This window comes from Phocoena phocoena, chromosome 15 (genome assembly GCF_963924675.1).
Source record: "Phocoena phocoena chromosome 15, mPhoPho1.1, whole genome shotgun sequence".
NCBI lineage: Eukaryota > Metazoa > Chordata > Mammalia > Artiodactyla > Phocoenidae > Phocoena > Phocoena phocoena.
Window position 1 is genome coordinate 56,128,448 of NC_089233.1, and position 144,179 is coordinate 56,272,626.

General features: G+C 40.9%; 1 protein-coding gene across 1 annotated transcript; it reads left to right on the forward strand.

Moving 5' to 3' along the window:
• Positions 1–15,624: 15,624 nt before the first annotated feature.
• On the forward strand, positions 15,625–109,116 carry SLC23A2 (solute carrier family 23 member 2). The gene is made up of 15 exons (XM_065893695.1): positions 15,625–15,868; positions 52,502–52,600; positions 68,291–68,407; positions 70,461–70,618; positions 82,215–82,303; positions 83,325–83,395; positions 84,342–84,523; positions 94,211–94,331; positions 94,849–95,005; positions 98,545–98,692; positions 99,817–99,922; positions 105,296–105,425; positions 106,116–106,253; positions 107,107–107,202; positions 108,782–109,116. The coding sequence occupies exons 1-15, from the start codon at positions 15,761–15,763 to the stop codon at positions 109,012–109,014; spliced, it is 1,953 nt and encodes a 650-aa protein (XP_065749767.1). The 5' UTR covers positions 15,625–15,760; the 3' UTR covers positions 109,015–109,116.
• Positions 109,117–144,179: the final 35,063 nt, after the last annotated feature.

Here is a 144,179-nt window from a genome sequence, read left to right on the forward strand (position 1 = left end):
CTGGAGTCAGGACTGGAAGGGACAAAGTCTGACTGCAGCTGCGGCTTCTTCCTTCTCACTGGTACCAGATTGTCATTGTATGTCTGCCTTTTTCTACGTCTTCATGGCACTTTCACTGTCCAGTGGGGTCTCTGCAGCTGGGAGTGTACACCAGGTGCCACATCCAGCGGGGCTCCAGCAGTTAGAGCTCTCAATGTTATGGTTATTCTTGGCTCTGCCTGTAGTCTAATGAAGAAATCATACCTTCAGATCTATTTTTTTTTTTTTTTTTTTTTTTTTGCGGTATGCGGGCGTCTCACCACTGCGGCCTCTACCGCTGCGGAGCACAGGCTCCGGACACGCAGGTTCAGCGGCCATGGCTCACGGGCCCAGCTGCTCTGCGGCATATGGGATCCTCCTGGACTGGGGCACGAACCTGTGTCCCCTGCATCGGCAGGCGGACTCTCAACCACTGCGCCACCAGGGAAGCCCCCAGATCTATTTTTAATCTCTGAAAGTCTTTGAGCTTTGAAAATAGTTGTCTTTGGGCTCCTGATTGGGGAAATGAAAAATTACCAGGGAGTAAAATTAATCTCCCTTTTCACTGAGCTGAAAGCAGTGTGGGTGGACTTGTTCATCTGAACGGAAGGGTTTGGAAAGATGGGTTTTTATTTTCCTTATTTGTGTGGGTTTGAGAAATGTAATCTCAGCAGCTGCTTGGTTTCCACAATAGAATATTCAGCCTGCCACATAGAAACCTGCTACAGATTGATGGTAAACAAACCATACTAGAGGTATGCAGTAACCGTTTGTAACCAGAGGGTGGCTATTGTGTAATACAAAGTAGATAGCATTTCTGACTAGGTGGTGGTGTTATACAATTTTGGTGAGCCTGTGTGTGTTATAAAAGCCAAAATTCCTTCAGCACCTGAAGAGTCTTATGCTGAGCATCAGAAGGATCCCAGCCTCACACAGATCCCAGCACAGAATTGGTGGGTAGGGTACTGAATACAAAATATTGTGGGGGGATACAGTAAGATTTCACTCTTCCGGTAAGACCATTTCTTGGTACAAGAGCTTTGCTTTGGGGAATTAGTGTCTGCATCTGCCTATGTCTGTGCATCTGGGTTTATGGGTGTCTGTTTCCATGCACATGCACCTGTGACTATGTGTGCTCCTGTCTATGAGACTGTGTGTCTTGTTTTTTTTTTTTTTCCTGCGAATATATGGCTATGTGTGTGTATGTCTGTGTAGGTGGGTGAGGAATAGGCTCAAGTTTCCTAAGCTGGGTTAACAGAAAATCTCCACAGTCTTTCTTGGTGCTGTCAGACATTATTTGAATATTAATAACATTAAGATTTATGCAACCCTTAGAAGGCGATGCCCTTCATTAAATATGTGAGAGGGACAATAAAAACCTGATCTGCAGCAATTAAAATGTTAGATTCAGTGTTTTTCAGGTGCTCATTTACCTTATTTTCTGAGTGAGGTCCAGTCCTGGGACTTCCAAGGCCCTCTGTGCTCTTTTGTTTTATTTTATGCAAAATTTTAGGGATTTGAGGAAAAGTAAGTACACAGGCAACAAGGAACATAGATTAAGCAAACCTCAGAGAGAGCTGGAGCCTCTTTTATAGCTGAATATATCTATTTATACTCCTTTTAAGGTTTTGGGGTTGTAAAAATGTCAGGTTTTGACACCAAAAAAACCAATACATCTGTGCCATAGGATTCTAAGTAACTGTAGTCTCTATATTGAATGGATGTAGGTTTTTTTTTTTTTTGATGGTTTAGGAGGAACATGCTCCTCTGCAGAAAAAAAAAAAAAATATATATATATATAACATACTCACAGGCACGGGATGTTTATTAAAGGTCAGGAAAAAGGCTCCCATTTACCGAAGGTCAGGGAAAATTTATTTCAATCACTGTGTACTTGGTTTTAGTCTAGAGAAGAATTACAGTGTCCCAGCCCCAGGTAATTGCAATGCAGTGTAGTCAAACCCACTATTCAGCCATCAGTTAATCCATCAGGGTAGGTGAGGTTTCAGAGTGCCCCTTTCCTTATCTTGGGAGAGTCTGTGGGGAGGAGGAGACAGAACTCTTAGTAAACTGGAATAGGGGGCAGGAGGGCTTGGAGGGGAGAAAAAAAATATTGCAGAAGAGATTTGCAAATAGGATTTCTTCCAGACTATAGGAAGAGAGCAGGTGGTTGAGAGAACTAAGTAACTGTGCCAAAGTCCAGCAAAACAGAGCAGGTATAATGGGTAGTCAGGAAATTAAGGAAAGGTGGGGCTTGACCTCTCTCTGCAGGTGAGAGAAGGAAATTTGGTTTTGGCAGTTGGGGCACAGGAAAGGTGAGAACATTCCAAAGAGGAATGGTGTGGTCTGAAGGGTAATTCAGGTAGAGAGCTGATTAGTCCATTTGAGCTTGAGGCATGGAAATGCTTCTCCCAGCACATGAGCAGTGCCTTCTCTTCTCCAGCGGGGGTAGCAGTGGCAACAGTAGCTAGAGGTGAGAGATGAGTTACCTGTGTGCTAGAAATGGAGGATGAAGCAGGAGCTGAGGTGGTACTGAGGGGGCACAGGGTTAGCAGGGCAGAGCCATGCCCTGGAGGTTACTTAAGCACCCAAGTCTGTTGTTGTACTGGAAAGGTGGGGGGAGACATCAAATGACAAAGGTTACTTGGAGGTGTGGAAGAGGAGAAAGTGTCTTTATTTTTATTCCCTGACAGTAACTGGGGGCTTTCCTCAGCTTCCTCCAAAATGACCTTCAGACATGACATCTCGGGTCTTTTCTGGCTGTTCATCTTTAGAGCCTTGTTCTGTTAGTCTGTAAGGGAATAGGAGCAGTTTTCATGCTCTCAGTGATTGCTTTGTCTGTCACTTGCCCTTGGCTTTTGTCCAAGGGTATATCAACCTCTCTGTGCCTCAGTTTTAAACTGTGGGGATAATAACAACCCCTCCTAAAATTTTTATACAGTTAAGTGATATCATGTTTGTATCTTGGATATAATAGTTTTGCACATGTTTTATCTTGTCATTAAAATTCCATATAAAATTAGCTTTTCAGTGGCCCCTGTACATTAAAAATAGTATTAATACACTAAAAATAGTGTTTCCATAAAAATACATTATTTGTACAAAAAGTGATATGTTAAATCACACAGTGGAAATAAATGCAATAAAATCCATCTTGATTCTGCTTGAGTTTTCTCAAATATCTGTTTATATTTTAATTCTGGCCCACAGACTATATACCTTTTGCTCCACTACCTCTCCCTTACCCTCTCTCTTATCCCAGCCACACGGTTTCCTTGAGTGAAACTGGAGGGCAGGGATTAGGTTTTGTTTTGGTTGTATGGCTAACTGACCCATGGAAAAATTCTCTTTTCCTCATATATTTGAATGCCTTTTATGTGATGAACGCTGTGTCCCTGCCCCATCCCTGCCTGGTTGGGAAGCTGGACCAAGAAGCAGTGTGCTATTGAAACATGGAAGTAGAGGAACACCTAACCCAAGAATGCTTCCTATAGGAGGAGACTTTTTTTTGCGGTACACGGACCTCTCACCGCCGCGGCCTCTCCCGCTGCGGAGCACAGGCTCCGGACGCGCAGGGCCAGCGGCCATGGCTCACGGGCCCAGCCGCTCCAAAGCACGTGGGATCCTCCCGGACCGGGGCACAAACCTGTGTTCCCTGCATCGGCAGATGGACTCTCAACCACTGCGCCACCAGGGAAGCACAGGAGGAGACTTTTTGAGCTAAGACCTGGGAGCTCTGCAGGTCAACATGGTTCATATGGATAGTACCTGGGGCAGGAGAGGCACAGTGAGGATGATGAGTGTTAAGGTCTTGTCATAATTTTGAATAAAGTTTGGGGAAGAGATTTCTGTTGTATGATACTAGCCACAGCATCTGATACCTACGACCTACATACAACATTAGGTCAGAAAAACAGAGATCACTGATGACTTTGTATTTTAAAGCCACCAAACTAACAAAACATCAGCTGCTTTGACCTTTTACTGTAAACTTGACTCCATCTTTCCCCTAATTGAGCAGTCAATGAGTCATTGTTTTCTCTTCTAGACAGCACGACCACCAATTTTCATAGCTCAGGCTGTGTGTAAACTGACATCAGCAAAACAACCTGTCTTGGGCTGGATGTAAGCTTCTTTAGGATTTAGAGTCTATTTGGGACTAGAGCTTATTCTGTACCAAGGGCTTCCCAGGCCAAGTCTCTGGAAGAGACTGAAGGTGTCTTCTGAAGGCAGAGCATATTCTTTAACATCTTCCATCATTTTATCAGTTAGGCATGTCATCTTATGCTCCAAAAATATTTGCTTTCAATTAGGAATGAACTTCCCTGCTCACCTCATCCCACGGATGTTCCAGGAATACTTGCCATGTCTATCCAGTGGCTTTGCATCCTCTCTGGCCCACTGTTGAGGACCCTGACTATATTTTTAGGTGATTCCTAAGTATTTGAGCAGCATTCATCCGGGGGCCCTTTCCCTTCCACTTTGCCTGTAGGATTGTGCCATGGGCGCCTCATAGGCCCAGAGGCTCCTGAGGTTCTCAGCATGTGGTTTCTGAGATGAAACCTGACAACCAATCCTGATTCCCCTTCAGAAATCCGGTTTTATCTAACTTTTTAAAAGTCTCTTCTTCTTAAGGGAACAAATTGACAAACCAAGACAGTGACAGAAGCTTACACAGCTCATTCGGGTGCAACAGAGCCTGTCTTGATTGCAGTCACTGAGGTGGTTTGGTTTAGGGCTCTGATAGATTTTAAAGAAAGGCCACTCTGAGGCCATGATTCTGGGTGCTCTCTCCATCCTTGTGGCAAGGGAATGTTATGATATTTTGTTAATCAGTGTCATCATCTTGTACCACTTCAGCAAATTATTTCCGTAAGTATGTTAAAGTTCAGCAAATAACCTGATTTAAATTGGGCACTTGAAATATGCCTTTTGTGTCACTGGGCAGAACTTTAGTTTATATCAGTGACTTTTAGGCTCTTTTTGACTGACCCACAGTTTTTACCTTGAAACTCTGGGTTACCCTTATCTTGTGAGATGTGCTCTGAATTTTCTTTATTCTGTTAAATTTCATTGTTCTGCAAATTCTGGTTGAGATCCAGTTGGTTTCATGGCCCACTAGTGGGTGGTGACTTGCAGTTTGAAGAATAAGAGCAAGCGTTCTTAGAGTGTTTTGGAAAAGGCTGTAGGATGATTTTTTTTCCCCCCAGTTACACCATAACTGTAATCACAAGGTCAAATGATAACCACTTCTTACAGGTTCATTTCATTACTGTTTAAATGGAATAATGATAGCTAGCCAGGGTCAATGTCAGAATTCTAAACCCCCTAAAGCAAGACTGTATGTTAGGCAATGATTTAAGTCATCATATTTAAGGGAAGTTTGATCACGTACAAGTTGAGGATATTTGTTCCAGTAATCTTTCTTTTAGCTTGAATTAAAAGCATTTAGGTCAAATGTTAGCATTTAACAGAATTTAATGGAGTAGCCACAGTTCAACTATAATCCCCTAATGATCGGATTTAAGCAGAGAGCTACAAATTGACTTTTTAAATGTGCTTTATCATTGAACCTGGCCAGCTCTGAAAGTTCTTGTTTGTATCTTGGGAAGGACCAGATTACCACCTGGCAAGTTGAGGTTTTGAGTTTCCTTATCCCAGAGTTTTCTTTCGTGATCATATAGTCTCACCTGTCTAGATAGATTTCTGCAAGTGGGGAAAATAGCTTTATCCCACCCCAGGTTGCCCATCCAGAGGTGTTGATCTGAGGACCACTAGCATCAGAACATTTGTGCATTTGTTAAAAATGTAAGTCCCAGGTTTCGATGCAGGTCTGTGGAATCAGAATTTGGGGGAGGGGACATTTTTTAAAGTTGGTGGGATTATGAGAGTTAAAATTTTTTTTTCTTCTAAAATCAACTTTACTGAGCCATAGTTTACATACAGTAAATGGATATACATACAAATGGAGCCACCAGAATCATAGCTAAGTTATGGAACATTTCTGTCACTCCGTAGGTTCCTTCCTCTGCCTCTGGAGTCCCTCCTTCCCATCTTAGCTGTTGTAGGTCACCACTAACTGTTTCCTGCCACCGAAGATTAGTTTTGTCTATAGGGATTCAGGCAGCACGTCTTGTGTCTGGCATCTTTCACTCAACTTTGTGTCTGTGCGATTTCTCCATGTTATTAGGTGCATCAGTAGTTGCTTCCTTTTAATTGCTTAGTATCCCTTTGTATGGACCCACCATGTTTTGTTTATCCATTTGCCTGTTGATGGACATTTCTGTGTCTTGAGTTTGGGACTGTTATAATAAAAACAACTTTGAATATTTTTCTGCCACTATATGTGTGGAAGAAATCTGCATGTTGAATAAGATTCCCAATTAAGTCTTAGGTACATGAACCATTGATTCTTATTCTCTCTATTCCTTTAAAAATTTTTTAATTTACTTGGTTCTGCTGGGTCTTAGTTGTGGCTCATGGGCTCCTTGTTGTGGCATGCATGTGGGATCTAGTTCCCTGACCAGGGATTGAACCCAGGCCCCCTGCATTGGGAGCGTGGAGTCTTAACCACTGTGCCACCAGGGAAGTCCTTCTCTATTCTTTTTTTTCTTATTCTTTATCATTTTGGAGAACTGTAGGTTTTTGTATCCAGATCAAGTGATGGATTTGCTTTGCAGTTATGTTTTCAATGTAGTATTCATTCAGTGCCATCTATTTGGGGTAAATGTGGCTCTCATCAACATTTGTTGAGTACTAGTTTATGAACTGGAATATAAAGATGAAGTGTACACAGGAGGATTCTATCCTTCAGAGGACTCTTAGTGATTAATTCATTCAGCCATAGAGTGTTTTGTATGTTGTGTACTAGGGACTACTAGGTGCTGATGCTGGGAATACACATTTTCTTAGCATTTGATTGTGCTTCCAAGAAACACAAAAGATGTTGGTATTATATTCCAGGAGCAGTTTGGCCCTTAAATCTGCTGTTTGGGTAGTACCATCGTACTTTCAAGTCAGGTGGCCATGGTAAGCCACAGTTGAAAAAGTTGACACTGACAGGGGAAAAATGGTCAGATAAAAAAATTCAGTGCAAAAGAAATGATCACTGGGGCTTCCCTGGTGGCGCAGTGGTTAAGAATCCGCCTGCTAATGCACGGGACACGGATTCGATCCCTGGTCCGGGAAGATCCCACATGCCGCAGAGCAACTAAGCCCGTGTGCCACAACTACGGAGCCTGCAGCGCTCCGGAGCCCGCGAGCCACAACTACTGAAGCCTGTGTGCCACAACTGCTGAGGCCCGTATGCCTGGAGCCCGTGCTCTGCAATGGAAGAAGCCACCACAATGGGAGGCCTGTGCACCACAACAAAGAGTAGCCCCTGCTCTTAGCAGCTAGAGAAAACCCGCATGCAGCAGCGAAGACCCAGTGCAGCCAAAAATTAAATAAATGAATAAATAAATAAATTTATTTAAAAAAAAAAAGAAAGAAATGATCTCTGGCTGAATAGCTGATGAAATAAACATTGATTAAGAATTGTTATTCTGCATTTGTGCATGACTATCAGTGGCTAGAGAGCTGGTGGCTCAGTCTTTAGGGAATTGAAAGATTTGTTGAAGATCTAAATATTTTCCTTTTCTATTTGCTCATAGCAGAATTTCCCAAATTGCTATTTTCCCACCCTATGAGGCTTACATTTATTGAGGTTGATTTATTATTTTTTGAATCTTCAGTGATTTCTTGCTTGCTCTAAGGTAGGGATTTTTAACTCTGGCTGCAGGAGAGTTTTATAAAATCTAAATGCTCAGGCTATACAGTCCTATTCAGTAGACTTTCTGGGTGGGTAGAGAGTATTTTTAAAGTTTTTAGGTGGTTCCAACGTAGAGTCAAAGTTGAGGATCACTTCTTGGGGCAGCCTTGGCTATTGATAGGCCTCTTTCATTGTTAGTTCCCTCCTTGCTAAGTATAATTTACAAAGCCTTGTCTTTTCTCCATTCTCTGACGACAAAAATTACAACTTTAAACATAAGAACTTTACTCCACACCACTTTGCAATTATAGAGTTGTGTTTTGATCTCTCAACAGAAAGGACTGAATGGCTTTGTACCCCCTTGTTAAGGGAAACTGATCACTTCTCTGGATTTGATATGGGTGCTGATGTGGCTCTTGGGGGAGAAAGAGAGCATAGCGTTCATTGTTGAGTAAATAACTTCAGGAAAAATAGAGGAATAAAAGGAAAAAGATAAGTCCTTTGCTGTCCCACCAGTCAACATTTTGGTTAACATTTTGGTGTATATATGCGTGTGGCACACTTATCCATACACAGTGGGTTATTGCTGTACATACTGCTTTTTTCATTGTATAAATTTCCTTTAATTCTTTTCACTGCATTATTTTAGAAAATTGATATCTTTTATTATTATTATTATTACTGAGATCTACCCTCTTAACAAACTTTTTTTTTTTTTCTCTTTGTGATACGCGGGCCTCTCACTGTTGTGGCCTCTCCCGTTGCGGAGTATAGGCTCCGGATGCACAGGCTCGGTGGCCATGGCTCACGGGCCCAGCCGCTCTGCGGCATGTGAGATCTTCCCGGAGCTGGGCACGAACCCGTGTCCCCTGCAACAGCAGGCAGACTCTCAACCACTGCGCCACCAGGGAAGCCCTTAACAAACTTTTAAGTGAACAATACAGTATTGTTAACTATAGGCATGATGTTGTACAGCAGATCTCTAGAGCTTATTCATCTTGCTTAATAAACTTTATACCTGCTGAAAAGCAACTCCCCACTTCCCCCTCCCTGGCAGCCCCTGGCAACCACCATTCTACTCTGTGCTTCTATGTGTGACTGTTCCAGACACCTCACATAAGTGGAATCATGTCATGTTTGTCCTTCTGTGACTGGCTTATTTCCTTTAGTATAATATTATACTTTAGAAAAAAAAACCCTGTTTCCTTATATAACATAGGGCAGACATTTTCCCATGTCAATAAATATTTCTGTGCCATCTTTTTTTAAAAATTATTTATTTGTTTGTTTGTTTGTTTATTTTGGGCTGCGCCGGGTCTTTGTTGCTGTGTGTGGGCTTTCTCTTGTTGCTGCGAGTGGGGGCTACTCTTTGTTACAGTGCACGGGCTTCTCCTTCTGGTGGCTTCTCTTGTTGTGGAGCACAGGCTCTAGGGTGCGCCGGCTCAGTAGTTGTGGCTCACGGGCTTAGTTGCTCCACGGCATGTGGGACCTTCCCGGACCAGGGCTCACACCTGTGTCCCCTGCATTGGCAGGCGGATTCTTAATCACTGCACCACCAGGGAAGTCCGTGTGCCATCTTTTTAATGGCTGCAGTGGCATTCCTTTGTATGAACATACCGTAGTTTTACCATTCAATTCCCTAGTGTTGGATATTAGATTTTTCTTGATTTTTGGTCTTATTAACAATGTTAACACGCACAATTTTGTAGCTAAATCTTTATATGTCCTAATTATTACCTTAAAATACATTCCTAGAAGTAGCATTTCCTCAGGACATATTAGAAGTGAATATGAATATTTATAATTCTTGATACATATAACCAAATTACCTTCTTATTAGCAAATTTGTATTTCATTAGGAGTGTTCGTCTATTTCTCTAACACTGTCCAATAAGGGTATTATAAATAACTGATGTAGGTTAAAAAAAATGTATACCTCATTTCAATGTACTTTTGATTTTAAACAAGGATCGAACATTTATTTTTCTATTTGTTTTTGTGGGAGACTAAGGATTAGAAGCTCACATGTCTTGCCCATTTTTATAGTAAGGATTTTTGTTTTCTGTTTATTAGTTTGCAAGAACTCTTCAGATAGTAAAGATATCAACACATTATCTTACCTATATTATATTTTGTTTTTTGATTTTGTTGGATTTTTGTCCATACAGAAATCTAAAAAAATTTATATTGTAAAAATCGATCAGCCTCCATCTCTTTTTCATCTTTAATGATATACTAAAAATGGAGTCCCCTACCCTAACATTATATAGTCATTTAGTGGCTTTATTACTTTTCTGGATTTTATTAATAGTGAACCAGTTGTCTTGGCATGTTGTATTGAAAAATCCATACTTTGTTTTAAGATTTAAATGCTTCCCACATCATATATTTGTCACTTTATGGGTTTTCTGTTGTGTGACCTATTTGTCTCTTTTTATACCTACGTTGAACTCCTCTGTTTACTACAACTTTAGGGTCCCTTTCTGATAGAACATGTTCTTCCTATTCTTTTTTCAAATATTTATGGCTACTTTTGCTTATTCTTCCACAGGAATTTTAGCAAGCCCCCTTTTCTCCCCCTTTAAGGTATTAATTGATTTTTATTAAATTTATATACTTTATGTTTGTAGGAGAATGTATACCCTTATAGTAGCTCTCTTATCCAAGAATATTGTCTGTTTTTCTGGTTATTTTATGGCCCTTAATAATAGGTTATAGCTTTATTTGTAAAGGTCATGCTCATTTTTGTTAAATTTATTAAGTATTTAATGCTCTTATTACCATTCTAAACAGGATTCCTTCATCCTCTTACCTTTGGAGTCAGCAGACTTTTCTGTAAATATCTTAGGTTTCATGGGCCAGATGGCCTCTGTCATATGTTCTTCTTCCTTGGTGTTGTTTACAACCTTTTAAAAATGTAAAAATCATTCATAGCTGGGGACCACACCAAACCAGGCCAGGCAGTGGTTTGCTAGCTTCTGATTTAGATGCTTATTGCTGGCAACTGGGAAATGTTAGAATCAGTCAGCACTGAAAGAGCCTTGCTCATGTGTTTGTATCTAGCCATCTATGCCAAGATTCTCTACAATTTTCATATCTCTTAATATGGCTATAATTTACTCTTTTCCTTTCAAATATTTCCCCTCATCTTTCTCTGTCAGTTGAATGATAGCAGTGATGTCGACAACCTGGCTTGTCCTTGACATTAATGTATCTGTTGTATCACAGATAAGTTTGATATTGGCTGTTACTTTCCTTTTCCAAGATTAAGAAAGAGTATTAAGCAAGAATGACTGTTACATTATATGAAGTACCTTTATTATTATATTTTTAAGCATCATTTATTCATTCTACATATTTTGGGGAGCTTTTAATACAGGTGCCAAGTTAGGCACTGGGGATAATGCCTCTTGTTCTGCACCTGTCTGGCTGAGCAGGTAGACATCATCTTGTATCATAACCATCTTTATGGTTCCCAGACGCCATGATGAGGTGTGGTGATCAGAGGCAGCACTGATGGGAGTTACCCCAAGGGAAAGGGGCGAGATGAAGGGTGCCTATTTTGGAGGGACAGCATGTGCAAGGGCCTGAGGGCTAGAGGAGAACCCAACACCTTCAAGGAACTGAAAGATGGAAACTACAGCATAGCGAGGGCAAATTTCACCATAGGCTTCACAGTGGACCTGCAGCCTTGTTAAGGAATTTGGGTATCATTCTCTGGCTAATTAGGACACCATCAAAGGGTATGGTAGTTTCTGTAGCATGGCCGTGCCTGCTGCAGTAGAGCTATCAAGATGGAACAAGAAAATGAGATGAGGCTGTTGTGCTGTTGAGATGATGGCTCGTGCCACACAGTGGCCAGAAGTGTGCAGATTTGGGGGTTCCTGGTCTAAGGGGAGCAGGCTTTAGCCCTGGAGAAGGAGCTTGGCCATTTCTGCTCCTTGGACCTCCCTCAAAAATCACAAGGAGGACAGAAAGTATCCTGAAGACAATGTTTAAGGCCAGCTGGCCTGGACCTTATTCGCTCAGGGAGGTTGGCTGTAAACTGAGGATAGTTTTATGTCTTGTTTGTACAAACATTGTTAGGACAGGAATACTGATTTAAGTTTGAATCCTGCTGCTGCACTGCTTATAGCTGTGTGTCCTTTGGCAAGTTACTTAACTTCTGTGAAGCTCAGTTTCCACTTTTGTGGAGTTAGTGTGCCTGTCAAGTAATACTATGCTTACTAGGGAGAAATAATTGCCATTTATATAATGAGATGTAAGACATGTGTCTGGCACACATCGGCGCTTAGCTGGAAAACTGCTGTCATTATTACTGTTTTCGTTATTTGTGAATCTGATCTTTTATCCCCCAGCATCTCCTTTCCCCTTGTCATGTGGTCAGGGGCAAGATAGCAGTGGCTTTGCTTATTCTCTTTCTTTTGCAAGGAGTAGGAAGTGGCATCACTGGGCACTGTGGGAGGACAAACTTTCCCTGGTGTCAGGTTCCCTGGGAGATTTTGCCTTTTGTTTTACCACAAATTCTAACACAAGCCCTAAACTCCACCTTTTTAAATCTTTTGCTGCGTTTGCCTTTGGGCCTTGGCATTTCCCCACACAAAAGTTCAGGTCTGTGCATAAAACACTCTGATCTCAGGTTGATGCGTGGTTTCTGGCCTTCAGGCTGTCTTCATCAGTCTTGAGTACTTGGCTGTTGAATACTCTGTCGTTTTGGAACTTAAAAAGATGCGTTTTTGTTTTCAGTGTTCATTATCTTCTCCCTTTCTTCCTCTTCTTCTTCCCTCCATTTGTCCACCCTTCCCAGGCTTTGCAGCCTCTGCCCCAAAGACTTTCTCAAAGCTTCCTGCCCTGTGCTTTCTTTGGCCCCAAAACCTTTCATGCTCATTTGGGTCTATATCTTCAGGACTCTCTGAAGGCTGCTGTTCGGTAAGAGACAGGCAAAGGGAGTGGATGGGCCCCCTCAGTATAGCTTGTGAGGGTTGGTTAAACATTTGGTAGGGAAATGGAGTACAGAGTACTTGACGAAAAGTGGTCTTGTCAGGATGGAATTGGTCCCCCTCTGTTCCTGGTGATGGGGAGCAGTGGGGAGGGTTGGCTGCTGCAGTGGATGTACACATCTGAAACAAACATGAAGATAAAATTAACCTAGTAGAATAAATGTATTCTACATTAAAGTCCTGTCATTTCCCCTAAAGTTAACGTGGGTCTGCTGGCATCCTAATGGCAGTGGGGCTGGATGTAGAGCAAAGAACTTAATGGTCCCTCTGAATGTGACTGTAAGGCAGGTGGTCTTGTAAAAATCTAACAATTTCACCATCCTCTTTGCTTGTCCTGTCTTCTGGCAAACATAAGCTCTTGGTCAAGGTAAAAATGTCAGGGCTACTTCAGGCAGATTTTATATTTAGGTATGTTTGCTGTCACACTGTATCTTTTTTTTTTCCAGATCTTGGGAAGCTGATGGATGGCACTGGCTAAATCACAATGTAGAAGATTGATGGATTTGATTACATAAAAATAAAAACAGTTCTAAAAGATCATTCACAAAATTCATGAGCAAACAAAAAGCTGGGATAAGATACTTGCATCAAATATAACAAAAAATTACTGTCTGTCCTGTGCATGTTTAGCAGCACTCCTGGCCTCCACTTATTAGATACTAGTAGCTCTCCCCTAGTTGTGATGACCAAAAATGTCTCCAGACATTGCCAAATGTCCCCTGGAGGAAAAAAATCACTCATCGTTGAGAGCTGCTGCTTTAAAGAGACATGTGTATAATGTGAACAAGAATGCAAAATGTGCATGAACATTTAAACCAAAAGAGCCACCTCAAAAAATTTTGGTGTGTGCACCTAGCTCGATTCTATAGAGGCAACTTGATATTCTGGCAACTATTTCTTTTATTTTTTCCTTTTTGCCCTCTAACTATTGAATTTTCAAATTTTGTTAATTCTTTCTCTTTTTTTATTTGTTTCTATTTCAGTTTTTCCCCTGGCTCATCTAAAGTATTTGTTGAATGAAGTGTCCATAAGAGAATTCTTTGAACAGAAGTTTTCCTACTTGTCTTTCCAAACTTCTTGTAGGTTTGCCTTCACATTTGCAGGACAGCTTGTCTGGGTTATTCATTCCTTGTGGGAAATTAATTGGTGCTAAGGTCTATACGCATTGTTCTCATCTGAGTGCCAGTGAATGTTTTCTGTCCCTTCTCACCCCTACATGCTTGTGGTATTTTTTTCTTTATCTTAGGGAATTCCCTGGCAGTCCCATGGCTAAGACTCTGCGCTTTCACAGCCAAGGGTGCAGGTTAAATTCCTGGTCAGGGAACTAAGATCCCGCAAGCTGTGCTGTGTGCCCCCCACCAAAAAAAAGTAGAAACACCTAGGCATGTTTGATTGTACGTGTGCCAATCCTGGAAGGGATCCCTTGTGCCCTCTCTCTTTTTTTTAAATAAATAAATTTATTTATTTATTTTTGGCTGTGTTGGGTCTTTGTTGCTTTGTGCAGGCTCTCTCCAGCTACGGCAATCAGGGGCTACTCCTCGCTGCAGCGCACAGGCTTCTCATTGTGGTGGCTTCTCCCGTTGGAAGCACGGGCTCTAGGTGCATGGGCCTCAGCAGCTGTGGCATGCAGGCTTCCGTAGTTGTGGCTCATGGGCTCCAGAGTGCAGGCTGGGTAGCTGTGGCTCATGGGTTTAGTTGCTCCGTGGCATGTGGGATCTTCCCAGACCAGGGCTTGAACCTGTGTCCCCGGCATTGGCAGGCGGACTCCCAACCACTGCATCACCAGGGAAGTCCCTGTGCCCTCTCATTTTTTAAGCCAAATTCTCCAAATGCTTTTTAATCTTTTGGTGGATCTCTTTTATTGTTCAGGTAATACTTCTGTTGTTTGAAATTGAGTTTTTAATATTTTCTGCTGCATGGGATTGTTTCAGTAGCTTCCTGCCTTTGACTTTTACTTGGATTTTCTCTTAGTTTGGAGCGTTGTCCAGATTCTCTAAGATTCTCCGAGCATGTCAGATCCACCTTGGGTCTTGATTCTCCTCGGACCCTTTCTTATCTCTTGCCACTTTACTTCGCCAACCCCCTTTTATGGGGTTGGATTACTTTTTTAGGTTTATGTTGTCATTTGATTTGATATTGAATGTTTCGGTTCTGTTTTTTGTATGGCATTCTAGCCCATTTAAGCTCACCTTGCCACCTTCCTGGAATTCTGTATGGCCATTTAATCCTAGGTTGGTTTTGTCTCCTCTTTTTTGTGCTTTTCAGTGTCTTCCCAGCCTTTAATTGGGCACCTGTAGGAAATTCAGAATTATTTTAATATCCATACAATTGTAGTAAATTCGCTATAACTGAACTGTCTAGTATGATTGCCACCAGCCACAAGTGGCTATTTAAACTTAAATTTGATACAGTTTAAAGGTTCAGTTTCTCTATTGCACTAGTCACATTTCAAGTGCTCAGTAGCCAGTGACTAGTGATGACTGTATTGGACAAGGCAGATGTAGAACATTTCCATCATTGCAGAAAGTTCTATTGGATAGTGCTGGGCTCTAAGATAGATACCATAATGCATGTCCAAAAAATCCCTCTGCTATTTTTTCTCCCTAGTATTCTAATATTTTTGGTGGTTCACTTTGGTGGTTCCCCACCCACCGCCTGCTCCAAAAGGTGATTCAGAATCTGAGTGACTATAAATGAAGGTGGATGGGGACTTGAAATGTGTAATAAGTTTTTTTGGTGTTTGGATATAATTTGTACTTCGACTTTCCCATGCAGGAAACACAGTGTCTGTGTGTCCTGTACTGTTTGAGTGCTTGATGTAATTTGGCTGCTTTCTCTTTTTCTAGGTGTGATGAGAGATGGCACTTGTGGGGCTCATCTCTGCCTGAGAATTGGCACTGGAAGAGCTGACTCTGATCCTGGGCTCCTTGTGTGAACAAGCCTTAACTTCCAGCCACTTCAGTCCAAAGGTCAAGTTACTCGTTTTCTCTTAATGATGGGTATTGGTAAGAACACTACATCCAAATCCATGGAGGCTGGAAGTTCAACTGAAGGCAAATATGAAGATGAAGCGAAGCACCCGGCTTTCTTTACTCTTCCGGTAACAGCATTTCCTGTCTTTTTTCTTCTTAAGTCACTCTAAAGTAGTTTCTGCATTGACTAGGGTTAGCTTTTTTTTTTTTTCTTTTTAACCCAAAGAAAGTTTAGTATTAGTTTTCTTTTTTGTTTTGTTTTGTTTTATATAGCAGATTCTTATTAGTCATCAGTTTTATACACATCAGTGTATACATGTCAATCCCAATCGCCCAATTCAGCACACCACCATCCCCACCCCACCGTGGTTTTCCCCCCTTGGTGTACATACGTTTGTTCTCTACATCTGTGTCTCAACTTCTGCCCTGCAAACTGGCTCATCTGTACCATTTTTCTAGGTTCCACATACATGTGTTAATACGATATTTGTTTTTCTCTTTCTGACTTACTTCACTCTGTATGACAGTCTCTAGATCCATCCACGTCTCAACAAATGACTCAATATCGTTCCTTTTTATGGCTGAGCAATATTCCATTGTATATATGTACCACAACTTCTTTATCCGTTCATCTGTCAATGGGCATTTAGTTGCTTTCATGACCTGGCTATTGTAAATAGTGCTGCAATGAACATTGGGGTGCATGTGTCTTTTTGAATTATGGTTTTCTCTGGGTATATGCCCAGCAGTGGGATTGCTGGATCATAGGCTAATTCTATTTGTAGTTTTTAAAGGACCCTCCATACTGTTCTCCATAGTGGCTGTATCAATTTACATTCCCACCAACAGTGCAAAAGGGTTCCCTTTGCTCCACGCCCTCTCCAGCGTTTGTTGTTTGCAGAATTTCTGATGATGCCAATTCTAACTGGTGTGAGGTGATACCTCATTGTAGTTTTGATTTGCATTTCTCTAATAATTAGTGATCTTGAGCAGCTCTTCATGTGCTTCTTGGCCATCAGTATGTCTTCTTTGGAGAAATGTCTATTTATGTCTTCTGCCCATTTTGGGATTGGGTTGTTTCTTTGATATTGAGCTGCATGAGCTGTTTATATATTTTGGAGATTAATCCTTTGTCTGTTGATTCGTTTGCAAATATTTTCTCCCATTCTGAGGGTTGTCTTTTTGTCTTGTTTATGGTTTCCTTTGCTGTGCAAAAGCTTTGAAGTTTCATTAGGTGCCATTTGTTTATTTTTATTTTTATTTCCATTTCTCTAGGAGGTGGATCAAAAAAGATCTTGCTGTGATTTATGTCAGAGAGTGTTCTTCCTATGTTTTCCTCTAAGAGTTTTATAGTGTCTGGTCTTACATTTAGGTCTTCAATCCATTTTGAGTTTATTTTTGTGTATGGTGTTAGGGAGTGCTCTAATTTCATTCTTTAACATGTAGCTGTCCAGTTTTCCCAGCACCAGTTATTGAAGAGACTGTCTTTTCTCCATTGTTTATCTTTGCCTCCTTTGACATGATTAGTTGACCGTAGGTGTGTGGGTTTATCTCTGGGCTTTCTATCTTGTTCCATTGATCTATATTTCTGTTTTTGTGCCAGTACCATATTGTCTTGATTACTGTAGCTTTGTAGTATAGTCTGAAGTCAGGGAGTCTGATTCCTCCAGCTCCGTTCTATTCCCTCAGGACTGCTTTGGCTCTTCAGGGTCTTTTTTGTCTCCAAATTTTAAGATTATTTGTTCTAGTTCCGTAAAAAATGCCATTGGTAATTTGATAGGGATTGCTTTGAATCTGTAGATTGCTTTGGGTAGTATAGTCATTTTCACAATATTGATACTTCCAATCCAAGAACATGGTATATCTCTCCATCTGTTGGTATCATCTTTAATTTCTTTCATCAGTGTCTTATAGTTTTCTGCATACAGGTCTTTTGTCTCCCTAGGTAGGTTTATTCCTAGGTATTTTATTGTTTTTGTTGCAATGGTAAATGGGAGTGTTTCCTTAATTTCTCTTTCAGATTTTTCATTATTAGTGTATAGGAATCCAAGGGATTTCTGTGCATTAATTTTGTATCCTGCAACTTTACCAAATTCATTGATTAGCTCTAGTAGTTTTCTGGTGGCATTTTTAGGATTCCCTATATGTAGTATCATGTCATCTGCAAACAGTGACAGTTTTACTTCTTCTTTTCCAATCTGTATTCCTTTTATTTCTTTTACTTTTCTGATTGCCATGGCTGGGACTTCCAAAACTATGTTGAATAATAGTGGTGAGAGTAGACATCCTTGTCCCGTTCCTGATCTTAGAGGAAATGCTTTCAGTTTTTCACCATTGAGAATGATGTTTGCTGTGGGTTTGTCATATATGGCCTTTATTATGTTGAGGTAGGTTCCCTCTATGCCCACTTTCTGGAGAGTTTTTATCATAAATGCATGTTGAATTTTGTCAAAAGATTTTTCTGCCTCTATTGAGATGATCATATGGTTTTTGTTTTTTTTTTTCCGTACGTGGGCCTCTCACTGTTGTGGCCTCTCCTGTTGTGGAGCACAGGCTCCAGACGTGCAGGCTCAGCAGCCACGGCTCACGGGCCCAGCCACTCCGCGACATGTGAGATCTTCCCGGACCGGAGCACGAACCCGTGTCCTCTGCATCGACAGGCAGACTCTCAGCTACTGCGCCACCAGGGAAGCCCGATCGTATGGTTTTTATTCTTCAATTTGTTAATATGGTGTATCACATTGATAGATTTGCGTATATTGAAGAATCCTTGCATTCCTGGGATAAATCCCACTTGATCGTGGTGTATGATCCTTTTAATGTGTTGCTGAATTCTGTTTGCTAGTATTTTGTTGAGGATTTTTGCTCTATATTCATCAGTGATATTGGTCTGTAATTTTTTTTTCTTGTAGTATCTTTGTCTGATTTTGGTATCAGGGTGATGGTGGCCTCATAGAATGAGTTTGGGAGTGTTCCTTCCTCTGCAAGTTTTTGGAAGAGTTGGAGAAGGATGGGTGTTAGCTCTTCTCTAAATGTTTGATATAATTCACCTGTGAAGCCATCTGGTCCTGGACTTTTGATTTTTGGAAGATTTTTAATCACAGTTTCAATTTCATTACTTGTGATTGGTCTGTTCATATTTTCTGTTTCTTCCTGGTTCAGTCTTGGAAGGTTATACCTTTCTAAGAATTTGTCCATTTTTCCAGGGTGTCCATTTTATTGTCATAGAGTTGCTTGTAGTCGTCTCTTAGGATGCTTTGTATTTCTGCGGTGTCTGTTGTAACTTCTCCTTTTTCATTTCTAATTTTATTGATTTGAGTCCTCTCCCTCTTTTTCTTGATGAGCCTGGCTAATGGTTTATCAATTTTGTTGATCTTCTCAAAGAACCAGCTTTTAGTTTTATTGATCTTTGCTATTGTTTTCTTTGTTTCTATTTCATTTATTTCTACTCTGATCTTTATGATTTCTTTCCTTCTGCTAACTTTGGATTTTGTTTGTTCTTCTTTCTCTAGTTCATTTAGGTGTAAGGTAAGATTGTTTATTTGAGGTTTTTCTTGTTTCTTGAGGTAGGCTTGTATAGCTATAAACTTCCCTCTTAGAACTGCTTTTGGTGCATCCCATAGGTTTTGGATCGTCATGTTTTTATTGTCATTTGTTTCTAGGTATTTTTTGATTTCCTCTTTGATTTCTTCAGTGATCTCTTGGTTATTTAATAATGTATTGTTTAGTCTCCATGTGTTTGTGTTTTTTACGTTTTTTTCCCTGTAATTGATTTCTAATCTCATAGCCTTGTGGTCAGAAAAGATACTTGATATTATTTCAGTTTTCTTAAATTTACTGAGGCTTGTTTTGTGACCCAAGGTGTGATGTATCCTGGAGAATGTTCCATGCGCACTTTTCTTCTCAATATAATAGGACATTATAATGTCCTATAAATATTAATTAATCTATCTGGTCTATTGTGTCATTTAAAGCTTGTGTTTCCTTATTAATTTTCTGTTTGGATGATCTGTCCATTGGTGGAAGTGAGGTGTTAAAGTTCCCCACTATTACTGTGTTACTGTTGATTTCTTCTTTTATGGCCGTTAGCAGTTGCCTTATGTATTGAGGTGCTCCTATGTTGGGTGCATATAAATTTATAATTGTTGTATCTTCTTCTTGGATTGATCCCTTGATCATTATATAGTGTCATTCCTTGTCTCTTGTAACATTCTTTAAAGTCTGCTTTATCTGATATGAGTATTGCTACTCCAGCTTTCTTTTGATTTCCATTTGCATGGAATATCTTTTTCCATCCCCTCACTTTCAGTCTCTATGTGTCCCTAGGTCTGAAGTGGGTCTCTTGTAGACAGTGTATAGATGGGTCTTGTTTTTGTATCCATTCAGCAAGCCTGTTTCTTTTGGTTGCAGCATTTAATCCATTCACGTTTAAGGTAATTATCAATATGTATGTTCCTATGACAATTTTCTTAATTGTTTTGGGTTTGGTTTTATAGGTCCTTTTCTTCTCTTGTGTTTCCCACTTAGAGAAGTTCCTTTAACATTTGTTGTAGAGCTGGTTTGGTGGTGCTGAATTCTCTTAGCTTTTGCTTGTCTGTAAAGCTTTTGATTTCTCCATTGAATCTGAATGAGATCCTTGCCGGGTAGAGTAATCTTGGTTGTAGGTTCTTCCCTCTCATCACTTTAAGTATATCATGCCACTCCCTTCTGTCTTGCAGAGTTTCTGCTGAGAAATCAGCTGTTAACCTTATGGGAGTTCCCTTGTATATTATTTGTCGTTTTTCCCTTGCTGCTTTTAATAATTTTTCTTTGTCTTTAATCTTTGCCAATTTGATTACTATGTGTCTCGGTGTGTTTCTCCTTGGGTTTATCCTGTATGGGACTCGCTGCACTTCCTGGACTCTGGTGGCTATTTCCTTTCCCATGTTAGGGAATTTTCCTCTATAATCTCCAGATATTTTCTCTGGTTCTTTCCCTCTCTCTTCTCCTTCTGGGACCCCTACAATGCAAATGTTGTTGCATTTAATGTTGTCCCAGAGGTCTCTTAGGCTGTCTTCATTTCTTTTCATTCTTTTTTCTTTATTCTGTTCCGCAGCAGTGAATTCCACCATTCTGTCTTCCAGGTCACTTATCCGTTCTTCTGCCTCAGTTATTCTGCTATTGATTCCTTCTAGTGTAGTTTTCATTTCAGTTATTGTATTGTTCATCTCTGTGTGTTTGTTCTTTAATTCTTCTAGATCTTTGTTAAACATTTCTTGCATCTTCTCGATCTTTGCCTCCATTCTTTCCGAGGTCCTGGATCATCTTCACTATCATTATTCTGAATTCTTTTTCTGGAAGATTGCCTATCTCCACTTCATTTAGTTGTTTTTCTGGGGTTTTATCTTGTTCCTTCATCTGGTACATAGCCCTTTGCCTTTTCATCCTGTCTGTCTTTCTGTGAATGTGGTTTTTGTTCCACAGGCTGCAGGATAGTAGTGCTTCTGTTCTCTGCCCTCTGGTGGATGAGGCGATCTAAGAGGCTTGTGTAAGTTTCCTGATGGGAGGGACTTAGTGGTTGGTAGAGCTGACTGTTGCTCTGGCAGGCAGAGCTCAGTGTAGGATTAGCTTTAATACTCCTGTTTTCAGCAAAGGTTAAGGTATTTGAAAACCAAATGCTTTTCACGCGAGAGAGGCTTTGGGAACCCTGTTGGCTGACAGTGGTTTTGGCTCTGCCTAGAGTCACCTGATGGGATTAACTCCAAGAAGGAAGCATGCCTTGCTGTGAATATTGTGAAACTGGCCCAGTGCTTACTGTGTACTGGAGGATGTTGAAGGCTTAATTTTATCTCCAAAAATGTGTTTTTGTGAAATAACCTGTCACCCAACTTCATACTTGTATTTCAAGGTGGAAGAATGAATGAATGACATTCATTGTTTGGAACCCAACTGTCCATGACTTGTATTATGGCAGTAGCATCAAAGATAGAGGTATTTTGCCTGGACAAGTTATATCAGTCAGAGAAGGTTGATTACACACATTCATTATATTCAATGCTAATATTTTTTCAGATGTAGGATTATGACTTGATGTGTATAAAGTTACCTAAAGTGTTGGTTTAAGAAAGAAAAAAGCTCTTTAGAGGGAACTTGCTTCAGCTGTTTTTCCCTTAATATAGGAAATGAGGTTAATGTCAAGAATACCGTTCTAGGATTCCTTAAAACATGGTCCTAGAATTTGCCTCACTGAAACATTACCCGGTAAGAAAGACGTGAACACGGCATCTTTAAGTACGTTGGTTGCCCTGATTTACAGTTATACTTTGAATTTTACTCTGTGAATTCAGAGAGATGTTCCACTGATTTTACAACTGGTGTTACTTGTTTTCCTTCTTTCTGTAAAGTGAAATTTTGAAACTAGATTTTCTGTTATACTGAAGACTTAAGGTCGACACAGATTATCTAGAGGAAGAGATGTCAGGTTTCCAAGTTTAAATTAGAGCATCTCTGAAAAGTGAAGAGGAAAGTTCATGCCTGAATATTGACTTGTCTCTCCTGCGGCATTTGCCCAGCAGACCATTCACCCTCACCCTTCTCCACTTGAGAGACAAAAACTTGAGTACACCTTAGCCACCCACTTGCCTTGTCATTTTGGCTTAGAGTTTTAGGCTTATTTTAGCATTCAGATTGTGATATTGCACCGTTAGCAGTTAAATTCACCAACCTGTTATCAGTTTTCATGTTCACTGTTGTTTCTTGTAGCACTCTCCTTCCCTCTTTGTTCACTTTTCTTTTAAACTACACCAAGGGACTGTGAATGGTCGCTGACTTTGTCTTTGCACATCTGAAAATAATTGTATTTTGCTCTCAATTCTTGAATGGACTTCTATTAATTATACACTCCCGTTCTGTCTCCATTTCTCTTTAACTGCTTTCTCATGGTTTGTATATCTTTTTCTAGTGCTTCCTTTTGGCTGGATTCCCTAGTGTTATTTTACAATTTATTAATTCTTTGTGTACAGTCATGTGTTTATGTTGAAGTTTTATTGCAGTGATTATTTTCTTATTTCTAAAATTACTATTTGGTTTATATCTGCCTTTTTTTTTTTTTTTTTTTTTTTTTTGTGGTACGTGGGCCTCTCACTGCCATGGCCTCTCCTGTCACGGAGCACAGGCTCCGGACGCGCAGGCCCAGCGGCCACAGCTCATGGGCCCAGCCGCTCCGCGGCATGTGGGATCCTCCCAGACCGGGGCACGAACCTGTGTCCCTGTATCTGCCTATTTTTGTTCTTAATTTCTTGTATGTATGTATTTGTTTTAAAATGTTTGTACTTTTAAATTATTGAGGACTCTAATGTGCTAAAGTATTTTTCCAATTGTTCTACTTTCCTCTGGTGTGAAATCCTTGTTTCTTTTGATATTTTCTTCTCTGCCACTCCCCACTTTTTTCTCTATAGTTTTGCCTTTTCCTTTCCTGGATCCAGTCCAGAACCTGTTCTTACAGTGGAGGTCTTCCTGTCTTCTCCCAGTGGGTACAGACCATAACATGAAGGAGTGAGGAGACCCGCTGGCCCCTGAGCACTGAACCTGGTTCTGGTCCTCCCCTTGTGTGGGGACCCTTAAGTCCCTGTTTTTCCATGGGAGCTGCCTGACTGAGGTCTTCCAGGCTCAGAGTCTCGTGGGTTCCAGTGTCCACCCATTCATTGCTTTATGTTTCTTGTATTCTAAAAGGCTTGTCTGTTTTTAGCCTTGCCTATTTTGGGGCTTTCCCAACTCCATTGTTATTTAGGGGTGGGGTTGGGATGGAGTATTCCTCAAAGCATTAATTTCCAGATCCATCTTCAGCAGGATTACAAGTACATGCGAGCTGGGAATGTGGATATAATATGTAGTTAGACATAAATATAATGTGAATATAAAGTAATTTAACACTAGAGCAGTTTCATATAGGGATGTTATGGAATTTTTACTCTAGTCTTGGGCTATAAAAGTAGGCATTATAAAGGGAGAAGAAAAAGAGGAGTAATAGAGTTGGAATCATGGGATTGAGCTAGTGGGAGGAGAGCGAAATATCAAGGGGATAAGCTGTTAAGGTCAGCACATGAATCATCAGGATGACTCAGAACAGGGATGCCAAGAAGTGTGTTAACATGTGCTGCCTCGAGCTTATGAGAAAATGGAAGGTGAAATAATAGAAGGAAAACAGATGAAAACAAAAGCCTATCCAAAAATTTTTATAAAGAAATAGTTCATTTGTTGGAATTTGGGGTTGTAGAAAGTTTTGTTAGAAAATATTTTCTAATACAATAAAAAGAGGAACAGTAGTGCCCATATTTAATCACTAGTGAAATTGCTACCCTAAGAAAACTTAGACAGTAAGATAGAAGACCATTTTGAATGATTTGTTTGTTGATAGGACAGAGGTAGGAGGCTAGGTTAGAGCTGGTCCCTTTTCGCTGCCCAACTGGTAGGATTATTTTGGTCGCTGCCTCTCTGCTCTTAGGAAGTGTGTCTGTCTCTCCCTGTTCCTCATTCAGGGACCACAGGTCTACACACTAATTTCATAGACTCTGATAGCCTTAGAGGTAGGTGAAAGTGGCTTTAGAACTTTCCAAGTGGTTCTTTGGGAAGGTGAAATGTAGGGATTTGCCCAAAGCATCTAGCTCACATGGTGTGTTAATTAAGTAAAGTTTATATCAGTTGGATCACATAGGCTCTTGTCCCCAAGGAGTTCACAGCCAGTGAGCAAGGCAGGAGCTGCACATTAGCAACACTGACAACAGGTACAGGGCATTTATCTTCTGAGTTTCACAGATGTTCTTGGGAACGGTCTTCGAAATAAAGAGTTGGGAGTGGTGGTGATTAAACTGCTATGGCTGATGCTCCAGTGGGAGCAGTGGTGAAAAATGAGGCTCAGTTTTTTTTCCTCCAGCTACTTGTCTGTGTGAGCATATGACTGACTTCATGGTTCTGGTTGTGTTTTTGTTTTCTTTTCCCTATAATGTGGCCACTCAGTGCATTTGAGAAATGGTATTTTGGATTATAGGGTTAGTCCTCCTAAGAGAATCTCTAGGGTAGTTTCAAATATAGATGATTTTTTGGCTGACTTTAAAACACATCTCCCATGGAAAATATGATTGCATTAGACAAAGAGAGGTGTGGGTAAGAGGCAGGAGGTGTTGAGGTGGGGAGAGGACCCTGGCTGTGTTGGGCCCTGGACGCAGGGCAGCTGAAATGAACCTTGAAGTGAAAGGAGGCAATGTTGGAACATGTTGGGATAGTGCAGAGGAAGGGATCAGCCTGAGCCAAGTCAGGGGTAGAAGAGGAAAAGTGTGGAGGAATGGTGTTAGAACCATTAGGCTGGAAGCCTAGATTCTGGGTGGTTCCTGAATGATTTGCTAAGGGATTTGGAAGTTTCTACTCTATCAATAAAAAGCTCTCCAAGAGTTTTGACCAGGGGAATAACCCAAAAGGTTGTGCTTTAGAACAAACTGGAGTAGGGCACGATTAGACGAAGAAAGAAAAGTGTTGTTTTACTCACCTGGCTGCTATAACAATTTACAATAGACAGGGTGACTTAAGCCACAAACATTTATTTCTCACAGTTTTGGAGTCGGGGAAGAACAAGATCAAGGTACTAGCAGATTTGATTCTTGGTGAGGGCTCTCTTCTTGGCTTGTAGATAGCTGCCTTCTCACTGGATCCTGACAAGGCTCACAGAAGAAGCTCTGGTGTCTCTTTTCCCTCTTATAAGAATACTAAGTCTATTATGAGGGTTCTACCCATATGATCTTATTACCTTCCAAAGCCCCTTCTTTTTTTTTTTTTTTTTTTACATCTTTATTGGAGTATAATTGCTTTACAATAATATGTTAGTTTCTACTTTATAACAAAGTGAATCAGTTATACATATACATGTGTTCCCAAATCTCTTCCGTCTTGCGTCTCCCTCCCTCCCAACCCTCCCTATCCCACCACTCCAGGTGGTCACAAAGCACCAAGCTGATCTCCCTGTGCTATGCGGCTGCTTCCCACTAGCTATCTACCCTGCGTTTGGTAGTGTATATATATCCATGCCTCTCTCTCGCTTTGTCACAGCTTACCCTTCCCCCTCCCCATATCCTCAAGTGCATTCTCTAGTAGGTCTGTGTCTTTAATCCTGTCTTACACCTAGGTTCTTCATGACATTTTTTTTCCTTAAATTCCATATATATGTGTTAGCATACAGTATTTGTCTTTCTCTTTCTGACTTACTTCACTCTGTATGACACTACGTCTATCCATCTCATTACAAATAGCTCAGTTTTGTTTCTTTCTATGGCTGAGTAATATTCCATTGTATATATGTGCCACATCTTCTTTATCCATTCATCCGATGATGGACACATAGGTTGTTTCCATCTCTGGGCTATTGTAAATAGAGCTGCAATGAACATTTTGGTACATGACTCTTTTTGAATTACAGTTTTCTCAGGGTATATGGCCAGTAGTGGGATTGCTGGGTCATATGGTAGTTCTATTTGTAGTTTTTTAAGGAACCTCCATACTGTTCTCCATAGTGGCTGTATCAATTTATATTTCCACCAAGAGTGCAAGAGGGTTCCCTTTTCTCCACATCCTCTCCAGCATTTATTGTTTCTAGATTTTTTGATGATGGCCATTCTGACTGGTGTGAGATGATATCTCATTGTAGTTTTGATTTGCATTTCTCTAATGATTAATGATGTTGAGCATTCTTTCATGTGTTTGTTGGCAGTCTGTATATCTTCTTTGGAGAAATGTCTATTTAGGTCTTCTGCCCATTTTTGGATTGGGTTGTTTGTTTTCTTGTTGTTGAGTTGCATGAGCTGCTTATAAATTTTGGAGATTAATCCTTTGTCAGTTGCTTCATTTGCAAATATTTTCTCCCATTCTGAGGGTTGTCTTTTGGTCTTGTTTATGGTTTCCTTTGCTGTGCAAAAGCTTTGAAGTTTCATTAGGTCCCATTTGTTTATTTTTGGTTTTATTTCCATTTCTCTAGGAGGTGGGTCAAAAAAGATCTTGCTGTGATTTATGTCATAGAGTGTTCTGCCTATGTTTTCCTCTAAGAGTTTGATAGTTTCTGGCCTTACATTTAGGTCGTTAATCCACTTTGAGCTTATTATTGTGTATGGTGTTAGGGAGTGATCTAATCTCATACTTTTACATGTACCTGTCCAGTTTTCCCAGCACCACTTATTGAAGAGGCTGTCCTTTCTTCACTGTACATTCCTGCCTCCTTTATCAAAGATAAGGTGGCCATATGTGCGTGGGTTTATCTCTGGGCTTTCTATCCTCCTCCATTGATCTATCTTTCTGTTTTTGTGCCAGTACCATACTGTCTTGATTACTGTAGCTTTGTAGTATAGTCTGAAGTCAGGGAGCCTGATTCCTCCAGCTCCACTTTTCGTTCTCAAGATTGCTTTGGCTATTCTGGGTTTTTTCTGTTTCCATACAAATTGTCAAAATTTTTGTTCTAGTTCTGTGAAAAATACCAGTGGTAGTTTGATAGGGATTGCATTGAATCTGTAGATTGCTTTGGGTAGTAGAGTCATTTTCACAATGTTGATTCTTCCAATCCAAGAACATGGTATATCTCTCCATCTCTTTGTATCATCTTTAATTTCCTTCACCAGTGTCTTCTAATTTTCTGCATACAGGTCTTTTGTCTCCTTAGGTAGGTTTATTCCTAGATATTTTATTCTTTTTGTTGCAGTGGTAAATGGGAATGTTTTCTTAATTTCACTTTAAGATTTTTCATCATTAGTGTATAGAAATGCCAGAGATTTCTGTGCATTAATTTTGTATCCTGCTACTTTACCAAATTCATTGATTAGCTCTAGTAGTTTTCTGGTAGTGTCCTTAGGGTTCTCTATGTCATCTGCAAAGAGTGACAGCTTTACCTCTTCTTTTCTGATTTGGATTCCTTTTATTTCCTTTTCTTCTGTGATTGCTGTGGCTAAAACTTCCAAAACTATGTTGAATAAGAGTTGTGAGAGTGGGCAACCTTGTCTTGTTCCTGATCTTAGTGGAAATGCTTTCAATTTTTCACCATTGAGGATGATGTTGGCTGTGGGTTTGTCATATATGGCCTTTACTATGCCTACTTTCTGCAGGGTTTTTATCATAAATGGATGTTGAATTTTGTCAAAAGCTTTCTCTGCATCTATTGAGATGATCATATGGTTTTTCTCCTTCAATTTGTTAATATGGTTTATCACATTGATTGATTTGCTTATATTAAAGAATCCTTGCATTCCTGGAATAAACCCCACTTGATCATGGTGTATGATCCTTTTTTTTTTTTTTTTTTGCGATACACGGGCCTCTCACTTGTTGTGGCCTCTCTTGTTGCAGAGCACAGGCTCTGGACATGCAGGCTCAGCAGCCATGGCTCACGGGCTCAGCCGCTCAACGACATGTGGGATTTTCCCAGACTGGGGCATGAACCCGTGTCCCCTGCATCGGCAGGCAGACTCTCAACCGCTGCGCCACCAGGGAAGCCCTGTATCATCCTTTTAACGTGCTGTTGGATTCTGTTTGCTAGTATTTTGTTGAGGATTTTTGCATCTATGTTCATCAGTAATATTGGCCTGTAGTTTTCTTTCTTTGTGACATCCTTGTCTGGTTTTGGTATCAAGGTGATGGTGGCCTCGTAGAATGAGTTTGGGAGTGTTCCTCTCTCTGCTATATTTTGGAAGAGTGTGAGAAGGATAGGTGTAAGCTCTTCTCTAAATGTTTGATAGAATTCACCTGTGAAGCCATCTGCTCCTGGGCTTTTGTTTGTTGGAAGATTTTTAATCACAGTTTCAATTTCAGTGCTTGTGATTGGTCTGTTCATATTTTCTATTTCTTCCTGATTCAGTCCTTGCAGGTTGTACATTTCTAAGAATTTGTTGATTTCTTCCAGGTTGTCCATTTTATTTGCATAGTGTTGCTTCCTTGTAGTAATCTCTCATGATCTTTTGTATTTCTGCAGTGTCAGTTGTTACTTCTTTTTCATTTCTAATTCTATTGATTTGAGTCCTCTCCCTTTTTTTCTTGATGAGTCTGGCTAATGGTTTATCAATTTTGTTTATCTTCTCAAAGAACCAGCTTTTAGTTTTATTGATCTTTGCTATCGTTTCCTTCATTTCTTTTTCATTTATTTCTGATCTGATCTTTATGATTTCTTTCCTTCTGCTAACTTTAGGGGGTTTTTGTTCTTCTTTCTCTAATTGCTTTAGGTGCAAGGTTAGGTTGTTAATTCGAGATGTTTCCTGTTTCTTAAGGTAGGATTGTATTGCTATAAACTTCCCTCTTAAACTGCTTTTGCTGCATCCCATAGGTTTTGGGTCATCATGTCTCCTTTGTCATTTGTTTCTAGGTATTTTTTAATTTCCTCTTTGATTTCTTCAGTGATCACTTCGTTATTAAGTAGTGTATTGTTTAGCCTCCATGCGTTTGTATTGTTTACAGATCTTTTCCTGTAATTGATATCTAGTCTCATAGCATTGTGGTCGGAAAAGATACTTGATGCAATCTCAGTTTTCTTAAATTTACCAAGGCTTGGTTTGTGACCCAAGATATGATCTATCCTGGAGAATGTCCATGAGCACTTGAGAAAAATGTGTATTCTATTGTTTTTGGATGGAATGTCCTATAAATATCAATTAAGTCCATCTTGTTTAATGTATCATTTAAAGCCTGTGTTTCCTTATTTATTTTCATTTTGGATGATCTGTCCATTGGTGAAAGTCGGGTGTTAAAGTCCCCTACTATGAATGTGTTACTGTCGATATCCCCTTTTATGACTGTTAGTATTTGCCTTATGTATTGAGGTGCTCCTATGTTGGGTGCATAAATATTTACAATTGTTATATCTTCTTCTTGGATCAATCCCTTGATCATTATGTAGTGTCCTTCTTTGTCTCTTCTAATATTCTTTATTTTAAAGTCTGTTTTGTCTGATATGAGAATTGCTACTCCAGATTTCTTTTGGTTTCCATTTGCATGAAATACCTTTTTCCATCCCCTTACTTTCAGTCTGTATGTGTGTCTAGGTCTGAAGTGGGTCTCTTGTAGACAGCAGATATATGGGTCTTGTTTTTGTATCCATTCAGCTAATCTGTGTCTTTTGGAGGGAGCATTTAGTCCATTTACATTTAAGGTAATTATCGATATGTATGTTCCTATTCCCATTTTCTTAATTGTTTTGGGTTCGTTATTGTAGGTCTTTTCCTTCTCTTGTGTTTCTTGCCTAGAGAAGTTCCTTTATCAGTTGTTGTAAAGATGGTTTGGTGGTGCTGAACTCTCTCAGCTTTTGCTCGTCTGTAAAGATTTTAATTTCTCCATGAAATCTGAATGACATCCTTGCTGGGTACAGTAATCTTGGTTGTAGCTTTTTCTCCTTCATCACTTTAAATATGTCCTGCCAGTCCTTTCTGGCTTACAGAGTTTCTGCTGAAAGATCAGCTGTTAACCTTATGGGGATTCCCTTGTGTGTTATTTGTTGTTTTTCCCTTGCTGCTTTTAATATGTTTTCTTTGTATTTAATTTTTGACAGTTTGATTAATATGTGTCTTGGCATATTTCTCCTTGGATTTATCCTGTATTGGACTGTTTGTGCTTCCTGGACTTGATTAAGTATTTCCTTTCTCATGTTAGGGAAGTTTTCAACTATAATCTCTTTAAATGTTTTCTCAGTCCCTTTCTTTTCTCTTCTTCTTCTGGAACCCCTATAATTCGAATGTTGGTGTGTTTAATGTTGTCCCAGAGGTCTCTGAGACTGTCCTCAGTTCTTTTAATTCCTTTTTCTTTATTCTGCTCTGCAGTAGTTATTTCCACTATTTTATCTTCCAGGTCACTTATCTGTTCTTCTGCCTCAGTTATTCTGCTATTGATCCCATATAGAATATTTTTCATTTAATTTATTGTGTTGTTCATTGTTGTTTGTTTCATCTTTAGTTCTTCTAGGTCCTTGTTAAATGTTTCTTGCATTTTCTCTATTCTGTTTCCAAGATTTTGGATCATCTTTACTTTCATTATTTGAATTCTTTTTCAGGTAGACTGCCTATTTCCTCTTCATTTGTTAGGTCTGGTGGGTTTTTATCTTGCTCCTTCATCTGATGTGTTTTTTTCTGTCTTCTCATTTTGCTTATCTTACTGTGTTTGGGGTCTCCTTTTTGTGGGCTGCAGGTTCGTATTTCCCATTGTTTTTGGTTTCTGTCCCCAGTGGCTAAGGTTGGTTCAGTGGGTTGTGTAGGCTTCCTGGTGGAGGGGACTAGTGCCTATGTTCTTGTGGATGTGAGGCTGGATCTTGTCTTTCTGGTGGGCAGGTCCACGTTTGGTGGTGTGTTTTGGGATGTCTGTGGAGTTATTATGATTTTAGGCAGCCTCTGTGCTAATGGGTGGGGTTGTGTTTCTGTCTTGCTAGTTGTTTGGCCTAGGGTGTCCAGCACTGTAGCTTGCTGGTCATTGAGTGAAGCTGGGTGCTGGTGTTGAGACGGAGATCTCTGGGAGATTTTCGCCGTTGGATATTATGTGGAGCTGGGAGGTCTCTTGTGGACCAGTGTCCTGAAGTTGGCTCTGTCACCTCAGAGGCACAGCACTGACTCCTGGCTGCAGCACCAAGAGCCTTTCATCCACACGGCTCAGAATAAAAGGGAGAAGAAGTAGAAAGAAAGATTTAGTAGAAAGAAAGAATTAGTAGAAAGAAAGAAAGGATGGAGGAAGGAGGGAAGGAAGGAAGGAAAAAAAGAAAGAAAGAAGATAAAGTAAAATAAAATAAAGTAAGGTAAAATATAATAAAGTTATTAAAACAAAAAAATATTAAGAAAAAAAGTTAAAAAAAAAACCAAAATGGACAGATAGAACCCCAGGACAAATGGTGGAAGCAAAGCTATACAGACAAAATCTCACACAGAAGCATAAACATACACACTCACAAAAAGAGGAAAAGGAGAAAAAATAATAAATCTTGCTCTCAAAGTCCACCTTCTCAATTTGGGATGATTCATTGTCTATTCAGGTATTCCACAGATGCAGGGTACATCAAGTTGATTGTGGAGCTTTAATCCGCTGCTTCTGAGCCTGCTGAGAGAGGTTTCCCTTTCTCTTCTTTGTTCTCACAGCTCCCAGGGGCTCAGCTTTGGATTTGGCCCCACCTCTGCGTGTAGGTCCCCGGGAGGGCGTCTGTTCTTCGATCAGACAGGACGGGGTTAAAGGAGCCGCTGATTCGGGGGCTCTGGCTCACTCAGGCAGGGGGGACGGAGGGGCACGGAGTGAGGGGCAGAGGCCGGTGGGACGTTGTACCAGCCTGAGGCGTGCCGTGCGTTCTCCCGGGGGAGTTGTCCCTGGATCCCGGGACCCTGGCAGTGGCTGGCTGCACAGGCTCCCCGGAACAGGGGTGGGGATAATGACCTGTGCTCGCACACAGGCTTCTTGGTGCCGGCAGCAGCAGCCTTAGCGTCTCATGCCCGTCTCTGGGGTCCGCGCTTTTAGCTGTGGCTCGCGCCCGTCTCTGGAGCTCCTTTAAGCAGCGCTCTTAATCCCCTCTCCTCGTGCACCAGGAAACAAAGAGGGAAGAAAAAGTCTCTTGCGTCTCTGGTAGGTCCAGACTTTTCCCCCGCACTCCCTCCCGGCTAGCCGTGGCGCACTAGCCCCCTGCAGGCTGTGTTCATGTTGCCAACCCCAGTCCTCTCCCTGCGCTCCGACGAAGCCGGAGCCTCAGCTCCCAGCCACGCCCGCCCCGGTGAGTGAGCAGACAAGCCTCTCTGGCTGGTGAGTGCTGGTCGGCACTGATCCTCTGTGCGGGAATCTCTCCCCGCTTTGCCCTCCGCACCCCTGTTGCTGTGCTCTCTTCCGCGGCTCCGAAGCTTTCCCCCTCTGCCACACGCAGTCTCCACCCGTGAAGGGGCTTTCTAGTGTGTGGAAACCTTTCCTCCTTCACAGCTCCCTCCCACTGGTGCCGGTCCCGTCCCTATCCTTTTGTCTTTGTTTATTCTTTTTTCTTTTGCCCTGCCCAGGTACATGGGGAGTTTCTTGCCTTTTGGGAGGTCTGAGGTCTTCTGCCAGCGTTCTGTAGGTGTTCTGTAGGAGTTGTTCCACGGGTAGATGTATTTCTGGTGTATCTGTGGGGAGGAAGGTGATCCCCGCGTCTTACTGTTCCGCCATCTTCCCGGAAGCTGGCCCTTCCTTCTAATCATGTTGGGAGTTAAGGCTTCAACATATGAATGTGGGGAGGGGGGGACAAAATGTTCAGTCCATAACAGGTATCTGTTGCAATAATCATTGAGCAAGTATTTATTGAACACATTCTGTATAAGAGGTGGCCCTTATCTATGCATAAAACCTTACAACTTACTCTTTTCCCTCAAGTAATGAATGAGCCAGAGCAGTGAGTAGACAATTCCTGCACAGTAGAGTGAGCACTGCAGTAGGGATTCCTATAGCATGTAACAGGAGCCCACTGGAAGGCCTCCAGACTCTTTTTGGGATGACTCATTGGGGTGAAGACAGGTTAGGACAGGGAGAGTCAGGGAGACCTGAGAGATACCAAAGTCTTAAGCATGGGTAAGTACAGTAGGAGTGGAGGTGAGGCTGACAGAAGAGATGCCAAGGAGATTTTGAGGGCTGAGAGAGAGGAACGAGAGTTAAGGGTGATATTAAGATTTATATAAAGGAAACTGGTTGTTTAATGGTACCTTTGCAGAAAATAAGGAGTCCAGGGAAAATCATAGGTTTGAAGGGTGGGGAAGATGGAAGATAATGGGTTTCATTTGAACAATTGTGGATTTGAAATGCTGATGAAACTCCTAGATCCTCTAGGAATTGGGGGTGTGGAACCTGGAGCAGAGAGAGAGCAGGAGTGCAATAATAATAATAATAATAATAATAAATTTTTAAAAAGACTTGGGGCTAAGGTGGCTGGTGGCTGAATCTGAAGAGGCGGATATTGCTGCCAGGGAGAGAGCTGAAATAGGAAGAAAGGAGAGTTAAGGACCTCACTGCTGGAGATGCCCACATGTGGGTGTCTCAGAGCATTGGCACCAGGGCATCACTGCCTGCTAGGGTCTTACTTCATCCTGGCTTTCCAAAACATAAACATTGAAGAGTGACCAATAGGGCAGCTCTGTATTCGTTTTTTTTCTCTAGATCTGTGCCACCCCTAGGTTCTCTAGCTCTTGTGCTACCAGCTACTAGCCACATCTGGCTGTTTAAATGTAAGTTAATTAAAATTAAATAAAATCTAAAATCTAGTTCCTCAGTTGCACTAGTCAGCTTTTTAAAAAAACTTGCTGGTAAGGGCCTTCTTAGACTCTAAAATGCAGGCTCTTATTTCCTTGTTTGCTTTGGAGTCTGAAGCTGGGCCTCAGGCTGGCTGTTAAGATATTTAGAGACTGGTGTGCTGGAGTGTAGGGAGGTGGGGCAGTGGGAATCAAAGCTGTCTGTTCCTCAGAACCAGGTTTGGGGAAGGTATCTCGAGTGGGTTGCTGGTGGGGTGTGTGTTCAGGGTCTCACTTGGGCATCCTGTGTTAGATAACTGCTTCCTCAAATGTCACAAGTGCTGATTTTTAAAAAAACTCCTATGGGAGGAAATCACAATGTCTTTAAACAAAATAAAAGAAAGACCCATGAAAATAAAGAGAAAAAGAATAAGTCCAAAAATAGAGGAAGAATAATGAATGGATCACATTAAGAACAAGAGACATGCAAAGCCCCAAGATTGATAGAAATTAGATCATATGATCAGTGTTGATATTAGATAGAAGGATAACAAAAGATCTTCTCCTTATCCCATGGGAATCTTGTTAGGCAAGTTTGTGTGCTTTTAAAGGCAGCTAGGAAATGTGTAAGGGGTGAATGCAGCCTGGCAAGAAATTGGAACCAGAAAAACAAAAAGAGTCTCGAAGAACTGCCATACCCTAAGGACACCGGCCGGGGAAGCACAGCCAGGACAAAGTCATGTGTTGCCTCTGCAGTCCTCCTGTGTTGGTAGCTCCTGTATCTTCTGAACCTGGAAGGGCATCCAGGGAAAACCAAGTAAATAGCTTAAACTTACTATTGGCAAAGGCCCACCTATAATACAGTCTGATGTTTCCACCACCCAGTTCTGGGCTGGGTGAAGTGCTTAGGGTGCCTTAAGTTTTTATTTTCTCTCCTTCTGATAGGCTCTGTGAGAATATTTGAGTCTCCTCTCTTGGGTACCAAGAGTGGATCATTCAGTCTGGAGATATTATGGACAGAGGAGTAGCTTTATTTGGTTCAGTTTTAACAAGGAATGGGAGAAATACTCATCAGTGTTCATACAAATCCGCTATTTGTTTCAGATTTCCCTAGTGTATTTTCTTCAGAACCATATAATGTTAGGAACCCATAATGCCCCCAACGTTGTGGGTACCACACAAACCTGGTAATAAGCTACTTATAGCCCACTGGAGGTGTGAAGTAATAGAAAATATGTAAGTTGGTCTTTGCCCCTGGTTCCTGGCACAGAACCCCTGTGTAATTTCTGAACTCCTTGTAATTTCCTAAGTGAAAAGAACACTAGGAGCATCATGTTCTAACAAGATGACTCTGTGTGGGCTTCTGGATGGTGACTGGTCACCAAAAAGACAGAGCCGTGATTTGAAGCTTGGCATTTTCAGCCTCATATCTCATCCTCTAGAGAGGGAGAGGGGCTAGAAATGGAGTTAATGATTGATCATGCCTACTTGAGGAAGCCTCCATACAAGCCAGTAGTAGAGAGTTTGGAGAACTCCTAGGTTGGTGAAAACATTCACACCAGGAGGGTGATGCACCACAGCTCCACAGGGACAGAAGCTCCTGTGCTCGGGCCCCTCCAAGACCTCACTCTCTGTATCTCTTCATCTGGCTGTTCATCTGTATCCTTTATCATATCCTTTAATAAACTGGTAAACATAAGTGTTTCCCTGAGTTCTGTGAGCTCTAGCAAATTAATCAAACCTGGGGAGGGGGTCGTGGGGACCTCCAATTTTTAGACAAATTGGACAGAAGTTGTGGGTAAAGCTGGGGTTACTACTTGAGATTGGTATCAGAAGTAGCAGGGGCAGTAGTCATGTGGGACTGAGCCCTTAACCTGTGGGCTCTGACACTCTTATCTAGGTAGACAGTATCAGAGTTGAGTTAAATTGTATTGGGTTGGCCAAAAGGTTCGTTCGTTTTTTTCCATAAGATGGCTCTAGTAGCACTTAGTTGTCTTTAACTTCATTCCAAACAATTTTGTTAGATTGTATTGTGACAGCTGTCATATCAGCGTGCATTTAAAAAAAGACATCAAAATTAGTGAATTTTGGGCTTCCCTGGTGGCGCAGTGGTTGAGAGTCCGCCTGCCGATGCAGGGGACACGGGTTCGTGCCCTGGTCCGGGAAGATCCCACGTGCCGCGGAGCGGCTGGGCCCATGAGCCATGGCCGCTGAGCCTGCGCGTCCGGAGCCTGTGCTCCGCAGCAGGAGAGGCCACAACAGTGAGAGGCCCGCGTACTGCAAAAAAAAAAAAAAAAAAATTAGTGAATTTTTGTGTAGCCATTTTAATGTTGAAGATGGAAGAAAAACAACATTTTTGGCATATTATGCTTTATTATTTCAAGGAAGGTAAAAACGCAACAGAAATGCAAAAAAAAAAAGGATTTTTGCAGTATATGGAGAAGGTGCTGTGACTGTTCGAATGTGTCAAAAGTGGTTTGTGCAGTTTCATGCTGGAGATTTCTTGCTAGATGATACTCCATGGTTGGGTAGATTAGTTGAAGTTGATAGTGATCAAATCGAGACATTAATTGAGAAGAGTCAATGTTATATACCACACAGGAGATAACCGACATACTCAAAATATCCAAACCAAGTGCTGAAAATCATTTGCACCAGCTTGGTTATGTGAATCGCTTTGATGTGTGGCTTCCACATAAGTTAAGTGGAAAAAACCTTCTTGACCATATTTCTGCATGCAATTCTCTATTGAAACGTAATGAAAACGTTCCGTTTTAAAAACAAATTGTGATGGGCGATGAAAAGTGGATATTGTACAATAATGTGGAATGGAAGAGATCGTGGGGCAAGCGAAATGAACCACCACCAACCACACCAGAGGCCAGTCTTCATCCAAAGAAGGTGATGTGTATATGGTGGGATTGGAAGGGAGTCTTCTATTATGAGCTCCTTCCAGAAAACCAAACAATTAATTCCAACAAGTGCTGTTCCCATTTAGACCAACTGAAAGCAGCACTTGACGAAAAGCGTCCAGAATTATTCAACAGAAAATGCATAATCTTCCATCAGGGTAACGCAAGACTGCATGTTTCTTTGACAACCAGGCAAAAACTATTACAGCTTGGCTGGAAAGTTCTGATTCATCCACCATATTCACCAGACATTGCACCTTTGGATTTCCATTTATTTAGATCTTTACAAAATTCTCTTAATGGAGAAAATTTCAATTCCCTGGAAGACTGTAAAAGGCACCTGGAACAGTTCTTTGCTCAAAAAGATAAAAAGTTTTTGGAAGAATGGAATTATGAAGTTGCCTGTAAAGTGGCAGAAGGTAGTGGAACAAAAGTTTGAATACATTGTTTAATAAAGTTCTTAGTGAAAATGAAAAATATTCTGTGTGAGTAGTAAAGGAGATACACAGGAAAGAAAGATGCAGGAGGTAGACCAAACTGGGTTTTTCTAATATAGCAGGAGGTATGGCAAGTTGACAAACAAACCATAGTGTTAGGGTTTGAATTCAGTAAGGGTGCTGTGAGAGTGCCCACAAGGGACCCCTGCCCAGCCACAGAGGAGATCACATCAGAGTCCTGAAAATGTCTGGGTGTAGCAGGTCCAGGGGAGGGAGAACGAGGGCCTTTTGGCTGGGGGAACAGTGGAACCATGTTCAGTCTGGGCACAAGTTCAGTGTAAACAGTACAGCAGAGTTGGGTTGGGTAATGGAGGTGCTCATGAACGGTTGTAGCAAAATCAATTGCATTCAAGTTTTAGGGTAGAGAATTCCTGCTGTGGGCACTGGGAGTGGAAGGGTCTGGAGATTGGAAGGAGAGTTAAGGTATTAGAGCAGTTCAGATGGGAACTGATCGTGACCTGATCTGGGAGAGTAGGAAGGAAAGGAATTCTTTCCTTCCCAGACGCTCCATGTGAGGCGCTGGGAACACAGGTTCCTACTGCCGTGAAATTGATCTCCTGGTGGTGGTGAGAGGAGACAAAAAATAAACAACTAAGCAGAAGCATCATGTAGTGGCTGGTGACAAATTCTGTGAAGAAAATAAATCAAGGAAGGGGGATAGTGAGGAATAGAATATAAAGTCAGATAGGGGTGATTCAGGAGTTGCAGACTATTGATTAATATATCCCTTAAAAAAATGCACTCGGTATTTCCCTCAGGTTCAGGGGTCTAGGAAACAACAGTGAATTAAACAGCAAAAAACCCTGACCTCACAGAGCTTTCCTTCTGGCAGGGGAGACAGGTAATGTACACTAAAAATAAGTCAATTGTGTAGGTGTTAGATATTGATAAGTACCAAGGAAAAAATAAAACCAGGAAGAGGGATAGAAACTGCTAGGGGTGGTGTGTTGACCTTTCAGGTGGCCAGGAAAGGCTGCACTAGAAGATGGCATTTGAGTAAAGGCCTGAAGGAGTTGAGGGAAGCCCGTCATGGTAGTGTGAGCAGCAAGTGCAAAGGCACTGAGGCAAGAAGCACTTGGTATATCTGAGGAACGCTGAGTAGGTGGTGCTGCTGGACAGAGGGTAGGGCAGGGTCAACAGACTGTGTAGGCCTCATTGGCCCTGGTAAAGATTTTGGCTTCTCTTGAGTTAGATGAAAAGCTGTTGGTGGCCTTTGAGCAGAGGTGTGGCGTGCTCTGCCTAGTTTTAAAGGATCATTCTGGCTGCTGAGTGGGAAGCCAACTGAAGGAGGGGAGCAGAAGAGCATTCAGGAGGTGACTGCCATAGAGCAGGTGAGCTGACAGGGCTCCAGCCAGGGTGCCAGTGGTGTGGGGGTGGTGACCAGTGGTCAGGCACTGGAGGAGAGCTGACCTGGATGCTGATGGACTAGACGAGGGTAGGGGCAAGAGAGAGAAGACAAGGATGGTTTCAGGTTTCCCCCAAGCATCTTGGAGAGGAACTGGCCAAGTACTGACATGGAGCAAGGCGGAGGGAGTCGTCATGAGTTTGGTGTTGGCCGTGGGAGACACTGGATAGAAAGCTGGTAAGGGAAGCAGTGTGGGCTGGAGCTATTCACTGGAGGTTAGCAGTGTGGAGATGGTATTTAAAGCCAAGGAATTAGATGGCATCTCCTGGGGGTAGATGCCCCTAAGAGAGAAAGGGGGTCTGAGGGCCCTGCACTGAGGAGATGCAGTGTTTGGAGGTGTGGAGGCTGAGGAGGGCCAGCAAGAGGGACAGGTAAGGAGTGGTGGCTGAGGTGGGAGAGAGACCTCAAGAGAGGTCATTGTTTGAGCAGGAGAATGGCATCCTTCTTGCGTGCATTTGCAGTCAGTGAGGAAAGCACTGTGAAAGCCAGGTGGATGAGGAGTAAGGATGGATTGCTTGATTTAGCCAGGTGAGCACCAGAGAGGACAGTGAGGGCTTGTAGTGATGTGCCATGGTCTCTAGGTAGGGTGAAGAGGGAATTAAGGTTGATGCGGGGGCTCTGGGGCTCAAGATGTTGAAAAGGCATTTGGGTAAAGGGTTTAGCAGTCCTGCTGAGGTCAAGAAACTGGGAATTGGGGTCCTTGGGGGCATCTAAGAGGAAAGATAGGTGGATGAGGAAAAGGCAGCTTTGAGAGGTGCTGAAGAGGTAGATGTGACCAGATTTGGTGCTGGGTTGGATGTGGGTACAACAGGAAGTCAGGAATGACCTGAAGGGGTTGGGGTAGGGCACCTGGGTGTATGGTGGCACCCGTCCATGAAAAAAGAGACACAGAACACAGGGTACTTTTTTTGTTTGTTTTTTAGTTGGTTTGGGGAAGTAATGAACTGATAGAGCAGAATCTTTAATTCTGTATCCTTCCATCATGCTTTGTATTCATTTACAGTCAGGAAAGTCTTCCTTCTTTTGCTGAGAATGACCATCTGAAATCAGATCTGAACATGATTTATATTGTCATCTTCTAGCACAGAAAACAGCTTTCTGATTCACAGTTAGGAAGAGGATTGTAAAGAGATCTCTCTCTCTCTCTCACACACACACACACACACACACACACAGGCATTATAACATTTGGGTTTGCTGGGCAGTCCTGGTTTATGCCTGTTGTCCATACTTCTTGTTTCAGTTCCCCTGTTTGGCTGGTTTGGCTGATATATGGTCAGCTTAATTACAAACAAATGTAAGCATATAAATAGCTGAAAATATTTTTGGCTCTTGAGAAACTTTTCAAAAAGTCATATGTTTTATTAGACTTACATAAAAAAGCCCTTCTCTGATTATAAAAGTAATCCATGCTCACATTAGGAAGTTTAGAAAATACAGTAAAGTATTTAGAAGATAAAGGTTATTTTTGCATTGGATGGTTATGGAATTGATCAGAAAACAATTGGTTCCCCTCCCTCCCCCATTTTGTATTACTACAGGTGGGTTTTCTTCTTCCTGTAAATTTACACTTGTGCCAGATTGGAAGGAAGTCAGAGAAAGAGGCCTGGTCCAGGCATAAGAAAGTATATGAAGAACAAATAACCCAGGAGAGAGAGGTTTGGGTGGCACCAAGGTGGGGGACGGGTGGCCAACAGCTTTATAAACAAGAGGTGAGATGTCCTCCCGGAAGAGATCTAAGACCCCAGGGCAGTGGCTGGATGGGTGTGCTATAGGGGGTGGTGAGCAGCTCAGAGCTGTGCCCACGTAAGGATGAAGCCAGGGAGACAGATGGTCCTCTCCTTCCTTTACTTTTTCCTGTCATGTCCCTCTACTTCCTCTCCTTTCCTTCCCTCTCCTTTCTTCCTTTTCTTTCCCTTCACTTCTCTTGTCTTCTTGTAAGAGAAGTGACTTTGGCAGACATGGGGAGGGGTGGGTGAAGAAACCATATAATGGTGTTAGTTCAGAAACATGCAGGACAGGGAGAGACCAAAGAAAGAGGCAGACACTCCAGATTGGTAGGTGGCAGGTTTAACAAGCAAGGGACTTACATGCAAGGCTTTTCTTGGGTGGCCTCAAGAGGAGTAGATCTCAACACCTCCCCTCCAGAATCTTAAAGTTTATACAGAGGCCTCAACAGGGTTCAGTCATGTATCCCATCCAGATGGCCCCTGTTGGATGTGCTCTCTCAAAGCTGTGTCCTTGGAACAGCTGGCACTCTGGGAAGTGGGCAGAATGTACATTCCAAGGATGGGGGTGGGGAGACTCCAATTGCCCAGGTCCAGCTCTAGGGTCAGCTGGTGGTCACGTCCTCTTGATGACCTCATCTTTGATTCCCCTGGGCCCCTGACTCTGTAATGGCAGATTTGAACATGCTCATTCTCAGCAGTGAAAAAAAGGCACAAGATTTTTTTTCGGTGTAAATAGTCCTTTTAAAAAGAGTGAATAAGGAAGCCTGGAACATGTCCTTGTTCATATGACTTTAATACCAGGTGCTGTGGATTTCCTTCTTGTACATTTCCTAAATAGAGAGTTCAGAGTTGTTAGATCTTAAAATTGAAATTTTTAGTTGGATGATAATAATAGTTGTTTTAGAAAATGTTCTTTTTTTGTAATAATAATTAGAAATTGAGATTGTGTCGTTCTAAGAAGAGGATGAAGAGAGAATATATTTCCTGGAGCCTGCCCAGAGAATTGGTTTAATTCCCCTCTTTCTGTAAGATAAGAGTTTGAATCTACTGCATAATGGCCATGATTTAGGGAAGGGAATGTTGATAGGTCAAAATTTAACAGCCAAAATGAGCATGCTTTTCTATTTAAAAATGTATGTGTGGGAAAATTTTTTTATTTTAGAAAGGGGATATGCCAATATATGCTTTAAAATAAAAATACTGAAAAGATAGGATGCAAATAAAGGTTTTATGTATGTTAAGAGATTCTTTTCCTTACCTCTTCCTTCCTTCTAGAGTTTTTGATATTTTAAAAATTAATTTTTCTGCTCTGGTTTTGAGTTTCAGATAGTTTCTTATATTGCAGCTTTTCATTTGAATGGAGTTTTGGTAGTTTTAAATGAAATCAGAGATGTTAGTAATACAAAATGCCCATCTATTAATTGGGACACATACAGTTTGGCATGAACTATCTTAAAATAAGAGTTGCTCTAGTCACCTCCTAGAGCAGGTTTACAAAGTTGATTGGCATTTTGGCTGATTATCTCTTACTTGTGTTGTGTGAGGCCAGATCCATAGAATTTGGGCCTTGAAAGGACATCTTGTCCCATCTGCTCTTATTCAATGCTTGCTTTGTGCTCCAAGCTATACCAGACGTGAGGAGAATGCAACAGACATAGTAGCCTAAGCTTCCTGTCTTCCCTATCCTATAAGGCCACCATCAGCACCATCCCTGCTGCCACTGCTTTCTTTGGGTCCTCATTATTTCTTGCCAGGATCACCAGGACAGCCTCCCTGCCTCCTAGTCTGTTTCCTTTCCCACCTGTCATTGTCATTCCTGCCTGTCTTTTGCATTTCCTAGACTAGTTAAGAGTTCTTTTTCTTCTAGGTGTTTACACCTGCTGAACACCCCCAGCTTTGAATTCTCGATTCCTTCATTACCTGTATTCACCCAAGCTAGGTAGGCAGTCTCCTGAGCTTTAATGATTAGAGGTAAGATATTTCAGATTGATTTCTTTACCACAATCTAAGCCCAAAATTCTGTTGGAGAAAAAGTTTATTTCCTGTTAGGATTTAATAAAGTAGTTGAGGAGGAAAATAGGCTGTGGGAAGTTGCATGGTAGTAATTACCTGGTCATTCCCCCTCCCCCTTTTACATTTTACATGTTTTAAAGTATCTGTATTTCTCACCAGGCTTGTTGTCACAATGAAATGGAAGTAGTAAGAAAACCAACGTGTTCTTTCACTGTACCTTTTTTCTAGCTTGTATATGTTTATTTTCTGTCAGTTTTGTTATTTGTATAAATTAACTCATTTAGAAAAGAAATATGTTCACTGCAGAAAATTTCAAAAACATAAAACAGTGTAATGAGGAAGAAACCAAATCAGTTAAAGTCCCATCAGCCCGAAAAACAACATGCTAATATTTTGGTGTTTTTCTTTCCAGAGACTTGAAACAAATATTTAGGTATTCTGTAAAATTCTCTCTCCCTCCCTCTCTCTCTCTCTCTCTCTCTCTCTCTCTCTCTCACACACACACACACACACACACACACACACACAAACACACACAGATACAGTCTGCTTTATAAAGCCCTTTAACTTCATATTATATCCTGGCTTATCAGTGTCATTGAAATTCATAATTTGTGGTGACATGATAGCAAATCGTGGACCTTACTTATAACTTCATTGGGACCTTGGGTTGTTTCTAATTCTTTGCTATTATAAATGACAGACTAGTGTATGTTAACCTTATTGTAGCAGTTTATACTTTTAGCAGCTATGTGAGAGAACCCCACCCACCCCCCTACCCCACCACTGTGCACACAGGCCAATGCTAGATGTTAGATTTAAAAATCAACAAGTCGATAAGTGAAATCTAGTTGTTTTAGTTTTGAATTTTAATGAGGTGGAAAACTTTTCCCCCATGTTCCTGGCCATTCATATTTTTTGTGAATGTCTCTCTTCTTCACCTCTCCCCTTTTATCTCTGTTGAGCTATAGTGATGATCCGAAATAGCTCAGCTGTCAGAGTGGCACACAGGGCTATTAGAAGTTACAGTTGCAGAGAAAATGCCTGGATCACATAGCAGTTGGAGGGAGAAACTGTAGCACTGCTGGCCAGAGCTGTGCCTGCCGTCAACCAATAGCCCCAGGGTAGGAGGGGGAGATCACATTTGGTTCCTTCTGTGGAGGAGCAGCTTGGTGTGTGGAAAGATGTGGCTTTGGGGCCTTAACTGTAAGTCTCAGTTTACCCCTTGATACCCGTGAGAAACCGTGCGTTCACTCATCCTTGAAGCCACAGCCACCTGGGATGTTTGAAAAGTAAATGAGATTACACATAGCAGCATCAGATCATATACACAGTATGCAGTGAATACATGTTTGTTCCACTCCTCTTCTCCACTTCTGCTGTGCCTCTTAAACCACAGAACCCAGGCAGATGGGAGGATCAGAAGGGGGACTCAAGCCATTGACTCTTTTACAAATGTTAACTGGCTTTGGGAAACAATCCTTCTCTGATAGGCTTCTTCAAAGGCCTGCACAGGTATGTGGACCAAGGGAGGGTGGGCACCTGTAGAGTGATTATCTAGATTTTATTTAAAGCCTCAGCCAGAATCCTGAAGGAAAGAGCTTGAGGTCTGGAGTAAGGTCTGCATTGCAAAAGTGACTCAGACCCTGAGGGAATTACTTAAATTCTCTAGGTATCAGTTTTCTAAAATGGGAATGCAGATAGCATCTCAGAGTTGTCTCAGAGTTGTCACAGGGATAAAATGAGAAAATATATGTAAACTTATTAACATGGTACCTGACATTTGTGACATGTGCAATAAATAAGAGAATAAGGAGAAACTAGTGGTTAGTTTAGCTAAAATGTCAAAATACTTTGACAGAGTTTTTCGACCAAAACATTGGAAGTCGCACTAAGATGGGGGAGAATCTTCTTTGCTCCATTCCATCTCCTTTTGAAGGCTCGTCCTTGTGGCCATATTCATAGAAACCAAGAAAGAAAGAAGTCCAGATGGAAGGAGTCCTGCTCTCATGTTGGAACCGGTGGTGAGGGTCAGGAAAAGTTTCCACATTAATACATGGTTGGGAAGCAGGGTGTGTAATTCTGTCATCGTGTGTGTATGCGCAAATGGGCTGGTACTTTCGCAGACCGTCTGTAACCAGCTTTACTGTGTTTATTAACAAGGTGCCCTGGACCTCTTTCCCAAAATGTTCAAATGGATTTGCCTCGTCCTCATTAGCAACAACATGGTATTTATCTTAGAAGATGTACCATAATTTTAATTGGTCCTGAAAGGAAGTTCTAGTTTTAAATTAGTATTTATTTTTTAAACATTAGGTAATATATTTATATAATTCAAAATTTAAGAGTTCAAAGGGTATTGAGTGAAAAGCCCCTTGCTTGGTCTTGCATGCACCAATTCTCCCTACACACTACCTTTCAAGAAATAGTTTGTGAATATGTAAGCAGATCCCCTTTTACACACGTGTGTGCATCTAAATATCTATGTCTATAGCTCTGCTCTTGCTTTAGCCACTTATATATGATGGATGATGTTCTGTATGTACCTACGTCAGAATATAAAGCACATCCTCATTCTTTTGGTAACTCCAGAGCATTCTGTGGTATGGATGTATCGTAATTTATTTAACTATTTCTAGATAGACAATCTAGATTGTTTCTAATATTTTGTTATTACAATTTGCACTTCAGTGAATAACCATGCACATGACAGTTCACTCAGATGTAATAGAAGGATAAATTTCTAAGAGTGGGATTGTTGAGGCAGAGGGTGTGTGCCTTGGTAATTTGAGGGGTACAACTAAGTGACCTCTGTTGAGGTCATTTCATCTCCATTTGCAGGGTGAGTGCCTGTTTTCCTGCAGGCTTGCCAGTGGAACGTGGGTCATACTGGGCCTTTGGCCAGTTTAATAGATGAAAAGTTAAGTTTTAATTTGCATCTCATGAGTGAGGTTGAACATCTTTTCAAATATTCAGGAGCCATTTATATTTCCTTATTTTCCTGTTGGAATGTTCACCTTTTTCTTGCTGGTTTGTAGCCCTTACATATTTGCATGTCAGAGAATTTAGCTTTGTTATCTATAAAGTGTTAGCGCCTGGAAAGAATGGAAGACAATAGCCCCCTTTTGGGTGGTGTGCTGTAACCTGCTGGGTGCCCTTGGGATTTTTACTGGAGTCAGTTTGAGGATGGGGTGGGGGTGGGGGTGGGTCCAAGGTACATACCTAGTTAAGCTCTTGCAAACATTGCCTTGAAGGGAAGATATCTGGTGAAGTGCCCAGCCCAGTGCTCGGCATGAATCTGTGCCCAGCAACATTAGCTTTCACCGTCACTGTGGCTGTGAGATGTGTGTGGGAGCAGGAGGAGCACAGACAATGTTCGCAGTACGAGCCAGTGATGGCACATCAACCCATCCAGCCCTTTGGGGTAGGGGCTGGCTTTAGAGAGAGGTGAGGTACCTTCTGCTCCTCTTGAAGGACAAGTCATGCTGGGGGGGCAGGTGGGAGACACCTGGAACCCTGAGGGATTCTCTGGCTGCTGTGGCCCCAGGAGCTTTCTGGAGAAGGCTGAAGAAATTCAGAGCTGCCCTGAGACCTGGGCTGGGCTGGGCTGGGGCAGTGCAAGGGAAGGAGGCTGTGCTTTGTAGGGTTGGCTGGGCTTTTGGCTGCAGTATTGGTTGCTTCTGATTGTTTTGCTTGCACATAGCCACTGGGTGTGTCAAAGGGAGCTGCTGTATTTGAAGAAGCAGTGGAAATAAGATTAGGGGCTTTGCTGCCTCTGCCAACTTCAGGGTCAGTAGCATTAAATTCGATCTACCAGCTAGATCTTTTAGGGTGTCATAACCTAAGATTGACAAGCTCTGGAGGTTTAGCATATGTTGTATTATACTCACTTTGATTTATTTTTCATGGCAGTTAATCTTGAAGTTTCAAATAATTTGAAGGTAGGTGGGAGATTTTTATGTTCATTAAAAGGAGGCATGGGTTAAAGGCTGTGAAACAGTAGTCTTGATATCATCTTTATTTAAAACACGTTTTAATTGTAGTATAGATACACATATCAGAGGAAATAATGGTGTGTGTACGGGGGTAAGAATAAGGTGTGTTACCTCCATACCACATTGCTTGCGGGATCTTAGTTTCCCAACCAGGGATTGAACCCAAGGCCCAGGCAGTGAGACCGTCAAGTCTTAACCACTGCACCGCTAGGGAATTCCCACCTTTTTATTAAAAGAATAGAAAGCACTTAATTTGGGGACCTTTATTACTACTCTGAAAATGATTGTTTTAGTAGAAAATGGCTCACTTGACTACCAGACACATGACAGTCAGTGGTGGGTACATTTTACCAGATCTGCAATAGGTAATAAATTGAGCTCTGAACATTCTGATCAGAGGTGCTGGGTTTCCCTGGTACCTGCATCCTTTACCTGCTGTATGAGTAACACAGGCTCATCCAGCTGTCAGCTTAAATTGGCATTGCTGTCATAATGATGCTCAGTGTGGGACTCCTGGGCTATCACTCCTGTCACTCCTGCTTCCTATACAATTTGACCGTCTCAGGATTACTGTTCAGAAACAAATACTTTAACGTTATTGTCTTAGTGGAAATAAAACACATAAGCAAGAAAGACATATTTACTGAGCACTAGACACATACCCCCACCAAAGGCAGCATAGCCTTTTTTTGTTGGAGACAAAACCAACTGGAAAAATTTAGGCAGAGAGAACCTGCTTTCCTAAACTGATTGAGTGATTGTATAATATTAGCTTAGGCGAAAAAAATTTAAAGCCACAAGTTTGATTTCAAATAGTTCTGGGGGGAGAAAGGACATGGTTCCCGAAAAATGTTAAAATAATCTGCTGATATATATATATTTTAAAGAAAAACATGATCAGTTCCCTGAGATGAAAGATTTCCCTCTGTTATCTGTGATGCTATTAATAACACAAAAGAAAATCCATTTTTATTAAGTTTAAAAAGCTTTCTAAGACATGTTTTATTTCCCAGTTGAAATAATATTTAGAGGTTCAAAAATATGGAGCTTTCATAGTATCAGCAACATTTTAATCTTTTTCTCTTAAAAAAAACAAAACAAAACTCTATGCCTTTCCTGAAGAACTGATCTGATTTTTTTTAATTAAATTTCATGTTTTTAAGAAAATGGACCATTAGAGTGGCTAATTTAATATGCCAAAGGGAAAATATTAGTGAAACAACTAGTGTTTTACTTTCAGTGATGTCTAGTCACTCCCTGCACATAGACACAGGAGACATAGCAGGTCAGTGGTCCCTTTCTTCTATAGCCTTGGCTTCCCCCTGGTGCTGAATTCCCCTTTCCCTTGAGTGAAAACCTGTTTCATCTCCCATTTGCTCCAGAATCTCCTACCTTCTAGGTTTGTTCCCATTCTCAGTTGGAGCGCTGATGGAGCAGGGGCCTGGGAAGAAGGGGCGTCTTCCTCTCTTAGGGATGAGAATGGCTTGGAGAGAGGCAGTGGCTCAGCTCTGGAGCATGAGACTTCCAGGATGGAAGGTGGGCTTCTGAGGTCCCCAGGGATCACTTTACCTATGGAAATATGTTAGAAATCGTAGGTCAATAATATTTACAGTTGAATAAACTTTGCACACTGGCCTGGGAACGTAAGCTTCTTTACGGGATGATTTCTGTGGATCAGACATATTTTGAATTGACTTACAAACTTCTGTTGTACCAGTTTGTCACTCTGTCTCCCTACACAAATCTCTTTGGGACCAGCACCTCCATCCACCGGCCACCTGGGTGAGTGAACTGGACAGCAGCCCAGATGCTTTACCCCTCTGCCCGCAAAATCCAGTCCAGGCCTGGGATGTTGCCCATTGTACTGTGGTGGTGTCTCGCCCTGCAGAGCTGCGGTGCTGTGGTGCTACGGCTCCTGTCTGGGCAGTCCCCAGGCAGTATTAAGGCCATATTCTAGCTCTCTCTTGAACCAGACTACCTTTCCCAGAGCACTGTTAAAACCTTGGCTCAGGCCACTGTCCCTTCTTGTCTGGCAGTTGCCTCATAAAGGGTCTGCCTGCCTCTGTTCCCCGTCATCATCCCCTTTACTTCACCCCACCCTTCCACTCTCCTGCTGCAGTCAGCATGTCATCCAAAGCCAGATGTGGCACACTGGATCATGGCACACCTGTCCTGGGCACCACGTCGTGACTCCCTGCTGCATCCTTTGTTCAGTCACAATTCTGTAACCTGACACCCGTTCCTGGGGCGTGTCAGGACTGCATCCTCATTGCCTGGGCAGAGTAGATTCTCAAACAGTGTTTGTTGAATGAATATGTGAGCCGTTTCCTAGTCTGGGGACCATCTCATTTTATAGTACCTATTTATTTAATTGTGTGTGTGCGAGACTGCAGTAAGTCAGGGGAGGAGTGAGAGTTGCCTACTCCTGCCAGGTTCTACTCTTTGGTGACACATATACAGATTAAAAAAAAAAATATTGAGGTGAAATTCACACAACAAAATTAATAATTTAAAAGGGAACAATTCAGTGACATTTAACACAATCACAGTATTGTGCAACCATCACCTCTGCCTAGTTCCAAAACATTTTCATCACCCCAAAAGAAAACCCCATACCCATGAAGCAATTTTGCTCTCTGCGGCAACCATTGATGAATGTAGATGGTTAGTTTTAGCTGGGATAGGACTTTAAATCAGGCCTGGGTTTTTCGGATGACTAAGTAATTAAATGTTGTTTGAAGACGGTTCATCCTGAGTGTGTGTACCTCTTGGCTTCTAAGTGGGTTGAGTGCTGCTGTGATATGACTTGGAGCATGGTTGTAATAGTGAGTTAGAGTTTTATGTTGCGGACTTGAACTTGGCTAGGAGCATGTATCCTGCTGGCAGCTAGTTTTATAGGCAAACAAATGCCACAAACTTAGTCGGCTGTGTAAAAAGCTATAGCATGACTTAGAGAGAGTTTTAAAAGCAACTCTTTATTTGAAATAAAAATATTTTATCCTGTAAGAATTATGTACTAGTTAATTGAGATTTTTGGAATACTTTAAAACTAGCCTTAGACTTGGGTTATATAATCTATATGACCTTGAATAAGAAATTAAAATGTTCTCTGGCCTGATTTCCTCAAGTGCAAAAATAGGTGGATTGAAATCTCGCTGGACTGCCTTAGTTAGTCCAAGCCATGCTGCTTGAATCTTTAGTCTTTTTAATTTCTTCCCTGTTATAAAAATAAATTGTCCTCATTAGAGAAAATTATCAAAATATATGAGGGTGAAAATGGCCCCACTGCTTAAAGGCAATCACTGTTACTGTTTTGGTATACTGGTGTACGTCTTTTTTTTTTTTTTTTTTTTTTTTAATATCTATCTAACCTGCGCCAAGTCTTAGTTGTAGCACTCGGGATCTTAGTTTTGGCATGTGAACTCTTAGTTGTGACATGCATGCAGAATCTAGTTCCCTGACCAGGGATCGAACACAGACCCACTGCATTGGGAGCACGGAGTTTTACCCATTGGACCACCATGGAAGTCCCTGGTGTACATCTTTTTATTAGCCATTTAAAAAAGCAATATCAAGTAACACACGAATATACTGATTATAAAAGATCCAAATGCTAAAGAAGGGTTGGTAATGAAAAATGAAAGCTGCCCATCATTACTCCTTGCACCTAGGGCAACCTACATAGTAGTTTGTGACTTTTCTGGATCCTTAACCAAACATTTGGACAGATAGAGAGGATATTAAAATTTTATTTTATTTAGCATAATTGGGATAATTCTAGGCTTACTGTTTTGTGGCTTTTTTTAAAAAAACAGTATTTCTTGGACTTGTTTCCTTGTCAGTACATCAGTTTTATTCTTTTATTTTTTTGCGGTACACGGGCCTCTCACTGTTGTGGCCTCTCCCGTTGTGGAGCACAGGCTCCGGATGCGCAGGCTCAGCGGCCATGGCTCACGGGCCCAGCCGCTCCGCGGCATGTGGGATCTTCCCGGACCGGGGCACGAACCCGTGTCCCCTGCATCGGCAGGCGGACTCCCAACCACTGTGCCACCAGGGAAGTCCAGTTTTATTCTTTTAAAAAAACTTTTTTCATTAAATGAGTCAATCTACATAAAGTGCCCATTTTTTAAAAAATTTATTTATTTTTTTTGGCTGTGTTGGGTCTTCGTTGCTGCATGCAGGCTTTCTCTAGTTGAGGAGAGTGGGGGCTACTCTTCATTGTGGTGCCCGGGCTTCTCATTGCGGTGACTTCTCTCGTTGCAGAGCACGGGCTGTAGGCACACGGGCTTCAGTAGTTGTGGCTCACGGGCTTAGTTGCTCCGCAACATGTGAGGGATTGAACCCGTGTCCCCTACATTGGCAGGAGGATTCTTAACCACTGCGCCAACAGGGAAGCCCAGTTTTATTCTTTTAAATGGCTGAATATTGGGAATTCCCTGGTGGTCCAGTGGTTAGGAGTCGGCACTTTCACTGCCGTGGGTCCAGATTTGATCCCTGGTCAGGGAACCTGCAAGCCATGTGGCAGGGCCAAAAAATTAAAAACTTAAAAAAAAAAAAGACTGAATATTATTCTTGAAACGGATATATGATAATTTAACAACGTCTGTCTTTTTGATAAACATTTAAGGTTTTCTAAGTGTTCAGCATTGCAAATAATGCTGCAGTCATCGACCTTGAACATAGATATTGCATAGATATTTCTGGAGGATAAGTTTCCGTGAGTGTAATTGCTGGCTCCAAGAAAATGCCTTTTTCGAATCCCAGTGCTAAGTTCCCCACCACAAAGGTCATTCCACCAAGAACATAATCTCCCTACACCCTGGTCAACACCAGATTCGTCTTTTAAAATTTCCCCCTAATTTATGTTAAAAAATGAAATTATATTTTGTCACTTCTATAATTTTACGTAAGGCTGAACAGCTTTTTTTGTGTCTCATTGGATATTTTAATTTTTTTTTTCCCTGTGGATCATAGACTCCTATCCTTTGGGTTATTTGTATTACGGATTTGCAGGTGTTCTTTTTGAATTACTAATACCAATCATTGTTACGTGTTGCACCGTGTTTTCTCTTACACCATCACTCATCTTTTACATCTCCTTAGTGTATTTTATAACACCAGAATTTAAACTTTTTGTGTGGTTTTTCTTTTTTTTCCTCTGTATTTAAAAAATGTGTTGTTATTCATACATATAATTATATTCAGTATTATTTTTTTCAAGATAGATTCTTAAAAATGGAATCATTAGGCTAAAGACTAAAAATATTTTAAGGTTCTTGCAGTCAGCCAGGAACTAAGGAGACTATGCGTTATCTCACCAAGGGTAGACATGAAGACGGGTCGTGACCTGCTGGGTGCCCAGGTGTTTTCTTTTGATTCTTAGGATAATTTCTAGTCCATACCTTTAGGGCCCAGAAACTCAATTTTGTTGGCATAGACAGCCCCTGCCCATCCACATCCCTCCAATGCCACAAAGTAAGGCACACACCAGTGGGCTAGTTTATTTAACTGCAGTGAGAAATATAAGTTAGTAAGTTAGGGTAACAGCAGTGCATGAATTGCTCTAACTGGCACATTTCTTCCCTGGAGGGACATAGAAGTAAGTTGTTATCAGGCGTTACCTGGGAAGGAATCTCAACCAAGGCAGCTCAGAATGCCTCTCACCCGCTCAGAAACTGCAGCTTTGTCCTCTTAGCCAAGCCTCCCTTGTCCCTGGAGGCTGTTGAGGGTCCTACTCCTTGTAGTTCCTTTGGGTGTTGCATTTCTGGTCTCCTTCAGCTGACCCCCATTCATGCAGCCTCACTCTGTAGGACACATGGTACGTTTCTCCATCAAAAACAGGTGTGATCACTGGTGCAGCGCACTTGTCAGGAGTTTCATTTAAGAAAACTTAAAACTTGGCTAATCTGATAAGTGAAAATGCAGTTTTTTTCTTTGGGGCAAAATGTTTTATATAACAGAGTGTATAGGGTGAAAAAAGCCTCTAAATGAAGTGTTTCCCTTCAGGTGGTGATCAATGGAGGTGCCACGTCCAGCGGTGAACAGGACAATGAAGACACCGAGCTCATGGCAATATACACGACAGAAAATGGCATCGCAGAAAAGGTACTCCTTGAATCAGCCCCAGCCACTCACCCACCACTGCTGTCCCATATCCCCTACAAGGAGGCAGATATCCATCTGGAGTTTTGTCTCTACCCTCCTGAGTGTGTGTGTGTGGGTTCTCTTTACAATGGAAATAGAAGGAGTGATGAGGAATAGAAGTTACTAATTTTTAATTGTTTTAATGGCAACATTAAAGTGAGAACCATGTAGAGGTCTTTATCTAGATATTTTTAAAACCTCAGCCAGGATGCCAGAGGGCAGTGCTAGGTCTGGGTGCTAATATGACTCAGACCCTGAGGGGGTCTAAAGCTTTCTGGGCCTTAGTTGCCTCATCTCTAAAATGGGTATAAAAATATTAGCATCTGTCTTAAAATTGTTGTGAGTATTAAATAAAATAATATGTATAAAGTTATTAGCATTGTGCCTGGTACATACCATGTGTACAGTAAATAGGACACACCAGTAGATGGGTTATGTAGACTGTGAAAGTGCCTTGGACAAAGATCTTTGAAAATCACACTGAAGTGGGAGAATCTTTTTTTCCACCTCATCCCCTCTGCTTGACAGGTCAGTCTGTGTGACCGTAGAATGTGTGACCATGTTCATAGAGGCCAGGAGAGAGCTGCCTGGAGAGGGTCCACATGCCTTGATTTCTTTTTCTCTTTGTATCTGCCACTGTGCCTAACACATATGAAAAGTATGATAACATGGCATTTCCAGACTGCATTGCAGCCCTAAGACTTCTCAATTTCATTTGAGTTTCACTTGACAGACTTTTAAAACAGATTTTATTTTTACTATCATCAACCAATATAATGATGCATTATATTCTAGAACCACTGTACTACACTGTAAACAGTATATATACTGTGTATTCTAGTAACAGACCACTAGGAAGTTGATATATACAATTATAATACCCAGCTTGGGTATTAGTGCAGTAAGTTTACAGTGTAATCATGAAAATGATAAAGAACAAAAGAAATTATATTGAAATTCTTAAATAATCAAATTTTTGTGTCTGTGATTTCTTTCTTTTTCTCTTTCTCCCTTTTTCTTTTTCTTTCTTTTCCAGTTTGGGAGATGGAAATTTCATTTTTGGCTGTCTTGACCAATATGACTGTTATTTGGTCAAGCTGTTCTAAGTTTTGTGGAAGCTAGATTCATGCTGAGATGTTGAAATTCCTGCAGTGTTGGTTTCCAAGTTGCTCCTCAGAGCACAGATTGGAGCAGCCATGGTTGTGGCTGTGGTCTGCAGCAGAGACTCATTCCACAGGGCAGGATCTGGGAGGGGCCCACTGCCTGTCTGGCTTGGGTCTCAACATCCAAGAGGTACATCTTATAGCAAAGTGCTTCTGTTTTTACAGACTTGTTGGGCTGCATCCAATCCTCAGTTATTTGGGCCTTAATCAGAGAGTCACCAGAATTTCCAGGCTGTAGGCTGTCATGAGTTTTGATGTTCATTATCCAGGAGTTGATGGCTGTCTTTTAATATACGATATTTGTTTTTCTCTTTCTGACTTACTTCACTCTGTATGACAGTCTCTAGGTTCATCCGTGTCTCTACAAATGACCCAATTTCATTCCTTTTTATGGCTGAGTAATATTCCTTTGTATATATGTAGTTTATACTGTGATGGCTTTTTTTTTTAAACATCTTTATTGGGGTATAATTGCTTTACAATCGTGTGTTAGTTTCTGCTTTATAACAAAGTGAATCAGTTATACATATACATATGTTCCCATATGTCTTCCCTCTTGCGTCTCCCTCCCTTCCACCCTCCACATCCCACCCCTCCAGGCTGTCACAAAGCACCGAGCCAATATCCCTGTGCCATGCGGCTGCTTCCCATTAGCTATCTACCTTACTACGTTTGTTAGTGTCTATATGTCCATGACTGACTCTCGCCCTGTCACAACTCACCCTTCCCCCTCCCCATATCTTCAAGTCCATTCTCCAGTAGGTCTGCGTCTTTATTCCTGTCTTATCCCTAGGTTCTTCATGACATTTTTTTTTCTAAAATTCCATATATATGTGTTAGCATATGGTATTTGTCTTTCTCTTTCTGACTTACTTCACTCTGTATGACAGACTCTAGGTCTATCCAACTCATTACAAATAGCTCAATTTCATTTCTTTTTATGGCTGAGTAATATTCCATTGTATATATGTGCCACATCTTCTTTATCCATTCATCCGATGATGGGCACTTAGGTTGTTTCCATCTCCGGGCTATTGTAAATAGAGCTGCAATGAACATTTTGGTACATGACTCTTTTTGAATTACAGTTTTCTCAGGGTATACGCCCAGTAGTGGGATTGCTGGGTCATATGGTAGTTCTATTTTAGTTTTTTAAGGAACCTCCATACTGTTTTCCATAGTGGCTGAACCAATTCACATTCCCACCAGCAGTGGAAGAGTGTTCCCTTTTCTCCACACCCTCTCCAGCATTTATTGTTTCTAGATTTTTTGATGATGGCCATTCTGACTGGTGTGAGATGATATCTCATTGTAGTTTTGATTTGCATTTCTCTAATGATTAATGATGTTGAGCATTCTTTCATGTGTTTGTTGGCAGTCTGTATATCTTCTTTGGAGAAATGTCTATTTAGGTCTCCTGCCCATTTTTGGATTGGGTTGTTTGTTTTTTTGTTATTGAGCTGCATGAGCTGCTTATAAATTTAGGAGATTAATCCTTTGTCAGTTGCTTCATTTGCAAATATTTTCTCCCATTCTGAGGGTTGTCTTTTGGTCTTGTTTATGGTTTCCTTTGCTGTGCAAAAGCTTTGAAGTTTCATTAGGTCCCATTTGTTTATTTTTGTTTTTATTTCCATTACTCTAGGAGGTGGGTCAGAAAGGATCTTGCTGTGATTTATGTCATAGAGTGTTCTGCCTGTGTTTTCCTCTAAGAGTTTGATAGCTTCTGGTCTTACATTTAGGTCTTTATTCCATTTTGAGCTTATTTTTGTGTATGGTGTTAGGGAGTGATCTAATCTCATACTTTTACATGTACCTATCCAGTTTTCCCAGCACCACTTATTGAAGAGGCTGTCCTTTCTCCACTGTACATTCCTGCCACCTTTATCAAAGATAAGGTGTCCATATGTGCATGGGTTTATCTCTGGGCTCTCTGTCCTGTTCCATTGATCTGTCTTTCTGTTTTTGTGCCAGTACCATACTGTCTTGATTACTGTAGCTTTGTAGTATAGTCTGAAGTCAGGGAGCCTGATTCCTCCAGCTCCTTTATTCGTTCTCAAGATTGCTTTGGCTATTCAGGGTCTTTTGTGTTTCCAAACAAATTGTGAAATTTTTTGTTCCAGTTCTGTGAAAAATGCCAGTGGTAGTTTGATAGGGATTGCATTGAATCTATAGATTGTTTTGGGTAGTAGAGTCATTTTTACAATGTTGATTCTTCCAATCCAAGAACATGGTATATCTCTCCATCTATTTGTATCATCTTTAATTTCTTTCATCAGTGTCCTATAATTTTCTGCATACAGGTCTTTTCTCTCCTTAGGTAGCTTTATTCCTAGATATTTTATTCTTTTTGTTGCAATGGTAAATGGGAGTGTTTTCTTGATTTCACTTTCAGATTTTTCATCATTTATATAGGAATGCCAGAGATTTCTGTGCATTAATTTTATATCCTGCTACTTTACCAAATTCATTGATTATCTCCAGTAGTTTTCTGGTAGCATCTTTAGGATTCTCTCTATATAGTATCATGTCATCTGCAAACAGTGACAGCTTTACTTCTTCTTTTCTGATTTGGATTCCTTTTATTTCCTTTTCTTCTCTGATTGCTATGGCTAAAACTTCCAAAACTATGTTGAATAAGAGTTGTGAGAGTGGGCAACCTTGTCTTGTTCCTGATCTTAGTGGAAATGCTTTCAGGTTTTCACCATTGAGGATGATGTTGGCTGTGGGTTTGTCATATATGGCCTTTATTATGTTGAGGAAAGTTCCCTCTATGCCTACTTTCTGCACGGTTTTTATCATAAATGGGTGCTGAATTTTGTCGAAAGCTGTCTCTGCATCTATTGAGATGATCATATTGTTTTTCTCCTTCAATTTGTTAATATGGTTTATCACATTGATAGATTTGTGTATATTGAAGAATCCTTGCATTCCTGGAATAAACCCCACTTGATCATGGTGTATGATCCTTTTAATGTGCTGTTGGATTCTGTTTCCTAGTATTTTGTTGAGGATTTTTGCATCCATGTTCATCAGTGATGTTGTCCTGTAGTTTTCTTTCTTTGTGACATCCTTGTCTGGTTTTGGTATCAAGGTGATGGTGGCCTCGTAGAAGGAATTTGGGAGTGTTCCTCCCTCTGCTTTATTTTGGAAGAGTTCGAGAAGGATAGGTGTTAGCTCTTCTCTAAATATTTGATAGAATTCGCCTGTGAAGCCATCTGTTCCTGGGCTTTTGTTTGTTGGAAGATTTTTAATCATAGTTTCAATTTCAGTGCTTGTGATTGGTCTGTTCATATTTTCTATTTCTTCCTGATTCAGTCTTGGCATGTTGTGCATTTCTAAGAATTTGTCCATTTCTTCCAGGTTGTCCATTTTATTGGCATAGAGTTGCTTGTAGTAATCTCTCATGATCTTTTTTATTTCTGCAGTGTCAGTTGTTACTTCTCCTTTTTCATTTCTAATTCTATTGATTTGAGTCTTCTCCCTTTTTTTGCTTGATGAGTGGCTAGTGGTTTATCTATTTTGTTTATCTTCTCAAAGAGCCAGCTTTTAGTGTTATTGATCTTTGCTATTGTTTCCTTCATTTCTTTTTCATTTATTTCTGATCTGATTTTTATGATTTCTTTCCTTCTGGTAGCTTTGGGTTTTTTTTGTTCTTCTTTCTCTAATTGCTTGAGGTGCAAGGTTAGGTTGTTTATTCGAGATGTTTCCTGCTTCTTAAGGTGGGCTTGTATTGCTATAAACTTCCCCCTTAGAACTGCTTTTGCTGTATCCCATAGGTTTTGGGTCGTTGTGTCTCCATTGTCATTTGTTTGAAATGAATAATAGGGAGCATTAATTCTTCAGGTTTTTAAACATCTGTAGCTGTACCTTTTACTGATCTGGTGGCAGGAAAAATGTCTAGTACACTAAAGTTAGCTCATTTCTGCTAGACATTTATTGTTTGTGTGAACATTTTTTTCATCATCTAAACTTTGATAGGTGTGTATTTCCTTGAATACTAGTGAAATAGAGTATCTTCGTATTTTACTGGTCTTTTTTTCCTTTTATTATGAAATGACAAAGATAGTGAGAGTTATCATGTGTTGAATAGTGCTAAGCATCCAGACCCTTGGCTGAATGCTTTAAGCAACCTGTCACATTTAGTCCTCATAGCACCTGTTAGAAAGGTGCTATCACTATCCCTGTTTTAAAGGTGAAGAAAATGAAATGTTTAGGTCCTTTGCTGCTTTAAATTTGTGTAAAGAAAACTTCATACCAGAGGATGCTGCCCTCTGGGATCTTGCTTTTCAGATGGCATTGAAAGGCTATCTGAACACCTGACTGTGAAATAAGAATGGACCATTCAAGAAGAGACAAGAGAACTGAGAGCAAGAGAGCCTGTCCTTTGTGTTCCCCATATTCACAGGTTTCTTAATTCATTGTAATGTATTCACTTATTTTATTAAAAACTTGACTTTTTTGATGTCCATTAAAACTCTTGAAGTTCTTATGATAAATGCTGGCTAATATGATATTAGCTATAAGATACTCATCTTGGAATTTGCTTAAAGGGATTTTTTTTCTTGAAAGGATGAGAAGGATAATGCCTCAAATCATCAATCATGAGTCCATAGGATGGACCTCAGTATTATTGGGACTCTTAGATTAGGGATGTTGAAGGACTTGAACTTCATAATGAGGGTATTTTATTTTAAGTGTTTTTTAGTTTTTACCTTTTTTGACTTATGATTCCTGCAGATTCTCTTTAAGTTACCTTTTATCCCGGTACTAGCTGGTCTTGAAAAACAAAGTTCTCTTGATCATACTTGTTTAACATAAACAGTTCAAAGTTGTATTAAACAGTTTAAAATGTGCTGCCTCCATTCTTGGTCTACCCCACATAATTGGCAGCAGGCAGTCTGGTGTGTATATTCCACATTCTTTTCCACTCATGCCCGCACACATATCCGAGAGTGTTGTACTAATGGTGTTTTATATCTTTTAGGGCTAGTTTCTCCATGTTGCTCTTTTTTAGAATTTTTCTAATCATATTTATGAGCTGTAGAATCAGCTTGTCTAATCACCCTCATCATCCCCCAATAACCCCAAAAATACTATTGGTATTTTTATTGGGATTGCATAGATTTAGTAATTCGCTTAGAGAAAATTGGCATCTATATGATGCTTAGTCTTCATGTTTAAGACTGTGATAAGTCTTTCTGTTTGTTCTGTTCTTCTTTTGTATCTTTTAGGAGGGGTTTTGAAGTTTTCTTCATTTATGTCTTTCATATTTCACAAGTTTATTGATAGGTAGTTTATCTTTCTCATGTCTATTGGTAATCAAACTTGTTTGTCCATTATATCTACAAACCTTGTAAACTGTTGATGACTATGTATTGGTTTTATATTCCATTACTTTACTGAATATCTTGTTTTCACTTGATTACTCAGATTTTCCAAGTATACATTCATGTCATTTGCAAATAGTGATAAGTTTACCTTGCCTTATCTAATTTTTATTCTTGTAATTTCACTTTCTTATCTAGAATAAGAAAACGAACTTTCTTTACTAGAGGTATCTAGCATTGGCTAGTACCTTCAGTGAAAGTAATGGGGGTGCTAGTGGACATCCTTGACTTTGGTGGTTATAGTTTCTCTATTATGATAGTGGTTTTGGCCTAAATAGATACATTTCACTATGTGAAGGAAATATCCTTATTCTTAATCTATTGAATCTTTCAAAATCAAGTATAACTTTTGAATTTTGAGCAGATGCTTTCTGTGTGTTATAGAGATGATCATTTGATTTTCCTCCTAATATCTCTCAATATGATCTATTGAGAGATAGATCAGCAACAACTGAGGCTGTCAGTGTTGAACCATCAATGCATTCTTGATGTGTATGATCACAATATATTATTATTTTTAATGCATTGCTGGATTTTGTTAATACATATTTCTTTAGGATTTGAGCATTAATATTCATGAGTGGGGTTGATCTGAAGTTTTTTTTGGGGGGTGGTAGTGTCATCTTTGGGAGGTTTAGATATCGGTATTATGTTTGCTTCACAAAAGATTTTGGGGAGGGACTTCCCTGGCAGTCCAGTGGTTAACACTTTGCACTTCCACTGCAGGGGGTGCGGGTTCAATCCCTGGTCAGGGTACTAAGATCCCACATGCCATGCAGCTTGGCAAAAAAAAAAAGATTTGGGGGAGTGTTCTTTTCCTTAAAAAACATGGGAATTTGTGTCTGTGTATGAAACATAAATATTACATGTAATATGTTGAGTGTGTGTGTATTTAAAAGTTTGTTAGCATTCCCTATAAAATCATCTGAGTCTAGTATTTTTTTTTTTGACATACCTTTGAGAATTTCTATTTCCTCTTTGGGAATCAGTCAGTTTGGGACTTATTTTATTCTGGAGTCAATTTTGGTAAAGTATTTTTTTCTAAAATTTTGACTCATTCTAATTTTCAAGTTGTATACATAGAACTGAGCAAAATGGATTTTTATGTTTTTCAATTCCTTTATTCTGTGATTATTTCCACTTTTTTTCTGATTTTTTTATGCTTGTCCTTTCTCCTTGCACATTGCTCCATTTTTATTTCCCTGGATTAGCTAGTTGGGTTTTTTTTAATTTAAAAGAACTAAATTTTAGATTTACTTAGTGCAAATGCTTTTCTGTTTTCTAATGTATCCGTTTTTTATTCCTTTATTGGTTTTCCTGTTATTTTCTATTATTTTTTGAGGCACATGCTTAGTTTGTCTTTTTGTTTTAAGTGCAAAGACTATGAATTTTCCACTAAGCACTGCTTTAGCTATATCCAGTGGATTTTTCATAGTTAATTCTAATAAATTTTCTATTTTCTAAATAGTTTTCTATTTTGGATCATATTTCTTCCCCTTTGCCCTTTAAGGGGACATTTAAAAATTTCCAGATAGAGGAGGGTTTTTATTTTTCTTTTGGCTGAGTCAGGTCGTAGTTGCGGCACATGGGATCTTTTGTTGTGGCATGTGGGCTCCTCATGGTGGTGCGCAGGCTTCTCTCTAGTTGTGACGTGCAGGCTCCAGAGCGCATGGGCTCAGTAGTTGTGGCGTGTGGGCTTAGTTGCACTGTGGCATGTGGGATCTTAGTTCCTGCACCAGGGTTGAACTGGCACCCCCTGCATTGCAAGGCTGATTCTTAACCACTGGACCACCAGGGAAGTCCCTGGAGGGGGGTTTTTTTGTTTTGTTTTTGTTTTTTGCTGTATGCGGGCCTCTCACCGCTGTGGCCTCTCCCGTTGCGGAGCACAGGCTCCGGACGCACAGGCTCAGCAGCCATGGCTCACGGGCCCAGCCGCTCCGCGGCATGTGGGATCCCTCTGGACCGGGGCACGAACCTGTGTCCCCTGCATCGGCAGGTGGACTCTCAACCACTGCGCCACCAGGGAAGCCCCGGGAGGAGGGTTTTTGATTGTCCGTTTTTTTAATTTCCAGTTTTACTGTATTGTGATCAGAAAATGTTACTTGTATTATTTTTTGGAATGTATTGATGTGTTCCTTATGGTTGAATTTTTGCAAATATTTTTCGTGAATTTTTGTGTTCTAGATAATTGAAAATAGTTAAATATTTAAGTTATATTTTATTAGTTATTACATCTTTTCTTTTGCCTGCCATTTGGTCTGCCATAAATTGAGAGATTAATTTCCCATTATTGGTATTTTTTAGATTTCTCATATTTCTGAGATATTTTGCTTTATAATTATTGACTCTCTTATTTGTACATAGACACTTATAACATGTTTATGGTGAATTGTACCTTTTATCATTTAAAACATACTCATATTTGTCTTGGTTATTGCTCTTTAGCTAGAATACTACCTTGTTGGAAGATAATTAAGACTTTATTTGCATTTTTCTTTAGCTTTGCTCATTCTTAGGTGTATCTCTTATATACAGCATAGAATTGAGTTTTGCTTTGAGAAGGTCTTAAAATCTTGTTCTTTCAATAGTTGAGTTTAGCCTGTTTACATTTAGTGATAATGACAAGTATCTATTTTATTTATTTGTGTGTGTAGTTGTGATATTTAAAAACTTCTGTACTTTATTCTAGTGGACACCTATATAATCATAACTATAGAGCAATATACTTAACCCTTTATTTCATTGTCTTCTAGTTTCCTACCATGAACAGTAACAAAATTCCTGTTTTTCCTTCCTTCCTTTTGCTCTTTCTCTCCTCTACTATCTGATTTTGGTCAGAAATATTACTTTTGCCCATCATTATAATTGATTTGTTAGCTTCAAGTATCATCCTTTGACTTCCAGCTATATTAGATGACAATTAATTTACTCTACCGGCTTGCCTTTTTCCTTTTCACTCTCACATTTTGTTAATTGTAATGACTGTCTTTTTGGTGCATTTATATATTCTGGCAATCTAATCCCTATTTTTAGTTTTATTTATTTGTTTTGGTATTTTGGTATTTTTGAGTTTTATTTTATTTATTTTTAATTTATTTTTTGTACAGCAGGTTCTTATTAGTTGTCCATTTTATACATCTAATCCCTATTTTTAGTTTTAATTCTACAGTTAATTTGAGACAAGCCTTCTGCTGGTTTCCCTAATAATTTCTGGGTTGACCGAAGTTCACCCTCTAGGCCCTTGATATTCAAAGTGTAGTCCATGCACCAGCATCATTGACACCATTACCTACATGTTAGAAACGTAGAGTTTCTGCCCCAACCAAGACCTGCTGAATCAGAATTTGCATTTTCATACAATTCCTATGTGATTTGATATGTTCACTGAAGTTAGAGAAGTAACACTATAGTAGTAGTTTCCAAGAGAAGAGCTGGATCATGGGAATAGTTTTGGATGAGAATTTATCTATAGCATTTAGCCTTGAAGGAGAGTTCAGCTGGGTGTAAAATCCTTGGGACATTGTTTGGATCCTGACTCAAATAAATCAGCTGTAACAAAGTTTTGATACAATATGAAAAAAGTTTTAAAAGCATTGGGTATTAGGTGATATGAAGAAATTGTTAATTTTATTAGCATGTAATGGTATTTTGCTTCTTTTTAAAAGTCTTTATCTGCTGAAGAGACATACATATGTGTTTATGGGCAAATTTATGTATTTTGAGGATTCAGTTTAAAATAATCCATCCCCTTACCCCAGTAAAGTTGGAATGGTATGGGGAATAGATTAAACAGAACATAGGGCTAATAAATTTTGAAGCTGGAGTTGGGGATAGATATAGGGCAGGCATTTCATATTCCTTCTACCTTTGTATATGTTTGAAAAATTGTATAACACAAAGTTAAGAAAATAATTGAATCATAATAGTTTGCTGTTTTCCCATTTTCTGGTGTTGAATGTGGCTATGAAGAACTCAGGCTGGTTTTTTCTTTAAGTCAGTATCTTGATCTTTTTGCCTGTCCTATTCTTTACTTATCTTTGATAATCAGTAACTTTAATGACTATCATATGATAATAATCATCATAAGTTTTGATGCTGACCTGGGTCAGTTTTTCCTGGCACTTTCAATATTTAGCTTCAAGGCTAATGAATGTTGTCTTGAATTATATCTTTATTTTTTGTTCCAGTCTCTTCTTTTGGTTTCCTTATTTGGGGGCTCCAATTATGCATATTTTGGATCTCCTTTGTCTGCCTTCTTTATCACTTCTCTCTAATCTTTTTTTCTCTTACATTTTTTTCATGTTGTCTCTTCCCTCTTGTGCTCCTACCACTTTCATCTTTCTATTTTTCCCCCTTCTGTCCAGATTCTTTCAACTCACATTTTATTTCCCTTTGTTCTTAAATTTTTAAATACAGTTGATTGTTTTATTGAGTTTTCAAAATATCTGAATCCTTTTTCATTAATTTATTGAGTACTTAGTGCATCTTTCTAATTTGTAGGCATATCCTTTAGTTCTTGGAAATTTTCTTATTTCTTTGATTCCTATATTCTGTTTTCTTCTATAAAAATTGTTATTATTTCTTGTCTTTTGTTTTAAGCAACCTTTTTATTATGCTCAAAGATTTGGGATGGGGCATCACGAGCTGGTTGCTTCTGTCATGCTGGCATGACATTTTTCCTCCCCCTCCCCTAAATATTTATTTTTATTTATTTATTTTACTTTTGGCCGCATCAGGTCTTAGTTGCAGCATGTAGGATCTTTCATTGTGGCACACGGGCTCTTTACTGCGCGGGCTTCTCTCCAGTTGTGGTGTGTGGGTTTTCTCTCTCTAGTTGTGGTGCACAGGCTCCAGAGTGCATAGGCTCTGTAGTTGTGGCGTGCAGGCTCCAGAGTGCGTGGACTCTGTAGTTGTGGTACGCAGGCTTGGTTGCCCCGCTGCTTGTGGGATCTTAGTTCCCTGACCAGGGATTGAACCCACGTTCCCTGCATTGGAAGGCAGATTCTTTACCACTGGACCACCAGGGAAGTCCCCGTATTTGTCTTTTTGTTATTTTGAGCACATATATTTGACTTTCAACCCTTTTGTTGAATTTTTTTTTCCTATTTTGTTTTTAGTTTCTAAGATCTCTTTTCCTGTTTTTTGTTTGTTTGTTTGTTTTTATTTGCTGATTAAAGCTTTTAAAACGGGCAGTGCTCTCCTCCCAGGTTCAAAATATTTTTATTTTGTGAAGACACAGGTTTCTTCCCCTCCACCCCCAATATGTTTTCTTTCTACTACATGGACCCTATTTCCTCTGTTTATTTGGCTCTTAGTTTTGGAGGAATGTGAGGCAATAAAAAATATGACTGTAGGGTCATTGTGTGTGGATGAAGTTTGTCTACTGATGGGCCTTTCCACTGAGTAGGGAAAGCTGTCTTATCACTGTAGGGTCTAGAGATGGCAGTGTCTTGTCTCTGAGGCTGATCAATTCCTCTAGAAATAAATCCTCTAGTCTCCTCCTGTGTGTATATAACCTGGCTTCTGGCATTTGGAAGCAGATGAGGATCCCGCTGTTCATGCTTGCATTTAACCCCACATAGCATTCTTCAGTCTGAGGTGTTTCTGATTTGTATTCTTCAAACAATACATTTTTGTGTCTTTTAGGATGAAGACAGCAGTAGGCAACAGGGTGTCTGATTGGTTCGCAGAGTTAAATCCCATCTTCTTTCCATCCCTACTCTGTCTTGTGCCTCCAAGCATAGAACCTTTCTGGGCTTCTGTTGGTCAACCAACTTGCTTCTTTATACCTTCCCTCTCCAGGCACCAATGTTTTAGGTTCCTTCCCTCTCCTAAATAGGTCACAGCTCATACAAATGCTTTGCATATTCCAAAATATGTTATTCTCATTTCTCTTTCTACTGTTTTCTTTGTCCTTGTAGATTTGTGTCATATTTATTCTTAGTGTTTTTAGGAGTTAGAGGAAATGACAGATGTGGTCAATCAACCATGTTTTACTAGAACTCAAAAACTGGTTATTGAAAAGACCAGTGACATTGATCTTTGGTGGACCTGATTAAGGTGAAAGATGAGAAAGCACTAATGCATATTAGCAATGTGAAAGGAAATATAAGAAACATGTATAAGAGAATATTAACTACAACTTTATGATAATCAATTTGGAACCCTATAGCAGGGTTGGCAAGCTACATCCTGCAAACCAAATCTGGCCCAACACTTGTTTCTGTAAATAAAGTTTTATTGGAACACAGCTATAACTCATTTGTTTACATATTGTCTAATGTTCTTTTGCACTATAATAGCAGAGTTGAGTATTTGTGACAGAACCATATGGCTCACAAGGCCTAAAATATTTACTGCATAACCCTTTATAGAAAGTTTGCTGACTCCTGCTGTAGAGGAAATTATTTCCTAGAGAAAAAGACTACAAGTGACTTAAAAGTGCTGTACTAGATAAATAACCATAGGAGAGATTGGAAAGGTTATTAACGATCTTTTAAGAAGTCTCCAACAAGAGAACTGAATTCTGAGTTCACTAATCTTTGAAGAACAGGTAATTTCCTTTTTCTTTAGATTATCTTAGACCATAGAATAATATGGAAAAGCCTATTCAAGATGACATCATCAAATTATTAATGTAGTCATCTTTTAAAGAAACCTCGCTGTTGGAGCTTTTTGTTTTGCAATTTTAAGAGAGTTCATATTGTTCATGCAATGATAACAGAATGTGGTACCAGGGTCCACAGTGACCAAACACACTCCTTCTGTCTCTGGGAAGGGTGGTGCAGCATTTTTCTGACAGAGTTCACTGATCCCCTTGATCACACAATTCCCTACTTTTTCTTAATACCATTTGTGGACATTTTACATTAGTTCCATTTCTGAGTTGTAGAACCACCCTCATTACTAAGAAAAATTGTGTGTGTACAGTGTATGTATATGTTTGTGTACACATCTTAATCTTAGCCTTCCAGGCCTGAAAGAGGACAGATGCAGTCTTTTCATTTCTGTTCATCTGTTTTATAGTTAAAACTAGTCATTTTGGAATCATTAGAATAATAATGCGTATAATATTATTGTAACAGATTGTACTAATGTAGTAATTGTAGTGTTACTACAATTACTACATTTCTTTTTGTTTTCAGACATTTCTTTTTGTTACTTTGTGAGCAGTAAAATTCCCCATCTGTAGGTAATATGATAGTGTTGAATTGTTCTTTGTATAGTGAGTCCAGTAACCATAGTTGCATCATGTCAGCAAATGGTCAACTTAGTTCAGGGATTTCCAGGACTGATTTGGGAGTCCCAAATCAGGTTCAGTGGTTTGCTAGGAGGACTCAGAATTCAGAAAAGCTATTACACTCCTGGTTACAGCCTATTTGAGAGAAAGGGTCAGATTAAGATCAATGGAAAAAAACATGTAGGGCAAGGTCTAGGAGACACAGAACAAGCTTTCGGTTGTCCTCTTCCTAGTGGAGTCATGTGAGCAGTGCTTAATTTCCCCTGAAACAAAGTGTGACAACACTGAAGGAGTGTTGCCAGACCCTCTGGAGTCAAACTGATACCATGTGGCCCAAGGCCCCGTCATCAGTTGCATTGTTAGCATAATCTATGAAGGGCAGCTCAAGGCTTCATTCAGGTAAACAGATATACTCTTAAGAGGCAGGATATTCCAAGAGCACAGAGGTTATCTTCCAGGTGGCAGGCAAGGGCCAAACTTCTCTTTGAAATGTGCAGGGTTTGGACAACCCAGACCTGCTGAGTTAATCCTTTACTGTACATCACCACATATCAAGTTCCTCACCATGTGTACTTTCTCTACCACTGCTACAAACAAATTTTAAATGACACTTATAATAGGTTTAAACCCATTTAATAATGCAGATCTGCCAGCATCCATTGTTTGAATGGAAGAAAAAGTTCTTTCCGAAAGGTCATATTCAATTCACATTTGGATTAGATAAAATGTCAATTTACATCAGATATTTACCTTTAGGCTTTAGAAGGTAAGGCTGAATTGTGTCACTTCTTTCGTTCAAGAGTATTTGGCCCCCAAATCCCTGTGCTTGAAAAATGGAGTGATAAACATAAGGAGTCAGCATCTTTCAAATGTGGATCAAATCCATTGGAAAGGGGGTACAAATTGGGCTAGTGTGGCCAAGGATCAGAATGTTATCATCTTTATCGTTTTTGTGGCACATCTTTTAATTTTATTTCCTCTTAGGCACTTTATGTTATTAAAAAACTAAAAAAAAAAAAAATGCACATCTTGGATTCCAAGAAATTGTTTGTAGGGTTTTAGAAACTACAGCAGTATTGAGGGTATATGGGGGAACCCCCGAGTTTTCAGTTTGGCTCAGATACTGGATGAGTTCAGAAGTGATGCTGAAGCTGAAGCTGACTGGAAATGTCTAGACTATAACCTAAAGTGTCTGGTCTTTGTAAAGATTCTGGCTTATAAAGGATGCAAGGCTTAACATTTAAAAAAATCTTTAGTAATGGTGAGGGGAAAAGAAAAAAAAAAAGTCCCCTAAAGTATAAATACATTTTTAGTCTATTTTTTAAAAGAAAATTTGAATCATCATATCTGTATACCTTTGCTCTCTTCACTCACCATTATGTCTGAGCAGCAGTGTTTTAAAAGAAGGGTGTTTAGGTACAGAAGTCTTTTTCCTTGCAGGGATGGAATGGGATAGGAGGGACAGATTAGTGCTCTCTGTTGGAAAGTGGTTAGCATTTTGTAACATTGCTTCATTAGGGTTACCACCCAACGGCAGCTCATGCCAAGGTATTACTTTGTGCTCTCAACCTTGGGAGCCTCCCTCTGCATGCAGTGGGTGCCCAGTCTTGAGGAGAAGCTCTGAGCAAGTTGGGTGCTCTTGGAATCCAAGATGGAAGGAATGCTGAAGCCCCAAATCCTGAGAGCAGACTGTCCCACCAAGTGAGTGTGCTTGACACTGTGTCAGAGGTGACCAAGGCTTAATTTTACAGGAGAGCAACAGACACTTTATAAAGTTGTTTTTCAGTAACAGTAGCCTGTGCTGAGTTAACTTTAGTCCTTGCTTCCATTAAACAACTTGTTTTCTCCCTCTCGTTCACAGAGCTCTCTTGCTGAGACCTTGGATAGCACGGGCAGTCTTGACCCGCAGAGATCAGACATGATTTACACCATAGAAGATGTTCCTCCCTGGTACCTGTGCATATTTCTGGGGTTGCAGGTAAGATGATTCCTTTGGAATATAACCACCAGCAGATGCTTGAATTGTCTGTCTGGATTATTTAAAATTCAATTTTTATTTATTGACAACGTTAATATAAATTGCTCTTTTAAGAATGTTGAATGGGAATTGTTAACATGAACTTCATAACAGTGAAAGGAGGAAAACAGGAGGAGTAGGTTAATCATGGAATGAAAGAAGGAAAATGTTCAGGGAATAAGCAAGAGAAATGACATGGAAGTAAGGGAAAAAGGTCATAGATGTGTGGAAAGGGGAGAATTGAGGGAAGATAAAGGTAGAAGAATAGAGAAAAGAAGGGTTAATGTTCATCTCTCATTCCTAGTTAACCAACCACAGTCACCGTCAGTTCTGCCATGAAATATGGGTGACACTGAGAAGTTCTGTGTTGGTCAGGGCATAAATGTGGAGGCTTCAATCTTATTTTTAAAGGAAGGCAAACTTCACCTCGGTGGTGTCTGCTTTGTCTGCTGCAATTTCCAGTGGGAGCAGAGCAGGGAAGCTGCCAGGGGAGGGGTGGGGGGATGGGGCGAGAGGTGACCCAAGCTAATGCAGGACTCCTGAATCTTTGGTACCCACTTCCCCCACCACCAACACCACTCCCTTTTCCCACTTACGATTGAAGTGGGGCTTTAAGAGAAAGGGGATGACATGGAAGGCTCTTTGTCCAGACACATACCCCTGGCCTGTGTTTGCCTTGGTTTTGAGGTTTCACTTTCCATTCTTTACGTTTGAATGATCAGTTCATGCTGAGAAAATCAGTCCCGTTATCCAGAGAGGTTTATTCACTTGGAGGTGAACTGTACCTGATGAGAGCTGATGCTTTGGTCCAGTTTCCAGGCCCCTCCCCGTAGGTATCAAAGCACTTGGTAACCTGGACAGAAAGGCATCTAATAAGAAGACATAACCAAAGGAGCTGACTGGTCTTGGCAAATAATTTCCCTAGGGCTGAGTATCTGGAATCAGATTCAAGAAACTCGTTTTTTGAAATGTTTATATTATAGATGTTTCTAGAAGTAGTCTTCCCTGTTCAGATAGGATTGGGAAACCCTGTGTGCATCATGCCCTTCTTGACAGTGCACAGCACTCTTAAACTTGTGAGCAGCTCTGGGAAGTCCTGGATGAGAATGTTCTCTTCCCCTCACCAAACACCTATTAGTGTTACACAGTTGGGCTTTATGGGCTGCAAGCAGCACATTTTGGCAAACATGACCAGAGATGGGGAACTATTAGGAAGAAACGTAGGAAGTTTGCAGAACAGAAGTAGGAACTGAACAGGCAGGCCTCTGGGAGGAAGGGAAGTGAGCAGTGAGGGCTGGAATGTCCTGCCAGGGCCACAAGGAATGGGGGAGGGGCCCTAAAGGAAGAGTGGGATGGGCTCTTTCTGGCGGATTCCCACAGCTACTGTGTGACCCTAGCCCTTCCCTGATTGCTGTTAAACAATGCTAGACCATAGAAAAAGATGGAAAACGCCTTGTGCAGTGAAGCTTGTAACTTTAATCCCCAGACCTAAAAGAATTAAAAAAAAAAAAAAGGACAAATTATCTCAAGAACATAGATATAAAATTCTACATAAAATATTGGCATATCAAATCCCAGAAGAAAAATCTAGCATGACTAACTAGAATGGTTCAGTGCTACACGGTTCATGTTAACAGATTAGAGGAGAAAGACCTATGGTTTTAGCAATTGATGCTGAAAAGCATTTTAAAAAAGCAAATATTCCCAATAAGAATTATATAAATAAAACACTACCAGTGTTTGTGTTGAGTACTTCCTTTGTGCTGGTCTGGATTCATGCAAGTAATAATTAATAATACAAGTTAGTGATAAGACAAGAAAATGTAATGGAAAGGAGAAATGCAAAAAACAGAGATGATTTGGCATATGATAAGAGTGTGTAACTAAAAAACCAAATTCTTCATGTGTGTAACTTTTTAAAAACAACAGGGGGGGTGGGCAAAGTTAGGGTAAAATCAGAAAAAATACAAAGAAGGGTTTATTCTTTTCCCCTCTGTCTCCCTGTCACCCGTAGCATTACCTGACGTGCTTCAGCGGCACCATCGCGGTGCCCTTTCTGCTGGCCGATGCCATGTGTGTGGGATTTGACCAGTGGGCCACCAGCCAGCTCATCGGGACCATTTTCTTCTGTGTGGGAATCACAACTTTGCTGCAGACAACTTTTGGATGCAGGTGAGATTGGGGCACTAAATTGGGGATGCTGAAGCACCCATGAAGCATTAAGCACTGCCATTCACCTAGGGCTGCTTAGAGGGACTGACTGGAGTATAAGGAGGTGTGTCCTAGTGGCATTTGCCCTGCCTTCCCCCAACGCTACTGTGTTTCTTCTCTAGGTGGGTGGCACCGCTTCCCACCTAGTTGTGCAGGCTGGAAACAGACTCACTCTCAGCTCCTTCCATCCCACCAGTTGGCAGGGCAAGTTTTCTCTCCAGTACCCCCTCCCTGCCCCCATTCCTTAAGTTCAGGCCGAGACTGTTCTACTAGGTTCCTAGTTGTTTCCCTGCCTCCAGGGCTACTCTCCTCTGCCCTGCTCTGTGTGCCACTCTAGTGCTGTCTTTCAGTGTTTGCACCTTCCTGGGTGTTACCAGGCTACAGCCCTACTCCCTGTTTAAAAAAACAGATGTGCCCACCCTGTAGACTTCTCCCTTGTTTTCTGTCCCACCACCCTTCCAGCCATGTCCCTGCGCCCTGCAGTCCCCTTCCCTGCACTCACCCAGGGTGAGTTCCTCCCCAAGCCCACCCTGCTGTCTTGCCATCCTGAGCTTGTGCTTCGCTGCAGCCTTCCAGTCCTGGCTTGCCCCTCTCCTCTCTGTGAAGCATCCCTGACTTGCCAAAGCCTCCTTTCTCTCTGAATTCCCACACATGCACCTTGTGTATGTTCTTCTAATGTGGCTCTTATTCTACTTTGTCCTTTTTTGTTTGTGTCTTTTCTTGCTGATTCGTGTTTCCTTCCTTGATGCCAGAACTGTGCTTTGCATCCCCAGTCCCCAGCTTAAATGGGTATGGAGCTGGCATAGGTAGGAAAAGAACTGTCCTGTCTTACCTCCTCCTGCAGGCTTGCTTTGTCCCCTCCTGTCCCCTTCTTCCACCCTCTTCACATGCAGCCTTTTCCTCTACCCTAGGGTGCTGCTCAAGGGGTGGAGCCTGTGGGGACAGGACTGTCCTCAGGGGAAGGACAGCAGAGTAAATGTGCGAGTTCTGTCTCTCACTCCATTACAGACAGTCTGCCTTCCCTGCTAGGAAAATGGGAGCAAAGGCAGAGGGAAAAGAAGGCAGCTTGGGAATCATGGAGTGTATTCCAGTGAGTCAGAATCCTCAGGGTGACCTTTACTTGAGGGGGGGGCGGGGCAGGAGAATATGGGAAGAACAGTGTTATGGCATCCTGGTTGGCGGCATAAGCAATGTCCTCAGGAGGGATACGGCAGCTCCCTAGCAGTTCTGCTGATGGAAGGAAGGCTGTGAGGGCTGGCTAGCTCTTGGGGTTCTCAAAACCCCAGCCCCTGCAGGACTGCCTGCAGCTACCATGCTGAGCAGATCCCTTACCTCAGAAGGGAGGGTCTTCTTAGGGGACCCCTGAGGGAAAGTCAGGGTGTTATTGACCTGTTAGGGGAAGGAGATGTGTTCAGGCATTCCAGAGAGGACTTGATTCATTTTCTTAGAGCCCAGGTAGTTAAATTTGGCTGGCAGCGTCTTTCATTCTTTTGATACAGCATTCAAGGTTCTGTATTTCAAAGCCAGAAAGGATTAGAAAGCTTTTATTGACCGACTCAAGTGTATACAGGACACTGGTTCTCTGGGGAAATATTCTTTTTCTAAACAGCTAGCTCATCAGGGAACTTAGCACAAACGATCTGTAAATTTTGGCAGTGCCTCTAGTTGAGAATTGTTGGTTGACTTGAAGAGGGAATGAAAGATGTGTTTACTGAGGTACAGCAGGTACCAGGTGCAGCTCTGGCTTGGTCTCATATCAGGGAGGCTAACCCTGACTGACAGTTGAGCCTGGCTGTACTGGGCACAGTTGCCTAATGGTGACATAGTAGGGAGAGTTTGGGGTAACTTTTGGTGTGTGCTTTCAGTTATGGGAGGGCACCCGTTCAGGACCCTCTTGCCCATCGTTGGGACACAAGAGACCTAAACAGAGCAGCCTGGGTCAGTTTAGTTTACCCCCTCCCCTCCCCCTGAAGGAGCACAGTGGAAGGAGGGGAAGATGGAGAAAGAGGAGTCAGTTAACTTTTGCTCTACTCCCTTCTTTGTGCTACAGCACCTTTTTCTTGCCCGGGATCCTTGCCTCCAGCTCCCATCTAGTAGGGAAACAGTGAGAAGGCACTCAGCGCCGTGGTTTCCAGCTCCACAAAGCCTCAAGCTGTTGTTGATACATTCTTTTTAGTTTTATCCAGCATATATTTGAGGGCCTGCTGTGTGAAGGTGAACCCAGATGATGAGGTGGGTGAGAGGCATTTCCTTCCCTGCCTGGTTGGTCACCACCTCTGGGGTTTGTTTGCTGTATCTGTTTATTCATGTGTCCCATCTCCTCCATCCTCTGCATCTCCCTGTCCTTCACCCTTTTCTGTTAAAACTCTTAATTCCTCTTTACCCATCTTCCCTTCCTTCCACGGTGCCCAAAGAGGCAGGGCTACCCCTACTAGCTGAATCACCTCTCACACCCTTGCCCCTGGTTTTCCTGTGGGTTTCGTAAAAGAAGAGCAGAGATCTCAGGAGTGGCCAAATATCCCACTCCTCTAGTATTTCCAGCAGACCAAAGTTGGCACTCAGACCTCAGTAGAGTGGGGACCCACCTCTGGCACCCAGTACTTACTCAGAACGGGGGCAGGGCTGAGCATCCCTTGGCCTATTTCAGGGGACCCACCAAAGCCAGAGCAGCAACATTGCCAGTGTTAGTTAAAATCAAGTTGTTGAATATTGTAATGATCAACTTTAATCCCATAGGCAGTCAAAATCTACAGTTTCCAGTAAAGCATTAGCTTATGCCACATGGCAAATGATGGTTTCTTCCCCATTCACACATGGGGAAGTGAAATTAGTGAGTATGAGAAGTTAGAGGGACCTATGCAGCGTTATGACTCTGGACAGAAGACCTCTCCAGCTCCCAGTTTCCTTTTGTAAAAATGACAGGAGGCTCTTCCTAAGGTGTCCTGTGGATGACACTTGCCATCACTGTGTTTTTGTAGATTATTATAAGCTCTTCCTAAAATACATTTGGGAAGTTACAGAGTATGAATAATGTGAAAAGCCTTTTAATTCTGCTGCTTGCTAACATAGACCCTCATCGTAGACTGTGAATTATCATCTTAACAGACTTGTGCATTTACTTCCTGATCACAACAGGATCAAACAGATAAAGCAGTTGGGGCAGAGGGAATATCAAGGTGGGACAGTGGGAAAGAAAGGCTGATGTGCCAAGAGTGGGGTTTATTCCCAGTATCACAGCCATAGGATTGCAGATGGCCTGTACGTGTTTGTTGGTGTTTGTTTGCAGTTCACACTCATTTCCTTAGGCAGAGAGCTGCAGAAGGAAAATCATGTTCAGCTTTCATGATTTCTAGGACAGATTTTCAGACTTTTCCAACTCTGAGTGGTTTGCCATGTGTGTCTGAGTTCTGTCCGTTTCTTCGTGTGTTTACCTGTTGAGTACCCAGTACTCCCTTGCACTGGATGTAGTGTGTACATGGGACCTAGAGACCAGCCATAGTCCATGCCTCTGAGGGGTGGGGCCTGTATTGTGAGGAAGCTAAGACCATGATTGCAGGTCTAGAACCAAGGAAGGAAGTATAAGCATTCCCATCCTCTGGGCTGTGGCCAGGTCATCCCTGCTCCGTGTTTCACATGGGCACTCTGGTGAAGAGTGGCATGCTGTTCCTGGAAAGTTGTTTCATTCCATAAAAATAACCAAAATTGATATGGAAAAAGTGAGGGTGAAACAGATGGGTGCCTTTGCAAACCTGAACACAAGCTCAGAATGCCGACTTTAAGATGCTGTGTTGTAAATACTCCTTTGGGGGCATGTTTTCCATGGGCTGGGCTGGCTAAGGACACAGAAAATGTGTCTGATGCAGCGTGTGCTGCAGATCCTCCTTCCTTCATTACACATCTCCCCTGGCATGAACATGCTTTCCTTTCCTCCAGAGATCATGACTTGTTTTGAAATGGAGGGCATATGTCTCTGCCCCAGTTGTGTGACTTCTGTGGCTTTAGTGCTTCCCAGGGCTTGCACCTGTTGGGGATGGGCAGTTTCTGTGACAGCTGCTTCTTCCATCCCCCTCCTCCCATCCAGCCTTTTCCTTCTTCCTTCTTTCCTTTGACTTTTATCCCCTGCAGTTTGCTTTCAACGAGGTCTTTACTGTCGAGTGCCCTTGGGTGAGGTTTCAGATTGCTGAAATCAAACCTTATTCTGATTGATTTCAATCCAGCCTACCCCTTGGGCTCTTTCCAGGAATTGGTAAAAAACCTTTAAAATCCCAAGAGCAGGGGCAGGGTTCAGAGTCCCCTAACTCAGATGTTAGCCAGCCAGCAGCAGCTATGCCTCCCTGGCTTTGGGAAGGACTCAGTTCATGCATAACCTAGGCTGCCGTTGTCTTTTCCATCAGAGACCAAGCTTTGATAGCAGCTCTGAGCTTCCCAGAGCCCTTGTCCTCGGGTGTTATGCATAGCTGGGGGTGAAGGAGGGCCCTCTGGGACGGACCCTGCCCCCTTGCACACCATGCTGACCTCCAGCTTTCCCTGAGGTGTGCAGGTGCTGTGTTTGGGGACCACATCCAGCTTTTTGTTCCAGGTGCCTCTTGGAGGCCTTTCTCTCAGCTCTCCAGCAAAAGAAAAAATTGCAGGTGGAGTGGCCCATTTCTTGAGAGCCTCTCCTGGCCATAACAGGCCTGCTGTAGACACACAGAATATTCCTTTGCTGAGAAAAGGTAGGGTTTTGGCTAAGAGAGTCATTGTAGCTGGTGCAGCAGCCTGGTCTCTAACAGAGTTGTCTGCCCTGAGGAGAGAGCTACCCTGTCTTCCATCTCCTTTGGTTCTGGGGACCTGTATGGTATAGGAGGCAGCTCCAGGATACTTTAAAGTCTCAAGTATAAGGCTTTGAACTCTTAACTGTTGATAAAATTTAGAAGAATGGAGAGATGCAGTGCTTGGATAGGGGTAGGGGAGACTGGGATTTTCCCCCACATTCTTTCCCTGTTTATGTGTTTGTGTGGGGGTGTATGTGCAGTTTTTTAAATTACTTGAGAATTTCAGGCAGCATGATGATGGCTCACCCCCAGATACTCTCCTAAGAATGAGGGTCACCTGTGTAACCGTTTACCACACCTGAGAAAGCTGAGTTATATCATCTAATATGCAGTCTATATTTAATTCCCCTAGTTGTCCCTAAAATATCTTTTATGGCTATTCCCTCCACCTCTCTGAACTAGGATCCAATCAAGTTCGTGTGGTGCATTTGTTTGTTGTGTTTCTTTGGTCTAGTAATAAACAGTCCCTACATTTTTCTTCCACATCATCCTCTTCTTAAAGAGTCCAGGCCAGTTGTCTCGTTGAGCATCCCGTGGTCTGAATATGTCCGATTGTGTCCTTGTGGTGGTATTTGATTTGTTCCACAATCCCCCTATTTGTTGTAAACTGGGAGATGGGGCCAAAGGCATAGTTGATTCAGGGTGAACATTGAAATTACTGTGTAGATGATAGTGAGCCTGTGATGTTAAGCAGGCTCTTAATAGCAAGTCGTAGGTTTTTCCTGCCCCCATGTAAAAAAAAAATTACTGTTTATTTAACTCAAAGAATTATAGGTAGTACATTAAAAACATGGGGGCCAGTGAGAACCTGGAGGTAGTGACCTTGGAGGAAGGTTTGCCCTCACCAGCTGTGTCAAGGGGCTCTGGCTTCAGAGGTGGCGTCACTCCCATTCTACTGTTTACCAGCTCTGTGGCTTTGGGCAAGTTACCTAGTCTCAAAGTCCCCTTTGCTCCTCCATAAAATGATAATAAAATTGTTAGTGAGCATCAAATAAGATAATGCCTGGCACTCGCCCACACTTGCCTGTTGGTGCTCATTATTTTAGTGGACCCTCTGGAAGGGTGGGTGTAGGTGAGGCAGATGGGGGTGCAGTGGGCAAGGCTGGTATGCCAAATGGAGCAGCTTGTCCTTGATGACATGGCAGGGGTTGGGTGTGCTCCTTGGCCACATGGCCACAGGTGGACTTCTTCAACTCTAGCTTTTCTGGGTGGTCTCCCCATTCAGTGAACATGCTGTTTCTCTGTTTGCTAATATTTCTGATGCTCCAGGAGACTAGGAGACTAAGTCCTCTTAGTATATGTGGGGTTAATGAATTTAGTTCCCCACAATCTTTTTTCTTTGACTGTCACATCTCACTTGCCCCGTATGTTCCCACTTGTTCTAAAATGCTCATCTTCTTCCTCATGGCCCACTAATTCTCCCTTTTATCATTCCTTTTCAGGCAGGTGACTGCCTGGCGAAAGCTGTACAGGGATAGAGCAGCACTACACAGGAGCAGAGGATAGAGCTTCTTGTCAAATACCCAGAGGGAAACTCTTTTCTTTTTTTTTAAATTTTGTGTTTTTTGTAACTATTTGACCTCACTTTAGTATTCTAAGGACCATGTTACCATCCTGCCCCATTTCTCCTCCCAGAAAGATACTTTATAGACAATTTTTTTAAGTCATATCTATTGAGGGGTAATTGACATACAGTAAAATTTTCCCTTTTTCATTTGCATAGTTAGATGAGTTTTTACCCATGTGTACAGTCACTTAATCACCACCACAACCAACAGATAGAGCGTTGCCACACCCCAAAGAATTCCCTTATGCTTCTCTGTGACTGGCTAGATCTTTAAGTAATAAAACAAACTTTTGACCTGAAATAGTTGATACTATCATGCTTGAAAAGGTTATCAAAATTGTACCCAGCCAACCCTCCTAAATTTCTGTGCTCTGTCTGGCCGAAGCCTTCTGCTGGGAGCTGGGAGAGGAGCCAGTCGGCTGCTTCCTACTGAGGTTCCCTAGGAGTGTGTCTAATTGGAAGTGTTGACTGAGATAGTTCATATAATTTTGATATTTACATATAAGACCAGAATATCATGGACTTGAAGATAAATGTTAGATTTGCCTTTAGTTAAAAGTTTTCTTTGAATCAACTGAAAATGGATTAGAGATCCAAACGTAAGAAACATGATACTATATAACCATTAGAATAAAACGAGGGCAAATTCCTTTATAACTAGAAGTTGGGAAGGACTTTTAAACTAGGACTCAAACTCCAGAAACAATAAAAGGATGATAAATTTGATGCCATTAAATGTTTTAAAAATTTTTAAGCTTTGCATTGTAAAAATATAGCATAAACAAACAAAAATGACAAACTGGAGAAAATATTCATAATATAGATAAGTTCTAATATCTCTAATATAGAAAGAACTCTGAAAAATCAAAGTTAAAAATTACCAAAAATGGTATAGAAAAAAAGGACAGAAGACATGAATAGCTATATAAAAAGCTATATAATGGCCCTTCACCATAAGAAAGGATCAAATTGACTTTATAATAAGAAATACGAACTAAAGCTACCCTGAGATACCATTTGTCTCCTTTGTCAGATTGACAAAAAATGATTTTATTTATTTATTTATTTTTTTGCGGTATGTGGGCCTCTCACTGTTGTGTCCTCTCCCTTTGCGGAGCACAGGCTCCGGACGCGCAGGCCCAGTGGCCATGGCTCATCGGCCCAGCCGCTCCGCGGCATGTGGGATCTTCCTGGACCGGGGCACGAACCTGTGTCCCCTGCATCGGCAGGCGGACCCTCAACCACTGCGCCACCAGGGAAGCCCCCAAAAATGATTTTGACAAGCCACTCTGATGGCAAAGCTGTGGGAGAACAGGCATTGTTACATATTGCTGTCAGGAGTGAAAATAATTCAGTCCCTGTGAAGAGGAATGTTACGGTATCTAGAGTACATATGCATTTATCATTTGATCCAGCAACCTACTTCTAGAAATTTACCCTGGAGATATACTCCCACAAATGCAAAATAAATACAAAAAGTTTTTTTTTTTATTGCTGTGTAATTTGTAATGGGAAAATAGTTAACACAACTTAAATGCCTATCTGTAGGAGACTACCATACATCACACAATGAATTACTATGCAACCCTGAGAAAGAATAAGAAAGATTTCCATGAAGTGGTATACAGTAAGTTCCGGAATATATTGAAAAAACAAGTTGCAAAAGAGTGTGTATATGTTTGAAGAAACAAGAATAAGTTAGAAATTAATAAAAATGTTTAATGATCAGTAAGTCAGATTTGGGGGTTGGAGGGGATAGGAGTGACATTTTCCTGGTATATCTCTATATGGTTTGATTTTTTTTTTAACCGTAAAATGTTCAACATATCCAAAACATAAAATCTAAAAGGATGAAGAAACACAAACCCTAAAATTGAATACAAACAGAAACAAGTGAACCTAACTTTATGTCAAATTGCTGACCACATGGAGAAAAGAATTAATTCACAGACTTTAGAACATAGCACTTTGCACACTCTGAATGGGATATATTCTAAGAAAAAGAAAATACAGAGAAGTCTTAAACTTAGTAGTCTTGTTAGTAGTGACATTGGTATAATTCTGGAACTGTGCTGCTCTGGGCAAGTTTGAGACAATTTAATTATTAAAAGGAATAGTCATGGAAGTATATTATTAAATTGAATAAAAAATGAATCCATGTAATATTCAAAAAAAAGAGGGAGATAAAAATTGGACAAAAAGGGAGCCGAGAACAATTCCTAGAGGAAGTGGTATTTTCTCTGTGCCTTCAATGTTGAATAGAAATGGAACATTAGCAATGAATTGATGACATAAGAGATGAGCAAAGTCTCAGAGGCAAGAAAGTAGACCGCTTGCCTGGAGTGCAGGCATGTAAAGTGGCCGGTGAGAGACTAGACTGGGGAATGGGTCAGGTCACCTGGACACCGAGGAGGAAATGAGGCACTTCCAGCAGGGTTTTGAACACAGTAAGAACTTGTCTGGGGCTGGTTAGGTTCTTTTGCTGTCCTGGGGCTAGAGCCTGACATGGGAATGTGTCACTACAAAGGTGACTGTCTGCTCAGGGATTTTTTCTTAATGACATCCAGCAACACTATTAACTTTAAAAACTTCCGTCTGCAAAAATCCATTTTTGGGGTATCTTCACACATTTAAGATACACTTTCCCTATAGTCAAGGTCGGCAAAATTTTTTCCATAGAGTGATAAGCAGTGAATATTTTAGGCTCTGTGTTCTCTGTTTTGACTATTCAGCTCTACCATTGAAGCATAAAAGCAGGCACAGACAACTCGTGAATGCGTGAGGGTGGCTGTGTCCCAGTGAAACTCTACTCAATGAAAACAGTAGTTTGCCAGATTTGTTTCACTGTCCAGTTTGCTAACCTCTTATGTAAAGAAAAGCACAGTTTAATTTGTTTCCTTTCCAGTCATCAGTAGAGAATAAAATAGCAGACAGTCCTGTCTGCTTGCAGAGCCCAGGGATCTGAGGTTTAGGTGATTGTGTGAGTGAAGAGCCCCAGGAATTGACCAGCTTCATGCTGGGGAAGTGCCTGAAAAGCCACTTTATCAGATGAGAATATCAAGTGCTTTATCATCTTCAAATCTCTTTTTTGGAAAATTGGCTTTGTTGATTTTGATTTAGGGGAGCTCTTGTTTAATGAAGTAGTGTGCTCTCGCTGCAACTTTCCCTAAGAATATTTCAGTCAAGCCACTGATTTATGCTGCCAGTTATGGAGACCACACTTCACTGCTGGGATACTTACTGTAAGCCTGCTGCTTGTCTTTCAGCCAGAACTGCTTGTGGCAGGCAGTGTGCATAGCTGCAGAGTGAACACATAAGCCGGCATGTGCATCTTTTACCAGGTCATCTTGGGAGACTTTGTCTGGGGCAGCACATGTGAGAATTTTCTGTTAGCACCCACTTTCAAAGGAACCCAGGGGCCTGGTTGTGTGAAAGTGAGTGAGCTCCTTTGCAGCAGTGCTCTCAAGGCCTTTGATCATGGTGAAAGCCATAAAATGCACTCCCTGAAAGGTGCCCAGGCAACAGGCAGGTTCAAACTGAGACTCATGTCACCGGGAGTGGAGCCCAGAGCCAGTCTTCACATTCCCACATCCAGTGAGTCACCAATGTAGGGTTGATTGCAGTGGTCCTAAGGATGAGATTTCTAAATGCAATCCATATTACATTGCTTGAAACATGAAATGATGTTAAAACAGATGCTGTTTGGACCATTTGAAGTAGCATCCATTCCTGATTAGATGCTGACCTCCCTTTACCCTTTCAGTACATTTCTGAAAAATCGTGCTTAAGGAATTTTTGTAGATCAAGCAGCGTTTTCCTTTTGCTATACATTCCCACTTCAGGGGACCTTCACTTCCACTTTTGATGGTACTATGCGCCAGGCCCCTCCAACAGGTAATTTATTAATGGATGGTTGTGGAGGGCATGCCCATGGGAGTGGCCACTAGCATTGCATCTGGTTTGTACTGTGCAGCCTGCCTCTGTGTCTTAAAGCCAGCATCTCTCAATTGATTTCATTGCAGGATTAAAATGGCCAGGAGAACAAAAGAATCTTAACCCTCATATAGCTCAGAATAGTGTATACCAGCTCTGGACTTGTAAAGCGGCTACATGTCCTTCAGCCAGAGCCACTGTTTCTCAGTCCAGTTACCTTATCACTCAGGGCAGAATATGCTCCCAGCTCAGAGGAGAGCATGCTGGCTTCCTATCCTGCTGGCCAGGACACTGATTCAAGGCTGCTTAGGAGTATTTAAGAATGATCTGGACATCTAGGAGTTCCTAACCTTGCTAACCAAAGGCTAGTTTCGTATTTTACCCCCAAAGTAATGTTAAAGATAGTGATTGAGTTCCCATGTTAGCCCATTATACATCTCTAATAATAAATGACAAAATCTTTTGAATTTGAGTAGTACCAGTGCTCATAAAGTCAATATGAAGTAGCTAAAATGTGATTGAATGATAGCATCTGAGGATCTCTGCATTTAGTTTGACATTGGAGGCAGGAAATTTAACAGAGTCTGCAAGCTTTCTGGGTCCTTTAAAAATAAGAGTTCAAGCACTTTTGAGTATTTTTTATGATTAAGAAGAATATTATATCTACTGTTGATTTGTAACTTAGTTTTCCATTTCCTCAATAGATAGATAGCTCACGTGATTTTAATGCTTACCCTCAGTGATTCAGGGCAGTTTTTGACTTACAAAATGGAACGATAGGGGGAGATAGATTTTTTTCCATGATAACCAATAAGAATTTGAAAAGGAGGAGGAAGAAGAGGAGGAGAATGGTAAAATAGAAGATGTACACTGATGTTTATTAATAAGGAGCTCACAAGCTCAGCAGGACAGAAACATCCAAATGCCCGCATCCCCCACCCCCAAGGGGAAAGGTGGTGATGGCAGGGGCTGGTGTTGGGGTGCTGGCACTGACCACAGAGCTCCCCCAGGGCCCACCCTGGGGCTATCTGTGTGGAGAGCAGCAGGAGGGGAGGACGGAGAAAACAGCATCCCTGGCTGTGTGGCCGAGGACATCTTTGCAGACTGGGGCTCTTTCTTCCAGGTGTGCCTGCATTTACTCATGTGCTGTTTGTCTATGGAAAAGACTGTTAAGCTGTCAAATAGTGAACTACCTCGGTAGTTCCTGATGCTGTGATCATGGTTTTGGTCTCGTTTCTTTTAGGTTACCCCTGTTTCAGGCCAGTGCTTTTGCATTTCTGGCCCCTGCTCGAGCCATCCTGTCTTTAGATAAATGGAAATGTAACACCACAGGTAATTGCAGTTATTTCCACATATGTCATTGGGGTCCTTTAATGCAGGTGATAGAAGGGAGGCCTGGGCGTGCTGCCCCCAGCAGTGTTAAATCCTTTCTGGAATCAGGCACAGAACACACAACCAACAAACAGCTTAGAACACTCCAATCTGTGGATCATGTTTCTGTCTCTCTCTATCCACTTGTTCATCCCTAACCCCAAAGCAAGTAAGGACCAGAAAAGGACCTCATTTCTCTGTGCTAATGAAATTGATAAATATGGGGAAAGAATAGAAAAATATTTGTGCTATTTTTCTGCCTCTTTCTTTCAGTGGATTTTTTTGAACTACCAGTTAAACAACTCTCTTTGCTGCAATAGCATCCCTTCTCTGAAACATCTCTGCTTTTTAAGGATCTGGCTGCTTTGGTTTTCTGCAAATGACTTTCATTCCCCCTCCCATTCTCCTCATAGTGATTGCAAAGATCCTTAAATAACCCAGTAAGGTCAGGAAGAGATCAGATAGGGGATTTGAGGAAATCACATAGACCTGTTGTACTCTCAAAATATTGTTAAATTTTTAGGTTATAGGAGCAAAGTTTTCTAGCCCTCGTTTCCTTTCTTGCTCCTAGGAGTTGCTTTGTGACCACTGATTTGATTTAGGAACAGGAAAAGGGCCTCTGTTTTATCTAGGTTTTTAAAACCTCAATCAGGCAACCTTGCTATTGGGCATGTCAAAGAGCTACTTGCAAAGGTTGGTCTTTGTATTAGGCTGGGACTAGCAATGTATATCACTAGTTCAGTCAGCTTTTGAGAAGCTGGGAGCGCTTGTTGATGAATAAATTTGGTTAAATTAGCAATGGGGGAATCCACCTTTCAGTATGATATGCCATAGTGTTGTAACTTGAATTTTAGGGATGAGTATTTATACAAATATACTTAGAACAGGGAGGAAATTCTTCTTAAAAAGAGTGAAATGAATATGTCCCGTGAAACATTAGTGTCACTCCAAGAAAAATTTTGTCTTTGTTTTTGTTTTTAAGATGTTTTGGTTGCCAATGGAACAACGGAGCTGTTACATACAGAACACATCTGGTATCCTCGGATACGCGAGGTAAAAGATAAACATTGTCTGCTTATGGCTTCTTTGTGTTTCTACTTATTTTCAGTGTTGGTCGTGACCAATAAATTGCAGTTGCTCTTTTTCTGTTTCAGGTACTGACATGTTCATTTCTGTTGTTAAAGTAAATGTAGATGGCATCACTGTAAAATAAAGCATGCAGAAATGCTTTGTGTGACCAGACAGTATTGTTTCTTACCCTCTTTTCCATCCTCCTTTCTCCTCCTCTCCTCGTGTGTACCCACAGACCTATCTGCTTACACCCTCCGGCATAACAGCTCCCTTTTGAAGGAGCCACAGAGTCGATAGGTTGCAAAACTATTTATTCTGGCCTCAGTGTTTGCCTGTATTGGTGGAAGGAATTAAAGACACTTGTCTGCTTCAGTGTACTTGAATAGAACAGGGCGTAGGAGTCCTTAGGTGTGAAGAACAGCTGACAGTTTATCCAGATTTTCCAAAACCTATAAGATCATTCACGATTAGTTCAGAATTAACACAGATATGGCCATTCTGCACAGTAGAAACATTCCTTTAGAATTTTTGTCAATAACACTATCTTCTGAATGTCCTGCAGCGACTTACTTTTTAAAGTCAAGAATCTTTGTACTGCATTGTTCCTCTGAGGCTGATTATGAATGTTGTGTCTTAAATGAGAATTATAAATTATGTCTGTCTCAATCAGTGAGAATAGGCAAGCTGACTTTGTGTCCAGTGCCCATTTCTGTAATACTCTTACATTAGTCAGGTTATACTTAAGTTTGCTAGATCCCAGTAACCCCCACTGGTTTCTTTTGAGGTTTGCCAGGAATTTTCCAGCTATGTTATGCCTGTTATATAATAACTTGTTGTCTTACAGAATTATCAGTTGTCATTGCAGGTGACATTTAGAGTGTGTGATGTATAAGCAGCTTGCTCTTATGTCTGTCCTCTCTTGCTTCAGATCCAGGGAGCCATCATCATGTCCTCATTGATAGAAGTGGTTATCGGCCTCCTAGGCCTGCCTGGGGCTCTGCTGAAATACATCGGACCCCTGACCATCACACCCACGGTGGCCCTCATTGGCCTGTCTGGTTTCCAGGCGGCAGGAGAGAGAGCAGGGAAGCACTGGGGCATCGCCATGCTGTAAGTGTTCCAAGACCACTCAAAAGTGAACAGTAAAAATCTCCCCTCTTCCTAACACTGAGGGACAGCCTCTTTGAATGTTTTGAACATTTATATGAACTTCAGGAGACACTTAAATTAAGATTAGTCTGGTAGTTTAAACTTTATTTGCTTCATGCCAGGGAATTATTGAAGTAACATGCAGCCAAGGTATTCCAAAGACAGATTTGGCAGTGATGTGTAGAGGGAGGGTTGTAAGGTTTTAAACTTTGGGATGGGAGTAAGATGGTGACACCATTAACTCTTGGCTTTTGTGGTCATGCCAAGTCTCATACACATGAGCTGGAATACCAAGAAGCTGAATCCTTTAGATGAGACTCAAAAATACTTCCAGACTGGCAGGAGACAGAGATGCTGCAGGAGGTGTGTTGGCATCAAAGGTGATTTGGCTCCTCGGTCAGATAGCTCTGCACATCTGTCAGGAAGCTGTTACTCCTTCCAGAGTCCTGCTAGTCAGTGCTAGTCCTTTTGCACAGTACTTGAAGTTAATTAAAGATGTCACTTACCCCTTTTTAAGTAATGTCAGTAAAGACATCCAGGACTTTATAAGATTATTAGAGCCACAGAATTCTATATACCACAGATAGAACCCACATTCTCTGTGTGTATCTGTAGAGCATATGTAAGAGTTGACCATATCATAGGGAAATGGTTCCAAGACTAGAATTTTACCGATCAGTAAAATTGCTTAAAAAATTTAATAACAATACAAGAGGATTTCTAATTGTTTTTGTTTTGCTTTGTAAAATGTTCTGTAATTATTAAATAACAAGCAGTACTTGTTGAGCCTGTGCATCAGTGTTATATACCACTGGTTGTATATATTATAAATTAAGATAGGTACCAGTGTTATCCCTGTTTAACAGCTAAAGAAATCGAGGGACAAAGATGCAGAGTTAGTTGCCTAGGGTCACACAGCTAGTAAGTGGCCACGATGGTTTTCAAAACCCAAATAGTCTGACTAGAACTTAACCCATAACACTTAATTCTGCCTCTCTGTGTTAGAACATGGTTTACAAATAAAGTGAATCCTTGCATAATTGTAATCCGTGTATCATTATAAATTAAGGTATAGGAAAATATCCAGTGTTGCTCTTAATTTTCTCATTTCACCAAAGGTTGTCAATATTTCCATACCAGGATGGGTGAGTATAAGGCACGTAAGAATGTTCACTCAGTGAAATGCAGTAAGTTCCAAAATGGAGAAATTGTATTTACCATCACGCAGTAAACTTTAGGAACCAATAATAAAAGAGTGAACAAAACCCCCAAACGACTTAGAAGCAAAAGAACACCATTGTAAATAACTCAGAGAGGAACTCAAAACTTCACAATTGCTGACAATTTAGCAAATGATGTTGATAACAGCACTGGTCACACAGAGCAGTCAATTGTTCTCAAGAAAAGTCAAATAAAAGTGAAGTACATGAAGAGTTTATCTCCAGAAACTAGAAAAACATGATAAAAAATGAACACAGTGAAAGCAGGGGAAAGAATTAATAAAGATACAAAAAACATGAAACAGATAGAAGTGATACATCCCAAAGGTGGTTCTTTGGAGAATGGCAAACATATACTATAGATAGGCTTCTGGCAGGGCGAGACAGGAATGCACGCACAAAGAGAGGAATAAAACTGCAGCTCCAGGGAAGATGTGTTGAATCTGTGTTCCTGCCCCGAAACTTAAAAAAAATAATAATAGGTGGCTTCCCAGCTGTTTCATTTGATAAATAATCAAAATTGACTCCTTCTCCCCCTGACATCTGGATATTAGGGCTCCTCAGAACTTGGTCCTGGGCCTCCTCCTGTCCACATGCTCTTCCCCTGGGACATCTCATCCAGTTCGTGGCATCAACAGACATGCATTATGCTGGTGGCTTCCACAGGAACCTGAAGCCCAGGCCTCTGAACTCAGACTTACAAATCGAACCCCTGACTTGCCCTCTCCATTTGCTGTTACACAAGACATTTCAAACTTCAAAGGAAGAAAGCTCCAAACTTTCCATTCCCTCCTTGCCCCCAAACCAGTTCCTTCTGTCGTCCTCTCAGTGGCACAGCCACACACCCAGGTGCTTAAGCCAGAAGCCCTGCAGTCATCCTTCTTTCTTCACTTTTCCTCATTCCCCACGTACAGCCCATCATTCTGTCCTACCTCCAGAACAAACAAATCCCCAGTCTATCCTCTGGACTGTCATTGCCACCACTCCCAGCCATCACTTCCACACTGGTCTCCAGCTCCTTTTTTGTTCCCTTCCTGTCCATTCTCAGTCCTGTAAAATGCTTGGCCATTATCTCTTCAAGGCCTCCTCTTCTGTCTCCTCCTTTTGCTGGAATTCTAGAAGCTTTTAGGTCTTGTCATCACGATGTCTGAAACCTCACATGCTGCCCCTTGGTGGTCTGTTTACATCTCGGGCTTGGCACTCTTGGCCTCTTCTCTTTGGAATCTCAGGTGTTCATGGGAAATGATCTTGAATTACTTCAAAGATGCCCTCCTCCCCTCCATCCCTGCTTGTCTCTCTCTTTCTGGAACTTCTAGAATGTTGGTCCTCCCAAAGTCGTCCTCTTAACTTTCCTGTCTTCCATCTCTTCGTCTTTTTTCTCTATTCATAGGAATTTTCCTCAGCTTTATGACTCCTTCCATTGAGGTTTTTATTTCTGCTCTCCTGTTTTTTAGTTTCCAGAGCTCTTCTTTTGTGCTTGGGATATCAGCTGTATGAGAGCAGGGCCTTAGCTCTATGCTAGTCACCATGGCACCGACAGCACCTGGTTCACCATCTGTCCCAGGGCAGGCGTTCAGTGAGAACATTGTGAATAAGTGAAGGGGGAGGGTCGGGAGGTGTGAGCACACCCTTGACCATGGGAAGAAAAGTCAAGATGTTGTGGAAGGACTTTCATTCCTAAAGGATGTGCTCCATTGATTAGACAGTGAGTGTATTACATCTTCAAGGAACAGAGAATTCCTGCACTGTTTAAACTGTTCCTGGAGCTTTGAAAAAGAAGGGAAACTTCACAGTTCTATCCTAATGGCAAATCCTGACAGAGCTAATGCAAAAGGGAGATCCTGGACCAACTTTTTCCTTCCTGGGGTTGTGTAAAACCCTGAGCAAATATATTCAGGTAGTAGCATCTAAAGCTCAGCATTTTTGTCTACTATAAGGCTCCATGCAATCTCTAAGATGTAAGTGTATAGAAAACTTTCAGAAAAGAGCCTTAGTAGACAGCTCTGCACATACTTAATTTTTGAAGTGCTACATCTATAAACATAATCTGAAAAGAATATTCCTTGGAACATGGTTTGGGAAAACGCCGCTATAGATAATATAATAAAAGGGCAATGTATTTATCATTTCAGGAACTCAAGGATGATTAAATATTAGAAAATTTATTAATAAAATTCATTATAGGTCTCTGGTGGGTTTTATTAATAAAAATCATGGTGACAAATTTTAAAAAATTGATCAAGTTCAACCTGTATCCCTACTGCAAACTGTTAGCAGTGATAAATAAGATTTTTAAATGCCCCATACATTAATGGTGAAAGACTTAAATTAGGCCTGCCTATTGAAATCAGAAACTGAGATAAGCATGTTTATTATCAGTATCATTTAGAGTTGTTCTGGATGTGTAGCCAATGCGTAAGACAAGAAAATAAAATAATATGGATCAATACAGAGAAAGTCAGGGAGAAGGAAATGATGACTTGCCCTTAACAATAATTAAAACACATTCCAGAATTTAATAACAACACTGTGACCTGAGACAGGGTGGACATTGGTAGAGCAGAATAGGAAGGCTAGAAACATAACCAATAAAAAAACTAATATTTAGTATATGATGGCAGGTCATATTCAAAATCAGTGAGGGATGGGAGAACTGTGTAGGAAGATAATTATTTGGAAAAAAGCTAGATTTCTGGTTTATATCAGAAATACATTTCAGTTACTTACATATAGAAAATAAAACCATGAAAATGCTACAAGGAAACCTACATAAGTGTTTAATCATAAAAAAACAGGTTAGATAAAGCAGATATGGAAAGAGGAGGATTGATTTTACTACTGATGAATTTAAAACTCATATCAAAAACCAATGAAACTAAATTTTAAATGAATCTGGGAAAATATAACAAACTCCACAAGAAAGGCTAATGTTCCCAATTCATAGAGTTTCACCAATTAATTTAAAGGAGAGAGTCCTGGTGGAGTAGTGAATGAAGGGTATTGTATGAACAACCACTTAACAGAAAAAAAGAAATACAAATAAACCAATTAGTGTTTAAAAAGGGTTGCCCTCCCTGGTTATCAAATTGCATATTCATATGGAATGCTTTAGCAGTGGGGGTATTGGTGGTGGGTCAACATGGGCTCCTGAGTCAGCCAATAGATGTGGCATTTAGAGACAGACTGTCAGGGAAGAGGAAATGTGGTGAACCAGTACCTGCCGTTTCTAACATGATGCATAAGTCCCATGTTTTTCCTGAGAATATTTATTTTCTGTTTACTTTTCTTGTGGATAACTTAGAACCTATTCAAAAGTAGGATAGTGTAATAAATTGCCATGTACCATCACCAAATGCTCAAGAAAAGTCTCATTTTGTCTGTACCCCCAAATTCATTGAAATTCTAGGATTTTGAGGTTTAATTATAATTAAACAGAGAAATCTAAAGTAAAATAATAGTCCCTCCCACACACCCCCATCCCTCTAAAAAATCTTCTCATGAATAACTAACAAAAATGTAGTATTTATCCTTCCATATTTTATATTATTGATGCATAAATACAAACATGTGCACATATACAGCTTTACCATTATTTTATAATTTGTTTTTCATCCCAATAATTTGTCGGGGTCACATTTCCAATGTGTTTAGGTCTTTTTCATTCTTTGTACAACTGCACAATGTTAAGTGGTATGAAATAGTCTATATTAAACCATTCCCCAGTTGATACTCAAGCACGTTGTTTAAAATATTTGCTGTTGCAAACAATGCTGAAATACCTATTCTCATGTGTAAAGAATGAATATTAAAATAAATGATGATACAGTTTTTTAAATTGATGAAGTTGGTAGGGATTTAAAAGTATAAGACCCTGTGTTGCAGTGAGTAGCAAATGGACACTCTTTTTTTAAAAAATTTATTTTATTGAAGTATAGTTGATTTACAATGTTGTGTTAATTTCTGCTGTACAGCAAAGTGATTCTTATATACACATTCTTTTTCATTATGGTTTATCACAGGGTATTGAATATAGTTCCCTGTGCTATACAGTAGGACCTTGTTTTTTTATTGTTTGTTTGTTTGTTTGTTTTGGGGGTTTTTTTGGCTGTGCCACGCGGCATACAGAATCTTAGTTTCCCGACCAGGGGTCAAACCCGTGCCCCCTGCAGTGGAAGCATGGAGTCTTAACCACTGGACCACCAGGGAAGTCCCAGGATCTTCTTGTTTATCCATTCTATATACAGTAGTTTGCATCTGCTAATCCCAAACTCCCAGTCCATCCCTCCCCTCCCCCTTCCCCCTTCGCAACCACAAGTCTGTTTTCTACGTCTGTGAGTCTATTCTATTTTATAGATAAATTCATTTGTGTCATATTTTAGATTCCACATATAAGTGATATCATATGGTATTTGTCTTTCTCCTTCTGACTTACTTCACTTAGTATGATAATCTCTAGGTCCATCCATGTTGCTGCGAATGGCATTATTTCATTCTTTTTTATGGCTAAGTAGTATTCCATTGCATATATGTACCACGTCTTTTTTTTTTAAGTGTATGTGTTTTTTTTTTAATTGAAGTATAGTTCATTTACAATATCATGTTAGTTTCTGTACCACATCTTCTTTATCCATTCATCTATCTATGGACACTTAAGTTATTTCCATGTCTTGGCTATTGTAAATAGTGCTGCAGTGAACATTGGGGTGCATGTATCTTTTTGAATTAGAATTTTCTCCAGATATATCCCCAAGAGTGGGATTGCAGGATTATATGGCAACTCTGTTTTTAGTTTTCTGAGGAACCTCCATAGTGGCTGCGCCAATTTGCATTCCCACCAGCAGTGCAGGAGGGCTCCCTTTTCTCCACACCTTCTCCAGCATTCGTTTTGTATAGACTTTTTAATGATGGCCATTCTTTTTTTAAAAGATTAATTAATTAATTATTTTTGTCTGCATTGGGTCTTCGTTGCTACGCATGGGCTTTCTCTAGTTGTGGTGAGCAGGGGCTTCTCTTGTTGTGGAGCATGGGGTCTAGGCGCTCAGGCTTCAGTAGTTGCAGCACATGGGCTCAGTAGTTGTGGCACATGGGCTTAGTTGCTCCATGGCATGTGGGATCTTCCCAGACCAGGACTCAAACCCATGTCCCCTGCATTGGCAGGCAGATTCTTAACCACTGCGAATGATGGCCATTCTGACCAGTGTGAGGTGATACCTCATTGTAGTTTTGATTTGCATTTCTTTAATAATTAGTGATGTTGAGCATCTTTTCATGTGCCTGTTGGCCATCTGGGTGTCTTCTTTGGAGAAATGTCTATTTAGGTCTTCTGCCCATTTTTCAGTTGGGTTGTTTGGTTTTTTGTTATTGAGTTGTATGAGCTGTTTGTATATTTTGGAAATTAAGCCCTTGTTGGTCACATTAGCAGATGGACATTGGTCTCTGTGGGATTGTAAATTCACCCAACCTTTCTGTATATATTTAGCAGTTTGTATCAAGCACTTTTTAATAAGGTGTTCACTGTTTGACAGATCTGTTCTAGTCCTAGGAACTTGTCATAAGAAGACATTCAGACTGGTGCCAGAGAAGGATGATTCATTGCAGTTGTTTCTGTTGCTCCCAATGTCGTACCTTAGGGGACATGTTTAAATAAGATGTGGTACATCCAGTAGATGGAATGCTAAGCAGCCACTAAGGTGCTGATGCAGGTTGCCGTCTCTTGAGGTGAGGGTGTTAACTGAGGCTGCAAGCTAGTTGGGAAGCAGCATGTAAAGTATGATTCAAGTTTGGTCCAAATGATGACCTGTTTGTGCTCTAGGGGCAAGGGTGACATCAGATAGTCCTGTCTCCCTCTCTAATCCCGGTGCCTGGGACCCGATGACATGCTCTAAAACAGGGGTCCTCAACTCCCAGGCCGCGGGGTCCGCAGTCTGTTAGGTACCAGGCTGCACAGCAGGAGGTGAGTGGCGGGTGAGTGAGCGAAGCTTCACCTGCCGCTCCCCATTGCTCACATGACCACCTGAACCATCTACCCCCCATCCTACCCCCATCTGTGGAAAAATTGTCTTCCACAAAACCGGTCCCTGGTGCCAGAAAGGTTGGGGACCGCTGCTCTAAAAAGCCCTGGGAATTGATAGACCAGAATGCTGCATGCTTATTGCCCAATGTGAGATGATGAGTAGTCTTCGAGATTTTGTCTCTTTTTACTTATCAGCCTTTTATAATTTTTCTACATCTTAGTATGCATTGCTTGCATAATATAGGTAAGGTTAAAACAAAGGCAGACATCTATAACACACACGCCTACACACACACACACACACACACACACATATACACACATCCCTACACACACACACCCATATACACACACCCCTACACAAACACACACACACACACACTCCTAACCACAGCACACACACCCATATACACACACCCCTACATACACATATACACTCCTAACCACAACATACACACACACACACACACACACACACACACTCCTAAAAAAAACAAAAAAACAAAAAAAACAAAGGTAGACAAACAAGCAAAATGTAACATGAGATGGAAAACACCTGATGTGGTGGACAAGAACCCTGGCCTGAGGATCCAGGCTGAGATCCTGTCCCTTATGTGCTAGGCCAAGTCTTATGAACTCAGACACATCACCCACTGCTGAGCCTCTGCTTCTGCCTCTCTGCAGTGGGGCTGCCTGCGCTACCTGCCCCACGAGTGTATTTGAGGATAAAAATAGAAGAGTAGTGTTCACCTGCCCAGTTCACTTACTCAATTTCAGTTGCCATATTTGAGCCTGAGATCTGGGTGACCTTCCTTGTATTCTGTTATGTGTTTCCTTTCCATTTTTAAACGTGCTTTGAAAAGTGAACACCATAATGCAGGTGTAACTGTCAGGTGGGATGTTGCCTGCAATAATTATAACAGTAATAATAGATACCAGGCTTTTTTGGATTTTAGTATATACTTTGGAAGGAAACCAATAACTTTTTTAAGACATGAAAATTTTACGTTGGTCTAAGTTTAAAATACACCTGTTTTAGTATCCCTCATTATCATATTGGTTTTTGTTAAACTTCACCTTCCTGGGGGAGTTGGAATAACTTGGGCACCATTTATGTTTTCATCCTTGAACTGGTACTAGTCTGATGACTTTGTGGTAGTACCAGGTCAGCAAAGTGCCTGCATAGGTGGGGAGATGGTAGAGTGGTGGCCGGCTGCAGTCAACACCTCAGGTGGAATGTGACCATGAAGCTGCAGTTGACCAGCTCTTAATGAAACTGATAATTCCATCTCAGCAATTAGAATTGTGCCCAGGAACAATTAAGCTTAACTTTGACTGAGAATCAACTCTTCCTGCCAACTCTACCTCGGGTTGTAAGGGAAAGAATGAGTCCCTATGGGTGATGAGACATTGTTGTACTCCTTCATCATTTCAGCGGTGGGAAGCCATCCCACACCTGCCACACATGGGGCACCAGACAGATGAGGTTGTGTTGGGTCCTGCTGCAGGGGGGCGACCAGCCGACCTGCCTCCTGCAGCATTCAGTGTACCTGGGTCAAGAGTGTGGGACTCGGTAGAGAGAAACTGTCGAGTCAACCCAGGCAACCCTGCCTTCACAAACAGTGCGGCAAGGTAGTTCAGAACCCAGGCTGTAGAGCTAGACCTCTGGCCCACGTAGCTGCATGATCTTGGACTGCTGGCTTTGTTTCTCTGTAAAGTGGATGGTTATAGAAGCCGCTGTAGAAGGCTGGGATGATGGGCAGGAAGACCTATGTGTAATGTCTGACACAGAAACCTCTCAGGAATATTATTATTAATATTGAATTCTACTGTATATAGCTTTCTTAAATATTGAAGTTTTACTTTTTGCTTTTTAAAAGTAATTTATGTTCCTTACAAGTAAATCAGAAAATACAGAAAAGTGGGGGAAAAAAGGTCACAAATCACATTGCCACCTGAAGCCAATCCTTCTGAGCATTTTGGGTCCTGTCCTTCTTACCTGTTTGCATGCATGCATGCATGTGTGTGTGTACATGCACTCTTGTGTGGTAGCTGCTTTTTAGTTAATTTATAGTTGTAATTATACTGTGCAGTATGTTGTTATCTGTCATCTTGTTTTTTTCCCTTACATAGTGTGAGATTTTCCTATCAGTGTGTACATTCTTTGGGTTTTCTTATTCTATTAAGGAATATTTAGCGAAAGCATTTACATGACAATTTCATTTCCATATCTAGAAATGTTAAGATCTAAAAATCATTTCCAAAAAATATGATTTCCCAAATGATAGAGGACGAGCAGCTTTGTAGAGAAATGAGTTGAACACATGTGGTCAATTTTGCCATTGAAGATTTGAGTATTATTTTTAACACAGATATAACAGCCTTTAACCTAGATCATTTTCTTTCTCTCCTCAGGACAATTTTCCTAGTATTACTGTTTTCTCAATATGCCAGAAATGTTAAATTTCCTCTCCCAATTTACAAATCCAAGAAAGGATGGACTGCATACAAGTTACAGCTTTTCAAAATGTTCCCTGTGAGTAGTCACCTTTTTTTTTTTTGGCAATATTGCCTTTGGTTCATATGTAAAATGTTTATATGAGAAGAGGGGTTTTAAGCAGGTCATCCTGGGGGGACCATGTCTGTGTGATGATATCAGGGTACTAATGACCACCCAAATCACCATGGACCTAAAATTTAAAAGCAGTGGAAGTTTCCAATGCTGGAGTCCTTTTAGCAGTATGTGAGAGGACATTGATTGTCCTTGGAATTGAGGGAGGTCTGACTCCATGTGGCCTTTTCAGGCCCATTGTCCGTTATTCTTATTTTACTAGCCAGATTCGGGCTAAATCACTTTACTACATAAAATTGCTCTCTCTAAATGTGATTCCATTCAAGGAATAGTTTCTAAGCAGATCCCTTATGTATTTTTTCTGCGAAGTACTGATGATGATGGGCTCTGGGGTATGATACTCCGACTGCAGGAAGGCGTCTTTTGCCAACAACCACCACTTCTGTTGGCCTGACAGAGCTTTTTCCTTTGACCACTTCAGATCATCCTGGCCATCCTTGTGTCCTGGCTGCTCTGCTTCATCTTCACAGTAACAGATGTCTTCCCTCCTGATAGCACGAAGTACGGCTTCTATGCTCGAACTGATGCCAGGCAGGGTGTGCTTCTGGTAGCCCCGTGGTTTAAGGTCCCATACCCATGTAAGTATTCTGGTGGCCAAGAGGGGTCAGGAGCCCACAAGGGCCCAACCTAGAGGAGTTGGAAGTTGGCAGGAGGCTCTCCAACACGAAAGGCCTTCTTTGTCCCAGAGCATGCCCTGGAAATCTTACCATTCTGGCCCTTAGAGGATTAGACCGCAGAAAAGGGAGGCAGGAGGCTTTGTCCCCAGAGGGCCATAATTAACACACAGAGACTAACCAGCTCCCTTCTCAGGTATACTGGTTGTTTCTTTTGGTTCCACTAAGGCAAAATCCCAGGCATAAAGGGGTCTCTTGCCAGATTTGATCTCTGGTGGCCAGGATTTGAGGGCAGCTGCTTAGAAAGGCAAGTACAGAGCTGCACAGTACCCAAGCCACTGAAATGAACAGACTTGAGTGGGAGGGGCCTGAAGATTAGCAGATGGCTCAAGCATGATGGAGTTTGTATAATCTTTTAATGGGTAGCTATAATTTTTTTTTAATTTGGTCACAGCTGTCAGGTAAACTAATATTCATTCACAAATGGATGGACGATGGATCTTACGTCATAATTTCAGTGTTGGGTAACTCTTAGCCAGGTGGCAGGGATGTACAATCCCCATCCAAGGTATCTCTTGGATTCATGTGTAGCGTTTTCTAGACCCCAGCCCCAAAAGTGATTGGTGTGAACCCAGTGATGATTGCATGCTTGTTGTTGTATTGTGACGAGTCTGTTCCTGGCATTTAAGGTTTTTATTAGAATGGAAACCTGAACTTAGTTGGGTTGTGCCAATTTATGCCCCTGTCCAGCAGTCACATTTTCATATTTTATGACAAGGAGGAAGAGCCAAGGATATTAAGACTGGGTTAGAGATAACTGTTCTAAGGATTTCCCTGGAGGTCCAGTGGCTGGGGCTCTTGTGCTTCCATTGCAGGGGGCACGGGTTCAATTCCTGGTCAGGGAACTAAGATCCCACATGCCACGACATGGCCGAAAAAAAAGAAAAGTTAACTGTTCTAAGCATGTTAAATGATAAGGATGCTGGCAGTTGTTCCTTCTGGTCTTGACACATTTACAAACACTGTAAAAAGCTTAGTCTTTCTAAAAAACATTCTCATCAGATTATATGGTATAAGTATGTATTTATGTATACACAAATTCGTCCCCCCATTCCCCCCCAGTACATGGTTCATAAACATACATGTAATCTGAGATAAAGTGAGTTTAAAAGTCGATTGGTGAGGGAGTCAGGGGAGGCATGGGAGGACAGGTAGGAGGAAGCCCCCACAGCACATGCGGGGTGGTCCTTGCTGCCTGTGCATGTGGCTCCCAAGATGAGCACAAATAGAAACACAGAGTGGGGTGTCCAGGAGAAGCAGCTGTGCGTGTGTTGAAAGACCAGAGAGATTTTGCTCAGGTACCATGGGGCCCATGCACAAGGAGGCATAACTGAGTTGGACAGGACCTTAATGTCATGACTGCAGAGAGTGCTGTCTGGCTCCTCTTGACAACAGCCCTTGACTGCCACCAGCTTCTCTATTGCCAGAGCTTCCCTAGATAAAGAGCTACTTCCAGAGCCAGAGGATGTAGTCTTATGTACTCGCTAATGATTTGGCTTAATCCAGAGACAAGTTTTCATATATCTAGAGCAGTGGTTCTTAGTCTTTAATATGCTAAGAATTACCTGGATTAGTTGTTAAAATACAGATTTCTGGTCCAAAATGTCAACAGTGCCAAGTTGAGAAACCTGCTATAAAGTAACAAAATAAATTAAAGCTTCTAGATAAGAGGAAAGATGAAATAACAGACTTAAATAGAAGGCTGGAAGCCAGCAGGTTTAAAATTTAAATAAATAATCTGAAGGAAAAGGGATCAAAAATTAAGATAACAAATTTTAAATGTTGAAGTAAATGGAATAAATATTTTTAAAATAAGGACTTCAGGCAAAGGGGAAAAAAATAAGAAAGCAGTAAAAAAGTAAAAAGAAAATAAAAGGCAATTTCTGAAAAATAATAAATGGCAAAATGAAACAAAAATACAACCCCCAAAATCAAGATACTAAAATGAAACCACAGTGCTACATCAGCAAAGGTAGCCATATAAAATGTTATCTAGAAAACACAAAATGTTGCTTGATAGAGAAATCATCTTCATGAGAAGAATCCATTCCAAACCAATCCAGAGACGAGATGTTGACCAAGCCAGTTGCTGGTGGGTCTGCACCTTGAACCCCTGACTACAGGCTGCCTCTGCACCCCCTGGTCAGCTCCCACAGGGTAAAGTGAGCTCCAGGCAGGGAAAGTTCTGTCTACACATATACTCCAGGCATATTCTGCACATCTTACTTTACATGTCATCTTTTTCTTCCCAAACTTGTGGTTGCTCCCATTACCTATGAGACAGAGACCAAGCCCTTCCAGGGGGCTGGTCAAGGCCTTCCAAACCTACCTGCCCCATGCTGCACACCCTCCTCTGCTGAGCACTAGCCTATTCTTGCCCAGCTGCATCCATCCACTGATGCTCAGGCTGCTGCCTACCCAGAACGCCCTCTCCACCTGTCTCCTGCTCTCCAGGCCCTTCTTGGATAGGGACTGTGCTACTTCCTGACTTCGTAACTGGTACTCATTGTGACCTGGTTTGGATTGCCTTCATTTGAAGTCTAATCATTGCACTGGTTCCAAGATCTTTTAGTGTTCTGATCCCTCAGTACACTGTTGGCCCCTGCACAAGAGAACATTTTATACATTTCTTTTTTCACTGTCCTTTCTATTTAGTAGCTCTATTATAACTAATGGTTCAGGGAAAGAAGGTCTAGGTACTTTACAAAGAAGTTTATTCGTTCTAACAGTGAAGGTTCCTCATGCTATTTTTATTAAATAAGATCGATGGTTTTTGGTATCCAAATAGATATACTTTTAAAGAAAAAAATACCCTCTAAAAATTAAATCTGGATAGGATACTCAAAATGAAGCTACCTGGGGACTTTGCTTTGCTTTCTTAAAGGAAACTCTTTAATTTTCCATAACATGGTTTACTTAAAAAAAAAAAAAAAGTGCTGGAATTATACTAGAGAAGGGTTATCTATACTTTGTGCCATGCTTTACTGTTGGGATTTAAATTTAGCTGGTGATTTTTCATTTGACGCCACCCCCTGGGCAGGAGCACTATTTTGTATCATGCTTGCACAGCAGGGCTAAAAATCCTCTTCATACAAATTCCTATGCCAACAAAGCAGGCTGTGTTGAACTGTAATTTAACAGACACTGAGTGTGGCTTTGAAGCAGGAAGAGAAGCACCCACCTCTTCCAGCCAAACAATTTCTTCTTTTAAATAAAGCAGATCAATCCTGGTTATGGTTGTCTTCATCCAACTCAGAAACTATTCCCAGGCATATAGTTCACTGATGACTTAGGTGTAAAAATAAATAGTTTCCATGAGCTTCAAAAATCTGAGTGGATCTTGTAGAGTCCTCTAACATACTGAAGGACTCAAGGTCCTGAAAACTTTTGCCTGCCTCTCTAAGAAAGTTCATGAGGCTTTCATGCTTGTTTTCCTTCCTTAGTTCAATGGGGACTGCCCACCATCTCTGCGGCTGGTGTCATCGGCATGCTCAGTGCGGTCGTTGCCAGTATTATCGAGTCTATCGGGGACTACTACGCCTGTGCAAGGCTGTCCTGTGCCCCACCGCCCCCCATCCATGCAATAAACAGGTGCGTTCCTGAGAAAAAACAAGCTCTTCATTGGGCCCAGCGCCTCATACTTTGCTCTTTGGTTTGGATAACCAAGAGTTTCAACATGAAGTAGCCAAGCACCAGGGCTCTTTATTGGCTGTTTGTTTTGGACAAGTCACTGCCCCCATTTTGCCCTGATTTTCCTCATCCATAATATGGAGCAGAATTCCCACCTTTCTTCCTCATGGTAACAGTTGTATAAGACATTCTCTGTGAGATCACTCCAGACCTTAAACTCACCAAAACAAGTACCAGATACTGCCATTGTTCTGTGCTTGGTTTGGGTCATGGATGTATTGTCCCCTTTGATTTCTTGTTTTCCCAGCTGTTCTATTCACAGTTACAATTCATATATAGAGAGACAGGAGCAGGAATAAATGAAGCCTGTAGAATCTAGAGGTTTATGAGCTGTGGGGTTTATATTCTCAGCACATCTGGTCTTTAGTTTCTGGATGCTGGGGGCAAATTGGGCCCTATGGAAGCTGCAGAGAAGAGAAAATAGCCCAGATCATTCTGCCTTTCCCAGCCAGCTGCCACCCTTCCAAAAGGGATTGTGTGTGATGAGATCCAAAGGACTGGTGTCTTAGCACCTCTTGCATTGGTTCTGTTGGGGTTTAGAGTCCTGGTTTTTCTGTTTTTCTCTAATGGAGTTATTGCATATGAGTAAATTACTTATATACTGATTCTTTTAAAAGTTCTAATGTTTACAAAATTACAAAGCATTTCCTTTCTGATAAAACTATATAGTAATAGGAAAGGAATCAAATCAATGGATGACCCATGTTTGTCTTAGATTCCAACAAATGACTTTATATTTCTGGCTAAAATCTTCTAATTTGGAATAATTTTTCAACATTTGTGTCTGATGTGTGGTTCAGAGATGTACTTCTCAAAAGTTGAATGAGCATGGAGAATACTGTTAAAATGCAGGTCTTCAGATCTGGGATGGGGCCTGAGAGTCTGCATTGCTAACCCCTCCTGGGGAGTGTGGAGGCTTCAGGTCTGTGGACCCTGCCTTTGGGTCACAACCATTTAGAGTGTATTTCAGAGTATTTCTCCCATGGAATGAATGTTTTTCTTTCCCCCATTCCTTTACGTTTTAGGGGGATTTTCGTGGAGGGTCTCTCCTGTGTTCTCGATGGCATATTTGGTACTGGGAATGGCTCTACTTCATCCAGTCCCAACATTGGAGTTTTGGGAATTACTAAGGTACAAATATTTTTCTAATTAAATGGTTGGGCCTCTAAATGTTGATCCATTTCATTGATTGGTCTGGCCACTGTGAGTTCCAAAAGGATGGCCTCCAATTCCGAGATCATCTTCTTCCCCATCTCTTATTTTTTCATTGATGGGTTTATGGAATGCTGATAGAGGTCTCTTTCGCCTTGACTGACCTGAGTAGGCAGGCACTCTGGTGCTATTCCTTCATACATTCCACAAATTTTTATTAAGCACTGACCCTTTGCCAGGCTACTGTTCTAGGCACTTGGGATACATCAGTGAATAAAAAAGAGAAATATCCCCATCGTCTGTGGAGTTTAGATTCTAGCAGAGGAAGACAAGCAATAAATAGTAAGCATAATAAGTATGACAGAAATATGGGGCAGGGTGGGGGATCAGGAGGGTAAGTGTTAAATCGGGTAGTCAGGCTAAGCCTCGTTGAGAAGATGACTTTGAACGAAGACCTGATGGAGCTGAGGGAGGGAACTGTGCAGGTACCTGGGGAGGGGCATTCATTCCGGCAGGGCAACCGCCAGTGCAAAGCCTATCACAGGAGCAGGCTGGCACTCTGCAGATCAGCAAGGAGGCTAGTGGGGCAGGAAGCAGAGAGGGAAGTGGGAGTGGGCCTGGTAAGAGCAGATAAGGTTCTTGGGGTAGCTGAGGGCCAGGTCCTGCAGGCCTACAGGCTGCCAGGGGCCGAGTGGAAGTGGGGGCCGCAGGGTGTGACTCCATCTGATTTTTTTTTTTTTTTTTAAGAATCACTATGGCTGCTATGATGAAAGTAGAACATGGTGGGCGGGAGAGGGGGTAGAACCAAGAGACCAGTTAGGAGATGGCACTAGTTCTAGATGAGAAATTATATTACTCATTACAAATAAATCAATCTTACAGTAACACAGTTTTCAAACTGCAGCAGCATCATTCTCTTTCAGGTGAAATCGGTTGTGGAGTTAAGTGGCAGCACAAGCCACAGTGAGTCACTCAGATTGAAGCAGTGCCTGGGTCTGAAGTCCTCCTCACTTGTCTCTCCTCCCCACCCCACTCGAAGCACAGACACCACAATCCAGCCTCAGTAAAAAGGAGGCTACTTCTTGGCCTTTCAAATTTACTAGCAAATAAATTTTATATCCCAGTTGCTTTGGGCCAGAGCTTGCTGTTTGCCCAGGGTGTTGAGGAATGCAGCTCGGCCCTGGCCATTGTATGTTGCACAGCTAGACACCGTTAGAACTGGTTCACCATCTAGGGTGGCCTGCATGAGTCAGAGGTCTTCCTCCTGAACTTGAGAACCTGGAGGTGGGCTGGAGCCTTCTAGAACTGTTTGACCTCTTTAAAATTAGAAATCCTCCTCCAGCCCTCTGCAAGATTATATAACCAGATGAAAAGAAACCAGATACTTAGTTTGGTTAATTGTAACTGCAAATCCAAGTGAAAGGGAGCAGGGCATGCACTGTGCAAGCCTGACATGCTGGTTGATTTCCTGTAAGTTGGCCAGGCCATCACAGAGCTCAGCCTCAGGTGTGCTGGTGGCCCCATGCCTGTTACTCCTGGCACATGACATGTGAGGGCTGTCTGATGGGCACTTCCTCCAGGATGCCTGGGTCCTATTGCTGCCCATGGTGAGAGCAGATGCTGAGCATACAGAGCTAAGGGAAGGGTCAAATGGGCACCAAATGGGGCATAAGCCACTCACTCTTTAGCCAGTTTGCTGCCATGAGCCTGTAGACATGTAACTAATCCAAAATAACAGAGTAGTAAAATAATTATAGATGGAGGGACTCTTGGGGAAACAGTTTAACAAGCCAGCTCCCTTTCTGCACCTTTTAAAAACACATCATCACATAATTTAACCAAGGTCACTGTAGGGAGTAAGTAGTGCTGTCATTAAGGTTTCTTCTAAAACTTGACTGAGATGGTTTGGGGAATAATTATCTTTATTATAATTTCGATAGTGCTAGCTTATTCTGAAAAGGCACCCTGCCCGCATTTTTTAATTGGGCCAATTGATCTTACCTCGGAATCCCTTTGGACCCATTTACCCTAGGCAAAGGCCTTATCCATTTGAGAACAATATCAGCCCTGGAATTGGTTTCCATTGCCCTGACTCACAAGGGGGTGTAATTGAGCCATCTACACAGATGCCGTGGGGTGGGGAAGTAGGACTTGCACCAGAAACTTCTCTGTGGCCAGAGCCATGTGGCTGATGGAAGATTCCTGCCCAGGAAAAAGGAAGCACAAGGTTATAGGCAGTATTCTGCCTCTTTTCCAGCTGAAGGACTTGGGACAGTCATTTTCTGATTAGAACTCAGATCTGAAATCTGACAGTTCTAGATCTAGATCTGTGTTATCTAATATGGTAGTCAGTAGCCACATGTGGCTGGTGGCCACAGGAAAGCACAGATACAGAACGTTTCCATCACTGTATGAAATTCTTCCAGACACCACTGTCTGGACCATTGTATCAGACTTCCAGAACAAATAGAAAGAGGGTGATATGTGGCTCTTCCAGAGAATCTACCTCCATTTCCTGGCAACTCCACTGTTTGCTATCCTTTATCCAGTTATGGCGTTCCATGTACAGACATGGACATTCTAACTATTTGATCAGAGTTGAGGCTGCCTACCCCATTGTGTGTTCTGAAGTTCTGAGGGTTGAATGGGTTGGATTCCATGTGCAGGACTTCTCTGCTGAGTGTGTTCCAGTGTCTGTCCCACAGAGAAGGGCAGCATGACATGGTAGGGAGGTGGCTGCTTTGGATCCAGCCTTGGCTCCATCACATTCTCCTAAAGTGACCACGGGCAAGAAACGTCACCTCTCTGAGTTTCTATACCCTTGTCTGTAAAGATAACTCGCAAGGTTTTGGAATTAATAACTTGATGTAAAACACTTAGCATGTGGTTAAATAAGCAAAATAGAGATACTGTTATATGATATTTAGCCCTAAGTTTATTTCTAGGAAGAGTAAACACCATCTTCCCTGGCTGAACTATCTCTTTGATGGTATCCAGAGGGAGGTCATTTCTCCTCTGCAGCATACCACCCTGTTGAACACTTTGGAAAGTCAGAAATGCAGTGTCGATTTTTCAGTGGCCCTAGGCAAAGCCACAGTTCAGGAAGGAGATCAGAAGGGAGTCTGGGAGGTGATTCCAGGGAGTGGAGAAAGGAGATGTGAAGGCTCCATGTAAGCACCAGCAGGGCAGGGATTTTTAGGGCTGTGTCTCTGGTGTCTGGAACAGAAATGTGTAATAGGCACTCACTTAATGTTTGTTGAACAGAAGAATGGCTAACTTGCTGCTTTTTTTGGACAGCATCTAAGGCAGATCAGCCTTCCTTGCATGGTTTTCATAAAAGATTTATTGTTTCAGGCATCCCTAGGGTCAGCTCAACCCTCCCCCCTGCACACCTAAATGGGCTGACCTTGCTGGGAGGTGGATCCCTCTGTCTGGTTGCTCTTTCTCTTACTCATGCCTCAAGACCATCTCCAGGGAACCCTCCCCAACTTTTCAGAGTTTTGTCTTCCCACTGGACTCCCACACAACATAACAATTGCAACAGTACAATTATTTTATCATAAGCTTGTGACTTACTCATCTTTGTATCCACCACCGCCCCCCATCCCAGTTTCCCAAGTGCTCGTCACATAGTAGGTCCTTGAAAATGCTGAAAAACAAGCTATCTGTAAATTAAAGCCTTCCTAATCATGTATTACAGCCACGTGTAAGTCACTTTTGCTCCATTTGCCAGTTTGCATGACCTTTTCACCACTCCCCTGCACACAGTGGTGGTATAATGGGAGGAACTGTAAATTGGAGTAATGGACGCTAGGCTCCAGTGTCAGCTGTGACTGATTCTAGCTGGACAGCTCAGTAAAAGATTCAATTCTTATTCTGAAATTGACCTTTGGGCACATTGAGAAGCTGTTGGAAGGTCCAGCCCAGCATCATCCAGTAGAACAGTGCAATAGTAGAAGTGTTCTGTACCTGCACTATCCCCTGTGGGAGCCCCCAGCCACACATTGCCTACTGAGCACTTGAAATGTGACTAGTACAACTGATGGACTGACTTATACATTTCATTTCATTTTAGTTACTTAAAATTTAAGTAGCCATCTTCTATTCACTGTAAGTCGTACATAAAGCCCTGTGGACACTATTCCATTTCTGGAACCTCTTTTATCCAGTTTACGTCCTCAGGATGTTTTCCTGGGAGAGACAGCACAGAGTAGGGGCCAACAGTGTAGGATTCTTGAGCCCAGTGCTAGCTCCATCTCTTGCTACCTGCGTGACAGTGGACTAGGTGAACGCTTCTAGAAGGCAGAGATCAAGCTTAACCAATAAAGTTGGGACCACATGGGAAATGCTTTACATGGTGCTGCAGAAGTCCAGAGTTGGGGAAGCCAAGCCTTGGAATCAAAGAAGGCTTTACAGAAGAGGTAGCATTGGGGTCGTATTTTGAAGGATGTGTCTGAGAACTGGCCAGAAGGGGGATGAGAACCCGAAGACTTAGGCAGGGGACTGACCTCCCAAGTCACGATGTTAAAGAGGTCACTCCATCATAGTGGAGAGGACATGTGGGCAGAGGAAAGGCCAGAGGCAGCAGTTTCAGGTGGGAGGCTGTCAAATAACCTAATGCTTCCCAGGTGCTGTTCAGACTATTTTATATTGCATCTCATTTAATCCTCAAAGCAGAAGCACACCGTTCATTGTTACAGAGATGAGGATCCTGCCACCCAGAGAGGCTAATGCCTGTCTCATAGTTAGAGGTGGAGCAGAGACAGGAGCCAGGCAGCTCCTGCACTCTTTGGTCTCCAGGCTGTGCCACCTCTAATGAGTAATACACCAGGAGGAAAAGTAGTTCCAGAAATGTTTGGGGGTTTTGTCTGATTTGCCAGAACCCAGAAGAGAAGCAGGGGCCAAGTGTAGTTTTTGCATTTGAGACACTAGAAGATCATCCTGGCCAGTGACTGTGGGCATTAGAAACCCAGGACCAGAGCGCAGGAGCAGGTGCACACTGAGGTGACATTGCCCAGGGCTCGGAGACGCAAAGGCTGAGCCCCAGGATCCCCGTAGTCAAGGAGAGCAGAACAGTCAGCTTCTGGCAAGAACCGGATGGGATGGGAACAAGGAAAGGTGGTGGTAATCTTTTTACTCTAGTTGTGTTTATAGTAATACTTATGTGTTTAGAGTACTGAGATCAATCCTCATTGTGAAATGAGACTGAACCCTCTTAACTAAAAGTTTTAAGAGTAATCCAGATTTTGTCTGTGGGTTTTGTCACATTTTCCCGCGGGGCCTGAGTAGTTGTGTGTGCTGCTGGAGGGCCTCAAGGTTAACGCCTGTCTCTGCCCTCTGTGTGTCCCACAGGTTGGCAGTCGTCGGGTGATACAGTACGGCGCAGCACTCATGCTGGCGTTAGGCATGATTGGAAAGTTCAGTGCCCTCTTCGCCTCGCTCCCGGATCCTGTGCTTGGCGCCCTCTTCTGTACTCTCTTTGGTAAAATTCCATTTCCTTGATAGCCGGCTTCCTTCTCAGGCTCCTTTTCTTTCTTCACATTTGCTAAGGAATCCCTTCAGTGAGATTGAAGGTAACGATAAATTTCTTTTTTAAAATACAAAAGGATATACCTTAAAAACATATAAACACAATATATCACTTTCTGAGTTGAGTTGATGTTAAAGGTAGAGTAATTGAGCTAGGAAAAATCAAATTAAATTTTATTCCCTCTAGTTGCCATTTCTAATTGATTTAAACTCAGATATCTTCCCTTCTGGGCCATTTAAAACTGACCATTTTTACGATGGGACTCGATTTGATCTCTGTGCCATTCAGCTATAGTAATCAGGGGCTTGATATTTGGGTGCATTTCCCAATGTAATTGAAATTGTTTGAATCAAGTTTTTGAGGGAGAACCAATGTCCTTAGTTTTTTGTCTGGTCTAAAAAAAGCATAGGGTGATGTTTATGCCCCTTATTTAGGCCCAAATAGTGCCTAAGCCGAGGGTCATTTGGATCAGAGACCCAGGTGGTCACATTTTCGTCCCTGTCCTGTCACTACACAGTCTCCCAACCTGTTTCTGATGGGACCGAGAAAGGACATTGTAGGGAGTCTGTCTTCAACAGTGTATCTGTCATCCATGCCATAGGTGAGATAATGGAACTTGTGGTCTAATGTTTTTCTCTCCAGGAATGATCACAGCTGTTGGACTCTCTAACCTGCAGTTCATCGATTTAAATTCTTCCCGGAACCTCTTTGTGCTTGGATTTTCAATCTTCTTTGGACTTGTCCTTCCAAGTTACCTCAGACAGAACCCTCTCGTCACAGGTAGGGAAAACAGGCCTTGAATCTTGTGGGGAAGTTGGAACCACAGCCAGCACTTCACAAACAGCTCATCACCAGTTAGAGAGTACTTTAGAACTTCAGGAATCATTTTGATGAATGTTCATCTGTGTTTTTCATTTAAATCCCACTTGGCTGAAGCTTCTCTGGAAGCCCTTTGCACTCCTAACCACCTGTTTTCCATAGCAGGTGAACCATTTTACATTCCCACCAGGTATGTGGGACACAGTGATTTCTATTTCTCCATATTCTCACCAAACATGTTATTTTTCTGTTGAGGATCATTATATTTTTAAATATAGAAAGTGTGTGAACTTCTGTCTTAATTTATCTCATTCATGTGATAACATCTTTAGAAATAAAGTTGCTCCTAATTAAAAGAAGCTAAGCACTAATTAGTAACCCAGAATTCTGAAGCCCTTCGTTTGATTGCTGACCCCACAAATATTTTTGTTGTCTTGTTATTCACTTTGTAAAATTTTCAGCCTTACAACAGCCATCTTTTATATTGATTTTTTTTTTAATCTGCAAACAACACCGCCCTCCACCCCCAAAGTCTTCATAGTTCATTACAGGTTGAACTTCACTGTATTAGATTTATCATCTGTGAACCATTGTTAGGAATTTTCCTTATGGAGATAACTTGATTATTGTTGAAAGCATTCATAGTAGTTTAACATGTTACTGGCAAAAATTTATCTACCCATGCATAGCAGAAATTTACACTTTTATGCACTGTATTGACGGACTGGCAATTAGTGTCCACCCCAGTGTTCCTTTCTAAGTCAAGGGCAGGCCTGTTCTGGCTGGCAGTGACCAGTTGCTATGTCATTTTCAGGGATAACAGGAATCGATCAAGTGTTGAATGTTCTTCTCACAACTGCTATGTTTGTAGGAGGCTGTGTGGCTTTTATTTTGGATAACACCATCCCAGGTATGTGGTATATATCAAACAACATGCTTTATTACATATGTGACTTACTTTTTTTTGACAAATAAATATGGGAAGCAGGAAGAGTAAATCAGTTCAAAGCAATCACTGGTTAAAACTGTCTTTTCTAAAGTGGTTAAGATGACACTTTCAGCCACCTTTCATGAATCACTGTTTTGCTAATAAACTTAGTTTTTTTTTTTCCTTCTTGCTGAATTACATTTAAGAAAAAGCAGGTGAATTCCTTGCATATGGTGAAGTGGCAGCGGGATGCCTTAAGCATGCTCCAGCTGCCTGCCCTTCTGCTCAACCTTGCCTGGAGCTCTGCAGTTTGGCTTTCGTTGACTTGTTCACACACTCCTGAGCCAGCTGCTACCAGTGGGCAGCACTTCTCCTTGTGGAGCCTGTCCTTTAAATTAGTCATTGCAGAGGCAGGCCACTGCCAGGACCAGTGCCTGAGAGATGTATGGAGGCAGCTCTCTCTCCAACACCCATAGCCCTTGTTTCACAGCTGGTGCGTTCTATGCCAAGTGCTGGGTGATGGACTAGGATGTGATGTCAGCCCTGCCTTGTGGCCTTCCCAGCTTCCTAGAGGAGGCTGCTTTGTATCGTTGTAAAGTGCTGCCATGGACGCACTGGTAGATTCATCCGCTGTCAAGCAAGGATGATGTTTATTCTGGAGCTTGAAGGTTTTATTGAGATTTTGCCCATAACCTACCTCCAAAAAGCCTCAATCAAGAAGAGGTTACTAGGGGCGCAAGGGGTGAACACATCTGGCAGAAGGAATCACACACATGAATAGGTGGAAGGTGTTAGATTTGTGGGAGGCCAGTAACATCCTCTTTCTCTCCTAAGTCAGCACTAAGTGAGAGAGAGACAAAGGAGTCAGGCAGATGGAAATTAAAGTCAATTTTATTACTGAAATGCCCATGGGAGGGCATAGCTTATATGTGAGAGGTTCCTAACCCCTGCACCATAGAGTCAAGCTCAACACCCAGGCTCAGGCAGAGAAGTACATTGTTAGGGCTCCCATGTAGCTAAAAGCAGGTGCCAGTGCTCCTCTCTGCACTGGAAAGATTTTTGAAAAGGAGTCCAGGAGTTGCTGAACCCTGTAGGTCCAGATCTTTCTCCCTGACTCATCTGTCAGGGTATAGAATTGCCAGGACTGTTATGCCAGTGGCAATTCATCCTCACAGGAGCACAACAAGTGGGGAATATGTGACAAATGCACCCCCCACCCACTGAAATGGAGCAAAACAGTATAAAAAGTGATATGTCTGGATGAGTGGTGGGTGGGTGTGCAATGACCAAGTGGTGAAGGCATTGTGAGATGTAATAATGACTCTGGGCCCCATTTTGTAAGATCAGATCCGCGTTTTAGAGAGAAGTGGTTCTTTTGAGGGATTAGTGGTTCTTAGATTTCTGGATTGGGCATCAGCTACTCCTCAAGTGTTCTTTGTGTCATCCCATTCCTTTCAATCTATGAGACAGCAGCAGTGGAGAATCTCAATTCTTGGTAGAACTATTTAACTAAACATTCCATTGTTCTGTTTTTGTTTTGTTGTGTGTGTGTGTTCCACAGGTACTCCAGAGGAAAGGGGAATCAGGAAATGGAAGAAGGGCGTGGGCAAAGGGAGCAAGTCTCTTGATGGCATGGAATCCTACGACTTGCCATTTGGCATGAACATTATTAAAAAATACAGATGTTTCAGCTACTTACCCATCAGCCCAACCTTTGCAGGTTACACATGGAAAGGCCTCAGGAAGAGCACTAACAGCCGGAGTTCAGATGAAGACTCACAGGCCACAGTATAGCCGTAGCTCGCCCTGTGGCCCAGCCGCAGTGAGGCATGAACCTGTAGTTCCTTGCTGAGTAACAAGCAGTAACATATATGTTTGTAGATCTGCATTTACATTGTCCACCCCAGAGCTAAGACAGATTACAAGTAGCTTTTTTGTTGTGGGTTGTGATCCTGTCTAATATGGTGTCTCACCTATCTTTTTATTTAAGCCCTTGACCCTTTGCCCTTGAGAGCATCCATTGCTGGCCATGGTCACTGAATTTGAAGTTCCTGTCCTCCTGTGGGAGTGGATGCTTGAAGCCCACAGTGATTCCTTGTTTTCAGTCCCCTTCTAATACCCTGTGCTAGCTTTCTTACAGGCCACCTCCAGGGTCCAGGGGCTTTCTGTACTTGGAAGCACCAGGACCTTCACCTGCAAAGACCTCCTCTGGTCAAGGAACACCAGTATCCTTGCATTGTCAAATGAGATTCTGTGTTCCCTGATACTCCTGTAGGAGGTGGCTGCTGGCCAGTTGAAAACAGTGACATGCTTACCCTATCCCCAAATCTGTGCATGGGTAAAGTCTGTACAGATATAATTAGAATGGAAATTGGGGGATTGGACGGGAAGGGAAGGTACCTTGAAATCAGTATCTGATTCTCAACTACACTTTCTTGGTGCCACCCTGGCCCAAGCTGGGCCAGCACATCTCATATTGGCCTCTTTTTGTTTACTAGTAGCTGAGACACTCTAGCTGGCATTTCTCACTCCTGGCTGGTGTGACGAGTATAGAGTGCCCATGAGGGCACCAAGCAGGTGTTTATGGGAGTCTTGGTTCTGCTGACATGTGGATGTCAGTTATTGTTGTGTGTATCTATTATTACAAGATTTTATTCCTATTTAATGTTATTGACTATAGATTTTTTGAAATCAGTGTTTTTCCATGTGACCCTCTTACCTTACATCCCTATTACTTGTCCCTCACCTCGTATCCCCCATTAAGAAAGGAACCAGCATTTGTAAAGCTGTAGACACTGTCAGGGAAGCTTGTTGTCCTGGCTCTTAAAGGCCAGTAACCATTATTGAGGTTGTGTTTTGTATTGCTTGATACCATGAAAGTGTAAATACATAATGCTTAATCTATTTATCAAAACTGACTACTGGACCAGAGCCCAGAAACCATGGGTTAAGTTATAGTGAATTTGTTTTGTGAAGAAGGGAAGCTGGGGCAGGTGACAAACAGCCACCATATTGAATGGTGTGGCCTCCTGGTAAATTAATCAGTGCAGTTGTGTTGCCATTCATATCTGGCAGTTAAGGCTTACGGAGACTTTCTGTGAGTTGCCATGTTGAATGTCCACTGGATTTTGATTTTGCAGAGGGGAAGATTAGATCCCCTGGCCAAATGCTGCCTTTCCTGTTTAAGTTATTGCTGAAGGTAGTAAGAAGAGCAGCTGGCAGGCCTGCTCTGTTGAATTCTAATTAATAATATTAAATTGTTTCTGACAAAAATGACTTTTATTGAATTTGGCTTGAAATTTGCAATCAAAGGAAAATCCTGAGTGACCTCGTTTCTTGAGGTAGTGCTTCTTAAGTATTTACCTGGTTGTTTACCAGGCAGTGAGCACATGGCGAACTTCCTGCCCCCGCAACTGGCTCAGCTCACCACACTGCGATGTCTTTGGCAGCATTATTGTGTCACTACAGCCTCCTTGATTCCTGTAAAGTTTGGGGCTTTAAGGCCTATTCTGGCAAGAACACTTCAGAGCCACTGCATTGTTTTGCCAAGACCTTATTGCAGATTAAGTAAAGAACTTAGATTCTAAATTTAAATTTGTATGGTATGTTTTTTTGAAGTGTATTTGGTGCATATTTACTTTAGAAGCACACTGGTTAAATGATTTTCATCCATTTGACTTGGTAAGCCATCGAGGCTGACAGCCCTAGTTGTCCCCTTAGTTGCTTAGTTCCTTCTATTTGTATTTTGCTCAGCATCTCCAATTTCTCTCCTCTGAACAATGGGGAAAATTGTAAAATATCTCAGAGATTGCAGTATTCCAGCTCTCTAGATGAGCAGAAGGACCAAATATCCAAATGAAAGCCTCTGAACCATTGGTAATTCAGGAACAAGTTCCTTTCAGCTTAACTTGACCCAGGAATCTTCCCTCCCAGTGGGTAACACTCAGGGCATGTGCTTCAGATGTCTAGGAATCCTCTCCCTTCTGAAAACTCTCCTGGGCTGGGCTTATTGAGAGGTTTCAGATCTGCTGGTCTGGAGGGATATTTTCCATAAGCCTTCAAATGTGCAAAGAAGCCCTGTGCCCACACCTCCTATTGGAAAAAGAGGGTTTTTGCCCTTCTTGTTCCATTGGGGCCAACTTAGATTCTCTGTCCAAGGTGGGGGAAGGGGACAGGAGATTAGGAAGTCTGTCCTCTGGCTAGCAGATATGCTACAGAATGAGTCTGTAGTTGAAAGAAAAATATATTCATCTGCTTCTTGTGTTTAAGTACACACCTGAAGGGGAGGTTTGGGGGGACACAGTGGCCATGCATGGTCTGTGCCTGTGCACCTCCCACTTGCATTTCTGGGGCCACATACCCACTATGCTTTGGCCAAGAGAATGTTTTAGGATCTTTTGGATGTGAATGTCCTTGGGCAGGGCATTCACCCTCCAATTCCCACATGAATACCTACCCACCGTTTTCACATTTACATTGGTGATCCTGATGTGGAAAGTAGAAACTTATAAATAGGACAGTAGATGCTGCAATATCACTGTGGCGGCAAGGGCGAACCCACCACTGGTTTTGATAAAATATCTAAATGGTTCACAATGGGAAGTGGCTCCAGTCTTTGTAGGCGATTTTCATTCTCATTCTCACTAGGGAATTAAACATAGATTCATTGATACAGAATCTTTCTTAAGATGATTTCAAATGTTAGATTGTAGTAAGTTTCTTGTGATTGATCAAGGCAAGGGAAGTGGCTTAACCATGGGTCCTGATGGTTTCCCGTTTTCATGGTAACAGATTCACACACAGGATTTGCTTCATACTGTAGAATACTGACTTTCATGATGACAACCTGGTTTATGCATGAATATTACAGTATTTCCATATAGTAAAATAACATTTCTACCCAGGATAATAGTCACAGTTTTCCAGGGAGGGAATGATAATTTTCATGACAATGTCATGTGATGATAGAATTTCTCCATTGATGAATCTTTCGTATGTGTGTATACTTTATTTACCCATGCATATATTTTATGACCATGAGCTAAGTTGTTATTTCTTTAATTCATGTCTCTGCTGAAATATTGGTACTAGCAACTTAGACTTGAAGTTGGCAACTATAATCTTCCATAATATCGATGCCACAAGAGTGGTCAGGCCAGATAGGAGACGCACAAGGAGCTGTGGCGGAAGCCTCATCAGAACCTGTCTGGCGCAAAGAAAGGCAGCATCCTGCACACTCACCCCCACGGCTTGGGGTGGATGCTCAGCTGCAGGCAGCAGGCCTGGCATGACTGTTGCTGCCCCCTGGTGTGCTCACCCAGCTGTGCCCCCTGGACACGGTGGCAGCCTGAGCTCTCACAGGGCCCAGGGAGCCACTGTTGGCTTTAGGGAAACACCTGGGGCCTCACATGCCATGCGTGTTGTGCTCTGTCCCCTTATGATTTTGACACAGAGAATAGGATCTCCCCCACCCTCCACCCCTCCCGCAGTCACAACTGGAGTAGTGCAAGAAGATTGCCCGTTTTTGCCCGCGTTCAGCATCTGCCCATGGACCTGTGAAGCACGTTAGCGCAGAGGATCCCTTTTCAGCAGCCTCCACACATTCCTGTCCTTTTAGTCTGTTCTTGACTGTGCCTCGTCTTCACTCTACACTAGTAACATCCAGCCTCCTTAGAATTGCTCTGTGTGTTTCCCAACACTTAGGACACCCTTCCCAGTGGTGCCGTCTTACTGACAGTCAAGTTAATACCCTTTTTGTTCGTTCGTAACAACCTTTGTTTGACATGTTAATAAATTTCTGACTGTTCTTAAAACAGTGGGGATGCCTATATTTTCCTTAAGTTTTTGTGACTGACTTTGGCTATATACCTTTCTGGGATTTTGTTTGTTTTTTATTTTGCATACTGAGGGTATTTGGGGTGGGGTTGTTTTTTGAGATGTCTAATTCTTTTATGGAGTTTTTAAAAAGAATTTTCATATTGTTTTTCTAACATGGCTTCATTAAACGTTTAAGTATTTTAAAAATATGTTACTATTTGGACCAGATGTTGTGAATAATAGTAGAGATAAAGCTATTTTATTCTGTATTTTTAAAACTGTTCCGTACAAATAAAAGCTCTCCTGGACACGGTTCTGCTGTTCACATACCTTCTTTGGCTGATCTTTAAAGAAACCTGTCATTATTTAAAAGTCATCACTTAGGGGAGGAAACTCGACTAGTAAAAAGTTTAGTTCAACAAGTTCACCTTTGTTAGATACATTTAAGACTCAAAGGAGGAAAGCAGTTGTTGAAGTATCATTGGCCCCCACAGCTAGAGAACCACGGTGGGATCCTTGGGAGGATGCCCAAGGGGGAAGGGAGACCTTGGTTAGAGGATGCACTCATGCTGGACTTTGGCGTGAAATTATGAGTCTCTTAGTAAGTTAGTGACATCTGGAGGTTGGAGACCTTTTAGGGACCAGAAAGGCTGTCATGTCCACACAGTGGAATCAAAGGCTCCAGAGCAGTCTTGGCCCCTTCAGGCCAACTATTTAGGCTGGGACAGGAAATGCTGAAGTGTGGGTGCCAGAAAAAGCTCAGAGCCAAGCCCGAGGGCAGTGAGTGACAGCTCATTCAATCAGAGGCATGGCTCCTGGTGGGGTATGAAGACAAGTCCAGAAGTGTTTAATTGGTGTGTTTCTTAATTTAGAACAAACTTAGAACTCCTCCATCCCCATCTCTATCCCTGGTTTGTCTCTGGCAGTTTCAGCCATAGTGACCACCACAGCCACTCCCATAGGGTGTTCAACCTGCTGCTTCCTGTTCCCAGTATCCTGACCTATGAGCCACTGCTGGCATCCAGTTACAAGGTGATAATGTCTTACCTTACACTATATACATGCGGAAAATATATGTTAGGTATTTAAAAAAGAATACCCATGTTCTCACCCCCAGTTGGGACAACAGCACATTTCAGTACTAAAGGCCCTGCCACCCCCAACCCCATGGGCCTCTCTCCTGGTACATCCCCATTTGGGTTTATCCTTTTCTTGCTTTTCTTCACAATTTTGCCATATATATGCATCCCTAAAAATTTACTGTTTAGTTTTGCGTGTTTTGGGACATTATGTAAAAGGTGTATGTATTGTCACATTTTACTCATTGTGAGATTCTTTCATGTTGGTACATAACTGATGTAGTTCATTCATCTTCACTGCTGGATAGTAAAACTTAAGAGTGACAGGCAAAAATAATTCTGAAAGCTTCCAGAGAGAATGAGCAAAAACGAAGCCGTTTAAAGCTGGGAACCCATGGACACCAGATTTTCCAACAGCAGCCCTGTTTGTGGAGTTACATTTTTAAGGACTGAAGAAAAAGAACTTTGAACTTAGAATTTTATGTCTAGCCACTCAAAGGCCCCCATTTAAGTACTTTGGATGAAGTACTTAAATATGAGGAAAAACAAACCTAGGAAGTACTGTACGAGATAACTGAGGGAAAGGTGAGCAGTAAAGATCTGGGTAAACTTGCGTCTTGGCTGCTCTCAGGGAACCATAGACTGGGTGGCTTAGAAACAAAACATTTCTCACAGTTTTGGAGGCTAGAAATATTGGCATGGCAGTTTCGGTATCTGGTGAGGACCTGATTTGGAGATAGCCATCTTCTCTCTGTCTTTACGTGGTGGAATGGGCAAAAGATTAAGCTCTTTGAGGCTCTTTTATGAGGGCACTACTCCCATTCGAGAGGGCTTCAACCTCATGACCTAATCACCTCCCAAAGGCCCCACCTCCTAATACCAACACACTGGGGATTAGGTTTCAACAGATGAATTTGGGTGGACACAAACAGTCTATAACACCTGGTCATTAAAATGTAGTGAAGGCCAAAGGAAAGAAAAAATACCCATAATGTGCTCAAATTATAATTCCAGGCCATATCAACTTGGTGATGGGAGAAGAGAGGAGACTTACAGAGATGAGAGAAACAAGCCCAAATGTACCAACTATAACAAGCCTAACTGTAAATGGACTAAGTTTGACAATTAAAAGATAGTTTGTTAGGCCAGATAATAGAACAAAATCCTGATAATATGCTGTTTTACAACACTGGGCTCAAAAGTGTGGCTGTGATTGTTGAAGGCTGAAGCAACTTATGTTCAGAAGTTGATAGTGGCTTAGAAACTATAAAAGTTTTATAGTTTTATGTGTGTTGAATCCAATACTAAAATATCTGGCTTGTAGTTTGCATGTCTTTAATTCTAGAAATTTATTTTTTAGTATATTTTACAAAAGTTTTAACCTATAATGGATTGGGAAAAACAAAAACCAATTGCTCCTTCACCACAGATATGTTTAGAAGCACTGTTTACACGAGACTGGTTTACATAAGGATGTGCAAAATTGCAAGTAAAAGAATGGGGGGAAATCACATGGGGCAAATACTAACCATCTATTATATTATTTTCAGACAAATCCTAAGACAAAAAAAAAAAATTGTTAAGGATAGGGGGAGGTTCTGGGAGTTCCCTGGTGGTTAGGACTCAGTGCTTTCACTGCCATGTGCCTGGGTTCAAGCCCTGGTCGGGGAAGTAAGATCCTGCAAGCTGCACAGCATAACCAAAAGGGGTGGGGGGGAAGGATAGGAAGGTTCAATTTACAAAGAGGAGTCAATATTAAGCACATGCACCTAATCAGATAGCCTCAAAACTTATGCAGTGTAAATGGACAGAACTACAGGAAGAAATTGGTAAGTCCTCGTGCCAGTGGGAGGTTCCAATACTTCCCTTTGATAAGTCAGGCAGACAAAAGCTAAGCAAGGTTAAGTGACCAAAGGGCATGTTTAGAATTCTACATCCAACAATTAGAGAGTACACATTTCTCACAAGCACTCAAGGATGTTTCTAAAAGCTGTTCGTGTTCTAGGCACTAAAGCCTCAAAATTTTTTCAAAAATAGAAATCATATGGAACATGTTCCATAACTATACACAATGTTAGAAGTTAATAAATTTTAAAATCTCTGTGTATTTGGATGTATAAAATATTGCTAAATAACTTGTTAGAGAAGAAACCAATAATGGACATGTTCTTTAATGAAGTTTATTGCTTGTCCCCTGTTGGTTCTGTTTGTGCATTCTTCTGGAATTCTGATTTTATGTTCACACTGCATCTCCCACGTCTCTTTAAGTTTCATGTAGTTTCACTCGTACTATCTTTTTCCATTTCCTCTAAGTTCTGGGAGAATTTCCTGTGCAATGATCTAAGTCACTGACTTGATTTTCTGGAATACCCAACCTCTTGCTCATGTTTCTAGCGCGATTTTTGAGCAATTTGTTTTAGTAACTTTCAAACATGCACAAAAGTAGAGAAAATAGCATAGTAGCCCCCCATGTGCCCATCATCCAGCTTAATGGGTATCAACTGCTGGCCACTCTTGTTTCATCTCCATCCCTCAACTTTCTTCCCCATTTGTTTTGATCAAATCGTAGACATTTCACTTCATTTATAAACATTTCAGTAGTTACCCCTAAAAGATAGGTTTTTAAAATTTTTTCCTTCCTATTTATTTATTGGTTTATTTTGGCTGCATCGGATCTTAGTTGCAGCATGCAGGTTCTTCGTTGTGGTATGCAGGCTCTTCATTTCAGTGCTCAGGCTTCTCTCTAGTTGTGGCGCGTGGGCTCCAGAGCGCATGGGCTCTGTAGTTGCAGCACGCGGGCCCTCTCGTGGCACGCAGGCTTAGTTGCCCCACGGTATGTGGGATCTTAATTCCCCAGCCAGGGATCGAACCTGCGTCCTCTGCATTAGAAGGTAGATTCTTAACCCCTGGACCACCAGGGAAGTCCCTAAAAGATAGTTTTTAAAAAACCAAACAACTATCTTTAAAAATTAGCAGTGTTTATTTAATATGATAAATTTTTAGTCAGTGTTCAAATTTCCAGTTGTCTCATAAATGCTAGAGACAAGATCCACATAATGTCCACACGTTGCCATTGTTATTGATTGATACATCTCTCTTGCTCTCTCACTCTTTCTTTCTTCCTTCCTTGAAGTTTATTTTGTTGAGCAATTCATTTGTCCTGTAGTTTCCTACAGGAGGTGCTGAGTGCATTCCCCCCAAACATATTCCTTTGCCTGGGGTGGGGGAAGCGCTACTTTATAAGTGATTGTGTGTCCTTCCATCAGGCAGCATGTGGTCTCTCCTTTTGTGATGTTTACAGCCATGAAATCTCAATTCCCAGATCCAGTAGTTTATTAGGGGGCATTCCCTTTTTAAATTTGGGCTTTGTAATTGTAATTCAAATTAAAACACAATCTTCCATGATGCGATCTTTTCATAGATGCAATAACCTCTCAAGTCCACTGAAAATGTATCTTAGGAACTTTGCTTAAAAGTTTTCTCCCATGTCATATGTTTGTTTCATTGGGAAATGTTTCTTTCAGAATAGACCCTTTTTTTGACTACTGAATCTTTTCACGTGCTTGGTGATTTTCTTTTTTCCCGACTGTTTATACTAAAGAAGATTTCTGTTTGTTCGGCAATAGGACTTATGGTGGATTTGATTAGTTACTTTTTCCCCCAAAGCCCATGACTTGAAATTAAAATCCTTTAGGCCTTTTGAGTTGGCCTCTCCTTGGACTTTTCTTCAATTTGGTTCCATCTGCGTCCATTTACCAGACTCTTGTTTATTCAGCAATAAAGATATCTCATATTTCAATTTTATTACAAATACCTTTATATTTATGTGAATGTGTGCTTGAAAGAAATGAAAATATACTCCAAAACTTTTGATCATTATCTTTGGGAAGTGGAGTTACAGGTTACATTTATTCCTTTTTTTCTATCTTTTTATTTTTCTGTATTTTCTATTTTAAATACAAATTACTTATATAAATGCTTTCTTCAAAGGGATGAAAATTGTATTACAATTTTTAATTGAAGTATAGTTGATGTACAATATTGTATTTAAAGGTGTACAGTATAGTGATTCACAATTTTTAAAGGTTATACTCCATTTACAGTTATTATAAGTATTGCCTATATTCTCTGTATTATACAATTTATCCCTGTAGCTTAGTTTATACCTAATAGTTTGTACCTCTTAACCCCCTTACCCTATTTTGCCCTTCCCCCCTTCCCTCTCCCCACTGGTTAACCACTAGTTTGTTCTCTGTATCTGTGAGTCTGCTTTTTTGTTATATTCACTAGTTTGTTGTATTTTTTGGATTCCACATATCATATAGTATTTGTCTATCTCTACCTGACTTATTTCACTTAGCATAAGACCATGCAAGTCCATCCATTCCCTTTTATGGCTGAGTAGTGAAAATTGTATAATAATTGTATTCAGCAATATTGGAGTTTAAGAAATGGGAAGGTCCCTGTACTCCTCTAATACTAATATAAAACATTGCACTTCCTCAAATTGTACTTAACGTTAAAATAACAGTTGTAGCCAAATATATCTCAGTAAAAATATGAAAGTGCTGAAGCTAATACACCTTTTGTCCTGTATAGGAAGGTTTTGCCTAATAAATGACATGGCTTGTTGGATGAAATCTTCCAGAACATTCCATCCTTGGGAGGAGAAATAACCACGGTGAGGAATGACTCTCAGATGGTGAGATTTAGGCATCTGCCACTGAGTAGTGCCCAGAAGTCTATAGTGACCACCCTCTCGTCACTCCCTTCCCCCCAACACACACACCAAGGCAGCCCTTGCCTGAATTGGGCCAGTGCTATCTCCAGACACATGCCTGGCCTAAGGGGCAAGAAAACTTCTCTTCCCTTGCTGTCCCAACCTTCCAACCTATGAAGACGCTGACCCTCAAACTTCCAGTTTGTATCACCTATGAAGCAGCTGTCTTTGGAGATTCACAGGTAGCAGAGAGCCTCTTATAAATGTACCTGTGTGTGTGTGCATGTGTAATATATATATATGAACACATACATATCATTTATTTGTTATGTTTTACCTCTTAGGCAGCAGGTGATCCATTGTGGCCTTGGGAAAATTGTAGGAATGAGTTTGAAGCAGGATGAATGACCCTCAGAGAGGTCCTCCTAGGAATGAGCTTCTTACCCAATAGAAAACTGTGAGAAAAATAAAAATATTTCACCTCAAGTAGCATCCTAACCATTTTTATTGTGGTTCAGGATAAGATGATGAGCTTTGCAGGTAGACAGATCCACACTCAAATTTTGGAAAGCCCTCTTCCCACTGTAGCAGGGACCACTAAGTTTCCCCCAGGATCTATTCTCCCATTTTTCCATGGTCATGGAATTTCAGAAGGGCACAAGACTATACTTCTTAGCCTTGCTTGTAAGGCTGAGTGTGATCATGTGACCAGACTCTGGCCAGTGAGCTGCAAACAAGGCTGAAATGTGCAACCTCAGGGTTATGTTCTTAAAGGGTAGATGTTTGCCCTCATCTCCTCTCCTTCCCGTTACTAAAAAGCAGAAGTGATGGCCAACTGACTTGGTCCATTTACACAAGGACAACACCTGAGAGGGCAGGAGAATATGAAAGAAGGAGCCTAAACTGATGAGAGAGAGCAGCCCGAACATTGACATGAGTGAGAAATACACTTGTTTAAACCATTATTATTTGGGCCTCTGTTGTAGCAGCCAAAAACTACATCCTAACTATTAGAGATTTTGTAGATCAAAAACAATCTAAAATTATAGGACACCTATCATATCATTCCATTTGCATGAAATGTCCAGAATAGACAAATCTAAAGAGACAGAAAGTAGATTAGGGGCTGGGGGAATTGGGGAATGACCGCTAATGGGTACAGGGGTTTTTTTGAGAGTGACGGAAATGTTTTAAAATTTATTGTGATCATAGTTGTACAACTCTACGAACATGCTAAAAAAATGTTGGATTACATACCTTAAATGGGTGAATTGTATGTCAATTATATCTCAAGACTGTTATATTTAAAAAATAGTGATAATGGAGGTGGTGTTTCAGTTCGGGAAGATGAAAAGGTTCTGGAGGTGGATGGAACAATATGAATGTACTTAATGCCACTGAAGTGTACACTTAAAAATGGTTACAACGGTAAAGATTACATTTATTTTACCACAATAAAAAAAAGAGAGCAGGAAAAAACAATCTAGAATTAGACTAGCAATTCACAAGCTTCAACCTAACAACTGACCAGCTATATAGGCTTTAGCATGTTCCTTAAACTCTGGTCCTCTGTTTTCTTCTCTTTAAAATGGAAGTAATACTCATCCGGAGTATTAGAAAGGACTGTAGGAGTTAAGATATAGAGCCTCAACAAGCTAGGTTTCATTCCTCCTCAATTTCTCTCCTGGCCTTCCTTGCAGGCACACACAGATATTTTTATAGAGCTATAATCATATTGTAGGTGCTTTAACTGGAAGGATTGGCCAGGCCAGAACTGAGACTTGGGTGTGTCAATCAGTAGAGTTGTGGGCTCCATCCTTAGTTCCTCTGTTCTCTAGAACAGCCAAATTCTTAAGTGGCCCAGAATTTTCCAAGAACTTCACAGATATCCAGACACATTCCCTGCATTTGACTACCTCCGGGGACTTTTGTGGGAGGTAACCTCAACTCCCTCTACCTATGGGACTCAGATGTCTGCTGGCATGTGAAGTGGATAGGATGGGGCAGCTTGTGGGGCACTGGGCTATGTTCCAAGCCAGATGTTCAGGGAGGAACAAAGAAGGAAAGAAAAAGAAACCCATTATTACTTCAGGGTTTTTTTTTCTTTATTGATGTTTTAAAGCTATCAAAGTAATACATGCTTATTGTGACAAGTGGAACAGTGCAATCAATACAAAGAAGTAAAAAGTGAAAACTATCCCCCCCACACTGTGCAGTAACCATTGTTACCCACTGTGTATCCTTTCACAGTATTCTCCTTGTTAAACAAACTCATAGAATCATAAATACATGTATACTGTACAAGGGTTGTACTTGCCTATTTGGTTTTTTTTTAAATTTTATATTGGAGTATAGTTGATTTACAATGTTGTGTTAGTTTCAATACCTATTTGTTTTTATTGAAATAGGATAGTGGCATACTATACTCTACAACTGGCTTTTTTTTTTTTTTTGCAGTACGCGGGCCTCTCACTGTTGTGGCCTCTCCCGTTGCAGAGCACAGGCTCCGGACGCGCAGGCTCAGTGGCCATGGCTCATGGGCCCAGCCTCTCCGCGGCATGTGGGATCTTCCCAGACCGGGGCACGAACTCGTGTCCCCTGCATCGGCAGGTGGACTCTCAACCACTGTGCCACCAGGGAAGCCCTTACAACTGGCTTTTTTCACTTTAAAATATAGTATCAGAATTCCTACAGATGGGACCATACAGATCTATCTTTTCTTTTTTCCTGATATTTTATGCATTGAGATACAATTTAACATAAACAAGATCTTCTACACACCAATTTCTTTTTAGTGCAGACTACTTTCCATCTTTTCTGTTTGCTGCTTCTCTTCCATTCTCCTCTTCCTCTGCCTGTCCTTCGGCACTGCTCTACTCACGCATGTTAGCGACCATTCATACATTTCTCTGTATTCATATACCCATGTAAATATCTATCTCTATCTACCTATTCACACACACATGCATCAACCCCACATACTCATTCATGTTTTGTCATTCTTTTCTCTACAAAAACAATGGATCATCTTATACAAAATTTTTTGCGTCTTGCATTGTTCTCTCAACAATATCTTGCGTAAATCCCTAAGTCAGCTGACATCACTCCAATTCATTTTTTCCTAATGGTTTCATAATATTCCTAGCTGGGGATTCACTGTAGTTTATTCAAAGTTGAGGGATATTGGGATTTTCAAGTTTTAGCAATCACACATAGCTACAATAATCATTTTCGTACCTAGGTTTTAACAAATGATAAAGTATATTCCCAGGAGTGAGATTGCTGGGCTAAAGAGTGTGTTTTAAATTTTAAGGGAAGTAACCAGATTGCTTTCCAAAAACTACAATAATTCTATTTCCAATAGCATAGTATGTGCATACCTTACCCTATTCCTCATCCATGCATCTCTGCCAGCAATTATATTATTTTTCTTTTAATTTTTCTCAGTCTAATAAATATAACGATATCTCATTGTACTTTAATTTGCATTTCCTTGACCAGTAATGTGTTTGAGAAGCTTTTTTATATTTCTCAGCCATATCAATATGCTCTTCTATGAACTATCTGTTCATATTATCTGCTCATTTTTCTTTTAGGTTGTTTATCTTTTATATTGTGAAAGTTCTTTGTATATTATGGATAGTTAACTCTTTATCTGTATTGCAATTATTTTTTCAAATTTATTTGTCTTACTGTTTCTTGGCAAGAAATATTAGAAATAAAGTCAATAGACAAATAAATTTGGGAAAAAGAATTTTGATATTTATATAGTTAACTATATCTATCTGCGTCTCCAGAGCAAAGTGTGTTTCCTGTTTTGGTTATGATAATCTCCCCACCCCTAGGTTGCATGTGTAGTCTAAGATTTCACTCTTGATTTTTTTTTTAATATTTCTATACCAGTTTTTATTTGCTTTGTTAAAATTGTTCTGTCACCAATAAAGCCATGTAAGTAACTAGACTCTTAGAACACCTACCAAAAAAGATGAAATTATTCAAAACATATTAAAGAGACATGCTCTTTGTCAGAGTTCTTTATGGGCCACTTCCAAGATATAAGCAGAAGTTTCCCCATCAACTTTATAAGGAATCTGGTGGCAGTTGGGTTTCATAGAATCAACACCTCATACCTCTGGCAGAAGGGAGGAAAGTAACCATTTTGAAATATGCTGGAAGTGTTCTCCATAACAGGCCTACTTTCCAGCAAAATAGACTTCTCAAGACCCTTAGTTCCCTGGTGGAAGGGCATCTCCCTGATTCCACCTTCTTCTAGCCTTCCTTTTTCACCACCACACCATCAGGGCTCAACAATGGAGGAAAGCTGTCACTCATTTTTATTATTTAATTTTTTATATTTAAATGTTTAATGCTTCTGGAATTTTTAAAAACATCTTTATTGGAGTATAATTGCTTTACTATGTTGTGTTAGTTTCTGCTGTATAACAAAGTGAATCAGCTATACGTATACATATATGCCCATATCCCCTCCCTCTTGAGCCTCCCTCCCACCCTTGCTATCCCACCGCACTAGCTATCTATTTTACATTTGGTAGTGTATATATGTCAATGCTACTCTCTCACTTTGTCACAGCTTCCCTTCCCCACCTGCCCCCCATGTCCTCAGGTCCATTCTCTATATCTGCCTCTTTATTCCTGTCCTGCCCCTACGTTCTTCAGAGCCACATTTTTTTTGATTCCATATATAGGTGTTGGCATACGGTATTTGTTTTTCTCTTTCTGACTTACTTCATTCTGTATGACAGACTCTAGGTCCATCCACCTCACTACAAATAACTCAGTTTCATTTCATTTTATTGCTGAGTAATATCCCATTGTATATATGTGCCACATCTTCTTTATCAATTCATCTGTCAATGGACATTTAGGTTGTTCCATGTCCAGGCTATTGTAAATAGAGCTGCAATGAACATTGTGGTACATGACTTTTTTTGAATTATGGTTTTCTCAGGGTATATACCCAGTAGTGGGATTGCTGGGTCATATGATAGTGCTATTTTTAGTCTTTTAAGGAACCTCCATACTGTTCTCATAGTGGCTGTATCAATTTACATTCCCACCAACAGTGTATGAGGGTTCCCTTTTCTCCACACCCTCTCCAGCATTTATTGTTTCTAGATTTTTTGATGATGGCCATTCTGACTGGTGTGAGTTGATATCTCATTGTAGTTGTGATTTGCATTTCTCTAGTGATTAATGATGTTGAGCATTCTTTCATGTGTTTGCTGGCAATCTGTATATCTTCTTTGGAGAAATGTCTATTTAGGTCTTCTACCCATTTTTGGATTGGGTTGTTTGTTCTTTTGATATTGAGCTGCATGAGCTGCTTGTAAATTTTGGAGATTAATCATTTGTCAGTTGCTTCATTTGCAAATATTTTCTCCCATTCTGAAGGTTGTCTTATCGTCTTGTTTATGGTTTCCTTTGCTGTGCAAAAGCTTTTAAGTTTCATTAGGTCCCATTTGTTTATTTTTATTTCCATTTCTCTAGGAGGTGGATCAAAAAGGATATTGCTGTGATTTATGTCATAGAGTGTTCTGCCTATGTTTTCCTCTAAGAGTTTGATAGTGTCTGGCCTTACATTTAGGTCTTTAATCCATTTTGAGCTTATTTTTGTGTATGGTGTTAGGGAGTGTGCTAATCTCATACTTTTACATGTACTTGTCCAGTTTTCCCAGCACCACTTATTGAAGAGGCTGTCTTTTCTCCACTGTATATTCTTGTCTCCTTTATCAAAGATAAGGTGACCATATGAGTGTGGGTTTAGCTCTGGGCTTTCTATCCTGTTCCATTGATCTATATTTCTGTTTTTGTGCCAGTACCATACTGTCTTGATTACCGTAGCTTTGTAGTACAGTCTGAAGTCAGGGAGCCTGATTCCTCCAGCTCCATTTTTCGTTCTCAAGATTGATTTTGCCATTTGGGGTCTTTTGTGTTTCCATACAAATTGTGAAATTTTTTGTTCTAGTTCTGTGAAAAATGCCATTGGTAGTTTGATAGGGATTGCATTGAATCAGTAGGTTGCTTTGGGTAGTATACCAACTTTCACAATGTTGATGCTTCCAGTCCAAGAAAATGGTATATCTCTCCATCTGTTTGTATCATCTTTAATTTCTTTCATCAGTGTCTTACAGTTTTCTGCATACAGGTCTTTTGTCTCCTTAAGTAGGGTTATTCCTAGGTATTTTATTCTTCTTGTTGCAATAGTAAATGGGAGTGTTTCCCTAATTTCTCTTTCAGGTTTTTCATCATTAGTGTGTGGGAATGCAACAGATTTCTGTGCATTAATTTTATATCCTGCTACTTTACCAAATTCATTGATTAGCTCTAGTAGTTTTCTGGTAGTATCTTTAGGACTCTCTATGTATAGTATCATGTCATCTGCAAACAGTGACAATATTACTTCTTCTTTTCCAATTTGGATTCCTTTTATTTCTTTTTCTTCTCTGATTTCTGTGGCTAAAACTTCCAAAACTATGTTGAATAATAGTGGTGAGATTGGGAAACCTTGTCTTGTTCCTGATCTTAGAGGAAATGGTTTCAGTTTTTCACCATTGAGAACGATGTTGGCTGTGGGTTTGTCATATATGGCCTGTATTGTGTTGAGGTAAGTTCCCTGTATGCCCATTTTCTGGAGGGTTTTTATCATAAATTGGTGGTGAATTTTGTTGAAAGCTTTTTCTGCATCTATTGCAATGATCATATGGTTTTTCTCTTTCAGTTTGTTAAGATGGTGTATCACATTGATTGATTTGCATATATTGAAGAATCCTTACATTCCTGGGATGAACCCCACTTGATCATGGTGTATGATCCTTTTAACGTGCTGTTGGATTCTGTTTGCTAGTATTTTGTTGAGGATTTTTGCATCTATGTTCATCAATGATATTGGCCTGTAGTTTTCTTTTTTTGTGACATCTTTGTCTGGTTTCAGTATCAGGGTGATGGTGGCCTTGTAGAATGAATTTGAGAGTGTTCCTCCCTCTGCTCTATTTTGGAAGAATCTGAGGAGGATAGGTTTTAGCTCTTCTCTAAATGTTTGATGGAATTTGCCTGTGAAGCCATCTGGTCCTGAGCTTTTGTTTGTTGGAAGATTTTTAATCACACTTTCAATTTCAGTGCTGGTGACTGGTCTGTTTGTATTTTCTATTTCTTCCTGGTTCAGACTCAGAAGGTAAGGCTTTTCTATGAATTTATCCATTTCTTCCAGGTTGTCCATTTTACTGGCATATAGTTACTTGTGGTAGTCTCTTATGATCCTTTGTATTTCTGCAATGTCAGTTGTTACTTCTCCTTTTTCATTTCTAATTCTATTGATTTGAGTCTTCTCCCTTTCTTTCTTGATGAGTCTGGCTAATGGTTTATCAATTTTTTTTATCTTCTCAAAGATCAATCTTTTAGTTTTATTGATCTTTACTATCATTTCCTTCATTCCTTTTTCATTTGTTTCTGATCTGCTCTTTGATTTCTTCCCGTCTGCTAACTGTGGGGGCTTTTTTGTTCTCCTTTCTCTAATTGCTTTAGGTGTAAGGTTAGGTTCTTTATTTGAGATGTTTGTTGTTTCTTGAAGTAGGATTGTATTGCTATAAACTTCCGTCTTAGAACTGCTTTTGCTTCATCCAAGAGATTTTGGGTTGTCGTGTTTTCATTGTCATTTGTTTCTAGGTATTTTTTTATTTCCTCTTTGATTTCTTCAGTGATCTCTTGGTTATTTAGTAGTGTATTGTTTAACCTCCATGTGCTTGTATTTTTACAGATTATTTTCTGTAATTGATATCTAGTCTCATAGCGTTGTGATCAGAAAACATAATACGATTTCAATTTTCTTGAATTTACCAAGGCTTGATTTGTGACCCAAGATATGATCTATCCAGGAGAATGTTCCATGTGCACTTGAGAAGAAAGTTTATACTGTTGTTTTTGGATGGAATGTCCTATAAATATCAATTAAATCTATCTGGTCTATTGTGTCGTTTAAAGCTTGTGTTTCCTTATTTATTTTAATTTTGGATGATCTGTCCATTCATGAAAGTGGGGTGTTAGAGGTCCCCTACTATAATTGTGTTACTGTCTATTTCCCATTTTATAGCTGTTAACATTTGCCTTATGTATTGAGGTGCTCCTATGTTGGGTGCATAAATATTTACAATTGTTATATCTTCTTCATCCCTGATCATTATGTAGTGTCCTTCTTCATCTCTTGTAATAGTCTTTATTTTAAAGTCTATTTTGTCTGATATGAGTATATGAGAAAGCTGCTACTCCAGCTTTCTTTTGATTTCCATTTGCATGTAATATATTTTTCCATCCCCACACTTTCAGTCTGTATGTATCCCTAGGTCTGAAGTGGGTCTCTTGTGGACAGCGTATATATGGGTCTTGTTTTTGTATCCATTCAGCCAGTCTATGTCTTTTGGTTTGAGCATTTAATCCATTTACATTTAAGGTAATTATCAATATGTATGTTCCTATTACCATTTTCTTAATTGTTTTGATTTTGATTTTGTAGGTGTTTTCCTTCTTTTGTGTTTCCTGCCTAGAGGATTTCCTTTAGCATTTGCTGTAAAGTAGGTTTGATGGTGATGAATTCTCTTAGCATTTGCTTGTCTATAAATGTTTTAATTTCTCTGTCAAATCTGAATGAGATCCTTGCTGGGTAGAGTAATCTTGGTTATAGGTTCTTCCCTTTCATCACTTTAAATATGTCCTGCCACTTCCTTCTGGCTTGCAGAGTTTTTGCTGAAAGATCAGCTGTTAACCTTCTGGGGATTCCCTTGTATGTTATTTGTTGTTTTTCCCTTGCTGCTTTTAATATTTTTTGTTTGTATTTAATTTTTGATAGTTTGATTAATATGCATCTTGGTGTGTTTCCCCTTGGGTATATCATGTATGGGACTTTCTGCACTTCCTGGACTTGATTAACTATTTCCTTTCCCATATTAGGGAAGTTTTCAACTATAATCTCTTCAAATATTTTCTCAGTCCCTTTCTTTTTCTCTTCTTCTTCTGGAACCCCTATAATTCAAATGTTGGTGCTTTTAATGTTGTCCCTGAGGTATCTGAGACTGTCCTCAATTATTTTCATTCTTTTTTCTTTATTCTGCTCTATGGTAGTTATTTCCACTATTTTATCTTCCAGGTTATTTATCTGTTCTTCTGCCTCAGTTATTCTGCTATTGATTCCTTCTAGAGAAATTTTCATTTCATTTATTGTGTTGGTCATCATTGTTTGTTTGCTCTTTAGTTCTTCTAGGTCCTTGTTAAACGTTTCTTTTATTTTCTCCATTCTATTTCTGAGATTTTGGATCATCTTTACTATCATTATTCTGAATTCTTTTTCAGGTAGACTGACTATTTCCTCTTTATTTGTTTGGTCTAGTGGGTTTTTACCTTGCTCCTTCAACTGCTGTGTATTTCTCTGTCTTCTCATTTTGCTTAACTTACTGTGTTTGGGGTCTCCTTTTAGCAGGCTGCAGGTTTGTAGCTCCTGTTGTTTTGGTGTCTGCCCCCAGTGGGTGAGTTTGGTTCAGTGGGTTGTGTAGACTTCCTGGTGGAGGAGACAGGTGCCTGTGTTCTGGTGGATGAGGCTGGATCTTGTCTTTCTCGTGGGCAGGACTGCAACCAGTGGTGTGTTTTGGGGTGTTTGTGAACTTATTATGATTTTAGGCACCCTCTCTTCTAATGGGTGGGATTGTGTGCCTGTCTTGCTAGTTGTTTGGCATAGGGTGTCCAGCACTATAGCTTGTTGGCCGTTGAGCGGAGCTGGGTCTTAGCATTGAGATGGAGATCTCTGGGAGAGCTTTCACCGTTTGATATTATGTGGGGCCAGAAGGTCTCTGGTGGACAAATGTCCTGAACTCGGCTCTCCCACCTAAGCGTCTCAGGCCTGACACCTGGCCGGAGCATCAGGACCCTGTCAGCCACATGGCTCAGAAGAAAAGGGAGAAAAAGAAAGAAAGAAATAGAAATAAATAAATAAAAGTTATTAAAATAAAAAATTAAAAAATATTATTAAAAATAAAAGATTAAAAAGTAATAAAGAGAAAGGAAAAAAAGAAGAGCGCAACCAAACCAGTCAACAAATCCACCAATGATTACAAGCACTAAAAAGCATACTAAAAAAACAAACAAAAAAACAACCAGACAGTCAGAACCTAGGACAAATGGTAAAAGCAAAGCTATACAGACAAAATCACACAAAGAAGAAGCATACACATACACACTCCCAAAAAGAGAAAAAGGAAATATATATATATATATATATATATATATATATATATATATATATATATATATATATATATATATATATAAAGGAAGAAAGCAAATCCTAAGTCTACAGTTGCTCCTAAAGTCCACCACCTAAATTTTGGGATGATTCATTGTCTATTCAGGTATTCCACAGATGCAAGGTACATCAGGTTGATGGTGGAGATTTAATCCGCTGCTCCTGAGGCTGCTGGGAGAAGTTTCCCTTTCTCTTCTGTGTTTGCACAGCTCCTGGGTTTCAGCTTTGGATTGGCCCCGCCTCTGCATGTAGGTCTCCTGAGGGCGTCTGTTCCTGCCCAGATAGGACGAGGTTAAAGGAGCAGCTGATTAGGGGGCTCTGTCTCACTCAGGTCAGGGGGAGGGAGGGGTATGGAATGTGGGGTGAGCCTGTGGCAGCAGAGGCTGTTGTGACGTTGCAACAGCCTGAGGTGCCCCGTGTGTTCTCCCAGGGAAGTTGTCTCTGGATCACGGGACCCTGGCAGTGGCGAGATGCACAAGTTCCTGGGAGGGGAGGTGTGGATAGTGACCTGTGCTTGCACACGGGCATCTTGGTGGCTGAAGCAGCAGCGTTAGCTTTTCATGCCCGTCTCTGGTGTTCGCACTGATATCTGTAGCTCATGCCCATCTCTGGAGCTTGTTTAGGTGGTGCACTGCATCCCCTCTCCTCACGCACCACGAAACAATGGTCTCTTGCCTCTTAGGCAGGTCCAGACCTTTTCCCGGGCTCCCTCCCAGCTAGCTGTGGTGCACTAGCCCCCTTCAGGCTGTGTTCACGCAGCAAACACCAGTCCTCTCCCTGGGATCTGACTTCTGAAGCCCGAGCCGCAGCTCCCAGCCCCCACCCACCCCCGGCGTGTGAGCAGACAAGCCTCTCAGGCTGGTGAGTACTGGTCGGCACCCATCCTCTGTTCGGGAATCTCTCCACTGTGCCCTCTGCACACCTGTTGCTGTGCTCTCCTCTGTGGCTCTGAAGGTTCCCCACCATCCGCCCAGCCCCCATCTCCGCCAGTGAAGGGGCTTCCCAGTGTGTGCAAACTTTTCCTCTTTCACAGCTCCCTCCCAGAGGTTCAGGTCCCGTCCCTATTCTTTTGTCTCTGTTTTTCCTTTTGCCCTACCCAGGTATATGGGAAGTTTCTTGACTTTTGGGAAGTCTGAGGTCTTCTCCCAGCATTCAATAGGTATTCTGTAGGAGTTGTGCCACATGTAGATGTATTTTTGATGTATTTGTGGGGAGCAAGGTGATCTCCACGTCTTACTCCTCTGCCTTCCTGGAATTTATTTTTATAATTGTTTATTACACTAATTTATCTATCTGTTCTATTACATTAATAAGGTAAATCCATGCCTATTGTTCTTTTCCTTATATTTACTGGGTTTTATTTTCTAAAAAAAAAAAAAAACAAAACTATATTGTTTCATCACTACCAGCAGGAGTGGCCTGCATGGGATGGTGGGTATGCTGGGCTCAGGTTATATGTGGGGCTATGAGGAGATGATGATTGGGAAGCTGGAAATAAAGAGGGTGGGTTTGGAGGCCAGGCCCAAGGGCTCCTCAGATTTGCTTCTGGGAATGGGTAGCCATGATAAAGGAGTCATGGCAAGCCATGGCCATGCTACCAAGAAGGTTAAGAAATCCTTGGAAATCTAGCTGCCTACCACAGTTGAGGTCCCATTTCTGCATCATGTGGTCAAGGACACAGGTCCTTTTGGCTGTTTGTGAAGGCAGCCATTTCTATATTTATGAAGCTTGGGAAATTGCTCTTGAACAATCTGCAGTTGTTCCCATCCTTTCCAGCATACTTTTGGGAAACAGTAATCAGGATTCAATGCACCACTGTCTCTATAGGGCTGGAGATTTTTGTCTTGTCGGAGTTGAACTGGAGGCTGTGGCACAAAGAGTGCTAGGTAGACTTCAGGCATTTATTTATTCTGTGCTAACATTGTGTTAATCACAGTTTATCCAATCCCTAAGAAGCCCTGTTAAGGTTCTAACTAGAATTACATTATATTTATTTATTACTTCCCAATAAAGTATGTGATATGTCCTTTTGCTTGTTTGGAATATTGTTTTTAAGACTTCTAAAAAGATTTTAAAGTTTTCTTCACATAGATCTTATGTTTCTCATTAGATTTGTTCATAAGAACTTAATAGGTTTTTGCTATTATACATGGAATATTTATTCAATATCTATTTCTCTGTGTGTATTGTATAGATCAGTTATTTATTTTTATATATTTATCTTATATCTAGCTAACTCACTAAATTCTTTTCTTAATCATTTTAGTTTTATTAGTCAGATTTTATTTTTTTTTAATTTATTTATTTTTGGTTGCGTTGGGTCTTCGTTGCTGCATGCGGGCTTTCTCCAGTTGCGGTGAGCAGGGGCTACTCTTCATTGCGGTGCACGGGCTTCTCATTGCAGTGGCTTCTTCTTTTTTTTTTGCGGTACGCGGGCCTCTCACTGCTGTGGCCTCTCCCGTTCCGGAGCACAGGCTCCGGACATGCAGGCTCAGCGGCCATGGCTCACGGGCCCAGCCACTCCGCGGCATGTGGGATCTTCCCGGACCGGGGCATGAACCCACCTCCCCCGCAACGGCAGGCGGACTCTCAACCACTGTGCCACCAGGGAAGCCCTGCTTCTCCTTTTGTGGAGCACAGGCTCCAGGCGCACGGGCTTCAGCAGTTGTGGCTTGTGGGCTCTAGAGTGCAGGCTCAGTAGTTGTGGTGTACAGGCTTAGCTGTTCTGCGGCATGTGGGATCTTCCCAGACCAGGGCTCGAACCTGTTTCCCTTGCATTAGCAGGCGGATTCTCAACCACTGTGCTACCAGGGAAGCCCTTCTTTTCTTTTTTTCTGGTCATACTGCAATTACTAGAGTTCCAAGATGGTATTGAATAATAATGATGATGTTGGGCATCCTCTGTAGTTGCTGATTTAGGTTGTTTGTCCATTTAGAATATTTGTCACTTAATCTTGGTAAATAGTCCTTATTATATATTTAAACAGTTTCCAGTTTTATTTAGAATTTTAATTAAGAGTGGCTGCTGATTTTTATCAAATAGCTTTTCACCATTTAATTATTTATTACATGGTCTTGTCTTTTAATTTATTGTAAGGAATTACATTGCCAGTGTTCCTGATTTTGAACCATTCTTGAAATGCAGCACACACTGTCACAGTGTCACACTCCAGGTACATGGCTGGATTCTACTTGCTAACAATCATTAAGATTTTTACAACCATATTCACAAGGGCAATTGATTACAGTTTTTTAATATTTGTACTGTCATATCAGAATTGAGTGTTCAGGTTATTGTGGCTTCATAAAAGAAATTAGGAAGCTTTCAATCACTTCTCCATGACCTAAAATAATTTAAATAACACTGAAGATTTTCCTTCTTTAGAGGTAAATAAACATGGCTGTGAATCCATCTAGTTCTGGTGCCTTTTTGTTTCAGTGGTAGAGCTTTAATCACTACTCTCTTCTATTATAATTAATTTGTCTAATCAAATTTCTACTTTGGGGGTCAATTTTTCTAGAAAATTGTTTTCTCTAAGTTTCAAATGTATTTATACAGTGTATAAATGTATTTATACAGTCAAATGTATTTATACAGTGTTGGGTAAATATTCTTTGATAATGTTTATTTTACACTTTTCTGTATCTCTTTCTTCATTATCAAATTTTCTTTATTAATTTCCTCTTCCTATTTTCTTTTGCTTTAATTTTTTGCCTTTTTCTAATTTTTAAAAACTGATCATTATATTCCTTTATCTTTCTAATTTAATAATGAAATTTTAAGGCTATACAGTGTATATTTATTTTCCTTTGAATACAGTTTTTTGCTGCTAATAGGTTTTTATATGAATTGTTCTCCTCTTCATTGATTTCTAGATAGTTTCTAATTCCTATATTAATTTCCTTGGAGATCTAGAAATCTATTTCTTAATTACCAAGTAGTAAAGTTTTTGGTTACTTAATTATTTCTAATTTTATTGAATTATAATTAGAAAATGTAGTCAAACACATGATCAGTCTTTACAAATGAGTCATGGATATATAAAAATTATCTATTCTTTACTCAAAAGATTTAAGTATGTTGATTGTATTATACAATTACTCTATCACCTTCAGTTTACATTTATTAGACATGTCAAAATAAAAAAGAATTGTTTAAATCTCTACAATAATTTTTAAATGGAATTCTCCTCACATTTCTAGTAATTTTTGTTCTATATCTTTAGTTTCCAGGTTGTTTGGTGTTTACCTGTTTATACCTGATATCTATAGTTATATCTTCTTTAGAAAGTGTGACTTTTATCATGATGATCTTCCTTATTCTATTTTGTGCTTTTAATTTTAAATTTCATGTTGTTCAATATCAAAATTACCAGACTCTGGGGACTTCCCTGGTGATGCAGTGGTTAAGAATCCCCCTGCCAATGCAGGGGACATGAGTTCCATCCCTGGTCTGGAAAGATCCCACATGCCATGGAGCAACTAAGCCCGTGCACCACAACTACTGTGCCTATGCTCTAGAGCCTGCGAGCCACAACTACCGAGCCTGTGTGCTACAACTACTGAAGCACGTGTCTAGAGCCCATGCTCCACATCAAGAGAGCCACTGCAATGAGAAGCCTGCACACTGCAAGGAAAAGTAGCCCCAGCTCACCACAACTAGGGACAGCCCACATGCAGTAGTGAAGACCCAATGCAGACAAAAAAATTACCACACTTTTATTAGTCACTAATAAATACAAGGAAGAGAGGTATTTGTATCTACTTGGTATCTCTTGCCCATCCCTTTATTGTTAGTCATTCTTTATCATTATATTTCAACTGTGTTTTTATACAGCATATAGCCACATTTTACCTCTTTTTGACATTTCTGTCCTTCTTGGGATAATTCATTCTATTTGAACTTATTGTATTAGCTGATATTCTTAATTTTATTCCTTCTTCATTTTGTTTATTACGTACTTTGTTGTATCTATTTTACCTTTAAAAATTTTGTTAATTGAATAAAATTGTGTTAATTTCAACATTCCTCCCCCATCTCTTCCCAGTTAGGTAGGGGATATCATTAAACTTTTCCCAGATTTTATAATTAAACAAATATAATCCTGTTATGAAAATAAGACACCAATCATTCCTTTCACTACTCCCATCCTCTCTCTTCAATAAGTTGAGACGAACATAATACTCTCATTTCCCCATCTTCCCAGGTTAGACATTTAGAAAGCTTTTACTTTTGAAATCCTGTCACTTTGTAACTCCTAAAACTCTTCATTCCAGCTGATTACTTGTATTCTTGCAATATGTCTCTGCTATTTGTAATTTCTTCCTGAGTATTTGTACTACACAATTTCACACAGTATATTATTTTGTTAGATTTAGCAGTGTGCATTTTGAAAGGTCCATTGCTCAGTACTGTTTCCTCTTTTTTGAACCATCTCTCAACTTGAAATCTCAGTTCTGACTCATTTGTTTTTGGACAGAGTCCTTTCTTGAAAGTTTTCCTAAGGTGCAGTACATTCTGATGCCTCTCATATCCACAGGTATCTTTCTTTTAACCTCACATGTCAGTGATATTTATGTTGAATAGCTGTTTCTTGGGTTGCTGGATTTATTGGGGTTTTTTTATGATTATGTTATTCCACTGTTTATTAGCTACCTGTGTTTCAGATCAAAAGTGTGATGCCATTTTGATTATTTTCCCATGTAAATTATTTCTTTCAAATCTTGACATTGGCCATCCTTCAATTCATTTACTGAATATTTTAATTTAAAAATCACATATTTATAACTGTGATTAGATGGTAAGATGCTCATATTTTTTAAAGAATTAACTTTAAAATACTTTCATGAAGTAAAAATTTGGATAGATAAAGCAAGTGTTAAATTGTGGTTAGACAAGAGCAAGTGCATATTAGAGATGCATACTAAAGTATGTGGGGGTGACAGAACATGGGTATGGAACTGGCTTTAAAACAGTAGAGAAGAAAAGAAGATAAATGAAGCATATGTGGCAAAATCTTTATGTGCTGAATCTGAATGATGAGCATGTGGGGATTCATGGTACTTTCTACTTTGTGTATGTAAATATTCATAATAAAGCTCAATAATATTGTACTTCTAGAGAATCTTTTTGTGCTGTGCTTAAATCTTTCTAGGTGCTCTAAATAATTGTTTGCTCACATTGGGGTCTGACAGCTGACTGAGCAAAGTCAAGGAAGTGTGAAATAGGGGAGCAGATGTAGGGAGTGACAAGCACTTCACTGTTGTTGGAACATAAAGTATGAGCCAGAGAGAAGTAAGTCATGAAAATGGAGGCTTAGGCAAGGACTAATAAATGGGCAGCTTTGTAGGCTGTAGGAGATATGTTGCTGCCCCAACATCATCTCCATCACTGAGCCCACTTCACCTACAGCTGCAGAGGAAGAAGGTATTTTCCAGCACAATGACAGCTTCCTACCACCTTAAGCAACTGTACATCTTGTTTTTTCTCTGCTTAAAACTTGGAAATCATGAGAGTTTGCTCAATTGAAAGCAGGTGTACACAGAAGTGGTGGATTCAGTGATTTAGCCTCAACCAGTGCAGGACTGGTATAGCTGGGAAATGCCCTAAACTTCCACCATCCAATGGGATAAGTCTAAGGCATAGTCCACACAGTTTCTCAGACAAATTGTATAATTGAGCTCCTATTACCCACAGGGGTAGCCTGCTTATTATTGCACCTTTAATTGGCCTTTCTCTCCCCCTTGATCCACTTAGCTACTCCCTCACTGATGCTTCCTAGGATTACCTCCCAAAGAAACCACCTGCATCAAAATTCTTTTCTCAGGGTGTGGTGATTTCAGAATTCTTTGACACTCCTTCCTTAAAAGGTAGAGCTAGGAAGGACACGGCCTTATATTAACATGGGCTACAGTTCATTTTTCTCACACACAGTGACTGCTAGCAGCATCCAAAGTGATGACATGATGACTTAGAGATGTGATAATGAGAAACACGATGGCATTTTCTCAGGTTTTCTAGTTAACACATCAAAAGTGTATCTGTATACACAAAAAAAGAAGAAAACCGTTCAAAGAGGTAATCAGGAGACCTTCAAGATGGCAGAGGAGTAAGACGTGGAGATCACCTTCCTCCCCACGAATACATCAAAAATACATGTACATGTGGAAAAACTCCTACAGAATGCTTACTAAATGCTGGCAGAAGACCACAGACTTACAAAAAGGTAAGAAAATCCCCACATACCTGGGTAGGGCAAAAGAAAAAAGAGACAAAAGAATAGGGACAGGACCTGCCCATCTGGGAGGGAGCTGTGAAGGAAGAAAAGTTTCCACACACTAGGAAGCCCCTTCACTGGTGGAGATGGGGGGTGGGTTGGTGGGGAGCTTCGGAGCCACAGAGGAGAGCGCAGCAACAGTGGTGCAGAGGGCAAAGCAGAGAGATTCCCGCACAGGGGATCAGTGCTGACCAGCACTCACCAGCCTGAGATGCTTGTCTGCTCACCCCTTGGGGGGGTGGGGGTGGTCTGGGAGCTGAGGCTCAGGCTTCAGAGGTCAGATCCCAGGGAGACGACTGGCGTTTTCTGCATGAACACAGACTGAAGGGGGCTAGTGCGCCACAGCTAGCCGGGATGGAGTCCGACAAAAGTCTGGACCTGCCTAAGAGGCAAGAGACCATTGTTTTGGGATGCGCAAAGAGAGGGGATTCCTTCCCTGTCTGCCCATAGAAGGTAGAGCACCACCTAAACGAGCTCCAGAGACGGGTGCAAGCTGCAGCTATCATCTCAGATCCGAGAGGCGAGCATGGACTGCTACCGCTGCCACGTCTGCCACCAAAGATCCTGTGTGCAAGCACAGGTCACTATCCACACCCTCCGGGGAGCCTGTGCAGCCCACCACTGCCAGGGTCCTGAGACCCAGGGACAACATTCCTGGGAGAACACATGGCGTGCCTCAGGCTGTTGCAATGTCATGCTGGCCTCTGCTGCCCCAGGTATGCCCCACATTCCAATTGTGACTACGGTACCTCTCCCTCTCCCTGGCCTGAGAGGGAGCCCTAATCAGCTGCTGCTTTAAGCCCCTCCTGTCTGGGTGGGGAACTGACTCCTGAGGGCTGCCTACACATAAAGGCTGGGACAAAACCAAACCTGAACCCCAGGAGCAGTGCAAACAAAGAAGAGAAAGGGAAATCTCTACATGCAGCTTCAGGAGCAGCAGATTAAATCCCCACAACCACCTTGGTAAACCCTGCCTGTGTGGAATACCTGAATAGACAACAAGTGTTCCCAAAATTGAGGCAGTGGACTTTGGGGGCAACTGTGGACTTGGGGTTTGCTTTCTGAGTTTGATTTGTTTTTGGTTTTATGCTTATATTAAATAGTTTCTAGTGATTGTTTTTATGTGTGGGTTTGTTTATTGATTTGGTTTCTCTCTTCCTTTTTTTTTTTCTCTCTTTTAGTGAGGGTGTGTGTATATGTTTCTTTCTGTGATTTTGTCTTAGTTTTGCTTTTACCATTTATCTTGGGGTTCTGTCTGTTTGTTTATTTTTCTTTTTGTGAGTGTGTATGTTTCTTTGTGTGATTTTTGTCTGTTTAGTTTTGCATTTTCCATTTGTTTTGGGGTTCTGTCTTTTTTTTTTTTTCCCTTCCTCACCTTCTGAGCCGTGAGACTGACAGGGTCTTGGTGCTCCAGCCAGGTGGTGGGCCTGAGCCTCCAAGGTGGGAGAGCTGAGTCCAGGACGTGGGACCACCAGAGACCTCCCAGCCCCATGTAATATTAATCAGCAAGAGCTCTCCCAGAGATCTGCATCTCAAGCCTAAGACCCAGCTCCACCCAATGGCCAGCAAACTCCAGTTCTGGATGCCCCATGTGGAACAATTAGCAAAACAGGAACACAAACCCACTCATTAGAAGAGAGGGTGCCTAAAGTCATACTAAGTTCACAGACACCACAAAACACACCACCAAATGTGGCCCTGCCCACCAGAACACAGGCAACAGTCCCCACCACCAGGAAGCCTACACAACCCACTGAACCAAACTCACCCACTGGGGGCAGACACCAGAAACAATGGGAATTACAAAGCTGAAGACTGTGAAAAGCAGACTCCAAACACAATAAGTTAAACAAAATGAGAAGAGAGAGAAATATGCAGCAGATGAAGGAGCATGGTAAAACCCCACCAGACCAAACAAGTAAAGAGGAAATAGGCAGTCTACCTAAAAAAGAATCCAGAGTAATGATAGTAAAGATGTTTCAAAAATCTCTGAAATAGAATGGAGAAAATAAAAGAAACGTTTAACAAGGACCTAGAAGAACTAAAGAGCAAACAAACAATGATGACCAACACAATAAATGAAATGAAAAATTCTCTAGAAGGAATCAATAGCAGAATAACTGAGGCAGAAAAACGGATAAGTGATCTAGAAGATAGAATAGTGGAAATAACTGCTGCAGAGCAGAATAAAGAAAAAAGAATCAAAATCATTGAGGACAGTCTCATAGTCCTCTGGGACAACGTTAAACACACCAACATTCAAATTATAGGGGTCCCAGAGAAGAAGAGAAAAATAAACTGTCTGAGAAACTATTTGAAGAGATTATAGTTGAAAACTTCCCTAACATGGGAAAGGAAATAGTGAATCAAATCCAGGAAGCACAGAGAGTCTCATACAGGATAAACCCAAGGAGAAACACACCAAGAGACATATTAAACAAACTATCAAAAATTAAATACAAGGAAAAACTATTAAAAGCAGCAAGAGAAAAGCAACAAATAACATACAAGGGAATGCCCATAAGGTTAACAGCTGATCTTTCAGCAGAAATTCTGCAAGCCAGAAGGAAGTGGCAGGACATATTTAAAGTGATGAAAGGGAAAAACCTACAACCAAGATTACTCTACCCAGCAAGGATCTCATTCGGATTCAATGGAGAAATTAAAACCTTTACAGACAAACAAAAGCTAAGAGAATTCAGCACCACCAAACCTGCTTTACAACAAATGCTAAAGGAACTTCTTTAGGTGGGAAACAAAAGAGAAAGAAAAGACTTACAAAAACAAGATCAAAGCAATTAAGAGAATGGTAATAGGAACATACATATTGGTAATTACCTTAAATGTAAATGGGTTAAATGCTCCAACCAAAAGACACAGACTTGCTGAATGGATACAAAAACAAGACCTATATATATGCTGTCTACAAGAGACCCAGTTCAGACCTAGGGCCACATACAGACTGAAAGTGCAGGGATGGAAAAAGATGTTCCATGCAAATGGAAATCAAAAGTAAGCTGGAGTAACAATACTCATATCAGACAAAATAGACTTTAAAATAAAGACTATTACAAGAGACAAAGAAAGATACTACATAATGATCAAGAGATCAATCCAAGAAGAAGATATAACAATTGTAAATATTTATGCACCCAGCATAGGAGCACCTCAATACATAAGGCAAATAAATGCTAAGAGCCATGAAAGGGGAAATTGACAGTAATGCAGTAATAGTGGGGGAATTTAACACCCCACTTTCACGAATGGACAGATCACCCAAAATTAAAATAAATAAGCAAACACAAGCTTTAATGACACGTTAGACCAGATCAACTAAATTGATATTCATAGGACATTCCATCCAAAAACAACAGAATACACTTTCTTCTCAAGTGCACATGGAATATTCTCCAGGATACATCATACTTGGTTCACAAATCAAGCCTTGGTAAATTCAAGAAAATTGAAATCGTGTTAAGTATGCTTTCTGACCACAATGCTATGAGACTAGATATCAAATACAGTAAAAAAAAAAAAAAAAAAAAAAAACTGTAAAAAATACAAACACATGGAGTCTAAACAATATGCTAATAAATAACCAAAAGATCACTGAAGAAATCAAAGAGGAAATCAAAAAATACCTGGAAACAATTGACAATGAAAACACGATGACCCAAAACCTAGGGGATGCAGCAAAAGCCATTCTAAGAGGGAAGTTTATAGCAATACAATCCTACTTCAAAAATAAGAAATATCTCAAATAAATGACCTAAATTTACACCTAAAGCAATCATAGAAAGAACAGAAAAACCACCAAAGTTAGCAGAAGGAAAGAAATCCTAAAGATCAGATCAGAAATAAATGAAAAAGAAATGAAGGAAACGATAGCAAAGATCAATAAAACTAAAAGCTGGTTCTTTGAGAAGGTAAACAAAATTGATAAACCATTAGCCAGACTCGTCAAAAAAAAAAGGGAGAAGACTCAAATCAATAGAATTAGAAATGAAAAAGGAGAGATAACAACTGACACTGCAGAAATGCAAAGAATCATGAGAGACTATTGAAAGCAACTATGTGGTAATAAAATGGACAACCTGGAAGAAATGGACAAATTCTTAGAAAAGTACAACCTTCCAAGAGTGAACCAGGAAGAAATAAATAGAAAATATGAACAGACCAATCACAAGCACTGAAATTGAAATTGTGATTAAAAATCTTCCAACAAACAAAATCCCAGGACCAGATGGCTTCACAGGCGAATTCTATCAAACATTTAGAGAAGAGCTAACACATATCCTTCTCAAACTCTCCCAAAATACAGCAGAGGGAGGAACACTCTCAAACTCATTCTACGAGGCTGCCATCACCCTGATACCAAAACCAGACAAAGATGTCACAAAAAAAGGAAACTACAGGCTAATATCTCTGATGAACATAGATGCAAAAATCCTCAACAAAATACTAGCAAAAAGAATCCAACAGCACATTAAAAGGATCAAGCACCATGATCAAGTGGGGTTCACCCAGGAATGCAAGGATTCTTCAATATATGCAAATCAATCAATGTGATACACCATATTAACAAATTGAAGAATAAAAACCATACGATCATCTCAATAGATTCAGAAAAAGCTTTTGACAAAATTCAACAACCATTTATGATAAAACCTCTCTAGAAAGTGGGCATAGAGGGAAAAAACCTGAACATAATACAAGCCATATATGACAAACCTACAGCCAACATCATTCTCAAGGGTAAAAAAATGAAACCATTTCCTCTAAGATCAGGAACAAGACAAGGGTGCCCACTCTCACCACTCTTATTCAACACAGCTTTGGGAGTCTTAGCCATGGCAATCAGAGAAGAAAAAGAAATAAAAGAAATCAGAAAAGATGTAAAATTTTCACTGTTTGCAGATTACATGATACTATACATAGAGAATCCTAAAGATGCTACCAGAAAGCTACTAGAGCTAATCAATGAATTTGTTAAAGTAGCAGGATACAAAATTAATGCACAGAAATATCTTGCATTCCTATACACTAACAACAAAAAATCTGAAAGAGAAAATAAGGAGATCCTCCCATTTACCACTGCAACAAAAAGAATAAAATACCTAGGAATAAACCTACCTAAGGAGACAAAAGATCTGTATACAGAAAACTATAAGACACTGATGAAAGAAATCAAAGATGATACAAACAGATGGAGCGATACACCATGTTCTTGGATTGGAAGAACCAACATTGTGAAAATGATTATACTACCCAAAGCAATCTACAGATTCAATGCAATCCCAATCAAACTACCAATGGTATTTTTCACAAAACTAGAACAAAAATTTTCACAATTTGTATGGAAACACAAAAGACCCCGAATGGCAAAATCAATCCTGAGATTGAAAAATGGAGCTGGAGGAATCAGGATCCCTGACTTCAGACTATACTACAAAGCTACGGTAATCAAGACAGTATGGTACCGGCACAAAAACAGAAATATAGATCAATGGAACAGGATAGAAAGCCCAGAGATAAACCCACACTCATATGGTCACCTTATCTTTGATAAAGGAGACAAGAATATACAGTGGAGAAAAGACAGCCTCTTCAATAAGTGGTGCTGGGAAAACTGGACAAGTACATGTAAAAGTATGAGATTAGAACACTCCCTAACACCATACACAAAAATAAGCTCAAAATGGATTAAAGACCTAAATGTAAGGCCAGACACTATCAAACTCTTAGAGGAAAACATAGGCAGAACACTCTATGACATAAATCACAGCAAATCCTTTTTAACCCACCTCCTAGAGAAATGGAAATAAAAACAAAAATAAACAAATGGGACCTAATGAAACTTAAAAGCTTTTGCACAGCAAAGGAAACCATAAACAAGATAAAAAGACAACCCTCAGAATGGGAGAAAATATTTGCAAACAAAGCAAGTGACAAAGGATTAATCTCCAAAATATACAAGCAGCTGATGGAGCTCAATATCAAAAAAACAAACAACCCAATCCAAAAATGGGCAGAAGACCTAAATAGACATTTCTCCAAAGAAGGTATACAGATTGCCAACAAACACATGAAAGGATGCTCAATAGCACTAATCATTAGAGAAATGCAAATTAAAACCACAATGAGGTAGCACCTCACACCAGGCAGAATGACCATCATCAAGAAATCTACAAACAATAAATGTTGGAGAGGGTGTTGAGAAAAGGGAACCCTCTGGCACTGTTGGTGGGAATGTAAATTGATACAGCCACTATGAGAACAGTATGGAGGTTTCTTAAAAAACTAAAAGTAGAACTACCATATGACCCAGCAATTCCACTACTGGGCATATACCCTGAGAAAACCATAATTCAAAAAGAGGCACGTACCACAATATTCATTGCAGCTCTATTTACAATTGCCAGGGCATGGAAGCAACCTAAGTGTCCATCAACAGATGAATGGATAAAGAAGATATGGCACAAAAAACAATGGAATATTACTCAGCGATAAAATGAAACGAAACTGATTTATTTGGAGTTAGGTGGATGGACATAGAGTCTGTCATACAGAGTGAAGTAAGTCAGAAAGAGAAAAACAAATATTGTAGGCTAACACCTATATATGGAATCTAAAAAAAAAAAAGTGGTTCTGAAGAATGTAGGGGCAGGACAGGAATAAAGAGGCAGATGTAGAGAATGGACCTGAGGACATGGGGGGCAGGTGGGGAAGGGAAGATGTGACAAAGTGAGAGAGTAGCATTGACATATATACACTACCAAATGTAAAATAGATAGCTAGTGGGAAGCAGCTGCATAGCACAGGGAGATCAGCTCAGCGCTCTGTGACCACCTAGAGGAGTGGGATAGGGAGGGTGGGAGGGAGGCTCAAGAGGGAGGGGATATGGGGATATATGTATACATATAGCTGATTCACTTTGTTATACAGCAGAAACTAACACAACATTGTAAAGCAATTATACTCCTATAAAGATGTAAGAAAAATAATAGGTAATCAGGAAAAAAGTAGAACTAATTTCCCTCCTCCTGAGTGTGGGTGGATTTCATGACTTATTCCTAAACAATGCAATAGTAATGACAGCGTGTGTTTTTGAGGCTAGGTCATTAAAAACATTACAACTTCCACCTTTTTCTCTTGGATCATTCACTCTGGAGGAAGCTAGCCACCGTGTTGTGAGGACACTCAAGCAGCCTTATCAAGAGATCCATATTATGAGGCAGAACTCAGGTCTCCTGCCAACAGTCATGCCTGTGAGCCTTCTTAGAAATGGATTCTCCAGCCCCAGTCCAGCCTTCATTTGTTATGTAGCAGTAGTTAATTAATACACAGAGTCGGCTCTTTGATGAAGCCAAACAAAGACATAGGAGGCTTCAGGACGTAATTTTACATAGGAGGCTTCAGGATGTAATTTTATAGGTGTGGGAAGTTACAAAAGGATTTTAAGGGAGAAGCTCGTACCTCCAACTAACAGACCCCATCTTGGGACTATTGTCTCTTCAGAATGCCCATTCTCATCATGGCCATGGCTTGTATCAACATCTAAGGTGGCACATGCAAATTGAATATATGCAAAAATGAAACATTTTTTCTATGAGTGACTGTTCTTTTCTTTTCTTAAATATTATTTATTTATTTTGGGCTGCATTGGGTCTTTGTTTCTGTGTGCAGGCTTTCTCTAGTTGAGGCGAGTAGGGGCTACTCTTTGTTGCAGTGCACAGGCTTCTTATTGTGGTGGCTTCTCT

Bases quoted from the DNA above. Each gene is read 5' to 3' on its own strand.
- SLC23A2 (XM_065893695.1), top strand. From the start codon at position 15,761: ATGATGGGTATTGGTAAGAACACTACATCCAAATCCATGGAGGCTGGA. The intron at 15,869-52,501 runs GTAACAGCATTT...GTTTCCCTTCAG, and splicing joins CGGCTTTCTTTACTCTTCCG to GTGGTGATCAATGGAGGTGC. The intron at 105,426-106,115 runs GTAAAATTCCAT...TTTTCTCTCCAG, and splicing joins CCTCTTCTGTACTCTCTTTG to GAATGATCACAGCTGTTGGA.